Source organism: Emys orbicularis, chromosome 1, assembly GCF_028017835.1.
Source record: "Emys orbicularis isolate rEmyOrb1 chromosome 1, rEmyOrb1.hap1, whole genome shotgun sequence".
Lineage (NCBI taxonomy): Eukaryota > Metazoa > Chordata > Testudines > Emydidae > Emys > Emys orbicularis.
Window position 1 is genome coordinate 315,073,836 of NC_088683.1, and position 137,185 is coordinate 315,211,020.

The following is a 137,185-nucleotide window of genomic DNA, read 5'->3' on the forward strand; positions in this document are numbered from 1 at the left end:
GTGCTTAAAATGCTCTGATTGACTGAGCTATACAGATTGCTGTACAGACTTAAGTAACCAAGTTTCTAATTGACCAAGATATGTTTATTTTCTATTTATGGGTCAAACATCTACTCCCCTAACTGGCTGTCACAGATATCTGCCTCTCTGGGCATTCTGGTGCAACCATCCATTTTATATATTTCTAAGGGCCCTATTTCCTCAGTGTCTAAGGCCTGGTTTACACTCGGAATTTACATTGGTATAGCTACATCTCTCAAGGGTGTGAAAAACCCACACCCCTGAGAGATGTAGCTATTCCAGCCTATTTGTCCTCCTTCCCATGTAGGTCGTGTCTAAACTACAACGGTGCAGCTGTCACACATCTAACTATTGCCATACAAGCTAGAGTCAGACAACAAATATAGCAATTAATGGCAACTGCAACTATTGTCTGGGAACAGTTTTCTCTGTCTCTGACTGGGGGGCATATCCTTTAAGGAAGGTATCATTTTCTTGGCCATTTTTTAGGGTTTGTCTCCAAAGCGACTTAGGTCCCCAGCAATGTAGTTATGCTGACCTAATCTTCTAGTGTTGACCAGGCCGTAGACTTTGTTTCAAGGAAAGGCTTGTGCATTTGAAATGATAATTTAGCTGACATTTTTGCCACGCTATCCCCACACAGTAATAAATCCCATCCAGGGAGCAGGCAGTTATTCATAGAAACACACACAGTAACAAAACAAGCTCTGTTATATGTTCCTAGAACTTTAATGCTTTATGGGCCATACCCAGCCCAGGGAAAGAGTAGCACTAACAGGTAGAGGGTACGTTGTGTGACACCAAGATTCAAATGTTGCATTTGTTTATCTCATACTCATTCATAAAATCATGGAGGTCAACACAAGGTTTTCGGCGAGTGGTGGCTTTGCATGTGTTACCATCTGGAATCTCCTCTATCCAAGTTTGTGAATCGAGGAAGTACTGCATCCTATGTAACAATTACAATAACAAAGGAGGTGTTAGTTAATGCTGAAAGACAGCTTTGCCTAAAGTATGTGAAGAGTATAAACCCTGTGGGGTCTGATTCATCCTTGGGCTAACAACTGTAAGGTCAGTGGTGTTACACCAGCCGTGAATCTGGCCCTAGGCCAGATGAACATTGCCTGGTTTCAGGTTTTGCAGCAAACATGAAACCTAATCTGGGCTCACCAACAGGTTCACTCAAGTTTGAACAAGTTTTGGATTAGGGCAGTCCCGGGATGATTTATGGTTTGGGGTTTAAACCAAGGTAAATGTGGTAGACTGGGTTAAATTTCACTTTGAGTTTTGGGAGTTCAAAATTTTGTGACGGGAAATGAAAAAAAATCATACAAACCAGAATTGGTGAAACTCCCCAGCTCAGCAAGAGGACTTGCTAAGGTGGTGCAAGGGGGTACACAGAGGAGTAACGGGATAAAATTGGAGTAAAGACATATAGGCAGAATCTCAAGAGACATACAGTGAGAGCTATTAGGTGGTAGACGACCAGAAAGATAGTGAAAGCCATAGTGCTTTGCCTTCAGCCATTTAAAACTGGAATGGAGAAAGCACCATAGGGAATAGCCTCTAACATGATGAGAAATGCTTTGGGGCCCTATCCGAGGCCTACTGAAGACAATGGAAGCTTGTCCATTGACTTCAATTGGCTTTGGATCAGGCTACAAGTTGTCCCGGAACTGGGCCCACAGATTTTACTCGGTCCTTCCTGGGGCAAACCCCTACTTCATGCAGTGGAAGCAGCCTTGATTTTGAGAGTTGTTCTGTCCCCATATACGCAGCACAGGCTTCCCATTAGAATGGGCATTTTTGTTTCTTTTTTTAACCCCACTTTGCCAAAAGAACAACGTATTCAAATTTGTTCTCCAAACATAAACATAGTTCAAGGGGTTCTCAAGATACTGAACTGGAGTTTCCCATTCCCCATTTCCTACAGTTATGATACCGTAGCCTCAGGGCCAGATTTTCAAAAATAGCAGCCTACCTTGATCCTCCAGAGTATGCATGCCTGGCTCTAGGCACGTAATTGTGCATGCAAACATGCAGCTGTGCATGCAGAATAGGTAACTGGGCAGTTACCGGCTTGGGTCAAGCAGCTGCATGTTACAGTGCAATGACCATTTTACCTGTGCCGTTGCATATTTTGCAGATGGACGAGGGCAGCAGAATCAGTGCCTGAATAAGGGCCTCAAAATTTGGCCCAATCCTTTATAAAAAGAGCATTCTAATAAAAAAAGTCCTCAGTTGCAGACTTCCCTGGAAGATAATAGATCTTGGCACATCTGACTCACAGGTCACCTCACAGTTCAGTATCTGTTGATAGACCTTGCAACATCAGTCGCTATTGCTTATAAAGGAGGCACTTTACTTACTTGTTGTTGCAGTCAATAGTTTGCCCATCTTTCCCCATCAGAAGGTATTGTTTGCCAGCCTCCACCTTTAATTCGCAAGATGAACGCTTTAAGAACCGTCGGAGATCACCTATCTGGATGGTTTCATCACCAGCTATTGTGGAAACAAAGAAAGCACCATAAACGGCTTCTGTCTGATACTAGTAAAGAGAAAAAGTCTGTAGTGTTCACAGTAAGAACTATGTTTTTTCAACAGTAAAATAAACTTTTAGGGACAGATTGTCCAGTGTCCTGCACCCTGTGGAGTCATGTACACCCTTTCCCCGCCCCCATTCCAACCCCCTCCCCAAAGTCCCCGCCCCAACTCCGCCCCATCCCTTCCCCTATTGGATCCCTTCCCCAAATCCCCGCCCCCGGCCCCGCCTCTTCCCCCAGTGCGCAGCGTTCCCTCTCCTCCCCCCTCCCTCCCTGAAACAGCTGTTTCGCGGGGCAAGCGCTGGGAGGGGAGAGAAACAGGACGCGGCGGCGCGCTTGCCGAGGAAGCGGAGGTGAGCTGGAGCAGGGGGGCGGGGCGCGGAGGGGAGCTTCCGCCCCTGCAAATTTGCCGCCCTAGGCCTAGGCCTTGTCGGCCTAGGCAATAATACGGCGCTGCCCATAGATCAACAGACGCAGTGCTTTGTTCCAAAACCTAGTTTCCCAATGGAGCTAACTGAAAAATTTCAGCTGGAATTTCTCTTAAGGTGTGTTTACACTGGAGCTAATAGGTGTAAACTCCAGCTCACAGACACATGCTAGCTCTAACCAAGCTGGTGCACTAAAAATGCAAAGTGTAGCTGCAGTGGTGTGAACAGTGGGAGGGGCTACCACCCCAAGTACAATCCCACCTGAGACCATACGTACATGCTCAGGGTAGCAAGCCCTTCTTGTGTTGCCACAGCTACATGTCAATATTTAGCACATTAGCTCGATTAGTGCTAGTGCAGGTATGTCTGCTGAAGCTGGAATTTACAACTTCCATCCCTTAGTATAAGACAAGATAGATGCACACAGCTGAACAAAGAAGTCAAAGGAAACGAGACAATATTGGTCAGCGTGATAGGCAGTGGTCTTTGCACAGTTATTGTCATTGTCAAGTTTATTGCAGGCATCACAGCAAAGAGGAATTTTAAGGAGAATGAGATAGCTTTGCAGATGTTCACTGGAAGCTCCTCTCAAGAATGAGGGGCAGCACTGGAGAAAAGTGCAAAGGTGCTTGTTTGAAAATGTAACCAGTGGATGACGGAGGCTGGCATAATGGGCCACTCGGAAATGGTTTTGCTTTACTAACTACTGCATTCGCTACCAGGCAAAGCAAAGGCTATAATCACACCTTGACGGGTAACATCTTGCTTCCTGAAGTATCACAAAGTGATTTCGAAGCATCAGTTCATTCGCACACACCCCAGAGAGGCAGTTCATGACTGCTATGCCTATTTTACAGATGGGCAGACTGAGGTGCATAGAAGGTGAATAATTTACTCAACAACACACGGAAAGTCAAAGGAAAATGCTGGGAATGGAGTCCAGGATCCCAGACCTTTGTTCTAACTACTAGAGAATGCTTCCTGCCATTCAGGAGCTTCTCACAGACAGAAGAACTGTACTAGACTGTAAATCTTTCCTTTCCAGATAAAAGAAGCAACCATCTCTTCTTCATAAAAAGGACAAAGCAAATAGTTCCTTACATTACTGGGAGCAAATAAACCATGGGAACATGTCAATATTTAGACTGTAAGTTCTTTGGGCAGGGACTATGCTTCCTTTTAGGTGCTCAGATATTATGCTGATGGGGGCCATAGAATCATAGAAATGTAGGACTGGAAGGGACCTCGACAGGTCATCTAGTCCAGTCGCCTACAAATACCTAGATCTGTGGGGCCACTCAGGGAATGTCTACACAGCAGAGAAAAACCCACAGCTGGCCCATGCCAGCCGACTTGAGCTGCAGGGCTGTTTCATTGCTGTGTGCACTTCCAGGTTCGGGCTGGACCCAGGACTCTAGGGCCCTGTGGGGTGGGAAGGTCCTAGAGCTTGGGCGTCAGCCCCAGGTTGAAGCCTACACAGCAATGAAACAGCCCCACAGCTTAGGGTGGCTAGGTGACCAGTTTTCAACTGGAAAGTCTGGTCAAAAAGGGACCTGACCGTGTCCAGTCAAGTCCAGTTACTGTGGGTGAGGGAGGTGGGAAGATGTCAGGCCATCACCACCACCAACCCCTACTCCGCCGGGGCCACCTCCTACCTGCGTTGGGTGGCTGCAGCTCCTAGGCCCAGTTCTGCAGGTGAGTCCCTCCCGACCCAGGCAGAGCGGAGTGGGGGGCCAGAGGGAAAAGCAGTGAGTGATGAGGGAAGGGGGAAAGAGGCGGGGCAGGGGTGGGGCCTCAGGAGAAGAGGCAGGGCAGGGGAGGTTCCAGCACTGGTGCTGGAGTGCCCGGTTGTTAAATATTACAATGTTGGCAACCCTACCGAGCCCTGTGACCTGAGTCAGCTGGCATGGGCCAGTCACAGGTTTTTCTTTGCTGTGTAGACATACCCTCAGGTCATCCTTACGGCTGAAATATGATTCCAAAATTCTGCTCCTTTTGGACATTTTCAAGTCCCCTTGCTGGGGAATCCCCTGGAATAAGGAACTCCTCAGCAGGCACAGATCAAGCAGGGATCGTCCCCATGCCTCTCTCACCACAACCGGAGTGCAGCGGGGATGGCGAGTGGCTGCAGTGCGCTGTGCTCTACTATCCTCAGGTGACGTGTGGTCCCTAGGGGAGAGGTGTTACCTGACACAAGTTAGAACAGTCCCTGTAACCTGCACAAGGGCTGGGCCTGAGAACTGTGGAACTGGGTGTTGGGTCTCAGCTTCTTCTCTTTTATTCCCCCTCTCCTGGCCAGGTTTGTGGGAAAAGGGAGTCCTCCTTTGCTGGGTGCTCCCCTAGGCTCTGGCACTGCCATTTGAGCACCTACACTGCTCTTACTGGGGGTCCTACAGCCCAGACGGGAAGCAGGCAATGGAAAACCCAGAGCTACTCTCTCCTCCCAGCCCTCTGATGTTGGTGAATGGGAGAAAGGATGGCAGCTTCACAGAGCACAGCTGGCTTACATCCAAGCTGTGCCTGCGTCTGTGAGGAAAGCAGTGGGAAGCAGCTGCGGGGGAGAAATTGGCGGGCCTGGTTCAAACACTCCCAGAGTCTGGCTCAGGGATCCATTTTCCATTCATAACCAACCACAAATTTTCTTCTTAACACAGTCACCTTTAAGGCCCACAGTTTAGAGCACAGAGGGCCACAAGTTGGCTACTCCGACCTAGGTCGATAACAAACATTAATAAGGATACTACAAGTCTCTCGTTGCTTTGATATGTAGCTTTTTAAACCCATCTGAAGCTTTGTTTAAATTGTATAAAGATGAAGAGATTTAGGAAGAAAAGCTTTTAAAAAACAAAGACACTGGTTTTATGTCTCATTACAATCCACTAACTCACCCTTGTCCTATGACTGCAGAGGTGTTCACTGCCCACTTCATTTGGAAGGGTTTCTTGCAACATGTGTTAACTCCCTGTGCTTAACAATCTGTTTCACCTTGTATTTAGCTGTGACACTCTGAGGGCTTGGCTACACTTAAAACGCTGTGCCACTGCAGCGCTTCAGTGTAAACCCTACCTATGCCAACGGGAGGGATTCTTGTTGGCATAGGTAATCCAGATCCCTAAGAGATGGTAGCTAGGTCGACTGAAGAAATCTTATGTCTACCTAGCGCCGTCTACACAGGGACCTAGATCAGCTTAACTACCTCACTCAGTGGTGTGGCTTTTCCACACCCCTGACTGACAAAGCTAAACCAACCAAATTCTCTAGTATAGACCAGGCCTGAGTACCTTTCCCAGATCTGAAGAAGAGCTCTGTGAAGCTCAAATGTTTGTCTCTTTCACCAACAGGAATTGGTCCAATAAAATATATTATCTCACCCACCTTGACTCTTTGAAAAACAAAAGCAGTAATTTATTTAAAATGGTTTATCCTCACACTCTTTCTTCAAAGCACGCAAACCTAATCATCGTCATCGGCTATCCCTCGATATGAGGATGTCATCTGCCAGGGGGAAAAGTCATTGATGAGACTTAAGATGGTTGAGGAGTCCAATCCATGCTCTACAGGTTCTCCCACATATGTGACTGGTATCTGCCTGGAGAGAGCACAACTGCTGGCCAGGATGCTGTACATGCTCCTTCCTTCTCAGTCTCTTGAGCAAGGTGATTCTCTTCAAAACGGGCGGAGCCTTGATGTGTGATGTGACACCACTGTAGTCTATTGCTAGCCAGCTCTTCCCAATTCGTGGGAAGAACTCCCTTCTTAAGATACTTTCAGGGTGTCCTTGTAGCATTTCCTCAGTCCCCTGCAAGTCCTCATACCATGATTAAGTTGAGAAAAGAGGACTTGCTTCGGAATACTAGTATCAGCCATCCCCACACAATGACCAGCCCAACGAAGTTGATGTTTCATAATCTTCACCTCAACATTGGTGGTGTTTCAGTGCTTAGTGTAGCAGGCAGAATCAGAAAATCTACATCTCCAGTGCTGCTGACCTGCCCTACAATGATGCATCCTAATATGCTCGTGGTTTTCAACTTGTGGTTCATGGACCTCTGGGGGCCCGCAGTCTATGTCTAAGGGGTTCGTGAAAGGTTATTGGTAACACAGAACAGTAGTTTTCAACCCTGTGGTTTGTGGACCCATGGGGACCTGCAGATTGTGTCTAAGATTTCCAAAGGGGTCCGCACCTCCATTCGAAATTTTGTAGGGGTCCGTAAATGAAAAAAGGTTGAAAACAACTATGATATGCTGTTCCCTCAGAAACTACTGCATAGGACATTCACTTCCCAGCCATAACAGGGATCATAATAAGAACATAAGAACGGCCATACTGGGTCAGACCAAAGGTCCATCTAGCCCAGTATCCTGTCTTCCGACAATGGACAATGCCAGGTGCCCCCAGAGGGAATGAACAGAACAGGTAATCATCAAGTGATCATTCCCAGCTTCTGGCAAACAGAGACTAATCTCTGTGTTAAAATAGGTCAGTATTACTACTTGGGTAGGACATAAAATAAGGTCACTTCTACCTGCTTCTAGCAACATTCCAGATGGAATTTTAAGATCTCATGACACGTTTTGAAAAGAGCAGATAGCGCCACTGTGCTGGCCAAATTCTCCTTCTGAATACAATGCAAAATAGCAGGCATAACTATGGCACAGATACAAATCTTAACAGCAACAATTAAAAGGCATCCCAAGCTGTTTACAAGATATTGCTGTGTTCATAGTGGCTCCTGGCTTCTTACACAGTCTCTGCACTATAAAGTATTATGGGATATCCTGAGTGTGAAAAGTTCTGGATATAAAACCTAATCCTAAAGTTGAATATTTCAAAGCAAATAAGATTTCAGTGTGACTTGGAAAACAATATTAACCCTTGAAGCCCAATTCTAAGAGAATTTTATTTATTCACTAGTTTAAACTTACATCAATTTTACGTACACTATTTCAAATCCAAAGAAAAAAGCCATTCAGTAATATATGCTGTCCTACATGTGCATTGCTCCCCTGAGTAATACAGCAAGTGCTGCAGATTTGTTGTGTAGTGCAAGACTTGAAGGGCATGTATGCCACATAGTGGACTCAATTTCCCTTACAGCTAGGAATGCAAAGGAAAACAAAGATGGATTGGGCTTGCTTACTTGAGCAATTATGTCATTTTGCCGCAGGCCCATTGTAGTCAAATTGCCATCAGTTTTTAAAATTCTTATGGCTTGTAGGTAACTGTACGACTCATGCTGTAGTCTGATAAGTGTTCAAATCCATGGGGGGATTGTAACTATCTGAGAAATCACCATAATAGGCTGGGAGAATAAGAGCAAAGAGAACCTTGCAGTCTATGGATTTCCTGGCTAAGACCCTGCAGATTTCCTAGAATTAACAGATCCGTCCAGCATGTTGCTGGACTCCTCCAGAGTCACTGTTCCTAGCATCCTCACCCTCCATATAGACAATGCCAAGGACTGCATTATCCTACCTCCTGCACTTGGAAACCACTGGGATCACATAAGCTATCTCTGGACCCACACACCCAGGACCAGATCATCAGCCAAAAACTGGACCACTGGACACATAACAAAAGTTCTGCTCATCCAGGTGTGATGACCGCCCATCCAGGCAAAGACCAGTGCCTTCATTCCATCCCATCAGGGGAATGAACCAACAAGGCTGGAGTGACCATGGAAGCTTTCAGAACTTTAAAGTTTTTCAGTTTGCTCTGGGAAGGCAAACCTCCCAGCTACAAGACCAAGAGGTTGACAAGATACTACAACCAACTGATGTCCGCAGTGGCTGAACTTCCCCTGGGATATTATCCGCCCTCTTCCCCCACAACTACTGTGAAGACTGTCCTGGTTTACTGATGAACTAGGTAAATGGAAGTGTGTAGGCAGGGGACTAGAATGGTGGTGGCACAAAACCTGCTTTGAACCCACCCACCATCAGCACAAAGTCTTCTGCAGGACTGCGCCACTGCAGCAATGGAAGCAAAGACAATCTTCTTCTCTTCTGTCATCACAGGTACAAAATCCAGGCTTGAAGGGCTACTCTCTCTAGTTCACCAGCTAATTGGACTTCATAATCCATCCATTGGCTCTGAGCAGCAAACACTGTGGTGAGTTCTCATACTATCACATGGGAATGATCACCTGAATCTGAGAGAAGCTTTTAAAAGACAGGAAACCCTAACCTGGACCAGATAGGTCTAACCACGCGCTAACCGAATACAGTTCAACTCTATCACACTAAACGAGGGTCTAGAAACCTTGAGAAATATTTGAGCCGCTATCTGTAAAACAAATCCATCTTCTTCTTGGCTGGTAAAATCCAGTAAGTAACAAACCCTGTCCACCATGAAAAGAAAAGACCAGTGTCTTCCCTTCAGAGACACAAACTGGTATTCAAGACATGTGTGTGAAAATATCTAATCATAAAACTCTCCACTGGTCTTCTCTCCCTGAAAGGGAATATGTACTGCTCCTAGTGGGCAGCATTTTATTCCTCCAGTCTTCTGGAAAGATTCGCTGGTTCATTTGAACCAAAAATTTTGGAGGCTCTGAAATGTTTAGATCTATTTTCACCACATTTGTCTCCCACTTGGATTGGAACTGACAATGTGCTGAAACAGCATGAGAAAGGCAGGTCTCTGGGTATTCCTAGCTAGGACAGGAGTGGAAGTCCAGTCCTGCTTTCATAAGATTCCCAACCTTACTTTACAGACTCAGAGAGGTTTGGATGGCCTGTATAACTATTCCGATTTTGGATAATTATTCTAAACTGAATTCCAACTTGAAACCTGTTGATGTTCACCCATTGTTAGTATGCTTGTACCTAATTACTAGCAAATATCTATCTCAATCCTGCTTTTAGAACAAACAGATTTTTCATTGTCTCTCTAGTACAATGGCCTGGGCATTTCTGTTAAAACATAGAAAATGGAACTATTGAATGAGTATTATTGTCCTTAGAATGCCACCAGTTTGGTAGAAAAAATTACTTTCCTTGGAGAAGGCCAGATTTTGCCGTAAATGAATGCAAAGTTTATACTTACCGACTTTTAGGATTCTTTGGATTTTGGTCTCATAGTAATCAAAAGCATTCTTTTGGGTCGTCCCCAGGATCTCTACATGGTATGCTGCAACAGGATAGTATTTGTGTGAGGATGGATGCAAATATTAAAAAGCATACAGAAAGGAAAATCAAATACACTTTAAGTGGTTTCCAGCACAGAGGCAGATGTGCTACCAAGTGAGCTGGAAATCTGAAAGACAACTGGTAAGGTATGTACTTGACAAGGCAGACACTGATCAGGAGTTTGTGGGGTTGAACCCCCTCTGCCAAATGTGACATTATCGTCCCACTTGGAGATAGACCAGACTATATCAGTAGGTTTCCTGGACTGCTGCACTGGGAAAGGCCTGTCTTTGTCCTACCACTGCATTCATGTGCACGCCACTAAAGCTGCTGAGCCAGATTCTTCCTCCAGTAGCTCTTGCACCCTGCATATCCTAGAGAGGAGCCAGAGAGACAAACTAACATATAAAGAGGTATTTAGCTGGCTCAGCAGGTTTGGGAAGGAAGGAAACACTAGAAGGAGTCACCTACTGTTTGCTATCCCCTTTCCTATCAGAAGAGAAGGATAGTTTGATGGCTGAAGCATTAGCTTAGGCTATGGGAGACTGAGGTTCAATTCCCTACTTGTGGGTGGCTTTAGGCAAGTCATGCAGCCTCTCTGTCCCTATCTGTACAGCACTTCCCTACCTTGCTGGGGTGTTTTGAGGAAAATACATTATAGAGTGTGAAGCTATTTGAGATCTACTGATGAAAACTGCTATATAAGAAATAGGCATTATTATTACCTAACACCAGGGACCATGAGGTCAGAGGCTCCAATGCCACCGGTCTTCTCTGAACCAGAGTAACATACTGGTATGCATTCTTTCTTGCCCCCCAACCCCCGCCCAGCCAGACTTCTCATCACCCACTCACTGCCCTTCTCCCCAGCCCAGATGAATTCCTTGGAAACCTCTCTTTTTCTCTCCCCTGTCCAGAATGACTGCCCTAATACCCACTCGTCTCCCCATCCCAGACAGACTCCAAGCCAGAAACTCTGCTCAGTTTAGGGGAGGTTCATTATAGAGACAATTTACCACTACAGATGTAAGGGTCAAAATGAACTGAATGAATTCTCCCCTGACAGCTAGCTGGGAAGGGGAGAGACTTCTGGAGCAAACTGTATTTACATGAACACACCTACTCTGCTTTTTGGGTTGCTGGACTTAAGAACCTGAGGGGAAAAGGACACTACCCAACTTACTTAGGGGTGGGTCTTTTGCTCATGGTTTATGTTTATGAACCCTGTTTGCGGTGTTTTCCCAAATTAACACTGAGTCACTTCCCTCCTTTTATTAAACGTTTCTTTTCTACACTCAGCCTCTGTGCTTGCGAGTGGGGAAGTATTGCCTCTCAGAGGCACCCAGGGGTGGTGTGTAATTTCCCCAGGTTCCTGGGTGGGGGCTCAAGCCGGTTCTGTGTTGTATCAATGGAAAGGAACCACTAGATATTGAACCTGGCCCTGGCTGGTGCTGGCTTCACCTGGCAGAAGGTTCACATAGAGAAACACCAAGTTTAAAAGACATTGAAAACAACTTTCATGTCTTACCATAGTCTACAACAGGGTGGTAGCATGCAAAGCTTTTCCGTGTATCCTCTGTCATGGCTTTATTGAAAGTCATTCTTCTTTGTGGACAGGGACCTAGATTGAACAATTTAAATATATTCAACAGTCCCACTCTATCCTAAGAGAAACAAATGATTTGAAGCTGAAACTAGACAAATTCAGACTTGAAATAAGGCACAAATTTTTAACACTGCAGGTAACTAACCATTGGAACAATGTACCTAGGGATGTGATGAATTTTTTTATCATATTGAAACTTTAAATCAAGACTGACTAACTTTCAAACAGAAGTTACGGTCTTGGTGCAGATACTGGGTAAGGTTCTATGGCCTGTGTTTTGCAGGTCAGACAGGATGATCATAATTGTCCCTTCTGGCCTTAAAATGAACAGCTGGCTGCTATGAAGGAATGAATTCATTTGGAACTGATTCAATCACATTTATCAATACCTTACCTTCAGCACACTGGCAAACCTCTGCATGGCACAGCTTTGATAACATGGCACTCTGTCTGGGTGCACTGTAAAATACACTGCATTTTCTCCCTAAAGAAAGGAAACAAAATAATTTAATTCTCAAGCAGCCTAAATTGGAAAAGATGGCGATGGGCCAGAGTTGCAGAGTTCACCTTTGCAACCGAACGTCCCCAGTGCACTGAGGGTTCTTCTGTGCAACCTGCATGAGCAACTGCCATCCCTTAACTCTATAATATTGATGGAAACTCATGGTTTGGATTCCAACTGAACAATGTGTTTAATTTTAAACCCGTTTCATCACATAAAACATCTGTTTAAAAAGGGACACAGTCAACACTAATTTACAAGTTTTAAATAATGTCTATTAAGGACCTTTGTCCTATGAGCCATCTTTCTATCTCTGAGCCAGATAGTGTAAATCGGTCTAGCCCAATGTTTTCATTCTGCTCAGAATTATGGCAGGTGGGGAAGGTCAGAATCTAAACATCCCAGGATGGGGGTTAAGTGGTTGCTTGCACTTAAGAGCTCTGGAGTTTGCCTGTTCTCTGCTATCCTCATCTGCTAGCAGGGGCAGTCTGAAGAGAGAAGAGAAAGAGAACTTAATAACCTTGCTGCTTTTAAGTCCCACAAGGAGTGGGACTTTGAGCAACCTCACATCAGGGTATCTTTCTTTTGCAAGTACAGTTCACTGCCATAGCATTTACAGAGAAGATAGCAACAACTTTGCTCCCTATATTATATGGGTCTGAGGAGGCCATTGCCTCTCAGAGTATGTCTACACCACAAATGAAGGTGTGACTGTAGCACGGGGAGGGAAACCTGTGCTACCTGTAATCTAGCTAACACAGGTTACAATAGCAGCGATGTGGTAAAACAGGCTCGCCCCCTGAGTAAAAGCCCGCTGGGGACTCTGGGAATGTATTGAGATTGCTAGAACCATGCCACTATATCTTCACTACTATTGTTACTCATGCTAGCTAGATTAAAGCTAGTGTTGGTATGCCTACCATGCTCCAGTCACAACTTCATTTGCAGTGTAGACATAACTTGAGAGGCACTATCTTCACTCTGGTTTAATGATGTTTACACAGAGAGCACAGCCGCCTCTGACTTTCTTTGAACAATCTCTCTTATTTCTCACCCATCGAGTACCATACACTGACTATTTAGCTTTATCCTGGTTTAATCAGAACTTCAGTTGTAGTTTGGCTCATAAATCTGATCACTCCAAATACCAATGGCTCAGTCTTCAGTCATAGAGTCAAGCAAGTGTAATTTAACCTAGTTTCTGTCTGCCTATTGCTACAATTCCCAATATTCTTCTTCCTCACCCCCAGGCTCCTTTATTTTAGCAGCTAAAATGAAATCTCAGATATTTAGATGGGAATAAGAAATGCACCATATAGAAAGGTGCTATAGATAATCCCAACCAAAGCTCCAGATTCAAACAGTGCTGAAGTTTCTAAATTCTGGATCTGGATTTTGCAACTGGTACCTACCTTTAGAATAGACCATACCAAAAACTGAAACACCCCATTTCTCCCTAAAACTTTGAAATCTGTAGCTAGATCTTAATTTTGCAACTTGATTCCATTTCTAGAAATCAAAAAAGGTAAATGAAATACTTTTACTATGTCTGTAGAATGCCTAGCATAACAAGGCTCTGATCCTGATTGGGGACTCTAGATTCTACCGGAAGACATATGATATTTTGCAGTTGAAGTGTCTCCTTTCTATAAAGGACTTCTAAGAAGCCTAGGATTTGGAGTACTTAGCTGGTTTGTGGGTTGGATGTTGTAAAGGAAAAGAGATGGTCTAATAAACAAAGTGCAGTGGTGGACAGATCCACAATGGAAAGCTTAAAGGAGAAAAAGTTATGTAAAACATTTACTGTTTCTTGAAAAAAAAAGTTCTGATGCAAATTCATCAATTAAACATTTTCTAGTCGATAACGATCCACACTACAAATACCACCACCATGTATGGCACTAGTTGATCACTGTGCTAATAGTACCATCAGAGGCCAAGGTTTGAATCAACATAGAGACTGAACTAGTCTCTTTGGCCCAGATCCTCAAAGGTATTTAGATGTCTAACTCCCATTCAATGTATCGAGTTAGGCACCTAAATACCTTTGAGAATCTGGGCCTTTGTCCTTAGAGTTGATCCCAGGCACAAATTTGGGGAAGCTTGGTCTACTGCTGCTGGTGCTCTATGCATAGGCGCCGACTTCCCCTCTTTGCCGTGGGTGCTCGACCACCCCTGCCCTTGGCTCCCCCTCCCTCTCCATGAGGCCCCGCCCCAGCCCCGCCTCTTCCCGCCTCTTCCCCACCCCCATTCCAACCCCTTCCCCAAAGTCCCCGCCCCAACTCTGCCCCCTCCTTCCCCCTATTCCAACTCCTTCCCCAAATCCCTGCACTGGCCCCACCTCTTCCCCGCCTCCTCCCCTGAGTGTGCCACGTTCCCGCTCCTCTCCCCCTCCCGGAGCGTGCTAATGCTGCCAAACAGCTGTTTGGCGGCGGCCCGGCGGGAAGCGCTGGGAGGTAGGTGGAGGAGTGGGGACGCGGCACGCTCGGGGGGGAGTTGGAAGGGGGGCGGGGGGTGAGGGGAGCTTGGCTGCTGGTGGGTGCAGAGCACCCACTAATTTTTCCCTGTGGGTGCTCCAGTCGGCACTTATGGCTCTATGTGATCTGTGGAGATCAATTTTACACAAGCATGAAAAGTTCACTTAAAAACCTCATACAAGTAAAATATGTATTTTCAGTCCCCTGCAATCAATGGAAACCAGGAGATCACTTCTTGAAAAGATCTCTGTTAAAGTGTGCTCTCGCTGTGACGTTACCAGTCATTATTCAGAGGGGAGTCTTTGCATTAAGCACTGTAAGAAAAATATTGATTCACACATCGCATTCCAATATACTAGGGTTTCTTCTCAACGGACAGAAGGGAAAAATTCAGTCTTGGCGTCTTGCCCTTTCTTAATAGTTTCATGTTCATTTTTTCTATACTACTGGGTCAGCTTACCAGGGTTGTAAAAATCATAAATGATGGCATTTGCTGGCTGTACTAGACCCATGGGATTGATTTGCTTAGCCCCAAATGACACACAGTCTGGTTTGGATCCATTGCTGAGCTGCAGAAAAAAAGCAAACACAAACAACATTTATTACAAAAAGAGAATTCATGCTCCCCAACCACTCCCCAATTTATTCGTGCCTATAGTGTTGGTTCTGCTGAACACTTTTTTTCTGACAGCATGGATGAATTAACTGGCTGTTTCAGCCACAAATGCATAAGGTTGTTCTTTCTCAGGTTATTGAGCGCTTTGAATCAATATGCTAAAGACTTGCTATTAAAGAATAAGCAGGTTTATTGGCTGTGTACAGCATCGATGGTCTTCTCTTTCTGAGATCCTCACTCCAGAAAGTATCCCTAATCATCAGAGCACTTGCTTTATTTTAAGCATGTGCTTAAGTCCCACTGAAGTCATCCTGAACAGGAATGGAGGCTTAAAGGCTTTCCTGAATCAGGCCCTAACATCCCAAAGTGCCCTGTGCCAATATGCACTGGTTCTTTTATAGAACTAAGGGACAGCAATAGACCTTTGTTAACTATGTAACTGCATAGGGCCTGTGGCAGGGTGGACTAGGTCTGGAGGCCCCCTGCTGGAGGACTTGCAGTCCTGCATCACCCTTTCCCAGAATAGAGTGGCGAGAAGTCCTCTAGTAGTCTAAGCAGCCTAGAGTGGCTGCAGAAGAGCGGCCAATCAGAGGGGCTGCGAGAGCCACCAATAAGGGGCCAGAAGGGCCAGATAAAAGGCAAGCAGCAGAGCAGAGCCTTCAGTGGCTGTGTGGCGCTTGATGAGGGAGGACCAGGTGTGTGGCTGGACTGCGGATAGCTCACTCCAGACAGCTCACCAGACAGAACTGAGCCCAGCAAGGCTGCCAAAGACTGGATGCCTGGCTGGCTGGATTGAGCAGCAGCAGAGCTGTCAAAAAGTCAGTGCGGGCAGGCTGAGCCCGGAGGACTGAGCACAAGACCTGGCCAGACCAGACAAGGGTACCGAGATGTGCCCTGCTGGTCTGGTAGCAGACTGAGCCCAGGGAGGGCTGCTGAAATGGACACCAGCTGGGTGAGCTATGGTCCCAAACCAGGGCTGTGATAAGAACTCAGGACTGTATATCCCAAAAGCGGGGACAGCATGTGCGGCTCAGCCCGAGGGCTAAGCTGCTGAAGACCAGTTGAGAGAACCACCGGCCAGGGGAGGGGTGGTGCTTGCGAGAGGTGGGTGCCACCCCATTGAAAACAAAAAACCAAAAGCAGGCTCACACCTAACCGAGAGAAAGCCATCCACGAAAGGTGGGTGCCCCCTCCCTGTGAAAAGAACTGTGTTTGCAGGAACTATTGGCCAGAGAAAAGGGGACATGCACGAGAGGCGGGTGCTGACCCTGTTACAGTTTATTTACATTTAATGGAGATATACCTATCTCATAGAGCTAGAAGGGACCTTGAAGGGTCATTCAGTCCAGCCCCCCACCTTCACTAGCAGGACCAAGTACTGATTTTTGCCCCAGGTCCATAAGTTGCCCCCTCGAGGATTGAGCTCACAACCCTGGGTTTAGCAGGCCAATGCTCAACCCACTGAGCTATCGCATTCCACATATGTTACATTTATTTATGATCCCCACATAAACACAATCACTTTGTCAGCCATAGCAATTCTAACATATCTATTTTTTTCTCATCCAGTTTGGCCCTTGTCCTTAATTATTTCTTTTCTTGCTGCTGCCTTCTGTGTAAATCACCTGCGAGTGGCATCTATGCTTGAGTGTCACTTAAGGAAGTGAAGCATCTCAAATGGCTGAAGGAAGCAGTCACCATGTGAAGTAATGCCACAGGGATGTCAGGGGCATTGTAGATACCCAGAAGGCAGATAATTTGAGGACGTCCCTGCACATCTCTCTTGTCATGGGCCCTGATCCAGCAAAGCACATATTTAACTTTACGCACATGGAAACACACTGTCTGTAATGGGATTACTCTCATGCCTGAAGTTATGTACATGCATAATTGCTTTGCAGGATTCGGGCCCTGGGGCCTCACAAATGTTAGCAATTGCTCTGGCTTGAATGGATTCATTAGGGGCTCTGTGACTACTTTGTTCCAAAGTCCTGGTCCAGAACATAGTATTAATCTTTCTGGGTATTACAAAGGCCTAAAGATACTTTTGGATAAAGAATGGGTATGTCCTCTAATTAATACATGATGGTGCACTGCTGTCTGGGTGGACTAATAATATATGGAGAGATACCTATCTCATAGAACTGGAAGGGACCTTGAAAGGTCATTGAGTCCAGCTCCCTGCCTTCACTAGCAGGACCAAGTACTGATTTTTGCCCCAGATCCCTAAGTGGCCTCCTCAAGCATTAAACTCACAACACTGGGTTTAACAGGCCAATGCTCAAACCACTGAGCTATCCCTCCCCCTACATTGATCTAAGCAGCAGTACCAACAATATACAGATTTAAAAGCTATGCCTCTGAACATACTCTCTTCTTTATAACATCACCTGACAGAAGTTGGAAAAGTCATACAGGATTCACTCACCTCTCCAAAGTAGAGCAAAACCTTTCCTTCTTTGTACTCAAAGTGGTCGATGTATTGGTCTGCAGACTTTACCAACTACAAAAACAGAAACATCGTTTTTACTTTGGTTTAAAATCTGTTTTGGCTTATGCTGGCTGTTTTAAACTGCCTAGCTGTGTATTGTACTGGACTGGTTGATTCTTCCTTAGAATGAACAGTTCCTTCGTCTGCTGTTCCTTTATGTGGTGGAGGACCTAGGCTATTTTCTGGATGAGTATATGGAGGGACTGTTTGCTCATTTTTATTGTATTTTATTTATTTAATCCATTATGAAGGGCATATTGTGAGCATCTAATGGTCATAAGACAAAAGAGTACAAAATATTAAGATTTGAGTTGACTCAAGCAGCCAAACACCATATCCAGCCAGGGACTATTAAAAAAAAAAAGAAAAAAAAGTCTAGGAGGACAAATCCAGTAGTCATCAGACAAGCCACCTATCAACAAAAGCAATCAATCCCTAACTAAGGGTATGTCTACGCTATGTGATCTAGTGGTGCAATTCACAGCTCACATACCTAGGGCTGTCAGTTAATCGCAGTTAACTCACGCAATTAACTCAAAAATATTAATCGTGATTAAAAAAATTAATTGTGATTAATCATACTGTTAAACAATATAATACCAATTGACATTTATTAAATATTTTGGATGTTTTTCTACACATCTAAATATATTGATTTCTATTACAACATAGACTACAAAGTGTACAGTGTTCACTTTATATTATTATTTTTTATTTCAAATATTTGCACTGTAAAAATGATAAACAAAAGCAACAGTATTTTTCAATTCACCTCATACAAGTACCATAGTGCAATTTCTTTATCGTGAAAGTGTAACTTACAAATGTAGATTTTTTTTGTTACATAACTGCACTCAAAAAGAAAACAAGGTAAACTTTAGGGCCTACAAGTCCACTCAGTCCTACTTCTTGTTCAGCCAATCGCTAAGACAAACAAGTTTGTTTACATTTACGGGAAATACTGCTGCCTGCTTCTTCTTATCAAAAATAATAATTTAAAGTGAGCACTGTACACTTTGTATTCTGTGTTATAATTAAAATCAATATATTTGAAAATGTAGAAAAACATCAGAAATAGTTAATAAATGTCAATTGAATTGTATTGTTTAACAGTGTGATTAAAACTGTGATTAATCACAATTAATTTTTAAAATCATGATTAATTTTTGAGTTATTCGTGTGAGTTAACTGTGATTGATTGACAGCCCTAACTCTTTTCCATAATGAAAATGTCTGTCCCGATTCTCAGTTTCCTGTTAATTATTCTGCAAACTTTTGAGAGACGTGGGGCTAAAACCCACCCCTTTTACTCTTGTGATAAACAAAGACTCCCAAAGAACAGTGCAAAAATAATAAATTAAATTACAGATGTCAATGAAAGAAATGCTCCTCACCTGCTCAAGTTCAGTTGTGTCAGGTTCCAAGCCACTTAAAAGTGAGAGATCAACTAGAGACATCTTTGGTATATTGGGACCTGTGGACCTTTTAGGGAAAATTGCTGTTAGTAAATGCTTACATTGTACAACTTATGCAGTGTTGCTGTTGCCATATCAGTCCCAGGACATTAGAAACACTAGGTGGGTGAGGTACTATCTTTTATTGAACCAAATTCCATTAATGAGAGAGAGACAAGCTTTCTGTGTAACCTTGTCTCTCTCACTAATGGAAGTTGGTCCAATAAAAGATATTACCTTCCCCACCTTGTCTCTCTACATTGTACATTTACATTTTGTTACAAAGAGGGTCATCTGAAGAGCTTGGCCATTCCTGCCTGGTGATGATGAAACAGATTCTGATTCCTATTGCCAATGAGCACAATCCAAAGCTTTCCTAGAAGCCGTTTATTTAAACGTATCTACCTAGGCAAGTAAATAGCTTAAATTTATGTCTAGAGACTAAATTCCTAAATATGCAACTGTCTGTTGTGCTTTTCTAATGCACTTTAATTCCCCTCTGTCCCAAATTCTTCAGAGTTGGATTATTTTTGTTGAGCCATCCCCAAGAAGCCGGAGATGATGATGGTATGTTACATTTACATGGTGCCTCTCATCAGAAGCTGTTACAATGTGCTTTACAAATGACAGTGGCTCTTTGATAATTCATGCTGTGGTAAACCACAACCCCTTAAATCCACACTGGATAGCAAGTGTGCAGTGCACTGTAGCACAGTTCAGGGATGTTCTGTTGCTGTGATGGGGAAGACAGTGCAGATATCATCACACACCCTAAGAGCCACTGAAGGAGTCTCACATTACTCATTGCCACTGGCCCTGGTACCCAGTAATGCTCTGGAACAAGGTGAGTCCTAGTTCTCCTCCCACTCTTGCTGCTGCTATTCTCTGGGGGTAGCTAGACCAGGTGGTCACTGCTCCCAAGGCTCTGTGGGTGGCAGTGGAAGAGACAGATTCCAGCAGGGCAGGTGGCCTGATAGAATGGTTGTTACCACCACCCGGCTCTTCTGAAGTGGGGGTTCTCAGGAAGGCCACTGCCATGCTCTCTGGCAGCCCTAGCCTAACTGTGGGAGCAAGCAAAATGGCTGCTGCAACCCTATTCTGTATAGGACACTATGTTCTGCCAGCTCTGCCCTTTCCTGCTTCTTGATTAGCAAACAACAAGACATCCCCTAGGATGTTAGTAGCCATCTTCTTTACTCACTATGGCTACAGAGGAAGTGACAGCATCTCTCTAAAAAGCAGTGCAGCATTATGAATGGGACAGCTGGGGTAGGTACCTTTATACCCATTGCAGCTGCTAATTTACTGGAATAGCTCTTTCATATGATCAATGAATAAAGTGGCAGCTGCCTCCCCTCCTCCTCTCAGGGCATTCAGTCAGACATTACCAAACAACCCTAGCACTCACAGCAGCAACTTCCCCAAGTGTCCATAGCTAAGGCTACATTTTAGTCTTGGATATTTTTAGTAAAAGTCATGGACAGGTCAAGGGCAGTAAACAAAAATTCACGGCCCATGACTGCATGACTTGTACTATATACTCCTGACTAAACTTTGGGCCAGGGGTGCTCTGAGGGGGGCGGTCTGGGGAGCACCATGGGTGCTGGGGGGGGGTGGCCTGGGACCCCCGCTGGTGCTGTGGGGGAAGGTGGCGGCACGCAGCCCGGGGCCCCTGCTGGTGCTGGGGGTGGAGGGTTGTTGGGGCTGGCAGGCTCCCTGCCCGGAGCTGGAAGGATACGCGGAGCCAAGGGGGAGGGAAGACCAGGGGAGCTCCCCGCACTGCCCCTGCCATTAGTTCCGGCTCCGCAGCTCCCATTGGCTGGGAACCACAGCCAATGGGAGCTGAGGGGGCGGTGCCTGCGAGGAGTTGGAAGGACATGCTGGCCACTTCCTAGGAGCTGCAGGGACATGCCGGCCACTTCCGGGGAGCACCCCCCCCCCCGAGGTAAGAGCCTCCCTGCACCCCAACCTCCTGCCCCAGCTCTGAGTCCCCTCCCACACCTAAACTGCCCCAGCAGCGGCAAGTGCTGCAGGCCCAGGGGCTGCCTGATCTGCTCGGGCAGCCCCGGAGCCAGCCGTACCAGCCACTGCAGAAATCACAGAGGTGACGGAAAGTCACGGAATCCATGACAGACACGCAGCCTTATCCATAGCTAATGAGCATATGCACATATTCCTGTAGGAGGCTCCAACACAGCAGCTGCAGGAGGACTTCAATGAGCAGCCAAGCACCCACAATGCAACACTGATAGGCACTTTCAAAGTGCCCTTTATTATACCTTGATCCCATGTGGTACTAAGTGCCCTCACCTCCCATTGTTGTACGCAGGGTTGTTGTAGCCGTGTGGGTCCCAGAATATTAGAGAGACAAGGTGGGTGTGGTAATATCGTTTATTGGACCAACTTCTGCTAGTGAGAAAGACAAGCTTTCAAGCCACACAGAGATCTTCTTCAGGTCAGACCTGTGTGGCTCAAAACCCTGTCTCTGTCATCAACAGAAGCTGGTCCAATAAAAGATATTACCTCACTCACCTTGCATCTCACCTCCCACTGATACATGTACAGAACAAAAGCAGGTTACAAAGTCCTGCCTAAAACTCTGAGCTGCCACTGCTTAAAAGCCACCATTGCACAGGAGGAGACTGAAACAGCAGCCTTAATAAAGGCCCTTCTCACCCATTGGGTTCCAGTGCCTCTACTACATAACTACCAGTTTCTCTTCATTCCCATGGTTCCAACAGAGCCAGGGGCACTGAGAGCCAGACCTTCCCCTCTGCTCTCCACACAACAGCAAGAGAATGTGGTCTATCTTTGGAGAAGCACCGCCAGCCAATAGTAAATGGACTAGCTCTTTTCCAGGGCATTAATGAGTGTGAGGGAGCGGGGGAGAATATGTGACATCCACAGGGAGAAGGAGGTTACTCACACGGGGCACACGCCAACACTCCGTAATCTGCAAACTACACTAATCCCACTGAGGTTCCCCCTCCTCTTTGGTGTAGATTATTGAGTTTCTGTTGTTTACATATGCTGAAGTGCAACCACCTCTGAGGTGGAAGGCAGCAGCCAGGTGAATAGTTGGCATACAATACAACTATGGGGATATAAGGCAGGAGTTAATTTTTGACCAAGAACACTGGGGCAAAATCTTACATTAAAACAAACAGACAGACAGACAAACTATTCTTTAATGTTATGCAGAGCAGACTGGAGCTTGGTGCTTAAGATCTTGTGTGAATGGCCCATACCCCATACACTGCATGGAAATCAGCTTTACTGTCTTGGAAGATGAAGAGCTGAGCCACCAGGCCAGGATTTGAACGTGTGCTTCCAGAAAGACAACAGATGGCAGAAAGATGTATAATACCAAGACTTCCTAACCAAAAGTGTGTAATCTCACTAAGAAAGTCCCTAGTCCCAGACCTACCTGACGCAGACTTTGTATCGTAATGATTCTGTTTTACCGGGAACAGGCACCTCTCTTTTCCTTCTATTGCGGATGTCAAACCATTCTATCTGGCTCATGGGCTCATCTCTTCTGGTTTCCATCGCATGGTCCTGCCCATAATCATAGTCCTCTTCCTCAGCGTCCAGAGCACCTGGAGGTGTTAGACACAATCAGACCCCGGCAGACTGGGATGAAGAGCTTGCTGATTGCTCTCCTCTTTGCACTTTGTGAGGGATCAGCGTTGACTCCTGCCACCTCCACTGCTTTCATAAACCTCATTTTCCTCAGTCTCATTATCTCATGTATCTTTTAAATTAAAGCTTAAAATAAATGCCCGCAATAATCACCATTATTTTTAATTTGTATGAGAGTAGCACCTAGAGGTCCCAGCTGAGATTGGGGCCCCATCTGTAAATACACAAAGATAATTCCTGCCCCTAAAGAGCTAACAATCTAAGGAGAAAAGACAGACAGCACTCAGTGGAGGTGCTCCAACTGAAGTAATTTCAGTATAATAAATAGCTAAAAGACAGACACTGGAAATATTATTAACTCTTTTTGGGCGGGAACCATGATACACAGAGATATTAAGTCATTTGGCCAAGAAGGCCATCCTTGCTCTCTAGTAATAACTAATAATAATAATAATAATATAAGTATATTTATTAAGCACCCTCCAAAAAGTCTCTTATAAAACAATTCTTAAAATATTACCAATTAAACACCCTACATGTAATAAAAATACAAATTGTCCTGAAGGCATGATAGTATAGATCTTTCTCCTTTCCCAATCTAATCAGCTAAAAAGTCTATACTATCAGGGTTTAGCCAAATTTGCCACCATTAAAAACAGGTGCTCTGTTTTCTTTTCACATACTTGAATATTTGACGTTCCCTTCCATTTCAACTTTCAGAATCAAGTCATTACAGGTGTTGTTCTCCGTCTCAACAGAATAATATATTTTTTGTATCTGAAAAAAAAAAGAGAACACCCTAAAAGCTCCTTTAAATTACAAAGAATTTAACCAACCAGGTCTGCAGCAATTTATCTGATTCTACACATACTGGAAGTTACATGTGATCAGGGAGAGTGAGAGAGATTCCACAGAAACTAGTTTCAGGCAGGTTTGTACTTGGTATGACTCAGCCCTGCCTCCGATGCAGCTACCAGCGCTATCGCAGCTACCCTGCTTGTGATACTTGTGATAGCCCAATGAGAGCTATCACGAGTCTGTGTGCATGAGCAGGGGAATCACACCCATAGCTCATAATGTAGTTATAGCTACAGATTATCTCCTGATGACTGTAGTGGATACAACAATGACAGACTGATGTGCAATATTCAAAGACCTAAATGGCCTGGGACCTACCCACTTCAAAGACCCCCTTCCCGCCCCCCACCAGCAGCGCTCAGTGGAGGTGCACAAACTGAAGTAATTTCAGTGTAATAAATAACTATCAGGCTGTTCTCCATGAGGCTCCATAGACTTTGGAATTTTTCCCTGCAGCCGGGTCCAAAACAGGCAAAATCTGTGACCTTCAGGGCACTCTGCATCTATTTTCCTGGGATTTGGGGGAGGGCAGGGATGCATAAGGACAGGGTCTTACGCAGTATGGGGTATTGATTGCTTTGCTTAGTTACTGTTAGGCAGGATCTGGGAAGGGGTGAGGCTGCCCGAGGTTCCTTCCTGCACTGTGTGTGACTGGAAGTGATGGTGGGGCAGGCGCCTACAGATGTGAATTAGTACCGTTTTATTTTTGAAAGAGAAAAATAAAATGAAACTTATGTTTCCAAGCTCCATCTTACACTCAGCGTCCCATTTCCTTTGCCCTTTACCGTCACTTCAACTTTGCTTCCGAGGTCAAACTGCAAACCAAACCAAACAGTAGACATTTAACACTTTGGCCATTATTCACGTTGTCTTTTTCCTGTGATCCCTGAGAGTCTTACTTGTTGTCTGGGACCTGGGCAACCTGCACCATGTTAAGTGGTGTTCCCCTTTTGCCATAAGTGAGGGACTATAGGGGTTCCTCCTCCCTAGTGCAGGGTTGTAACAGTTCCCTAACTGTCATTCAAGGAACTATGGGGCCTGTCTTCCCCACCTCACTAAAGTGATCCCTTCAGCAGGAGTAGGGATCCTTTTTCCAGGCCCCACTGCATTGTGGGTCAGAGCAAAGGACATATCTTGCCTCTTCCCTCCCCTAAGATGACCCTGAATGGACAGAGTATATCAAGGTTGCTGAGAAATGAAAACATTCCTTCTGTTTGCAAACTAGGAAATATCACAACTTAGAACAATAAAGGGTTGAGTACCTGTAGTTCTTCCTGAATCTGGACATTGTTACTATTCAGGTTAAAATAGTGCTTTTTGTGCCTTCCAGGTAGGTTTAATGCAAGGTTCAGAATGGTGGGATCGCTTTCTATAGTCTGTATGCTATACTGTGACAAAGCTTCCAGGGCCACCACTGTATCCTGTGTGAGATTGAAATACAAATGAACACCAGCCACACTGGAGTCTTTCGGCAATAACAAAGTGCTCTAGTCACATGCCTCTCCTTGTAAGTAACTCCTCATTCAGATGTCTCCTTTTTAGATCTCTGTTCCTTTGAGGTTCTCTCTTTGAAATCTCCACATGTCCGCTCACCCCCCTCAATCCATTCACCTTATTTTCCAGATTCTTCTATCAACATTTTGGACCAGATCCGCAGCGGGTATAAATCTTCATAGCTCCATTAAAGTCATGGAACCCTCACTAACCCATATTGTTCCTTTCCGAGGGCCAAATTCTCAGGTGTTTACTTAAGGACCTCAGGACTTGGCTCACTGTAGGCTTCAAATCAAAATAAGCAACTTTCTACCAATGGAAAATCCAGTTTCGCCCCATAACATTATGATCCTGAACTGCTGTAAAAGACTACCTGGTTGGACCCATAGAAATATTTATCTTTCCATATTTATTGGACACATAGGGTTTTATTTACAGTACTTTCCCCCCCACTCCATTAAGCCTGAAAGCCAGATACCTGTGTAGAACAGTATCCGCCACCATATTTCCTTTTTTCTGTTAACCATGTAGCAATAGGTTCTGCATACTTGATATCCTTCTGGAGTAATGTCTGAAGTAATGAGTAAGCGGAAGCTTCTATAGAAACTGCATCTTCACCATTTCCCCAGTAGCGCTGTTGCATTGCTGAAACAATGACTCAGTCTTAAATCAATCGGGGGAAGGTATTTTCCAAAAATTACTTCAATTTAGCTCAATTTAGAAAAATATAGGTAATTTATTTCATAGTAATGATTCCACTCAAGAGAGAGAGCCACCACCACTCTGACGATATACATAAATAAGTATAGGAAGCAAAGGTTATTAAAAAGCCAGATTTCGAACAGAGTTTTGACTTATCCCAGCCATTATAGTGTATTGATCAAATGTACCCAGTTGTTATAGAGTACTGATCACAAGGTATGCAATGCCAACTCAGTGTGGTGCTAAGATTGCTTCTGGGGATAGCTTAAAGGTAGAATTATTATTCCAATAGGTCTAGAATTAATAATCTGCATACTACCTACATTTAATCATGTTGGCCTTGTTGCACCTGATCTTTTTTTTTAATTATGTTGCAACAGCGCACAAGGACTTTGGTTGGGAAGAGTGCTTTATAAATTGAATCATCATTGTAAGAATAATTATTAGTACCTGCATCGAGTGTAGAAATTTCTCTTAAAATTTGTTCTGCCCGTTTGGCTTCTGAGCTATTGTGTTTCACAAGAGCCAGAGCATAGGCAGAGATTGCAACTGAGTAGAAGTTCAGCTGAGGTGAGAGTTGTCTATGCACATAAGCGACAGCTTTTTCAATGCCTTGTTTCTGTGGAAATAAATATGGATCAGTTTGAAGGATGGTACAAAACCAATGCAAAGGTAACACTGATTTGAGTTCCAATGAATTATAACAACACAACACAGCTATTTCTAAATTAAATTGAATGGGAGTGAGGTGACCCTAATAACTGTGGTTAAGAATAATGCAAAACAATTATATTTGTTGAAGATTTTGGCAGGGAATAAAATGATTTCTGATATGAGCACTGGCTGGCCTATGCTAAAATAGATGGGCTATTTGAGTTGCAATTGCTCCGTTTACAAGGAGTACAAAATTCTCATCAGAGACTCCCTGCCACATACAGCTGATTTCTGGGGGAGAAGAGGAGGCACCTTTAGCATCTGATTGCAATGGTTGTGGCACCAGATCCTAATTTTCTGGGAGAGGAAGGCTTCGAAGACGATGCAGGCAGTAATGTGTGCAAAAACAAGATACTTCAAAATGAATGTTTGTCCAATGTACTGAATTTGTAAAGTGCTGGATAAGTGCTAAACAGCATTGTTTGGCCAAATCCTGAGTTTATTACTCAATTTTTACTTAGTCCTTTCTCAGACAAAACTGGGTGTTTGCCTGAATGGGGACCTCAGGATCTGGGACTATTAATTATTATTAATTATTTATTATCACTAGGGTCAAATTCAAGACAAATTAAAAGAAATACATTTTCACATAATGCCTAATTAAACTTGGAATTTATTGCCACAGGATGTCATTGTAGCCAAAAACACAGCAAGATTAAAAAAGGGATTGGGCATCAATATGGATAACAAGACTATACAGAGACTATATAGGCTCTGAGAGATTAAACTTTATGATTCAAGGGTTAAGCCAGTCTCTAATTATTAGAGTTAGGAGGTTTCTTGCACCTTCCACTGAAGCATCTAGTGCTGGCCACTGTTAAGTCTGGCGATTACTATATTCCTCTGTTCCTGCTTCCACCTAGAACCATGATTTTATTACCTGACCATGGATTACAGAATAATTATTGTGTTTGAAGCTCAAAGGACATGGCTTTTAGTCCTGGCTTCATTTTGTAACAGTATTTTTAGTGCTGGTTTCCAAGTTTACCCATCTGTTTAATGGATAACAGCACTTCCGTCCTCACAGGGGCATAGTGAGGACTAATTCATTTAAATGTGAGATCTTCAGATGAAAGGAGCTATAGAAAAGCAAAGTATCATAAGCACACCACGGACTATGGCCTGGTTCCCCCAACTGGTGTAAAACCACATTTCTCTGGGCCCACTGTTCCTCTTGCACTATAGAAAGGATTCACCCCAAGGAGAGCAAGTAGTGATGCTGCCACCTACCTTCCCTCTGGCTCTGACCTGGGGGAGGGTAGCTTTAAAATCTGCTAGGGGCTTCAAAGAAACTTGCTAGTAGAGGCACCCAAGGGGATGCATTGAATCAATGTGTCCTCCAGTCACATTGGCCTGTACTATGTGCTTTTGGGGATCTGCAGTCTCCCCACAGTGGAGAAAAGGTTGTGGTTGTTTTGCACTGCACCAGCCCAGCAGACTTGTGGACACTGGGGTGCTGTGACTGTATTTCTCCCAACAGAAATTAGAGTTGAATAGGTCCCAAGAAGCGTAATGGTGGTGCCACAGTGGAAAGGCAGCCTCAATAGTGAAGATGAGGCCAAGGACATGCTCAGGAATCTCTATGCCGCTAAACCGAGTGCAGCACGCATGCCAGCACAAAACAAATGCACGTAAAAAGAGAATGAAAGATTTAAGGAGAAAAGAAAAGCAGGCTTCTTACCACCTCAGAAGACTTAGAGTCATCGAAAGCCCCCAAGGCCTCTTGCATAGCGATGGTTATAAAGGCTGTCAAAGCCAAATGTTCTTCAGCTTTCCCAACTCCACCCTAGAAGGTTAATCATGGGAAAGCTTCTAAAGCATACATTTGTTTTATTATTAAATTGAGCAAATCTAATTTTATTTCTTTGTATGAAAAATAAACACCACCACACGGTCACACATTTGTTGCTAATACACCCACCCTAACATCCTTCTCCATTCTCCCAGCCACACTTTTTTTCTATCGTATAAGTATTTTTTTCATTCATAGATTCATAGCTTTTAAAGTAAAAAAGGACGATTGGATCCTCTACTGTAACCTTCTAGAGCACAGGCCTTTACATGTTCCCCATTTACTCCTATACTGAGCCCAATAACTTGTCTAAAGCACAGTTCCAGGAAGGCATCCCGTCTTGATTTGAGGACATTAAAGATGAGAATCCACCACTTCCCTTGGTAGTTTGTCTCAATGATTTATCACAGTCCTGGTTAAAAATGTGTGCTGTATCCCTAATTTGAATTTGTCTGGCTTCAGCTTGCAGCCATTGGTTCTTTTTATGTCTTTTTCTGCTAGATTATAGAGCCCTTTAGCACCTGGTAACTTCTCCTGATGAAGGTACTTATACACTGTAATCGAATCACTACTTGATCTTCTTAATAAACTGAACTGATTGAGTTCCTTGAGTCTCTCACTGTGAGGTGTTTTTTTCCAGCCCTTGACTCATTTTCTGGTTTTTCTCTGCACCTTCTGCCTTTAGAAAAAGTCCTAATTCCTCCCCAGTCTGCCTCAAATACTCATCCTTTTAAAGAGTTAAAAATATTTTGCTGCAAGAGCTGTTGATTTTTCCCTCCCCACACACAATTATATGGGAAGCAAAAGATAAAAGTCCAGAATCAGGGGAAACAAAACAAAACAAAATAAAACATGTGGCCACATCATCAGCTGGTATAGTCCCAAAGATTTCAATAGCGTGACACCGATTTACAGCATTTGAGAATCTGGCCCATATGGGAACAGGTTCTTATCATTTTCAGTGACCAACCTGCATAAGTCTGTCCATCACTGGGTGAGGGTCACGGAATGAGCCATCCGCCTGCTGTTGTCCAAGCAAGTAGGAAACAGCTTTGTGTATGTAACGGTCTTCGACACTGATGTATTTTCTGCACCTTGTGAGCACTTTAGCAATGAATGCAGTTAGCCTGTATAAAAGAAACTGGTTTCATTTTCTAAACTCATTGATATTTGTGGTTTGCTAACACGAATTAGTACTGGGGCTGTCAAGCAATTAAAAAAATAAATCACGATTAATCACGCAATTAAAATAAATAATCATGATTAATCGCTCTGTTAAATAATAATAGAATACCATTTATTTAAATATTTTTGGATGTTTTCTATATTTTTTAATATATTGATTTCAATTACAACACAGAATACAAAGTCTACAGTACACTCAAAAATAAAACAATGTAAAACTTTAGAGCCTGCAAGTCCACTCACTCCTACTTCTTGTTCAGCCAATCGCTCAGACAAACAAGTTTGTTTACACTTGCAGGAGATAATGCTGCCCACTTCTTATTTACAATGTCACCTGAAAATGAGAAGAGGTGTTCACATGGCACTTTTGCAGCAGGCATTGCTAGGTATTTATGTGCCAGGGCTCCAGCAGCGATTCTATTGTGATTAAAACTGTGATTCATCGTGATTAATTTTTTTGAGTTAATTGTGTGAGTTAACTGCGATTAATCGACATCCCTAATTAGTACGTCAGAAGATTCTGATACAATTTTGCACAAGCTACCGCTATGTATAATGTTGACCAGTCAATGGCTAGTTATGGGGCAATGCCGAAAGATATACGAGGCATCCAGAAAGACTGAAGAATCTCAGTGCAATTCATACCTTAGGGTACAACACTACTCACTACCACACTGGGCCCAGTTCTCTTCTGACACTGGTTTTTCATGAGTGTAAAAGATAGAGATAGATATACAAAAAGATAGAGAGAAAGACAGCCTCATGTACGATGAAGCCTGGTTTACACACCAAGTTGCATTGGTTTAACTAGCAGTGTGAATTTCTATTGTTTTAGTTATACCAGACAACCCCCTGTGTTTATAACCTTCTTGCATTGATGAGTTTAAATTAAACCAATATACAGGGGTGAAAGTGGGCCGGTATGGCGTACCAGTAAGAAGCTGGTACTGGCCCATACGCAGCTGACGCTGCCCCTTTTGCCCCCTCAGTCAGCAGCCCTGGGCCCTTTTAAATTGCCACCGGAGCTCCAGGAGGCGCGGGCCAGGCAGAGCAGATGGGCTGGCTGGGGGAGGCTGACCCCCCAGTCCTGCCCCTTCTGCTCGAGGCCCCGCCCTTTCCACTCGAGGCCTGGAGCCGGGCCCCCTTACCGGTTAGTGTTTCATATTACTTTCACCCCTGCCAGTATAAGCAGTTTTAAATATATATAGAAGTGTCCGCCCAGGTGTTTGCACTTCTTATTAAACAATGCTTGCACGTGCCCACGTAATTACATCAGCATTAGCTGTTCACTGAAAGTTGTTCAGAAAAAAAGTCTCACTTTATTAATAATAAAAACTATTTGGCCATAAAAAGCCAAAGAATCAAAGTTTAGGCACACAGACTTGCATCCATATATTTGCAAATATGTGCACGGGTGAAGCCTGCTCACATAGCTGTATATGTAGCTAATTTATCTGTGTACATATTAGATGCACTCAAGTATATGGGCGTAATTTGACAATTTGGCCCCAAAAGCCAGCAAGTAAACTTCTGATGCACTATATGTGACAACATTGGCATTTTAGAATATAAAACAACAACTAAGGCTGATTATGATGCATACACTACCATGTACTGCTGGGAGTTGTTTTGAATGCTCCGTAAGAGCCATCCTCCTTCTGAAATTCAAGAAGTCTCGTGTAACCTGCATAAACAAGCAATCAAATATATTGGGTAAGAATATTACTGTACATGGACTTGTATTTTTGCACTTTGGGCCTTTACATGCAACACCTGGATTAACATGGAAGTGCACTCCACTACTTTTGTTTGCTCCTCATAAAGGTTGTGTGTGTATGATTGCGACAGCAGGCCCTTTGGAATAAAGTAGAGGAAAGGGAGCATGAGTTTTGTTTAAGTCCTGCCTTGATGGGTCTACTTGGGTTGGCATACGGGCATCAATATTACAAACATTTGTGGATACCAAGGAATTTCTGCCTGGTGGGTCCCTGAAAATCCATCCCCAGGTACTGCCACTTTCTTGAGCAGCTGTACAAGGGGTTGAAATAAGACACAAAAGAGGCAGTGAGGTCCAGCAGATAGGACGCAACTGGAAGTCAGGAGATCTGGGCTCCATTCCCAGCTCTGCCATTGACTTGAACAGATCACTTCATTTTTCTGCACCTCATTTTCCCACCTTTAACGTGAGAGTGATACTCATCCTTGTAAAGTTCTTTCTGATCTATTGATAAAAGGCACAGTAGAACTATGTTTTATTAATAATAATTAATCACCAGTAATAGAATAGCATCACGTTTCCTTGGGGGATTTTAGATAAATACAACTACTAAGAAAAAGAAACGATGCTTGACCAAACACCTCAGGTTCAAAGTGTTTCTGTTTTCCAGTCAGATGCGTGCAACACATTCTAACATACTTCAGGTTTGTGTTGCACTCTAATTCATTGTACATGAATGCTCATGAAATTGGGGGTTGGGGTGCGGGAGGGGGTGAGGGCTCTGTGTGGGAGTGCAGGCTCTGGGGTGGGGCCAGAAATGAGGAGTTCAGGGTACGGGAGGGGGCTCCGGCCTGATGTAGGGGGTTGGGATACAGGAGGGGGTGAGGGCTCCAGCTGGGGGTGCAGACTCTGGGGCTGGGCTGGGGATGAGGGGTTTGGGGTGCAGGAGGGTGTTCCGGGCTGGGAGGGTGCTCCGGGCTGGGGGGGGGTTGGGGCACAGGAAGAGGTCTGGGGTGCAGGCTCCAGGTGGCGCTTACCTCAAGCAGCTCCCAGAAGCAGCTCCAGCTCCTATGCGGAGGCACAGCCAGGCAGCTCTGTGCACTGCCCCGTCCGCAGGCACCTCCCCTACAGCTCCCATTGGCCGTGGTTCCCTGCCAATGGGAGCTGCGCGGAGGAAGCATGAGGCGCCCCCTGGCTGTCCCTATGCATAGGAGCTGGAGGGGGGACATGCCGCTGCTTCTGGGAGTTACGTGTAGCCATGGCACGTGCAGAGCTGGGCAAGCCCGCAACCCCGCTCCCTGGCAAGAGCTCGAGGGTCGGATTAAAAGGTTTGATGGGCCAGACGCAGCCCATAGTTTGCCCACCACTGGTCTACACACTTAGTTTGCCACAAGCTGGGGTGTAACTCTACCCCGCGCTAGCCTGCCGCTCACTAAGCATCCATGTGGACTCTGCTGCCGTACCCTAAAAGTTCTGTAGCACACTTCAACCTACGCTGCTTTGAAACAGAAGTAGATCAAAGCGCACCAGGGTCCACATGGATACATATTGTGCAGCAGGTTAGTGTGGGGTAGATTTACATCCCAGTTTGCTTGTGTAGACAAATCCTGAGTTAATTGTTGGCTCCTAGGCTGAGTGAGGAAGTGAGACCTGCCAGCAGAAGATGGGGCAGAATAAGATGACAACTGGCCAGAGACATGGATTGGTTTCTGGCACTGAAATCTATGAAAAAGAGGGCTAAGATTTTAAAACACTGGTGATTTCAGGTACCCCAATTTTTTGGTCCCCATGTTAAGGCACCTTAAAAGGGATCCATTTTCAAATGGCAGGCACTCAGCACTTTCTGAAAACCAGGCTCTTTAAGGTGTCTCAGGCAGGATGCCCAAAATGTGTGGCCTAAAATCATCACTTAGTGTTTAAAATTTTGGCCAGCAGTCTTGAGCTAGCCTTGCTTCCTACCAGCCTCTGCCTCCTAGCTGGTATAGAGCCCTCAAGCTGCCACAAACCCCAGGACGTTTGTGAGTCTCCAGCTGACAGCCATCAGGCAACTGTCCAATTGCCTATGGGGTAAGCTGCAAAAAGCAGTTTTCTTTCTGCCTGTGGGTAACCCGAAAACTGCTGCGCAGAATCTTCCCGTATTTCCCATATTTCATTGTCACAACTGGGTTGAGACAAACACGAGGAACTCCAGCCCTAGGCTAAATTCTGTGGATAGTTAGAAGCTCTTGAAAAAAAATCTTGGGCTTAGAATGAAAGTGCCGCCTTCAAACACATCCAGGATCCCCAGGCAGGAATTGCTGTTAATGGCCCCATTGGCTCACCTTCACCTGGCTGAGGTGTGTCATGTCCTGCACAAGGGCTGGATCCCTAGGCAGGACTAGCCATACTAGTGTTACTAGATTCATATATACTTGTGGCTATGGTCAGCTGACATAGAATTGCAGAATTGTCAGGCTGGAAGGGACCTCGAGACGTCATCAAGTCCAGCCCCCTGCACTGTGGCAGAACCAAGTAAACCTAGGTGATTCCTGACAGGTGTATGTCCAACCACTTCTTAAAAACCTCCAATGATTGCAATTCCACAACCTCCCTTGGAAGCCTGTTCCAGAGCTTAACTACTCCTTTACTTACTGTCTTCTTTATAACAGCCTTTAACGTATTGGAAGACTGTAATCAGCCCCCCCCTCCCCCCACCCCGGGGTCTACTTTTCTCAAGACTAAACATGACCAGTTTTTTTTTAAAACCTTTCTTCATAGCTCAAGTTTTCTAAACCTTTTCTCATTTTTGTTGCTCTCCTCTGGACTTTCTAATTTGTCCACATCTTTCCTAAAGTGTGACACCCAGAACTGGACACAGTTCTCCAGCTGAGGCCTCACCAGTGCTGAGTACAGTGATACAATTACTTTTTTTGTCTTACACATAACACTCCTGTTAATACATCCCAGAATGATATTAGCATCTTTTGCAGCTGCATCATATCGTTGACTCATATTCAATTTGTAATCCATTATAACCCCCAGATCCTTTTCAGCAGCACTACTGCCTAGCCAGTTATTCCCCATTTTGTAGTTGTGCTTTCTGATTTTTCCTTCCTAAATTAAGTACTCTGTCCTGGTATTTATTGAATTTCATCTTGTTGAATTCAGACCAATTCTCCACTCTGAATTCTAATCCTGTCCTCCAAAGTGCTTGCAACTCTTCCCGGCTTGGTGTCATCTGCAAATTTTATAAGCATACTCTCCACTCCATTACCCAAATCATTAATGAAAATACTGAATTGTACCGGACTCAAGGCTGACCCTGGCAGGACCCTAGTAGATATGCTCTCCCAGTTTGACAGCAAACCATCGATAACTACTCTTTGAGTATGGCCTTTCAACCAATTGAGCACCCATCTTATAGTAATTAAATCTAGACCACCTTTCCCTAATTTGCTTATGAGACTATCATGCGGCACTGTCAAAAGCCTTATTAAAATCGAGATACATCACATCTATTGCTTCTCCCCATCCACTAGGCCATAAGCCTGTCAAAGAAGGAAATTAGGTTGATCTGGCATGATTTGTTCCTGACTAATCCATGCTGGCTATTCCTTATAACCCTGTTATCCTCCACACATTTACAAATTGCTTGTTTAATAATTTGTTCCAGTATCTTACTAGGTATCGAAGTGAGGCTGGCTGTGCTATAATTTCCTGTGTCCTCATTTCACCCCTTTTTAAAAATAGGCACCATGTTTGCACTTCTCAAGTCTTCTGGGACCTCATCAGTCCTCCAGGAGCTCTCAAAGATAATTGGATATATGGATCAATTTCAATATTCATATTAGAGTGTGTTTGGCTTATAAGCAAGTACAGATGGTAACCATATATATATATCTGCTGTAATAAAGACACAACAGGAATATGTTTCACCACAATATAATTCTTGTAATGGGAATATTTCGTTAATAGCTATTTATTTAAGGGGATAAACTGTAGGTGTGGTTCTATTCTGCATGTTGCACAATGACAACTCTGCAGTAAGGTTTGCAATATCTTACTTCATGCCCAGTCTTATTTGATAGCCTGTAAAAACTTAAAAGGGAATTGCTGTGAGTGCAGGGGTTATAGTGTACCTAAGAACTGGCATCCAGCGATGGAAGGCTGTAGCTTTCTTCAGGGGCTTGTGACAAATGATGCTACCAGATGAAAGCAGGGAAAAATAGCTTTGGATCATCTATAAAACAAGTAACAAGCTGGAGAAATTTGATGAGCTGGGGATATTTTTATAGCCACATTTGAATTAATTTAAAAGACACCACATACTATATACTTTTGTAAATGCATGGCCCAGCAGATATTGCGTGGCAGCAGTGTCCACATGGACACTTAGTGCACGGCAGGTTAGTGCAGAGTAGATTTACACCCCAACTTGCCGTGAACTAAGTGTTCATATAGAGAAGCCCTAAGTAGCATTCATATCACTGGGAGTTCCATGCCCGTACAGGAGTTGGGGGGAAGAGAAACCCCTAATTATATTAGAAAAGGTTTGCAGAATACTAATTAACCAAAAAGAGTCTTTGGGTCAGAGCCTCAGCTGGTGGAAATTGACACAACTCCATTGACTTGGATCTTCATCAGTTCACAGACAGCTGTGGATTTGCTTACACCCTTCCCCTTTCATTTTATAAATGTATGGAATTTCATTAGTTCTTTCATTATCATCCTGGCAGGTGAATGTGCAGATTTTGTGCCTGGTTCTGCAAGTTAGTTAGAATCAAGCTCAGTCCTATGTCTAACATCAATGTTTACTCTACAATGCAAAGAGAGAACAAGTAAAAACAGTTTTGTTATTTGGGGCTGGGGGCAGGGGGGAAGAGGCTCCACATACCTTGTGCAATCATGTTATGGGCTTCTTCTTTCCTTTCAGGTTTAAAGTTGATCCACTGTTCACTTGCATCCAGGTATTCAATGGCATACGTTGCTGGAGCCATTGTCACCATAGTTTGCTCAGCACAACCAGTGGGCACTTTGATAAGCTTATCAATTCCAGCTGGACTGAGACAGTTTTGAATGGACTCACCCATTATATCCCCTATATTGGCAAAAAAAAAAAAAAAAAAAGACCAAAATTATTGTATTAAAAGGTTGGAAAGGGTAAAAAATAAGAGTAAACATAACCCTAAAATAACTGATTATAGGTGGGGCTAGTAGCACTGCCGATTATTAAGGTTGCCCAACAGTTCCCATTATAAGGTCCTGTTTTCAGTTGCTTATAACTTTGCCCAACTTTAACTGCTTGGTTGAACTTTTCCATGCCGGGTGTCTGCCTCAGGCTGATTTATTTATTTATTTTTAATTTCAGTCACAACAGTTCAGCTATTTCCAAGAACAAGGCTACGGAATAATGTTAAAAAATTCTGACCAACTTTTATTTCAGAAGTTCTAGCACTTCCTATGCTTTGGAGCTGTGACTTGAAATTTGGGGTATGTGTGTGGAGGGGGGGTGGGGACTTTGTGTCAGTGATATGCCTTTTGCCATGACGGTGAAAAATCAGCCCAAATTTGGCCAAGTTATAAGCCTTTGAAAAATCATAGTTTGCACATGCTCAGTAGATATTTGTTATATCTTCAGTTTCATTCCCTGAAAATTCCATCTAGACTGGGCATAAGCCAGCCCAGGGTTGAGCAGGACTTTCCCTGCAATTGCAGTTCTGCGACCCTAAGCACACCTCTGCGCCAACTGGCAAATGGTTTAGTGTTCTGTAACAGCAACTCTGAGCAGGCTTGACAAACTCATTGCACCTAGCAGACAACTTTTACAGTATTTATCCATAAAGAATGTCATGTAAGGCCTCTAATAAAGGCTTATTTTATACTGTCAAGTATCAGGGGGTGCTGTTGTTTTTATTTTATACTGATCCTCATAATCATCATGAGATATATGTACAGATGGTATTTAAACATGTTGTGTATATGTATTAAAACTATGTTTTAAAGTCTGTCAATAACCAAAGAAAAAAAACAGGTTTCTTCCAGACAGGAGTTAGAATATATATTCACCTGTCCATCTTGGTTCACATGTACATTAAGTATTATAAGCCAACACAGTGGGAGACCAATTTAAACATGAAGTCAACAAGAGGTTGGGATGTCATTGGAGACTAAACCACAGGGGGTTTCTGCTGTCTCTGGGGGCAAAAAATGAACTTTGAAGAATACAAAATGAATGCAAGGAGACCTTTTGTTATCCATTCACTGAGGAAAACCCCTGGCAGAGGGAAGGTGCTTCATGAATGCTTGGATCCTGGTTTGTCACAAACCAGCTAGCCCTGCATAAGACTGAACCTTTTTTGGGGGGATGCGGGGGGGGGGGGGGAGAAAGGGGGAATCTATTTGATTACACTGCTCTACAGCCAAAATGCTTCTGAAATAAATGTTGTCAAACTTTACTAATTCTGGGTCACTGAGAATGAAAATGATGCTTAAAATTGTTGATTGGCTCTAGTTTTCAAGATATGCTATTGGGTCAGTATATACGACCCTTGACTTGGGAATGGCGGAGCATAAGTGAGTTATAAAGGGAAGGGATCTCAATTTAAACCAGAAATGACTAAAATACATCTTTGACTGGATCTATGAATAAATCTATGAGTTTGGACAGTACTTGCTTTTTAGGCAAAACAATGAATGATGCAATCTGAAGCTGGTATTGCGTCATACATGATATGAATTGCATCATGTTATTCCTAGAAGTCATGGATGATGCAATCATAACGAAGCTTACATCACTCTGCTGAACAAATTGCCCTATATCAGCTCTAGAAATCATACAGTGTCGTGCTCTCTTATTTGTCAGTGTTTGATTTTGCAAAGGGACACATTTCTGTTTAGCCAAAGTGAGCAGAGATGCCTCGTACTTGTGTGAACAGTGCAGATAACTTCTGCTATGTTTGTGGTGAAGTGACTTTTGCATCACAAAAGCGCAGTATAACCACTATGGTTAAGAAAGCCTATCACCTTTATTTTGGCTGCAAAATTGGAGATCAGGACAAGAGGTGGGCCCCACACATATGCTGCAACACTTGTGCAACAAATCTTCACCAGTGGTTGAACAGGAAAAGGAAATCTATGCCTTTTGCAGTGCCAATGATTTGGAGAGAGCCAACAGATCATACCAGCAATTGTTACTTCTGCATGGTGCCTCCAGTTGGGAAAGGTGTGTCAAAGAAGAAAAAGTGGACTGTGCATTATCCAAACATTCCATCAGCTTTACGCCCAGTATCCCATGGAGAAGGACTGCCGCTTCCTGATGCACCAGAATCATTCTCACTTGAGTCAGACGAGGAAGAGGAAGAGGATGAAACTTCTGGTCCTGAACCATCAATGTCACAGGACCCACATTTTCTCCCATCCTCCTCCTCTGAACCACACCTCATAACACAAGGTGAACTGAATGACCTTGTCAGGGATTTGGAACTACCCAAGAGTAAGGCAGAGCTGTTGGGCTCCAGACTACAGCAGTGGAATCTCCTGGCAGGTGATGTTAGGGTTTCCATGTTCCGTGACCGTCAAAAGGATCTTGTCCCATTCTTCTTGATCACATTCATGGAAGGTGATCTTGTAGCCTGCAACAACATCGATGGTGTGATGGCAGCCCTCAACATCGTTCACGATCCAGATGAGTGGAGACTCTTCATTGATTCATCGAAGACGAGTCTTAAAGCTGTTTTACTGCATAATGGCAATGTTTTGCCATCAATTCCAGTTGGTCATGCAGTCCATATGAAGGAAACCTATGACAACATGAAACAACTTTTGAGGTGCATAAACTATGACCAACATCAGTGGCAGCTTTGTGGCGATTTGAAGGTTGTTGCTCTCTTGCTTGGTCTGCAGACTGGATCCACAAAGTACTGCTGTTTTCTCTGCGAATGGGATAGTCGTGCAAGAGATTCCCACTACATCAAAAAAGATTGGCCACTCCGACAGTCATTGGAGCCTGGGAGGAAAAGTGTTCAGCATCCACCACTTGTTGAATCAAGGAAGATTTTGTTACCACCCTTACACATCAAGCTGGGTCTGATGAAGAACTTTGTCAAGGCCATTGACAAAACACAAGCAGCTTTCAAGTACCTCCGTGGAAAATTTCCAAGGTTAAGTGAAGCTAAGATAAAGGAAGGTGTCTTTGTTGGTCCTCAGATTCGTGAACTTCTTCGAGATGATGCATTTGACCATGCACTGCATGGCAAGGAAAAGACGGCATGGAAAGCCTTCCAGTTAGTGGCAATAAATTTTCTCGGAAACAACAAGGCAGACAACTATAGGTTGTTGGTGGAAAACCTCCTCAAGGCATACAAAAGCCTTGGTTGCAACATGTCACTAAAGGTACATTTTTTGCACTCTCATCTAGATTGTTTTCCACCAAACTGCGGAGCAGTGAGCGACGAGCACGGCGAGCGATTTCACCAGGACATTGCAACAATGGAGAAACGCTATCAGGGCAAATGGAGCCCATCAATGCTTGCAGACTACTGCTGGACAGTGACAAGAGATGCTCCATTTAATGAATACAAGAGACAAGCCAAGAAGCGCCGAGTAGACACTGAATAGGACTAAACTATGTACAGAATAGTTTTTTGCCTTTTGTTTCATAATAAATTTTATTTATATAACCCTTTTGCTGATTTTTAAAGTGTTACATAAATAGGACAGGTGAAATATTATCATGTAAAGCAACCATAAACACATGAAAAGACCTAGGTTTACAATTTATGATTAAAACTCTACTATCTACACAATATACATAGACATAAAATGTAAAAACTTAAATATCTTAGAAACAGTAGCCAATCAGTTGTTTTAATTGTCATATTTGAATTCAGCACATCAAAATACATAATAAATAGCACATTTTATCTCTGATGCAGACGATTTCTCAAAAATTGTAGACCAGTATTATATAAGAAAGGTAACCACTGGTAAGTGTAGACCCAGCTTGGCATTTTATTATTTTGTTTTATATGAAACCATTCCTGTTTCCATTGTCCTTACTCACTGTCCCCTACATTTTAGCTTTTGATAATAAACTTATGATTGTTTTTACTGTAGCTCTATCTCAGTGCTGTGATGTTATATAGGAACTGACTCTCAATGTACACTGGGGATAGCGAATCTGGCAATTTCTGAGACTGTCCAGCGACCGGAGCTGGATACTACAGGGGAACATTTCAAAGGTGATTGAGGATTGGGTTACACCTCTTGTTAAACCACAAGGCAAAGTAAGGGCTGACAGAGCCCTAAGGAGATTGTTTGGGTGGCTAACAGACGGGTGGTGTCAGGGAGCTGACATCCAGCACCAGCAAGTCTTCCTCTCACTGGGATCAGTGGGGTAACAGTCCTGGGCATCCCGAGAAAGTGTCACAAGTTCCCAGCTGTGCCAGGTCCAAGCACTAGAACTGTGAGCAGGGAGGCTGTCTCTCCTGTGCTTTCAAAGACTCTCCTACTGGGCCCAGGAGGCATGAGCCACCTGAACTGAATAACTGAATGCAGAGGGGAAAAGAGCTGGACCTGAGATATGTGTGTGTGTGTGTGTGTGTGTGTAGGAGACAGACTGAGTTCATTGGGACAATGACGTTGGGAGGGAAGGATGGAACTGGAGGCTGAAGGGTATGGGGCAGGGGAGGGAAAATTGGGACCAGGAGTTGGGGGTAAAGAGGAGACTGGGATGTGCAAAGAGAATGAAACAAGCAGCTGGGTGGGGTGGAAATGCTGGACACTGGAGAAGGAGCCCAAGGAGGGAGATTGGGACTGGAGCTTATGGGGATGGGGAATGAGGGTATGGGGTGACCAGATGCTAGGGGTGAAGACATAGATTGAGAAAGAAGCCAGGAGATGGGAACTGGGACTGGCTGGGCAAGGAGACTAGGGCTGGGATGAGAAGCCTGAGGAATGGAGAATGGAACTGGCTAGGCATGGAGAACACGACTGGGACAAGGAACCAGGAGTGGGAAAGAGGTAGGACAGGAACATGTTGGAGGTTATTGGAAAGAAGGGGTCAAGCTGGGAGCAAATGGACAGAAGAGCCTGTGCCCACTAGGGAAAACTCCCCTCCAGAGCCTGTAATGGAACCCATGATTCCCAAGTCTCACCGTTCCTCCACTGTCAGCAGACATCAGTGAAACCCTCTGGCAAAGTGTGTTGCTTTTCCCCTCTAGTGCTGGTCCACATAGAGGATGACAACTTCTACTGCTATCAGTTACTTCGTTAGCTCAAGTGGCAGAGGTCTGTACAGTGGATCTAAAAATTCCAACCCTGCTGATGACCCATGTTGGTGTCAATATGATGTCACATGATGGAATTTCTGGGTTTTTTTTCTGTTTGCTTTTTAAAAAAAACTAGGAAATTACACAAAAATCGACTACCCGTGCAATCTTAAGTTGTCCCTCTCTCAGTATGCATTATGATCCAGTCTTTAATTATATGATCACATACCATTTTTTCCACAGAACCCCTGCCTCATTCAGTGCACAGGATGGATTTTACTCTGGAGGTGAATCAGGGTTTTGTAGTGAAAGCAACTGTTTTCTGTAGAGAGATTTAGGTTAGATATTAGGAAAAACTTTCTAACTATAAGGATAGTTAAGCACTGGAATAGGTTATCTAGGGATGGTAGAATCCCTGTCATTGGGGGCTTTAAAGACCACAGTATTCTTGCCAGCAAGTTAAAGAAGTATCGGCTGGATGAACGGACTATAAGGTGGATAGAAAGCTCGCTAGATCATTGGGCTCAACAGGTTGTGATCAATGGCTCGATGTCTAGTTGGCAGCTGGTATCAAGCAGAGTCTCCCATGGGTCAGTCCTGGGGCCGGTTTTGTTCAATATCTTCTTAATGATCTGGAGGATGGCGTGGATTGCACCCTCAGCAACTTTGCAGATGACACTAAACTGGGAGGAGTGATAGATATGCTGGAGGGTAGGGATAGGATACAGAGGGACCTAGACAAATTAGAGGATTGGGCCAAAAGTAATCTGATGAGGTTCAACAAGGACAAGTGAAGAGTCTTGCACTTAGGTCGGAAGAATCCCATGCACTGTTACAGACTAGGGACCGAGTGGCTAGGCAGCAGTTCAGCAAAAAAGGACCTAGGGGTTATAGTGGACATGAAGCTGGGATTGTTTAGTCTGCAGAAGAGAAGAATGAGGGGGGATTTGATAGCTGCTTTCAACTACCTGAAAGGGAGTTCCAAAGAGGATGGAGCTACGCTGTTCTCAGTGGTAGCAGATGACAGAACAAGGAGTAATGGTCTCAAGTTGCAGTGGGGGAGGTTTAGGTTGGATATTAGGAAAAACTTTTTCACTAGGAGGGTGGTGAAGCACTGGAATGGGTTACCTAGGGAGGTGGTGGAATCTCCGTCCTTAGAGGTTTTTAAGGTCAGGCTTGACAAAGCCCTGGCAGGGATGATTTAGATGGGGATTGGTCCTGCTTTGAGCAGGGGGTTGGACTAGATGACCTCCTGAAGTCCCTTCCAACCCTGATATTCTATGATTCTAAGATTCTATGATAGACAAACATGTAGGGATGGTCTAGCTATCTTAATCCTGGCTTGGCACTGGGGATGGATTAGATGACCTCTTGAGGTCCCTCCCAGCCCTCCTTTCTATTTTTCTTCTCTTTTCATCTGGGTTAAAAACAAGCAATTTTAGATATCTAAGTCTAGGTTGGCGAATTGATTGTTTCAGGAGAAGTGGAGAGGATGGCAGAGATATTATTGAGATATGATCATTTGATGAGGTGTTCCATAGTTTGAAATCTGTTTCCACAGTCACAAATAGAATTGTGTCTCCATCTCTCAGTCCCCATTTATGGAGAAAGTAGGCACATCTGCCATGTGATGTGTGCATGCAATTCAAAGTGGACCATATTTTCTATGGGAGTGAAAAGCCACTTATTTCTTCAACATGATGTCCGATTCGGTGTGTATTTGGGATGTTGGCATCCATCCACCTTCCACCCCAAGTTTTCAAGCTCTTGGGGTATCTCTACACTAAAATAAAAGACCCACAGCTGGCCCAGGTCAGCTGAGTGAGGCTGCACGGCTATACAATTGCAGTGTAGACATTTGGGCTTGAGCTGAAGCCTGGGATCTGAGACCCCATCAGTGGGGAGGGTCCCTGAGCCCAGGCTCCAGCCTAAGCCCAAACGTCTACACTGAAACTTTATAGCCACACAGCCTGAGACCCGGGCAAGCTGCAGCTGCGCTGCGGGTCTTTTGTCGCTGTGTAGCTGTACCCTTGTATTCCAAGCCAAAAAGGTTTTCTGGATTTGAAACAGAATCTCAATATATTATTTAGGCCTTCATGTACTGGAAGATCCTTGTTCCCTTGAATATGATGGAACTTCCAAAGAATTCTCATGAAAAATTTAAGGTAGGTGTATATACGCCAGTTCAGGAAGCCAGGATCAACAAGAGGCGTTGATTTCACTGTGCCTGTAATAATCCACGTGAATGTGTTAAGCTGAGAATCCACAAATGATGTGTGGGAGCTATTTGTAGCCAATTAGTTTAATTAATCATTTCATAGAGTATTTATTGTTGTGGTTAAATATAATTAATTAATGTGTAATGGACAGGTTTAAGCATGATAGGATCATAGGAGTATAACTATTTATGAGAGAAAAATATGTATTAGGTATATAAGCAAGTAAGGTTGTAATACAAGGTCTACAGGCTGAGGCCTGTATGATTTCAGCTTAGCCATACTAGGCCTCAGGCCTAAGGAGGTTGACATAAGTAGGTAACCCAGGAATAACCCTGTACCAGTAAAGTTACAAGATAAAAGTAAAAAAAATGTTTAAGAAAATATGCCACAATGTATCCGTCTAGACCAATGGTTCTCAACCAGGGGTACATGTACCCCTTTCGGGTACACAGAGGTCTTCTAGGGGGTACATCAACTCTTCTAGATATTTGCCTAGTTTTAAAACAGGGTACATAAAAAGCACTAGCCAAGTCAGTACAAACTAAAATTTCATACAGATAATGACTTGTTTATACTGCTCTATATGTTATACACTGAAATATAAGTACAATATTTATATTCCACTTGATTTATTTTATAATTATATGGTAAAATGAGAAAGTAAACCATTTTTTAGTAATAGTGTGGCTGTGTTACTTTAGTATTTTTTGTCTGATTTTGTAAGCAAGTAATTTTTAAGTGAGGTGACACTTGGAATCAGACTCCTTAAAAAGGCACAGTGGTCTAGACAGCAAGACACCCGATTGTAACCTCATGAGAAATTCTGCAGGAACTACAGGTTACCATCCAGACTTGTCTACTAAGGGCAGGACTACATTAAAACACTGCACAGGTGCAGCTGTGCTTCTGTAGCACATCAGTGAAAATGCTACTACACTAATGGGAGAGCTTCTCCCACCAGCACAGTTTATCCACCTCCATGAGAGGCAGTAGCTATGTTGACAAGAGAAGCCCTTCCATCAACATAACGCTGTCTATACTGGGAGTTAGGTCGCTATAACTGTGTTGCTCAGGGGTGTGGATTTTTCAAATCCCCGAGCGACATAGTTGTAGTGATGTAAGTTTATAATGTAGACTTGGTCTACCAAGATAACCTATGAAAAGTGGAGCACCCATAAGTCTATGGGGTGTGGAAGTGGAAATAAGAAAAAAGGGGTTGACAGCCTTATGCATATATATGAGCCTTAGTAGGCATAAGTGTAACTCAGGATAAAAGGTGTTGCTTGGTCTGTTTAGGTGGAGGAGTGAATAAATGCACGAGGAGATGCCAAGCTGTCAACCATGGGTGGTGATGATGACAGTGATGAGGAGAATAATGACTGACACTCCAGGGTCCCCCAGCAGGAGATGTGAGTGAAACTGGTCATATAGGGCTAAACATTTTGCACTTTCTCTGTATCTGCTATTGTGTTTTAGTATTTGTGGGATTGTTTATCTGCTTAGAGAATTTGTTACTAAAAGAACTTGTAATACACTGGAATTGTTTCTCATGTGCTCCTAGGGTCTCCTAATAATAATAATATTCCTGATACTCTAGACCTCAGGAGACTGAATCTTTAACCAATGCAGTCTAAGAGATTAATCAATGATAAAAATACCCATCCATCAATAAGGCTATATGTGTGTCCAGACAGGTGCACAGTATTTTGTGGCAGAGAAGTCTACGTGCTAAGGGACAACCAAGTTATCAAATGTCCCGGATTGAACAGCAATGGAAATTCTGTGACTGACCAATGAAGATAAAAAAAATGCTGATTTGCTGCTCCTTAATTGAGCACTATAAGACTATGCACTGAATGAGGCAGGGCTCCCATGGAAAAAACAGTATGTGATCATGTAGTTAAAGACTGTTCATAATGCATATGATTCTGGTATTTCCTAACTTCTGAATGTTTGACTTTGCAACATTAATGTTCTTTTAACATATTTTTTATACATTTTACACACACAATATTAGATTATATATACACATTTGCTATGTAGAGAGTAGATGGAGAGGGAGATGGCTTAGATTTGGTTCTGCCTCTCACAGTGATTTGGGCCAAACCAATAGCAGAATATTTCCTGCTGAATGACAGGGGAACCCCAGGAAAGAATTGTGACTCATATGTACAGAGATCAGCTTATGAACCTGATCCACCAGTTCGCATATCATTTGTCATCATTATAATCTCTGGAGGCTATTTTTACCTTTCACGCTCATAAAGACATGGCTCTCAGACTCTGGTATCATATCAGAGGGTTTCTTCAGATCAAGAACAAGGCTTTTAACTAGAAAAGAAGATGTGCATGAGAACTGATTAAGTATTATCCAATACAATTTAATTTAAAAACATATCCTTCATACCAATATCTCACAATGCATAGCAGTCACAACAGAACTGTTACATTAGGAAGTTAAGTATCAGAGGGGTAGCCGTGTTAGTCTGAATCTGTAAAAAGCAACAGAGGGTCCTGTGGCACCTTTAAGACTAACAGAAGTATTGGGAGCATAAGCTTTCGTGGGTAAGAACCTCACTTCTTCAGATGCAAGTCATAGTTGGAAGTTAGGAAGTTGTGAGAGTTGAGGTCAAGGGCAGACAAGAAGCAGCATGAAGAGCTGATAATAGTGGCCCTGATTCAGCAAGGTATTTAAGCATGTGCTTAACTTTAAGCACCTGAGTAATTGCAATGGAATTTCAATGTCACTACTTAGGTGCTTAAAGTGACATGCATGCTTAAGCACCTTGCTGAACAAGGGTCAGTAAGTGCTAACATGAGAAATTTGTTGTAAGCTATGAAGAAATGATTTTGAACATCATTTTAAAAAGGGATCAGGGACGCAGAAAGATATGGATGAATTATTCTTGATAGATAGTACGGTGTTAGCAAAGGGTTAACAGTTTCCTGGCTATGAAAGTCTTCCAGTGAAAGTCTCTCTCCACCAGAGTAGATTGCATCATGGAACTGGTTACCCAAATGACCTGAGGGAAAGCTGCTTCAGTACGGAAATAAAAACCCCTCCAACCGCACACCCCTAGTTGTCACCTACCACCTCACACCGGAAACCATATGGGATCTCATTAAAAAATTACAACGGATACTTCATGGGGACCACATCCTAAAAGAAATCTTTCCGGAACCCCCTCTTCTGGCCTTCAAACAAACCCCCAACCTCTCCAAGCTCATCATCTGAAGCAAGCTCCCCACAGACCAGGACACACCAACTCAAAGCAGCACCAGACACAAAACCTATAGACATATCTCCACTGCTATGATAATCAATACCTTCCACAACACACCTTTCAAGATGCAGGGGTCCTACACATGCCTATCATGGCATCTGGTGTACCTCATCCAACGCACTAAATGCTCCAATAACAGCCCCCAATAACAACCATGTAGGTGAAACCAGACAATCACTATGCTCTTGAATGAACTCACACAGAACATGATAAAAGACAAAAACACCATATCAACCATGGGTGAATACTTTTCACAAAACGATCACTCTATAATAGACCTCTTCTCATCCTCAAAAGAAATCTGCACAACACCTTCAAAAGACAAACCTGGGAGCTTAAATTCATAATTTTGCTAGACACTAAAAATCATTGACTGAATAGCACCACTGGATTTATAGCCTGTTACAATAATGTATAACAGGGGTGACCAAACCTGCGGCTTGTGAGTCACATACGGCGCTTTTACAGTTAAAGTGTGGCTCGTGGAGCACCCCCCCCCCCATTCTCCGCCTACCAGACTGGGACAGAGACTCGGGGCTTCTGCCCAGCAGCAGGGTGGTGGGCCTTGGGGCTTCAGGCCCACGGGAGGTGCCTGCTGGGCCATGGGGCTTCTGCCCTGCAGGGAAGGGGGGGGGACAGACTTGGGGCTGGAGCCCCGGCCGGCACGCCCGGCTCTCAAACCTCCGAAGATTATCATATGCAGCTCAGAGGGTCAGTACGTTTGACCATCCCGATCTATAACTCACTAACATTCCCCATGTCTCTCAATGGCTGTCAGACAGGATTTTACTGGAAACTTAGATTGTTTTTTTTTTACCACATTTCCATTTTGTTCACAAGAAACAACTTCATTGACAACTGGAGCTGTGTGTGGGGATAACTGATATTTTGGTTCATTGGCCAAACCAAAAAAAATCCCAAACCCTAAAATAATTCATTTCAGATCAAAATGGAAATTTTTCGGTTTTCTTGGCAAAACAAAAGATATATAGATTCAGGTCAAACGGACTGTTTTATTTAGATTTTAAACATTTTAACCACTTCTTTTTTTAATTAAAAGCAAGGAAATTTGGAAACACCAGTCACAAAACTAGAAGAGGAGGTGGTGCACTCAACTGGGATGTGTGAGACCCAGGGTCAAGTCCCATTCTGCCTTATGCAGAGCAATGATTTGAACTTGGGTCTCACTCCTCCCAGGGGTGTGCCCTAACCACTGGGCAACAGGGTATACTGGGATGGGTCTTTCTCAGTCACTCCTGTTGAAGCCATTCCACTTTGTACAACATACCTAGTCATTGGAACAGGGATTTGAACTTGGGTCTCCCACATGCAAGCTCAAAAATTGTTTTTGGCTCAAACTATTCAGCAAATTTATGTTGAATTCTCAAATAGTTTCAACAGGCCCAAAACTGCATTTTTTGGTGAAGAAACTATTTGTCCTAAAACTTTTTGCCCAGCTCTAGTGTCAACCAATTAAACTGAGAGCAGAACATTATCATAGCTTATCTAGAGGCCAACTTGTGCATGCTTTCCTCTGCAATCAGTCAGCCCCATTTATGTTAATGAGACTATTCACTTAGCCAGGGGAACATGATTTGGCTGTCAATGTGGAGTGAAATTTTATCAATATTAATTTTTAGTACTTTGACACATTCACGTGTCAAATTATTTGTTTTCAGAGAAAGAGGAAATATTTTATGGAGGTAATTGTAGCTGCACGTTAGTCACTATCATTTTGGTAAATAAGGATTGGCAGTACAATTATTCTGAACATGGAACAACAAACATCAGTTGCCCAGGATAAAAATTTACTAAAAACATACAAGAAATATTTCAATCAAATATTTCAGCTTATTTCCTGGTGGCATGTAACACAGCATGGGGACAGGAATGTCACTTTAGATAAGGTTCTTACACTTACCTCTGAAGCATCTGGTGCTTGCCACTGTCAGAGATGGAATCCAGAAGTATACGGGCCTAGGATTGCCATAGGCAGTTCCTATGATCCTACTAGCCCAGATGGTTGTAAAGCATTTTGAAATCAGATTATTAGACTAAAAATGGTGGAAATCTTAAAAAATAAAGCCCCTCTTGTAACTTACAATTATTATTAATGCAAATGGTCTCTTCTTCTGTCTGTAAAATGCCTTCAGTCTGCACAATAAAGAAAAAAAAATAGGTCAACCCCATTGCAAATGATTGCATCCTGAGGACTTAACTGCTAAAAACATATCATCTCTAACATAATATTGGACCAGTAGATGGCAGCAATAATTTCATTTGGAGAGAGATTTCTGATCAAATACAATAAAAGGTACTTAGAGTCAGCATTTCAAGTCCATAAATATACCAGCTGAATTGAGTACTGATTTTTACTAGTCTTTTTGTTAGAAAAAGCATCGTTTCTTTCAGATGAAACATTTTACTAAAAACAAACAAGAAATGTGAAGCTTTGACATTTATTTTTAGCAAGTGAAACCTACATCTACAGTCCATAGGAGGGCTCAGTTTTACACACACACTATGCAAAGTGTCAATAAAGGAGCTATGTCTGAATTTTCTTTTAATCAATTCTTTTTTAAAAAATAATTAAAAGATGCTGACTGTGCAAAACTCATACAAGTTACAGCTGAAACAACTAATGGCCTTGATTCGAGTGATATGAGGCAAACACCTGTCAGGGATGGTCTAGATCAGTGGTGGGCAACCTGCGGCCCATGGACTGCAAGCAGCCCTTCAGGGTAATTCGCTGGCGGGCCGCAAGACAGTTTGTTTACATTGACCGTCCGCAGGTACGGCCACCTGCAGCTCCCAGTGGCTGCAGTTTGCCATTCCTGGCCAATGGGAGCTGCAGGGACGTGCTGGCCCCCACTTCCCACAGCTCCTATTGGCCGGAAACGGCGAACCGTGGCCACTGGGAACTGCAGGCAGCCATGCCTGCGGACGGTCAATGTAAACAAACTGTCTTGCAGCCCGCCAGCGAATTACCCTGAAGTGGCCACTTGCAGCCCATGGGCCGCAGGTTGCACACCACTGGTCTCGATAATACGTAGTCCTGCCATGAGTGCAGGGGACTGGACTAGATGACCTCTCGAGGTCCCTTCCAGTCCTGTGATTCTAATGTCTCAGTATTCTTGATCTCACTACCTGGAATGTGGTCCCTGTTATCATGACATTGCAAAATTCCAGACTGTTTGTTAAATATGGAAGACCTTGTGCTGGGCATTATCACTATGAAGGATGGCCCACTGAGAAGGGTGCCAAGCTAGGATCTGGGGGGCACAGTTTCAGTTCCCTGCTCTGCCACAGACTTCCTGCATGGATACTAAAGCAATGGAGGCCATATAAGGCCAATAGTGCTTTTTCCAGCAAAGAGGCAGAAAGTTACCACAAATGACTGCTTTCCTTCCTGACTTCCCAGTGTCTCCCATCTTCTCTATGTCTTTTAGATGAAGCTTCTTGGAGTAGGAACTGACTTTATCTTTGTGTCTTGTACAGCAACAATCATGTTATTAGCAAGTGAACATATAAATAAATACATAAATAAATAATAAAGGCTGCCTCCATTTTAATGGGGATGTGGCCAGTGGAAACAGGTTCCCAACACGCAGTGCTTTATCTTGATCCCTGAGGCTGCACCTGCTTATTAATGGTGAGTGCAGCCAGAATCAGTCCCATTATATGTAAATTAGGTGTGGCCTTGGGCTCCTGGCAGGTTGCCAAAGGGACCCTCTGTTGGGAAGCCCTGAGCTAGATTGACTTTTGAAAATGGCATCTCCTCCCACCTTTAGAGAAGAAAGCAGTGAGATTAAAGATTCATCCAAGGCAGCTTTCTTTTCAGGTACGCTCCTTAGCTGTACAACCATTAATGTTGGCTAGGAACAAATGCCAGGGCTACTAGGAGTTACCACCATCACAAACGTTGCATATAGGTGGGTGACCACCATGCAAATCTTCAGCCACAGGTTCACGGAGAAAAAAAAAACCCTCCCAGCTGCACATGCAGTACTATATACAACCTAGGTGGAGGTTTGGGACTAGTTAGGCCCACACTGTTTTCCAACCAACTGTGATTGGCTGGTCTGCGAGGCCACTCCTTTGATGGTTGCCAAAGCAATTGGACTCCTCCTTTAAGAGCAGACAACCAATCATACTGGAGTAGTTCGAGCTACATCGGAGGTAGTGAACTCCTCTCTCCTTCAGGATAATTCAGTAGTGAGCTCTTTTTACCTACAATAGTCATAGAAATGTAGAACTACAAGAAACCTTTATAGGCCATCTATCCATTCCCCTGCATTGAGGCAGGACTATGTATTTCTAGATTATCCTGGACAGGTGTTTGTCTAGCCTGTTCTTAAAAGCCTCCAATGACGGAGATTCTGCAATCTCTGTAGCTAATTTGTTCCAGTGTTCATAGCTGGGCCGCAGGTTGCCCACCACTGACCTAACTGTTCACCCTGACAGTTAGGAAGTTTTTCCTAATGGCTAACCTAAACCTCCCGTGCTGCAATTTAAGCCCAGAACTTCTTGCTAGTCCTCACGGCTTAAGGAGAACAATTTATCACTCTTCTCTTTATAACAGCCTTCTATATGCTTGAAGACTGTTATGTCACACCACAGTCTTCTCTTCTCCAGACTAAACAAACCCAGTTTTTCCAATCTTTCCTTGTAGATCATGTTTTCTAGACCTTTAATCATTTTTGTTGCTCTCCTCTGGACTTTCTCCAATTTGTCCACATCTTTCCTGAAGCATGGTGCCCAGAACTGGACACAATACTCCAGTGAGGCGTTATCATTGTTGAGTAGAACCAAAGAATTACTTCTCATGTCTTGCTTACAGCACTCCTACTAATACACCCCAGAATGATGTTTGCTTTTTTTGCAACAGTGTTACACTATTGACTCATATTCCTCTGTATTCCTTCCTAGGCAATCATTTCCATTTTGTATTTGTACAATTGACTATTCCTTCCTAAGTGTAATACTTTGCATTTGTTCTTATTGAATTTCACCCTGTTCACTTCAGACCATTTCTCCAGTTTGTCAAGATCATTTTGAATTCTAATCCTGTCCTCCAAAGTGCTTGCAAGCCCTCCCAGCTTGGTGATATCTGCAGACTTTATAAATGTACTCTTGCTGCCATTATCCTAATCATTTATGAAGATATATAATTTGGAAGGCCAAAAAAGAATTTGAATAACAGCTAGGCAAAGACTCAAAAAGTAATAGCAAAAAAATGTTTAAGTACATCAGAAGCAGGATGCCTGCTAAACAACCAGTGGGGCCACTGGACGATCGAGATGCTAAGGGAGCACTCAAGGACGATAAGGCCATTGCGGAAAAACTAAATGAATTCTTTGCATTGGTCTTCATGGTTGAGGATGTGAGGGAGATTCCCAAACTTGAGCCATTCTTTTTAGGTGACAAATCTGAGGAACTGTCCCAGATGGAGGTGTCATTAGAGGAGGTTTTGGAACAAATTGATAAACTAAACAGTAATAAGTCACCAGGACCAGATGGTATTCACCCAAGAGTTCTGAAGGAATTCAAATGTGAAATTGCAGGACTACTAACTGTAGTCTGTAACCTATCATTTAAATCAGCTTCTGTACCAAATGACTGGAGGATAGCTAAAGTGATGCCAATTTTTAAAAAGGGCTACAGAGGTGACCCTGGCAATTACAGGCTGGTAAACCTGACTTCAGTACCTCGCAAACTAGTTGAAACTATAGTAAAGAACAAAATTGTTAGACACATAGATGAACATAATTTGTTGGGGAATGTTTTTTGAAAAGGGAAATCATGCCTCACTAATCTACTAGAATTCTTTAAGGGGGTCAACTAGCATGTGGATAAGGGGGATCCAGTGGATATAGTGTATTTAGATTTTCAGAAAGCCAAGGTCCCTCACCAAAGGCTCTTAAGCAAAGTAAGCAGTCATGGGATAAGAGGGAAAGTTCTCTCACGGATTGGTAACTGGTTACAAAATAGGAAACAAAGGGTAAGAATAAATGGTCAGTTTTCAGAATGGAGAGAGATAAATAGTGGTGTCCCCTGGGGTCTGTACTGGGCCCAGTCCTATTCAACATATTCATAAATGATCTGGAAAAAAGGGTAAACAGTGAGGTGGCAAAATTTGCAGAAGATAAAAAACTACTCAAGATAGTTAAGTCCCAGGCAGACTGCAAAGAGCTATAAAAGGATCTCTCAAAACTGGGTGAGTGGGCAACAAAATGGTAGATGAAATTCAATGTTGATAAATGCAAAGTAATGCATATTGGAAAACATAATCCCAGCTATACATATAAAATGATGGGGTCTAAATTAGCTGTTAACATTGAAGAAAGAGATCTTGGAGTCACTGTGCATAGTTCTCTGAAAACATCCATTCAATGTGCAGCAACAGTCAAAAAAGCGAACAGAATGATGGGAATCATTAAGAAAGGGATAGAATGGATAATAAGACAGAAAATATCATTTTGCCTCTATATAAATCCCTGGTATGCCCACATCTTGAATACTGTGTGCAGATGTGGTCGCCCCATCTCAAAAAAGATATATTGGGATTGGAAAAGGTTCAGAAAAGGGCAACAAAATGATTAGGGGTATGGAACGGCTGCAGTATGAGGAGAGATTAATAAGACTGGGACTTTTCAGCTTGGAAAAGAGACAACTACGAGAGGATATAATAGAGGTCTATAAAATCATGACTGGTGTGAAGAAAGTAAATAAGGAAGTGTTATTTACTCCTCAGAACACAAGAACTAGGAGCCACCAAATGAAATTTATAGGCAGTAGGTTTAAAACAAACAAAAGGAAATATTTTTTTCACACAATGCACAGTCAACCTGTGGAATTCCTTGCCAGAGGATGTTGTGAAGGCCAAGACTATAACAGGGTTCAAAAAAGAACTACATAAGTTCACGGAGGATAGGTCCATCAATGGCTATTAGCCAGGATGGGCAGGGTTGGTGTCCCTAGCCTCTGTTTGCCAGAAGCTGGGAATGGGCGACAGGGGATGGATCACTTGATGATTACCTGTTCTGTTCATTCCCTCTGGGGCACCTGGCATTGGCCACTGTCAGACGACAGGATACTGGGATAGATGGACCTTTGGTCTGACCCAGTATGGCCGTTCTTATGATATTGAATAGAACCAGACCAAGGACAGATCCCTGCAGGACCCAACTCAATATGCCCTTCCAGCTTGATTGTGAACCATTGATAACTACTCTGAGTATGCTTTTCCAACCAGTTGTGAACCCACCTTATAATAGGGAATTGTAGTCATAGGTCAATCCCAGAATGAAGTTTCTTCTCTGTGCTAAATGCATTCTAGTCACTACTTTCTAATCCTATTTTCTTCCTGAGAGTTCCATGCACACAATTATGTGTATATGTAATGAAACAGAGACAGACAGAAAGAGAGCTATTAAATTCCTGCTCCACAGCTGAGCTGATCAAATGCTGTTATACTTACCACAACTTTGAGTTTCTTCATAACACTATCGCTGTGCCCAGAAATTGGGTCAAAAGCAGTAATGGTAATTGGAATTTCCCCTACAGTGAGTGGAACTACTGAGAAATAGGCAGGCACTGCTGAGTTTCCCTTAACAGTTAGTTTCTGTTGCACGTCCTTTGTCGATGTCCCTGCACTGCACACCCCCTCCACAGTGATCATCTTCACTGTAACCTATTGGAACAAGGAAATGCTTGTAATAATATTTATTACACCACTGCTCAAGTAAATAGATATCCGACAGATATAAACAATGAAGAGCAAACCTCAAATAGATCAGAGGTTCAGAGGAGCTAAGTGCCCATTGTGGCTACACAATGAATCATTATCAAAACCAAGAACAGAACTGCAATCTATTAATTCCCAGTCCGATAGCTAATCCATTAGACCATCTTGCCTCCCAGCTAAACCACTTAGACTGAGCAGCTTATTCTAAGATGGGGCTAACTGTACTCACCTGCCTACAGGAGGGATGTAAGGATACATTAGTGAATATTTGTTCATTGCTTTGAAAACATGCAATATAAACATTAATGTTATTTTCCATTAGTCCCCGAAGCGTGAGGGAGCAGGGGAAATACAACAGTCTTCCCTGTATCTAGCTCTACTCCTTTCTACAAAGCCCAAAGGACCTCAGCCAAGTATGGCCAACTCAGACAATGTAGCTGAAACTTGACAAAGGAAGTAAGGATTGGTGGTTGGGTGATTTATATAGCATACTGTTCAGCAATGTACTACAGTAACATTACCTTGAGCTCTTCAGAAAGGTAGTTGTAGACAACTGCTTTTACTTCTAGTTGCTCGTACCGTTTAACTGAATATGGTAACCTTATTGATACAAAAAAATCTTTGAAAACCTTAAAGGTCTTGGGGTCAGCGATGCAGAATCCTGGTGGAGGAGAAAACTGGAGTTCAGACCCAGCAAAACCACGGTATGTTAGCTTTTCAAAGTGCTGTTAGTTTAGGTACTCATTAAGATGTTGCATTTAAAAAAGAACAAATAGCTGTGCTCCTTTCTTGATGTTCAGAAACAAACATATGTCCAAATCTACCCTGCATGAAGCCCAGCATAGTGTTGGAAGTCCCGGGGAGGTCTAGGAGACAGATTCCTTCCCCAAGGCTGTAGTGCACCAGCAGATCAGCTCGACAACCATGACTGCATGCCTGCTCTACATGACCTATGAGATGGAGATTGCACAGGCATGGATGCACCAAACTGACCCTTCCCCACTCCTGGCCTGGCTCCAGTCCCCATCCCAGAGCTTCATAAAGGGAGGCAGCTGTGAATTTGTGTTCTGTGTAGCATACAGAAGTGTAGTCTCCCCATGGACAACTACACTGGTTCTGCTGAGGGCGGGGCTCTCTACATGCACAAAGGGATGACAGTATTTACCCACACAGTCAGGGCCGGCTCCAGGGTTTTGGCCGCCCCAAGCAGCCAAACAAAAACAAAACAAAACAAAGCCGCGATCGCGATCTGCGGCGGCAATTAGGCGGGAGGTCCTTCGCTCCGAGCAGGAGTGAGGGACAGTCCGCCGAATTGCCGCCGAACAGCTGGACATGCCGCCCCTCTCCAAAGTGGCCACCCCAAGCACCTGCTTGGTAAGCTGGTGCCTGGAGCCGGCCCTGCACACAGTACTAAAATAAATAGCACAAAGTTTGTTGAACTTCTTTCCAAATAATCTCTTTTCTCTGAAAATATTTAACAGACCATGAATTAGGTTCCTAGGAAATGCCTTTTCCATTACTTTTCTTGGGTAGTACTCCATAGTCATGCTCCACTGCTGTAATCGTTACACCAATGGAGACTACTCGGGGGCTTTATATTTGGCACATGTTAAACCCCTTGATGAATCAAGGCCTAAATGACTACGGTCCTGATTCTGCAAAGGGACATTTCATGTGCAGAGCCTTGCTGAAATCAATGGGATTCTGCATGGGCTCAAAGGTCTGTGCAGGCAATCTTTTTGGGGTCTACAATAATGCGTTAGTTAAAAGGTATGTTAATTTGGAACAGCAGTGCTACCTAAACCCAGTGCTGGCATCCATGGGAGACTTATGAAAAGGCCTGAATTTGCTAAGCTTTTACAATAAATGCAAATGAATGGTACTGAGTTTGGCTGTTTACAAACTAGGAACAAAAGTCTCTGTAGCTATATCTTATGGCAGCTTATGCCTGTGATTGTGCAAGCTAAAATACTGATAACGGTAATCACACTGTATGCTTCAGACCATAAGCAGACCTGCTGGGTCAGGAGGAAACTTTTACTCCTGCCTCCAACACTGAACAATTGGCTGGGTATATCGTGGATTTGTTCTGTGCTTTCTGAAGCCATGAAGTATGGGCTAGTGGTTGGTTCAGCAAATTTGGAAACAGGATACCTAACTGGATACACCAATGGTCTTGAATTTGATCTGGTATGGCAAATCCCATGTTCTTAAAATGCTTTGTGGAGAATTTGGGCTCAATACAGGAGTAACTGTATTGAGCCCAAATTTCCCTGCCATTGCTGGGGCCTCAGGCACTGGTGCACCACAGTCCTTCCTATTCTCTGCCTGTGGCACATAATAGTGTAATGACCTTTGGGCTGTAATACTTTGGTCTAATTTCTGTTGCTGAGTTGAGTGTGTGGATGCTGGTGGCCTGTGCTATACAGCAGATCAGACTAGATGATCTGGTGGCTCCTTCTGGCCTTAAACTCTGTGACTATGACTCTAACTGAGTGAAATTCTATGGTCTGTGTTATACAGGAGAGCACACTAGATGATCAAATGAATGATCCTTTCTGCATGTATGAGGCAATGTTGCCTAGTGGATGGAGCACAGGACTGGGACTCAGAAGATCTGGATTCTATTCCCATATCTGCCACTGGCCTGCTTGGTGATCATATGGAAGTCATTTCACCTTTCTGTATCTCAATTTCCCCATCTTTAAAATGGGTACAATGACACTGATCTCTTTTGTGAAGCATGTTGAGATCTACAGATGCAAAGTGCTAGGTATTATTATTCAAAACCAATGAATCTGTTAATGGTAATGTACCACATATTCAGTTAAAATCTTCTGAATAGGATTCCTTTGGAATTTTCTTTTTGCATCTGCTCCCCAGACTTATTTAATATGAACACAGGCATCACTAAATACAGTGAAAGATGCATAGGTTCAAAGTGCTAAGCATTTTATTTATCATTGTTATTTACCACATTTGCCATAACCCTCTGTCAAACTGGAAGCTAAAATTAAAAGGTTCTTAGATTTTCAAAGCCAGAAGGAACCATTATGATTGCTTAATCTGATCTCCTGCACAACACAGGCCATAAAATTCCACTCTGTACTTTCTGTATTGAGCCCATAGCTTCTAGATGAGCTAGTGCACATCTTTAAGATGGTGTAGAGGTTGAGTCAATATTCATGCATCAGTACAGAGTGAACCAATAGTTTACCAATAGGGTTTTTTACCTTTTTGAGGTGATATACTTATTGCTTGAATTTCCCAAGTAGTTATAGAGTCAGGAATAGCATTTGTTATCCTAAAGGGACAAGAGATAAGGTATTAAGAAGAATGTATGAAATGAAAACAAGTTCATTCCTTAAATCTTGAAGACTGAAAAAAAAATATCAGTTGTGGAGGAGAGACACAGCAAGCAGGTCCAAATCCCTCTATAATAGATTCAACAGAACACTGACATTTATGGGTATTTTTACATACATGTAGGTATATTCATCTGGTCAAATAATACAATACCTATGCTGTCCAGGGTTTTTAATTTCTACTGTCTCCCACCACCAGCTCTCAGGAAAGACACTGCGCAAGTTGATTGAAGTTTCATCAAACACGTCTTCTTCTGGAACGTCACCAACTGGAAAACAGAAATTGGGAGTCTTCCTTGAAACCTATGGCCGATAACCTTACACTGATTTGGAGAGTCAGTTGTCAGAGAGACAAGACAAAAGGATTAATATGCTGACTAGCTGAATGAAAAGACTCTGCCTGGTTTTGATCTTGTAAAGTGCAAAAAAATGCATAAAGACAACAGACAATGACTAAAGATTGACACTGAACAAAAAGTTAATTCTTCCTTCCAAACTGGGAAATTATATGCTGTCAACCGAAAAAATTCCCCCTTTAGTTACAAGAGGAGAAATTATTTCTTCATTACTACTGTGATAGATGGGGCATGAAAGGAGAGAACACCGGTGACAGAAATCATGCTTTGAATGGGATCAGTCATGACATACAGAATTGTTCAATGAAATTGGCTGCCTAAGGGGCAGAATGGAGACAAATGCAAAAAACTTCTCTGCTTGAATTTCATATAGTGTCAGCAGGCAGGAAGACTTTCAGAGTGCTTGGGTACATAAAGTGTGATCCAAAGTGCACTGAAATTCATTCAGAAATGATGATGATAATGATTGTTATTATTTATTTGCATGGCAGGAGTGTTTAGAGACCCCAGTTGAGACTGGGTCACCATTATGCTAGGCACTGTACAAATACACAGTGAGAGACAGTTCCTGTCCCTGCTAATAATCAAAATTGTTTAAACATTGTGTGGGACGGGCAAGAGAGACCCAGAGAGAGGTGAAGTGAAATCCTTAAGGTCACACAGCTGCTTAGTGTTCGAGCTGGGAACAGAAACCAGGGCCATACCCAGTAGACCACAGTGGGAATCCATCCACTGACATCAGTGGGCTTTGGATCAGGCTTAAGGTATACAACTCATGTAAAGAAATTAACTTTTCAATTGAAATTGTGGACAGCTCAGTGAAGACCTCTGCTCAGTACACAGCAGCAGTCAAAAAAGCAAACAAGATGTTAGGTTGCCTAAGGAATGGGATGATGAATAATGGGGAGACTATTACAATCCCTTTGTGTAAATCCATGGTGCAGCCTCATCTGGAATACTGTGTAGAGGTCGCCAGATCTCAAAAAGGATATTACAGAATTAGATGGTGGTCAGAGAAAGATAATGTGAATGGTTAGGGGAATGGGAAAATTCATATGGAGAAAGTTTGAAAAGATTGGGACAGGGATTAAGAAAGAGATGAATAAAAGGGTCATGATAAAAGTATATAAAAAGTGAATGGTGCAGAGAAGGTGGATCAGGAGCTTCTGTTCGCCCTGTCTCATAACACATAAACAAGGTGACATTTTAAAGTGGGCAATTCAAAACAGAAAAAAGGAAATTTTTCACACAACCTGAAATTAGACTGGGGAACTCACTGCCACAGGAAGTTAGTGAGACCAAAAACTGAACAAAACTCAAAAAGGAATTGGACATTTATACGGATATCAGGAATATCCAGATTTGTCATAATTCATGATAATCAAAATGTTGTGGAAGGGATATTAACCCTCATGCTCCAAGGCTTAAGCCAATGTGTATTAGACAACAGGAAGAGACCTAAGGAGGGGTGCAGATTACCCCACATCTGCATAGTGCAGGGTTCTAACAATTTCCTCTGAAGCATTTGGCACTGCCTCCATCAGAGACAGGATACTGGACTAGATGGACCCTGGGTCTGACACAGTCTGGCAATTCCTGTGTTCTTATGTTACTGAAAATATTAACAAATGGTCACTATCATTAGTTTACAAATTGTTACTTGCTGAAAAAGCAGTAATGTAAACCTCACTATTAATACTGCTGCTCTTCTGAGTGAGCAAAGATGTGCTACCAAAGGTGTCCCCCCAAACCAGGGCCAGATTAACACCACTGGGACTATTTACAGATACAGTACTACTCAGTGAGAGTAAGGTAGGCAGAGTTTGACTTCAGTGGCCCTAATTCTCCACTGCTTTGCACCCTCTGTAGCCATAGACACGTGTGTAGAGAGGATACATGCAAAGTGTTACTGGGAGCATTTTACCCTTCCTTTGCACAGGTATAAGTGACTGTACAAGGTGCAGGGCACGGGGGACTCAGGCTCACAATACCTGCCCAGATGCACCTGCTCAACATGGCACAACAAATGAGGGCCAAAAACATATGGAGAATTCCTAGATTGCTTTGCTTGCTCTCACTGTTTGCATGTTTCACGAAGGCATGGGAGGTAGTATTTGTGGTATGGTGAATACATTTGGAGAAGGGTCCTTGAAAATGTAAATGGGAGCATGCAGGAAGATATGGAGATGTCTGTGAGAGAAGGAGAAGAAAGGGGTGTGGAACTTTGTAAATTACACATAAATCACCAAAAAACAATGGTGGTTAAACATTTCAGGTGGGGTTTTCAAATGCTCCCATCATTGGCCTAACTCTGCTCCCACTGAAAACCCCCACTGACTTCAAGGGGAGCAGAGTTAAACCAATAATATGTACTTTCCAAAATCCCACCCTACTCAGCCATGACATATGTATGTGTGTGTGTGCATATAATGGAGAATTACATCAGATACATTGCCACTACTTTACACTCAGACAAACGTCATCCTTCATGCAGTGCATTATCTCTTTGATAAATGTAACCCAACATCTTATGGCCCAAAAACCTGAGCTCAACTTTTGGACAGAGCCAGATCTGTTCTTTTCACAATCTGAAGTGAACACAGATGTACCTCCTAGAAACCAAACTACATCGGATGCATAGAATGGAACATATAGTGAGGAGATATCTATACATACAGAGAACATGAAAAGGTGGGAGTTGCCCAACCAACTCCAATTCCATGGAAAAGAAGCCTTTGAGGAATTCCACCATGATTTCAACAATTTCCATCCCACCATCAACCTCAGCCTAGACCAATCCACACAAGCGGTCCATTTCCTTGACACTACTGTGCTAATAAGCGATGCTCACATAAACACCACCCCATACCGGAAACCTACTGACCGCTATATTTACCTACATGCCTCCAGCTTCCATCCAGGACACACCACATGATCCATTGTATACAGCCAAGCTCTAAGATACAACCGCATTTGTTCCAATCCCTCAGACAGAGACAAACACCTACAAGATCTCTATCAAGCATTCTTAAAACTACAATACTCACCTGCTGAAGTGAAAAAACAGATTGACAGAGCCAGAAGTGTACCCAGAAGTCACCTACTACAAGACAGGCCCAACAAAGAAAATAACAGAACGCCACTAGCCGTTACCTTCAGCCGCCAACTAAAACCTCTCCAGCGCATCATCAAAGATCTACAACCTATCCTAAAAGATGATCCCTCACTCTCACAGATCTTGGGAGACAGACCTGTCCTCGCTTACTGACAACCCCCCAACCTGAAGCAAATACTCACCAGCAACCACACACCACAGAACAAAAACACTAACCCAGGAACCTATCCTTGCAACAAAGCCCGATGCCAACTCTTTCCACATATCTATTCAAGTGACATCATCATAGGATCTAATCACATCAGCCACACCATCAGGGGCTCATTCACCTGCACATCTACCAATGTGATATATGCCATCATGTGCCAGCAATGTCCCTCTGCCATGTACATTGGCCAAACCGGACAGTCTCTACGCAAAAGAATAAATGGACACAAATCTGACATCAGGAATCATAACATTCAAAAACCAGTAGGAGAACACTTCAACCTCTCTGGCCATTCAGTAACAGATTTAAAGGTGGCAATTTTACAACAGAAAAGCTTCAAAAACAGACTCCAACGAGAAACTGCTGAACTTGAATTGATATGCAAACTAGATACAATCAACTTAGGCTTAAATAGAGACTGGGAATGGCTGAGCCATTACACACATTGAATCTATTTCCCCATGTTAAGTATCCTCACAGCTTCTTGTCAAACTGTCTGAAATGGGCTATCTTGATTATCACTACAAAAGTTTTTTTTCTCCTGCTGACAACAGTTCATCTTAATTCATTAGCCTCTTAGAGTTGGTTGGGCAACTCCCACCTTTTCATGTTCTCTGTATGTATATATAACTCCTCACTATATGTTCCATTCTATGCATCCAAAGAAGTGGTCTGTAGCCCACGAAAGCTTATGCTCAAATAAATTTGTTAGTCTCTAAGGTGCCACAAGTACTCCTGTTCTTTTTTCAGAGATGACTGTATACAATTCACTTTTTAAAAATGGTATGTTACTAAAAGGCAAAATTCCTTACTTCTTGCCAAGGCAGAAGCTAGTTTCTTCTCTTCCAGCTCCTTCCTGAGGCTCTGAGCCCTCTCACAACAGTACTGGAAAGCTTCTTTGCATTTTATTGAGCCAGTAACTCTAGTTAGCCTTTTGGCACAAGAAAACCTCATTGGATTTAATTTCATTCCATCATGACAGCACTTTCGTAGAGCAGGATCTTGGTATTTGCTAGCTGTAACAAAATTACAGTGACGTCAGTGTTGCAGAGGCTTTGATAAATTTTGAGATATTCAATCATACTTATGTACTTCACCTATGTCATTATTATTATTTTTCACTATTATTACAGTAGCCATAGGAACCCTTATCATGAATTGGGGCCCCACCCGGCTAGGCATTGTACTAAAACTGAACGAGAAGAAGGTCCTTTCCCCTGAAGTGTTTACAATCTTATCTTTCCTTCAAGTTCAGACCATGAAGTCACTGGGGGCAGGATCAGCTGACTGAAATTGAAGTGAATGAGAGCAGAATTGGACTCTTATTTAGGACACATTTTTCAAATGCTTGTTTTCTTACACAGAAAAATTTAAGATTGTGAGTTTCAGTTATCAGGTTTATTCTCCTCTGCATGGATTATGTTCCTTTATTTCTGCTTCTGCCAGAACAAACAACAGAATGGTTTAATAAACTAAACATATACTTTGAAATCCTCACCTGTAATCTGCCTACTAGCCCATTTCCACTGAGAATGCTTCCAACATGCTTAGTCTTTGAATAGCTTTTCAATGACCATCATTAAAAACAAAAGAACCTGCCACAAAAACATTTCTTCCCATTTCCCTCCCATTCAGGCTCAGATAAAAGTAAAGAGTGAAAACTACACTCATCATCTTCCATCCCGATCCAGTGACAATGGTAAGTTCTAATATCTCATAACGGTGGAGTGCTAGAAATGAATGCTCCATCCCTTTTGGAGAGCTGAGAAGCCACACTCTCTTAGAGTATAAGGTATTGTTCCCCAAAGCATAGAATCCAGTCCCAGAGAGGATTGTAGAGAAGATCCAACAATGTCATGAAAAATTCTACCAAAAATGTAATTGAAACATGACTATAAGAGTTTGCAGTGGGAAAAAAAAGAAATGTAATACATTTGTAATTAGATACACATTATAAGTCTTGTCATGATTGGCATGCTTCCTTTAAGGCCATCATATTACTGCAACCTTAATCTAGACTAATGCTCAGTGTAGTCTTGAGCAGAACGTGAGTGCAGTATGCCAACAGAGCTGCTGCAGATAAAACACCTGTACCGGCACTGTTATTTATGATGTACCATAGGAAGTGCAAGTGCTCATGCCCATGCACACAGACCATGATAAAACATACCACTGAGCTGGAACAGTGCATCTGCTGTTAACACGAAGGCCCAATGAGCCTAACATGATCATGTTGCCTATGTCATTCCATTTTTACTAGAGATCACGTCTAGCCAAAGGGTTGTCAGTCAGGAAAGGACCCTGCCTTGTTGAAAAGTTTTGTGAATGAGACAATGGCAAGTGAGGTGTTCCCAGGACAGCTCATAAAATTAACAGAAAACACGAGGATGCAACAATTGGTTTTACATTGACTGATTTGATATCACAGTGTGTGCTGTGATATGAAATGCTAGCAGCTGAGGCTAAGAAGCCTTCAAGATGACTGTCACTGAAAGATGAACCTGAGGGTTTTTTCCTGAGAAAACTCAAAGCCTTGAACAATCAGCAAGACTTGACTATTCAAACTGGCTATGACAAGACTCGTGCCCTTCAGCATCTTATCTTGATCACACCACACTATAAGGATTATACTATTGTAGAAAATCTTATACTTCCCTGCCCAATGAATATGGGTTCAAAAATTATATGGCCTGACTCTGAAAAAGATTTGGGGGCTGTGGTTGATAATCAGCTGAACATGAGTTCCCAGCATGATGCTGTGGCCAAAAGGGCTAATGCAATCCTAGGATGAATAAACGGGGGAATCTCAAGCAGGAGGAGAGAGGTTATTTTACCTCTGTATTGATCACTGGTGTGACTGCGGCTGGAATACTGTCTCCAGTTCTGGAGCCCACAGTTCAAGAAGGATGTGGATAACTTGGAGAGGGTTCAGAGAAGAGCCACAAAAATGATGAAGGGATTAGAAAACATGCTTTATAGTGATAGACTCGAAGAGCTCAGTCTATTTAGCTTAACAAAGAGAAGCCTCAGGGGTGACTTGATTACAAGCTATAAGCATCAACGAGGGAACAAATATTTAACAATGAGCTCTTCAATCTAGCAGAGAAAGATATAACAGGATCCAATGGCTGGAAGTTGAAGCTAGACAAATTCAGACTGGTAATAAGACATATAGTTTTGATAGTAAAGGTAATTAACCATTGAAACAATTTACCAAGTGTTGTGATGGATTCTCCATCACTGGCAATCTTTATATCGAGATTGGATGTTTTCTAAAAGATCTGCTCTAGGAATTATTTTGTGCTATGCAGGAAGCCTGACTAGATGGTCTCTTCTGGACTTGGAATCTATGAATCAGCCACCAAACTGAAAAGAGGCCCTGTAAAATGAGACTATTCAATACTGTATCAGTGATGTGGCTGAGAATGTATGAGAACAGCTGCTTTCAAAAGTCAGGAAAAGGGACTATTTAACAATTCAATGTAATGAGTCAACTGGTATCTCTGGTACTGGATGGCTTCTAGCGCTTGTGAGGTATGTTTCTAATGTTGCTATTGAAGAAGGCTTGCTCCTCTACAAAGCAGTGCTACGAAAATGCTTATCTGAGACATTTCAGAAGCAGTCAAAGACTCCCACATTCAGTGAGAGCGGTGTATCTCACTGGTGCATCTCAACCTGCATATATGGTACCAGGGCAAAGACAAGTAAGAACAGTGGTGTGGTCACTCAGATCTAACATATTGCACCTCATGTCTCATGGTTTCACAGTTTCAGGCTAACTCAACTGTTTTTACTGAGAGCAGACGTTTTCCTGAATGAAGATTGAGCTGCCTTGGCGGACGCCTTCAATAATTCAGGAGGGGTCATGCGTAGTTTATGCTGCTGACATTTGGGGGCACCTAAAGGAGCTGAACTTTTCTCTATCGTAGTGGGATATGAATGCTCAGTACCTGAAAAACAGGGCAGAACTTATTCATAAGAACACTTAGAAACTGGTCTTCCCAATTGCAAAGAGGAAACTTGGAGAAGCTTTCTTTCACCTCAAACTTTAAAGGGAACAGATGCCAGATGGGAGCCATCAGGAATTCAACAGTCAGCATCTCAGAGAACTTCAGATCCAGCAGCAGGACTATTTTTCTGATGATCCACCAACAGGAAAGAGGTGGACCACCAATCCTTTCAGCTAAGATATTGACTGACTGGGCTGTTGGAAGGCAAGTTGACAGACATCCCTTGTGTCAGCACTTTGGAACTGGCTTTCTCTAGCCAGAAGAACAGAAGATTTTGGGTGTCTCTGAAAGAGGAATACTCAGCTTTTGATGGATCAGTTTTGACAGTTCCCATCTCATTTTCATTCTCTCATCTCTGTAAATCAGGTTTCTCTCTAACGGTGAAGATATAAATGAAGTATCATGATTGCATAGAGATAAAAAGAATTAAGATTGTAATCCCCAATTCAGCATTATGTGGAACATCATTAATCAGTCAGACAGGTTCTTCCAGCATATTGATCTATAAAACTTTAGACAGCCTTAAAATCACTGTTAAAAACTACATAGTTAGTTGTTATGTCTAGTATGGTTATGGCTCAAAATTTCACCTGGCCATGCTGAGGTTTAGAGGTCTTGCGGGGAGTGAGTCATGACCCTATTCTTATTCTTGGAATAGATAGCCAGTTCCAGAAAGTTAGGAAAACCCTTGGATAAAGCATTTGTTTCTTATAGTGACAGGTCATAAGATATCAGACCTTCATGTGACAGACTTATAGGAAAATTATTTTTGAAAATGCTTTCTTCAGATCATATATATTTAGATCACGAATACTTCTGTCATTTGGAGCACACTGTGCCGAAGGCAACCTGGCTTTGAAGCAGAAGGGAAGGAAAAGTGGTATTAATAAAACATTTTCTAACCATAAAATCATTTCTAAAATGGCTTTCCTCTGAAATCTATGGCACACACAGAACATAAACATAATGGGTGATACAGTGGAATGGCATACAATTAGCATTGGCATGTCCTCTAAAAGAGTATAAATAGATTTAGCCTGATTACACCCTGTAACATAGCAGAGTTTAGCACCTGTCCCTATAACTGAGACCTCTGCCATTCCCACAGGCAAGCTCCAGCTCCTGCCCCCCCCCCCCCCCGATCCCTCCCAGCCGCCATCCTTCCCCTTCCCTCCATCCACTCCTGAGGCTCTGGTCCCTAGCTCTCCAGTCCTCTCCGCCCTGCCCCAGCAGCCTCTGGCTCTTGCCCCTGAAGATTAATGGCCATACCAATTCCTGAAATTTGCTTGTGAAAATCCAATGATCTTTTCTGTCTTCTGGTAGCAGGGGAACACTTATAGCCTAGGAAAACAGAGCAAGAGAGTTTGGTTAAAATAATACCTGAGGCTGCTCTAAGTTGCTCCTCAGCACCAGCCTGGGACCTGGCAGCCAGAGGACGCATGATCTGCAAAGCTGGTTTACCAGTGCCTTTCCCCCCTCACACAGTCCAATCTACAATAGATGCCAAATGACCAGTCTCAAGAGTGTAGCCTGTTTTACCCGCATATGAGCTATGAACACATAGTATAAGATGGGAAAATGAACATTGGGAAATAATAAGACCACACAGAAGAGAGGCCGCTGAATAAAGCAACAATACAGTGCCATACGAGGTCTAAAAATCAACCCCCAGAAATTCAGTGTGAACTTATTCTACCACAATACACTTCTATAGCAAAGGAAGAAGGTCTTTGTTTACCTTGCCGAAAATGTGATTTAATTGTGTCTGATATAAAGGCCAGACCCACATCATTGAAAACTTGAGCACTGTTAGCACCTCCGCCCACTGAGCATCCAAGATCGTATGAATTCATTGCTTCAAAGACCTACAAAATATAATAGCATTGAAGGAAGGTGCATTATTGCAAAACTAGTGATTCTTTTCTGAATAGCGATGTCATATCCTGTTATTGGGCCATATGCAGAAATGATGCAAATAGAAGTATTGGTTACATCCCAGCACTGAGATGAAAGGAATCTAACATTTTAAGAAGGGCATACATTGAATTCATTTATGGCCTTCCTCTGCATCATCAATTTTGCCCATATGAGAGTGGACAGGCTACTAGTCTGTTCTGCTTTGGCAAATCCTATGCAAATTGGTTATAAATGTATTATAAATAAATAAGAAAAATATTTTCCCAAATAAGCAACGTCTAGACTAATGTTTTGATTACTACTCATTTATTATATTCAGATCTCGCTATTCTCCTATGAAATACTACTTGACTCAGTGACACATGCTATTTTCTTTTTAACACACTTACTTTTTTGGCCGTAAGCTTATTCTTTCTGTTCAGAATGAAAACTGCAGTGTCGACCACAGCTAAGGCAACAGTTCCTGCATGATCTGTGTCAATGGATAAATTTACCAGTTCCGTTGGTTCGTATGTGTCTCGGTCTGTTTGCAGTTGAATCTAAATGCAAAATGTTTAAATAACAGAATTTTACATTTCTCATTAGCATTAATATCAAGCATTGATATTAGTGGGGTATTAGCAATATAGGTAATCTCTATCTAAGCTTTCTGCATTTCACACCACTAACATTTATCTAGTGTCACTTGTGGTATATGTTTGTTGGCAGACGAAGATAAAGGGGCTGATCCTAAACCGTGCTGATTGTCCTTTACTCCAGTTGCTACAATGAGAGCTCAGAACACCAGAACCTTAAAGAATGGAGACTCTGCCCTCAGATACATGTGGGTAACACCCACTAAAAGCCTTGGAAGCTGGTGTGTGTGATGAGAATTTTACCTTAAATATTTAGGGATTCAGAAAAGCATGAGCTTAACTTCAATTAGATTTAAGCACATGCTTAAATGCCTTGCTGAATCAGGGCCTTAAACAGTACCAGCTGCATTTAATATCTTTCCAAAGCAAGCTGACAATCAAAAATACTTCAAAATAAAACTAGTGACGTGTAGCTTATTTATGTTACAAAGTTAATTAAACTAAAACAATTGCTACTTCACTTTCTCTTCTCCCACATCTGCCTTCTCACTTTCAGCTAATGGACCAAATTCTGCTCTTGGTTACACAAGTCTAAATCAAGTACATGAGAGCAGAATTTGTCCCTCAAATACTAGGCTTTTAAAAGATTACTACAAGGGACCACTCTAGTGTAGATTCTTTGTGTATTCAGAATTAGATGGTGGTAATGGTGGAATTACTAAAAGATTATTAATAAATGCACGCCAACCTGTATGAAACTGCTTTTTGTCCCTTTTATACATATGGGATCAGATCTTTGGCTCGATCTCTATCATATCCCACCTTATTCATCTTTTTTCTATTTTTGTTCTCTATAAATATCCCTTTATTTGTCATTACCTTTCCTTCACAGGCATCCACAATGTCTAGCCACACAGAGTCAGCCACAATCTCACTGTGGCGTTGATTTTTAATGAAGTAGTAAGCAATAAAGCGAAATGCAGGCACCATTTTCTCAGTAACATCCAGGGTGATTATTTTGTTTGCATACGGGACCCTTCCCATGACCTCAACTTTCCCCTTTGTCACCACCTGCAATTCAAAAACAAATCAAATGCTGTGCAATCATGACAGAATTTGTATTACATAAAGGGAATACGAAACTTAATAATCATGTCACTTAGGGCCAGATTCTGATAACTTATTCTGGGTTAGTAGCACCTAACTCCATAAGTTCTCCCACTGAAGTCAATGGTACTACTCAGAGGGTGATGTTGGGTGCTGCACCTCAAAGAGGAACAGCACACAACTCATGACCTATGGGTAGTACCTCTGAGCTCCATGGGAGACCTCATGGAATCGTGCCCTCCTGATTCTGGGCAAGTCCCGGGGCTGGAGAGGTCCCCCAGTATAACTTAGCCCTGGTAGCCTGTTTAAGTTACAGTAGCATCCCAAGGCTGCCCTTAGAACTGCAGCACCGCCCAGAATTTCTGCATATGTGTGTGCTGGGGATCCACCCTGACACACTCCTTCATCTCCAACTCTATCCCCAGCACACCCCTGTATCCGACCTTGCAAAAGGGACTTCAGAAGGCAGGCTTGTGGCTGTCTTTCAGCAGGCTATAGGAACACTGGCTCTCTTACATCAGGCTGAAGGGGGGATAGGTCTTTCACTGACAGGATAAGGTATTACTCAGTGTGAGTAAGAGTATCAGAGTCTGGCTCTTATTCTTGATTGTGTCATTGTTACATTGGCTAATTCCTTTCTCTGCAAGTAATCCTATTTATTTCAATTGAACCACTTCTAGAGAAAGTTGTAAGAAAGCCAGAATCAGACCCTTAGATGGCAGAGTTGATAAAGATTTTACCTGAACTGATGCCAGACACTTTTCGAAACAACAGTAAAAATCATGAGACAGGACACAATAAAAACATAGGGTCATTTGGCCATAAGTCTTAAAAAAACGGCAGGTTTTTGCCATTAAAATGGCCAAAGTAGAACAGAGATCCTCACAAATGAGCTAATGGAGTTTCTCCTTTCAGACAGGTTTTAACTTTCTTACAGATATTGCACTTCAAGGGTACTAAGGTGCCCAGGTAGTTCTGGGTAGCAGATATTCTAATCCTGATATAAAATTGCATCTGAAGAAGTGGGTTTTTTTACCCATGAAAGCTTATGCCCAAATAAATCTATTAGTCTTTAAGGTGCCACCGGACTCCCCACTGTTTTTCTGGCATAAAATTGTCTCTTTTTTACATCTTACTTGTAAATCTTGGGACTGTGATCTCCAAAACTGTCTAAGGATTTGGACACCTGATTCCCATTGAAATTAAATGGTAACTGGGTGTCCAAATGCTTTGCACAGCTTTGAAAATGTCAGCTGTAAAGTGCAGTTATCGTTTAAAAAAAATGAACATATTTGTCATTCAACTGATTTGTTCCCTGCGTGGATTCATAGTCAGATCTGCTTACTTTAGTGAAAGAAATATTTTTTATACTTGTTAGCATTGCGGAGTCAATAAAAGCTGTGAGAAACTGAGCAAGATTGTTTTCTGGCTTGTGCATGAAGACATGAAGAGATCATGAAGAGAATTGTTCATTAAATTCCAGTCTTAGCTACACTATAGAGTTAGGTCGACGCAAGGCAGCTTACGTTGACCTAACTATGTAAGTGTCTACACTAAAATTTCGCTCCTGCCAATGTAATTTGCCCACTACACCAACTTAATAACTCTACCTTCACAGGAGACATAGAGTCAATGTCGATGTAGTTAGGTCGACAAAGTGTCAGTGTAGACACTGTGGATGTTGATGTACAGCCAGCGCAGTAATTGAATTTGTTTTACATGTCCACACTACGCTCCTTGTGTTGACAGTGTGCATCCTCACCAGGGGAACTTGTACTGATTTAACTACCAGGGTGGGGCATTGTGGGACGGTTTCTGAAAGGCAGCAACAGCCGATGTTAGCAATGCAGTGTCTACACTGACACTGCATCAACCTAACGACATTGACCTAAGCGCTATGCCTCTTGTGGAATGGAGTTATTAAGTCAGTGTAGTGGGCAAGTTACATTGGTGGGCGCTACATTTTAGTGTAGACACTTACAGAGTAAGGTTGACATAAGCTGCCTTAAGTTGACCTAATTCTGTAGTGCATAAGTGCCGACTCCGTGGGTGCTCCGGGGCTGGAGCACCCATGGGGAAAAATTAGCAGGTGTTTAGCACCCATCAGCAGCCAAGCTCCCCCCGCACCCTCCTCCCCTCCCCGGAGCGCACCGCATACCTGCTCCTCCCCCTCCCTCCTAGCACTTCCTGCCCCCCTGCCACCTAACAGCTGTTTGGCGGCACTTTGGACTTTCCGGGAGCAATGGGGAGGAGCAGGGATGAGGTGGAGAAGAGGCGGGGCAGGGGTGGGGACTTGGGGGAAGGGGATGGAATGGGGGCAGGGACTTTGGGGAAGGGGTGGAATGGGGGCAGGGTGAGTGTGGTGCAGGGCAGGAAGAGGCGGGGAAGCGGTGGGGCCAGGGGCAGGGCCAGAGGTGGGGGTGAGGGGTCAAGCACCCACTGGGCAAAGGGGAAGTCGGCGCCTATGCTGTAGTGTAAATCAGGCCCGTGTTGCTTACATCACCTGTTGCTGGCTTTCCAAAGCCATCCCACAATTCCCCACACTGACAGTTTAAGTATCAGAGGGGTAGCCATGTCAGTCTGTATCCACAAAAACAACGAGGAGTCTGGTGGCACCTTAAAGACTAACAGATTTATTTGGGCATAAGCTTTCATCGGTAAAAAACCCCACTCCTTCATCTGTATCTGAAGAACTGGGTGCCACCGAACTGACAGTTCAATCGTGCAAGTGCTCCTGGTGAGGATGCACACAGCCAACACAAGAAGCAAAGTGCAGATATGCACAAGCTATGCAATTACTGAGGCGGCTGTATGCCAACATAAACTAGAGCAACTTAATTTTGTAGTGTAGACATGCTCTTAGATTCAGTCAGAGCTGAACAGGAAACTATTTTCCCATCCTAAGGAGATGTTTGAGATTTTTGAAATTTTCCATCCTAAATCAGCACAAAAAGCCAAAAATCTCAAAATTTTTAGCAAACTGTTAATCCAAAAAAAAATTCAGTTTGGGTTGCTTCAGATAAATTTGAAACATATCATTTCAATATTTATATAATTTAATTAAAAAACAACACCCTTAAATTTCTCAACAAAAAATATAATTTGGTACCAAAAAAATGGAACTTTTCATTTTGAAAATGTTGAAATGGACATTTTGACAATTTCAAAACACATTTCAAAAAATATTTCAAAACAGGAAATTTCCTGTGAAAAGCATCAGTTTCAACAGATCATTTCCACTGAAAAATGTTTTGTCAAAAAATTCCTGGCCAGCTCTAGTTGCAGGTAATGATGCACTAGCTTGAAAGGACTAGCTGGACTTTGGGATCCCAGGTAAGTTTAAAAAAAATTATAGTTTTACTTGTAAAATGAGAACCATTTATCTGGAAGAGACACTGCAAGACATTAAATGACGCCAGCAATATGACTGCACTTTAAACTCACAGGGCCTGATTCTCATTTATGCACATATACTTTTCTGCTGACTTTAAGGCCCCTCTACACTGAAAGAGTGATGTAAAGGGGCCTGAGTGTAAATAAGAATCAGGACTATAAAGACTAAATTTAAAAAAAGAAAAATCTGGGCTTATTGCAGTTTTAAGGACCAAATTCAGATCTGGTAGAAGTAGGCATAAATTTGGCCCAAACTTAGGAAAATCAGGAGATCATGGAATTTTTCTCCCTAGGACTTCAGTTTCCAAAGCTCTCCATCTGGTACCTTTCACTTCAATTAAAGTATATGGATGTCACAAAAGATCTAAAAATACCACGTGTATGGATCTCTTTGCACCAGATCTCCTCCGAAGCTGCATCTTACATTAACATGCTTTTCTCCCAACCTGAAAAAAGTCAGTTGTGTAGATTTATAAACTGCAAAATGATCTGTTCTAATACAAAGTATTGTTGTCACAGTCCTATTTCTAACCATGTAATAGAAATAGTCAATGTTACTGCTGCTGGACCGGTGGACATCCTTCAAGGTAACTTGTAAAGTATCTCCAGGTGCTATGACAGCATGTGGAATGCTGATACTAAGGTAGTTCTGGTTAGCAGACTGGTATCTCTCAGCAGTGGTTTTGGTTCCGGCTGATTCCATGCCAGGCTTCCCTTCTTCAGCCCTCACCTGTGAAGAAAGAAAAGGACAGAGCAAACAGCATGCCAATTAAGAGACAATATCAGGTGCCACTGTTAATTCATGTATCACCAAGTCACCTGGAAAACACTGGAGGGTGAGTTGAGTCACCATAATGCACTAAGTCTAGGAGCTTGTTTGCAAACTGGACACGATTAAATTAGGCTTGAATAAAGACTGGGAGTGGATGGGTCATTACACAAAGTAAAAACTATTTCCCCATGCTAATTTTTCCCCTACTGTTACTCACACCTTCTTGTCAACTGTTTGAAATGGGCCATCCTGATTATCACTACAAAAGTTTTTTTTTCTCCTGCTGATAATAGCCCACCTTAATTGATTAGTCTCATTAGAGTTGGTATGGCAACACCCATTTTTTCATGTTCTCTGTGTATATACTGTATATACTCATTCATAAACCGAATATTTTTGGTAAAAAAGTGATGCATCAAAGAGCGGGGGTCAGCTTATAAACGGGTCTACACCAAAATTTGATGATTTTAAACTCTATGGAATCATTGAATTGAATATCTAATACATTGTCGTTTTGTTTACCTGGAGCATCTGCAGGCATGGAACCCCTCAGCTCCCTGTGGCCGCGGTTCACCATTCCCAGCCAGCTCCCATTGGCTGGGACAGCATACCCGGGACACTGGGAGCTGAGGGGCTCCGTGCCTGTGAATGCTCCAGGTAAACAAAATGTCCAGGCCCGCTAGAGGCTTACCCTAATGGGCCAGGAGCCAAAGTTTGCCAACCCCTGAAATATAGGGTCGGCTTATGAAAGGGTCATACAGTTTTTGCTATTTTTACCTAACCATCTTGGGGGGTCAGCTTATAAACGAATGGGCTAATGAACGAGTATATTCCGTATATCTTCCTACTGTATTTTCCACTGCATGCATCCGATGAAGTGGGTTTTAGCCCATGAAAGCTTATGCCTAAATAAATTTGTTAGTCTCTAAGGTGCCACAAGTACTCCTCGTTCTTTTTGCAGAGCTTGGTGATTTCAAAACAAGAACAACAATTCTATAATCCGATTCTCGCTCGTTGCTTATTTTGCTGTTGCTATATTTGTCTTTGATATTTTCCTGGAGTAGCTTGCTCAATGACACCCACAATAAGTGGCTTAATAATGATTAACAATAAGTATTTTGAAAATAAAATTAACAACCATTCAAATGCGCAGATGACTATGCTAAGTAGCTGTGTGATCTTACTGATCTGTCCTTTGTCATTTCTCACCCCACCTCTTCCCCGTTTGCTATGCATTGAGTCATGTCTATTATTAGGGCCCTATCCTACCAATGACTCTGCAGGAAGACCCCTGCATCTGCGTGCAGCCCCACTGATGTTAGAGGTTAACTCTGGATCCACCTACACTGCAGCTAGAGGTGCAATTTCCAGATGCGCACACACTAGCTTTTATTGACCTAGCATGCTACAAAAAGTGTAGCTGCAATAGCACAGACAGCAGGATAGGCTGTCCATTGGAGTACAATCCCATCTGAGGCCCTAGGTAGTTGCTCAAGTGACTAAGCTCTCCTGCCACTCATGCCGCTGCGGTCACACTGCTATTTTTAGCATATTAACTTGATCAAAGCTAGCACATGTACATTTACCCAAGATAAAAATTACACCTCGAGCCCAAAGTATAGATGTACCCTTTGTGGTCAGGAGTTTGCCCAAGAACAAAATGCATAGTGACCTCAGGATTTTGCCCACCATTTCTGCCAATTGTGTGAAAGTGGAAGCTATATTTTGACAAAATTTGCCTATCACAAACCAAGAACAAATACACTATTACTAGTATTTAACATTTGTACAGAGCACCACAGATGCTGTACAGGGAAAATAAAGAACTGATCCCTGCCCTGAGAAGATTACAGTCTAGCTAATCATACAAACTATTTTACAATACAACTTTAGGGCCTGAGTCAGTCAACCCTTGCCCATGCAAACAATCCTAAAACACAGAAGTAGTTTCAATCATATCAGTGAAACTATTCAAGTGCATAACGATTTGCAGCATCAGGCTCCTACTTTATGTAACATCTTCAATGGAATCTTCCTAAAGATGGTCATATGATGTAAGGAATCATGCTGCAGTTGCCTTGCAGCTTCCATCAAAAATATTCTGGGCATTCATTTTCTGTAAAAATTTGTCTAACAATTTTTTTTTACCATTATTTGTAGCTTCTCTGCAGCACGAGGAATGTTGAATACAAAGGATACTAGACCTTCTTTACTAGAAAGTGCAGTCTTTTTCTTTGGGTCTTTTCTATCTCGGGTAAGAGTTGCAGTAACAGACACGTCAGCAGCAGGAGAACCATCAGCAGAAGTTATAGATGCCTATTCGGGAAAATTTCCACAGGCAAATGACAGGGTGAAAATAAAATCTTAAAACAAGGAAAGATATTTTAAACCAATAGGAAATATGAACCTTTAAAAATTATTATTTGGAAATTTGACCATTGGGAGGGAGAAGCAGGAGGTGACTTCGTCTTGTTACCAACTAGTATCATACAACTACACCCAGATCCCCTGTTGTGCCAGAGCTCTCCTAAGCACATGTTACTCCTGGGGGAATTCTGTGCCACTGCACAAGTGCAGAATTCATGTGCCCTGAAGATTTTTTTTTCTCCACAGAAAATACATTCTGCTGGAGAGGCGCTGCAGTTATGCCTTTCACTCACCAGGGGCTGCTCTCTCTGACACCAGAACAGAGGCAGTCAGCTCACTGGCTGTAGCACTCAACAGCCGATGGGGAGAGAGCAGAGGGTGTGTTCCTCACAGCACCCTGCCTATGGGGCCAGGTGAGGAGGCAAGGGACGGACAGAGAGTGTCACATGGGGCTGCTGGGGGATCACATAGACTGGGGTTCAGAAGGGCTAGTGGTGGGAACAGCCTGTTGTGGTAGTTGAATGGGAGTGGGGGTGCAGGGACCCATGGGGACAGGGGGATGCAGAGACATATTGGGGGGGACAGCTGAATGGGGGTGCAGGCCTACATGGAGATGGGGGGCAGGGACACATGGAAACAGGGGGCAAGGGTGGCTGAGTGGGCTTGCAGGGACACATGGGGATGGGGGGCAGGGTGGTGCAGGGACACATGGGGACAGGGGCAGATGTGTCTGACTGACTGGGAAAGGCTAGGGGTCAGCCAGGGTCTGCATGGGGGAGGCTCCTCAACTCCCTAACAATCCCTTCCCCCCAAAAAAACCCTGTTCCATACTTCTCCCACCCACACCCAGCAACCCTTCAGGTTCACTCCCAGGCTCATTCCCAGCAATTACTTCTCCCTCAGCTCCTCCATTACCCCTGACTCCCCCAACCTTTGCACTGCTTCTGAGGGGTGTGGGAAATACGTTTCTGTATTGTAGATTAAATAAATTATTACTCATATGCCTAGTAAGGAGTCTGTTTGTCAGAAAAACATTTCATGAATCTTTTTTGTTGTCTGTATTGTTACAGACTTGTGTACTTGTTGACAGGTATTTTTAAATAAATTATCAAAATATTTGTAACTGACATGATTATATTGTGTTATTTTGACAAATAAAATATGCAGAATTTTACAGAATTTTAATTTTTTGGTGCACAATTCTCCCAGGAGTAGTATATGTAATCACTTAGGCCTTGGAGACAAGTGATTATATGAGAATTTCAGCTTCCATAACAGACAGACAGACACACACATTAAGTTTCTAGCCTTGATAGTTGTGCTGAAAAATTTGAAAACATTAACCCTGACAGCTCAAAAGCCAGAAGACAAATGAAAAGAAACCAACTTTTATTTTAAAAACCTCCGGATTTGTAAGCCAATTTCATAATTTGCGGGGGGGAGGGGGCACTGTCTCATAGCTTTTGAAGGCTTGAGGTGCACCATTGCATTCCTAGTTCCTTTCTTAAAGATAAGTTCTATATTTTCTACTCTCCACCCCCTGGTATGGCTCTATGTACTCAGAAAGATAAAACCAGAAAATGAACAGAGATAGCCAGCAACGTTTTTGGCCTATACCTGCCAGGCACTCCTCACAAAGAAATCCCATGGAAGCAGCTGGGAATTCTATGGGCAGAACAGCTGCTAGATGAGTCCCTTTTAATGGAAGAAAGCAGATACTGCAAACTAAACGTTACTTACCACAACGGAGAAAGGTGCCCCAGGCACAAAATATTGTTTGGTGTTGGACAGGTCGATAGTATAAGGAGATTTGACAAACTTCACATTACTGAGTTCTTCCTCCTGGATTTCACCACCTATTAATAGCAAACACCTTTTATGGTCCAAGACATTTTTTACTCTCACACAAACGTTAAAAGGCATTCACAAATGAAGAAAACTAAAGTACAACAGAAGTGAATGAAACTAAGCCTTCGTTTCCAAAGACTCATGGCTTAGTTTATAATGGAATATCACTTTTCTTGGCCTTGGATTCCCTAATATGCTCAGGCTGCTCTTCAGTTGTGCGAAGCAGCTAATCCACATAACCAATGAAGCTGGATTGCATTGCCAGTGTGTACTCCTCGGCCTTCCTGCTTTCCACCCTCCCCCACACATATACAACCCAGTTTTCCCTTCTGAACATCCTACACCGCCTGCTCACATCCCTCTTGCTGTCCTTGCTGAGGGAACGTGGTGCAGAGAGTGGTTTGGGGGAAAGAAAACACTTAGCATTTTTACCATTTCTGTAAATTGATAGCAGGCAGGTGATATTTCTTTACTGTTAAAGGTATTACTCAGTGTCAGGAGGGTAGACTCTGGCCCTTTGAGAGCTTTGTTTTTTACTTTGGGCTTGATTCCAGCACTCTCACTCCCTTTGAGTAGTTCTTTTCTCTACAATTAGTTCTATTGGGAGTACTCAAAAAAGCAGGCCTTACTCAGCGTGAGTAATGGTGGAATAATCAGGCTTTAGGTCTCTAACATTCTGGGAGGAGAGTTTTCTTTTCTGGCAAATACTTCTAATACTTTTATGATTGTTCAATATTTTATTTTGCAGGTTCAAACCTTTACGATAAGTTCACAATCAGCTCCTGCCCATCCAGCATTATCATTCACTGGTTTTGACCGGGTCTCCTTCTTGCTGCAAAAAAGCCGATACATTCCTAGCAAAAATTCAGTGTGGCTAGCGAGGAGAGAGGGGAAGAAACCCTTCTATAATACCTATTTGTGACTTGTGTGCTCCCAGGGTCAGCCCCTGCTGAGTAAAGTTCATCAGCTGTGCATGCCATTATATGCACAATGGTGTCCACAATGTTAAGACTCAGACTAAATTATAGAAAATATGAGCAAATATATTATCCAGCTCTCTTTCAATTGTGCTAAGTGGTCAATAAAACATAATGGATGAAATCCTGGCCCTATTGAAGTCAATGGGAGTTTTGCCATTGGCTTCCATGGGTATGTCTTCTCTACAGAGTTAACTCAAGAGATCTACACTCCAGTTAATTCTCTCATGTCAGCCTAGCATAAGTGAGAGCAGCCACACTGTGAAATAACACTCAAATTGTTGTGTCCACATTGATGCTGTACTAAGTTATGTGCGGCAGTAAGACTGCTGGGGCATATCCCACAGCTCTTAGCGCTGCAGTATGCTCAGATCCTTGGAATATAGCCTTGGGATACCCCTTCACCCGTCTAGCTGCGGGGCCTGATCCAAGGCTTGTTCCAGCACCACGGTCTGTTCCTGTGACTCTGCCCCATGTTCTGCTGTGTCTACTCAGGTACCATTACCGCTGGTCTCAAAAGCCCTGCTCAGAAGCTTGTCATGTAGGGCTATGGGCTCTGTGCTTGGGACTGTGGTGAGTCCCCAGTCAAACTCCTTCCTAACAGGGGCGGGTAGATGGTGATCTGCTAACCTTTGCCTTGCGGTAGAAGGTCCTTAGATGTTTAATGCACTACCTGCATTGAACAGCAGTCCCATCTTCACTAGCCTCTTTAAGATGTTCTCAGACAAGTGGATATTTCTGGTGTTGCTCCCAAAATCGTGCTCCCTGCTGTGCTCACACCACTGGTTAACCAGAACTGTGGCATACTCCTTTGGCCAGCTAGCAGCATGCTGGGTGTTGAGCATAACATAGAGCTGTTTTGCAGAATTGGGCTGAGCAGGAAATGGAGCAGGCTGAGTGGAATGAAGAGTTAAATGTTGACTGACAAGTAGCTTCTGATGCATGGGAGGCAAGTAGGAAGTGACTAGGAAGAAGAGCTGGAACATACAGGACCCGGGAATGTGGTATGGCATTGGAGGACTATCTGAACACAAGCTTGGCTACAGCTGTGTCCTCACTGCAAAGTGGACAGTTTGAAGCATGCCTTACAGCAAAATGTGGGCTTTAACCCATCCCCCAGCTGTGCAAGCAAACATGGGTTCAAGGCACATATAAGCACATGCTTTAGGATACTGTGTGGTGGATGGTGGTGTGAGGGGTGAGCGTAAAACAAGGATAAGAACACATGATAAAGCCTGCGGCATAGACATAATGTGTGTGGACAACAGTCAAATAAGGACTTGTGTTAATTTGCAGTGAAAAGAAGATCCATGGACCAAGATTTCACCAAATGAGAACTGTACTGGGAAAAGATCAATGAAAATGTTGTAGATTACATCAGCAAATGCTTAGTTTACTTACTTGCAGTTTCAATAACTGTAACAGAGACATATAAAAAATGCCCTTCCAAAACAGTAATGTTCTTTGTTATTTTTTCTTCCAAAGATTTGGTACTTAACGTGACTGTTCCTTTTCCATTTTGTATCTAAAATAAAGGTGGAAAAGTATTATTGCCTTTGGTGCTTTGAATGGTATTAGATTTAAAGGTTATGTTGCACTTCCAGTAAATTGACTGTAATATTACAAGGGCCAGTGTTTTAAGGCCATTTGATATTTCATTTCCACAAATCTCAACAAATATTGAACTCAACTGGTATAAAATGGCATAGCTCCACTGAACTAATATTTAAATATGATTCAATATTCAATCATATACAATAATCATTTCTAACATGTGGTACTTACTGAAGGCTGTTGTTCCAGGCCTGGGAGAAAGATTTTTTTATCAGTTTCCTCTATTATGCCAAATCGCACATATGCAACACCATCTATCCCTTTTCCATAAGAGTGCCTTTTATAGGAAAAAGAATGAAGCAACAATAATTATAGTAATATACACACAGTAGACAGTCTAATGTGCAATTGCTAATGAACGTGAAATGAAAGAGCCCCTTTGCCTAGCAATGAGTTAGTATTGTGTGTTTGTAATTGATTATTTAGAACTGAAATACAGCTCTAGTAACTAGTGCTATACATATGATAATCTTTGACAGCTTCGTATACAAAGCTATAGGTATACACAGGGCCGGCTCTAACTTTTTTGCTGCCCCAAGCAGCAAAAAAAAGTGCCGCCCCGCCGAGCGCCGCACCGCGCCGCCGGAACCCCCCCCCCCCGAGCGCCGCCCCCCCCGTCGAGTGCCGCACCGCGCCGCCGGAAACCCCCCCCTCGCGCCGCGCCCCGCGCCGCCCCCTCGCGCCGCCGGAACCCCCCCCCAGCGCCGCGCCGCCGGAGCCCGCCGAGCACCGCCGGAACCCCCCCCAGCGCCGCGCCCCGCGCCGCCCCCCCCGCCGAGCACTGCGCCGCCGGAGCGCCCCCCCCCCCCCGCGGAATGCCGCGCTGCCCCCCCGCCACCCCAAGATTGGCCGCCCCTTACCAGGCGCCGCCCCAAGCATGTGCTTGGTTGCCTGGTGCCTGGAGCCGGCCCTGGGTATACAAAGTGCAGACCTGGGATACGTCACTTAGTCCCTGAGCTAGTCTACACTACAAAGGCTTTAATGATACAGCTACACCAGTATAGAGATACCAGCAGAGCCCCCTGGTGGAGACACAGCATATACTGGCAAAAGGACTCCTTTTGTTGGTAGGTACATCTACATGGGGATTGGAGGTTGTCAGCATAGCTATCTCAGTCAGAGGTGCATTTTTTTTCACAGTCCTGGCTAACATAGCTCTGTCAGCATAACTTTGTAGTGTAGATCTGGCCTCTGCGCCTCAGTTCCTCATCTGCAAAAAGGGGGCCATAGCACTCCCTGTGAACAATATTGCAACCCCATGCAATATCTGTGGGGTCACTCTATTCAGTCTCTGTACGGTTTCTGTATCATTGTGTTCTACTCCATGGGGGAGGGTTACCACAGATCTCACAGGAATCAAAAAACAGTGGGGAGTGATTAAGGCGAGTCATTGAGACTAAACAACCATAGAGATGTACTACCCTGGAGAGTCTTGTATATACTGGTTCAAACTGGGTTTTCCAGAGACTAGGAAACAAAGAAAGGGCTTTTAGTACAAAAGGATTAGCTTGAACTCACACAGGGCCTTCTTTCTGAACCTGTGCAAAGATCTCATCTTGCAAAAGGGTTGGAAAGACTTTGGCCTACTTGGGCCCCAGAAGACTGATGGGTGACTTCTGGTAAGTTTTGAGCATGCACATTGGAGCTTTTATAATTTTAATATGTTTTCTCTCTAATGCTTTTACCTTAAGAATAAATATGCTTGCCTAGAAGGAGCTGTGTGGTAACCTGTAACTGCTGGCAATACACTGGTCACAGCCTTCAGTGAGAAAGCAAAGCACAAGCGCTGGCCTTGAGGCAGACTGGCTTGCTGGGGATATCACAATGTAAGGCAGGAGGCTGTGCAGCCTTAAAACCCTGGTCAGAAGGGAGACACATTCAGATCTCCATGCAAAAGAGGTGATGGTGGGAGCCAGAAACCTTAAGTGGATGCCCTTGAGGGAACACAGACAGGGAATACAGATGCAGTTACCCTGGAACTGTGACACTGCCTGTGATGGGGTGGACTAGGCCCAAAGGCAGGGTTCTGCCACACCCATCCCAGGAAAGGCGCAATGGAGAGGTCCTCCAAGCAGGCTAGAGTGACTGCAGGGTGGAAGCAGCCAATCAGGCCCCAGGAGGGCCATATAAAAGGAGCTGCAGAACAGAGCAGCAGTTAGTTGCTGCTGGAAGCTGGAGAAGAAACGACTGCATTCCTGCCTGGCTGAGGGAACTGCAGCACAACGGATGGCAGGGACTGGAGGGAGCGAGAGGCTGCTGGCTGGCTGCTAGGTCTGAGCCAAAGACAGTTTGCTAGCAGGGACTGGGGAAGCAATGAAGGAGCTCCCGTCTGGCTGTGGACACTGAGTAGGGACTGAGCCTTTGGAGGGCCGCACAAAGTTAGTGTCTCCAGGGAGGAAGCCCCGGGGATACAGCCCCATACCAGGGCTGGACTGGTTTAAAGACCGCAGACACACCCAACCAGACGGGGCACTCGCGAGAGGCGGGTGCTGACCCTGCTACACTGCCCTACCTCACAGGGCATACTACAGTGATGGGGCACATAAGTGCCTAAGATTGATATAGCAAGTAAAGAAACACCAAATTTCTGAGACTCTCTGAATAAAGGATCAACCCTACAGTAACTGCTAATGTAGGACTAGCATTTCCAATTCAGACTACAGATGGCCTAAAAACAGAACCATTTATCTGAAATCACTGAATTTTCAGGATTTTGGAAAAATAGAACCTAGATCTAAACTGCTCTTGGTTCTCCCAGTCTCTGCTTGAAACCTGTGCATGAGAACATAATGTCTAAGAAGCTCAGTGTTTCTCAAACTGGGGCTGCTGCTTGTGTAGGGAAAGCCCCCAGCGGGCCGGGCCGGTTTGTTTACCTGCCTCGTCCGCAGGTCCGGCCGATCGTGGCTCCCACTGGCCGCGGTTCGCTGCTCCAGGCCAATGGGGGCTGCGGGAAGCAGCGGCCAGTACGTCCCTCAGCCTGCACCACTTCCAGCAGCCCCCATTGGCCTGGAGCAGTGAACTGCGGCCAGTGGGAGCCACGATCGGCTGGACCTGCGGACGAGGCAGGTAAACAAACCGGCCCAGCCCTCCAGAGGCTTTCCCTACACAAGCGGCGGAACAAGTTTGAGAAACACTGAGCTACGAGATCTAAACACCACTGAGCTTTGGGAAAAGTTCAGATTTGGGTCTGAACTAACAGCTGAGGTCCACCTCTATCTAAATCATAAGTTACTGGGCTTTAGAATGTTGCTAACTCTCATACTTGCTGATTTTCCATTTAATTAAAAATAATTATCTCTGGTTGTCTTAGGGACTTGTTGATTTAGCAATCCAGAAAGAAATTCTCTCTCATCTTCATCTCTTCTATAGCTCATAAAGAAAGGCACAAAGCCTTGTTTCTTTCTTTATCAGACTGCATCCCATTAGCACAGAAGCAGCATTTCACAGCAATGTTTCAAGAAAGAAGAAACAGAGAGAAAGGTCCAGAATATGAGAGACTGAAGGAGAAATGCTTGAGAAAAACCAGAGCCTGCTCCCACTAAAGTTAGTGGAAAGTCTCCAACTGATTTCTATTATACAGGATTAGATGTTAGATGACCTGCAGCATGTACTCAGAAACAAGAATTATGAGATGTATATGATGTATGATCCATACCAATGTAAAAAAATATAATATCTGTCTATTTAGGTACCTATGTGGCCCTCATCAACCTAGTATCTAAGCATCTAATCTAGAAAACAAACATTTTTTAAAAGGTTTGGTTATTTAAACGGTCAAATTAAGCAACATACAATTATTAATTCCGTCAAGACACTCCAAGTAGTGCATTTTGACTTCTCATATGGCTTGAAAGCATCCAGTCTTCAAACTCAGGGCCCCAAAAGATGCATTTGCCAACAATTGAACTGCCTCTCCTGTCTTATGGATTAATTTAATTATTAATTACAATGTGTGGAGGAAGTGACAGAGCTCACTTTTTCTTATCCCCAAGCCTCATAAAAAAGACACCATTAAAATATACTTACGTTGCATAAATATCAAATGTAAAGGTCTTGTTCCAAATATGGTAGTATGGCTCTAATGGGATAAGTTTGACTTCAAAAGATGGAAGTTCTGCACAGAAGAACACAAAAAATAAAGATCATGTCTAAAAGAGTTCACAGTTCAAATGTGCCTTCAACTCCTGAGAGTTCATAATGCATGAGGCTTCGGAAAAATTGGCAGCTCTTTGTTCCTGCACTGAAAGGTGTGCAGAGAAAGTTGAAGTCTCCATTTAAGCTTTAGGCAAAAGCAGAGCAGTCTTTGATAGCCCTCTTGCTAATCAATAGTTGGAGCTATATTACAATGGCATAGAGACAGATAGACTCTGGATTTTTTTTTTTTTTTTTAGGAGCCTGATCTCACAAATACTGATTTATATCCACTGAAGTCAATGATATTTCACATATGAAAATATATGTGAGATCAGAATCAGGCCCACTGGCTGAGTGATACTCTTAGAGTTGGCTGTTCCTCACCAAAGTACATTCATTATAAAATCCTCCAGTTCACTAAGGGTCAGGTCATGATTGGCCCCTACATGGTTGCATAGGGATGAGAGGGTGCAAATTCTTCCCAATTCAAGCACCTTGCACATGGATTGTCTCAGCCCAGTGTCAAGACTGTTCCTCCGTGCATCTCTTTGAGTCCAAGGCATTCTAGAGGGGGTAGAGCGATTGCCCTGCTACCTCCCATCACTGCCCCCTCCCCCTCCCACACACACTGCACTGGCCCACGCAGCAATTCAGACACACTGGGGTGAGTAACCATCATCATCTTAATGGATGGTGGAGACTGCGCGCTACCATATGCACCAGGGAACTCAGCAAGCACTAAGCGCTGCTCGAAGAATGGTTAACACCACCTCCTACTTGGGTCACTGCCTATCAAGCCGATTTGGCCCTCAGTTATCTAGAAGATCTAATATCTAAGCACAACCAGAAACTTCGCTGAGATATAGTCAGAACTTCATGTACTCATGCTCCCAATTAAACATTAGCTTACCATATTTTTTAACTTCAAATTCAGCTGAACTATTGGACATCTCATACCCATCAAACCAGGCCAGGATTTTCCAGTTTCCAGGACTAGTGTTCAGATTAAATAGAAAGGGGAAAGTTTCTCTTACTCAATAGATTTTCAAAGCAATTTAAACATATTTAATGTCTTGCTAAATAGAATAAGGAAAAAAACAAAAAACGCAGCAGTTGAAACCAAACACCAATCTCTGCTTCCTTCCTTTGTTTTCACCCTCTAACAATGAATTTCCTTCATTTTACTTTCCCTTTGCTGCTGGGAAGCCCATAAATGTCTCTCTGAAGCGCTGCAGTCTGGATTGAAATAGACACTTTGTAGAGCATGAGGAACAAGCCAATAAATTACCATGTTGCAAACTACATGGAACACAGATTACTCCCTAAAAACCTATATGAAGAAGACAGTCACAGTATATTCACAAGAGGCAATCTTCATGCTATGAGCTCTAAATAATTCAGCATAGCATTTAAGCACGTTTAACTTTAAGCACATGCTTAAGTCTCATTGAAGTAAATGGGATTCAAGCTTGTACTAAACAAATGCTTAAACATAAGTGCTATACTGAAGAGGGATGGATTTAAGCACATGATTACAATTAAGCAGTTTGCTGAATTGGGACCTTCATAATTTGGAATACATATAGCAGCACCATATAAGCACTAAACGGTTGAGCTGGCTCTTGTAAGGATCAAGGTGTCTTCCACAAGGATCTCAGGGCCACACATGACTGGGCCATCATTTCCTGCCAAATGTCGTTTTCTAAAAGGATGCCATAGCTGTGCTTGAATGTAATCAAAGCAGAAACATCCCCTTCATCTGTTACGGGACTGTAGCGCCCCACTCTGTGTCTCCAGGGTGAGGAACCTTTACCCTTCTTGTTTTTAAGGTTTATCTTTTTAGTATGTGTTTCATGTTTTCCAGCAGTAGGGGGAGCCATGGCTTGGCATGTATAGACATGCTGTGTATGTGCATGTGACAGGGCACATGAATAGCCTAGGATAAAATGGGTGTGTTAAGAGCTTCTCCATGTACTGTGTGATGGAGGCGTGACAGACTCTAGACAGAGAAACAGGTTCATCGGCCCGTAGCTGGTACGCCCCGCCAGACCACCCAGCAGGGAATGAGATTTTCCTTACTTGCTGTAATTGTAGCCTAGAAGCATATATTTAGATCCTATTGTAGTTTTCAATAAAATGGTTAAAATCCACCTGATCTCTCTCAGACTTGTCTGAATTGCACTGGGGAAAGGGCAGTTTGTAACACACCATCCTATATTCCTCTCCCTGCTCTAACAAAGGATGGCAAAACTAAACAACACTTGGTGAGGAAGGGAAAATTGTTTCCAAACTGAGACTGTGTATCTCTCTAGCCACTTTTAATCTGAAGACATTTCTGATGCTCCCAAATAATAATAGTAGTAATTTTGATATGTTGACACATTGAAGATTATGCCACAGTAACTTACTCTGCAATGTCAGGTATCACAAAATGTCCACTGGTCATTGGCTTTGTCTGCAACGCTGATTTTTTAACCACCATTCCTTTTGAATTCTATCAAGGAAAAAAACAAAAACAAAGATACAGCTCATACCCTCAGAATGAAACAGTTGTGTCATTAGCTGAAGTTTGCATCTAGATCCTGGGGAGGGGAAAGAGCAAGATTGCTCTAATTTTTCCTTTCTTTAGGATTCCACTTTTCTGCCCCACCTCCATACTCCACTTTAGACCGAGAAGGACTATATCAGATTCTCTTCACAGCCCGTAAACATGACTTCTCCTCTGACTGGAAGAATTACTGCTAAGTGACACAGTAAATTGCCCTGACAGTCCTCCCTGCCCTTTCTGGCCTAGGAAGAAAGGAAGAAATTGGACCCAAGGTTCCAACATGATAGTGCACAGAACTAGTCCTAGGCTACTCAATCAGCCATATGCTGAATGTCTTAATATAATTATTGTTCTTTACCTTATATTTAAGGATATTCTTTTAAACAGTCCCCCTCATGAGACCTGGATGGGAAACTAACAGAGCCTTTCTCATCTACTTACAGGTTCAAGTCTGAAACAATTTGGTAATACTAGGGATGTCAAGCGATTCAAAAAATTAATCACGATGTAAAATTTTAGAGCCTGCAAGTCCACTCAGTCCTCCTTCTTGTTCAGCCAATCACTCAGACAAACAAGTTAGTTTACACTTGCAGGAGATAATGCTGCCTGCTTCTTTTTTACAATGTCACTTGAAAGTGAGAACAGGCGTTCTCATGGCACTGTTGTAGCTGGCGTCACAAGATATTTATATGCCAGATGCGTTAAATATTCATATGCTTCAACCACCATTCCAGGGGACATGCGTCCATGCTGATGGCGGGTTCTGCTCAATAACAATCCAAAGCAGTGCAGATTGATGAATGTTCATTTTCATTATCTGAGTCAAATGCCACTAGCAGAAGGTTGATTTTCTTTTTTGGTGCTTCGGGTTCTGTAGTGTCCTCATCAGAGTGTTGCTCTTTTAAGATTTCTGAAAGCATGCTCTACACCTCATCCCTCTCAGATTTTGGAAGGCACTTCAGATTCTTAAACCTTGGGTTGAGTGCTGTAACTTCTTTAGAAATCTCACATTGGTACCTTCTTCGCGTTTTGTCAAATCTGAAGTGAAAGTGTTCTTAAAACGAACAACATGTGCTGGGTCATCATCCAAGACTGCTATAACAGGAAATATATGGCAGAATACGGGTAAAACAGAGCAGGGGACATACAATTCTCCCCAAGGAGTTCAGTCACAAATTTAATTAACACATTATTTATTTAACAAGCGTCATCAGCATGAAAGCATGTCCTCTGGAATGGTGGCCGAAGCACGAAGGTTTAGCATATCTGGCATGTAAATTCTTTGCAATGCCGGCTACAAAAGTGCCATGCAAATGCCTGTTCTCACTCTCTGGTGACATTGTAAATAAGAAGAGGGCAGCATTATCTCCCATAAATGTAAATAAACTTGTTTGTCTTAGCTATTGGCTGAACAAGAAGTAGGACTGAGTGGACTTGTAGGCTCTGAAGTTTTACATTCTTTTGTTTTTGTGTGCAGTTATGTAACAAAAAAAATCTACATATGTAAATTGTACTTTCACAACAATGAGATTTCACTACAGTACTTGTATGAGGTGAATTGAAAAGTACTATTTCTTTTGTTTATCATTTTTACAGTGCAAATATTTATAATCAACAATAATATATACTTTGATTTCAATTACAACGCAGAATACAATATATATGAAAACATAGAAAAACATCCAAAATATTTAATACATTTCAATTGGTATTCTATTGTTTAACAGTGTGATTAAAACTGCAATTAATCATGATTAATTTTTTTAATTGTGATTAATTTTTTTTGAGGTAATCGCATGAGTTAACTGCGATTAATTGACAGCCCTAATAATGACTGAAAGTTGTCACCATCGGATAGCTGTCCAATGGCCATATGAAATAAATTGATGGTCTCTATTCAGTTCTTAATGGACAAATGCCCACGCCACAAAAACACATCAGTTAACTGAAACTCTTGATGGAGGTCTCGGAAGCCACCTCTGCCCTAGACATTTTTTAACCAGATTCTCACAATTGTGAATGAAAGTGCAGCTGCACCCTCAAAAGCCATCATTGGAACCAGTCTCACTCTTGAACTTCCTGGAGAACTACCTACCACAGTTTAAATACTCACTAGTACAATGACTTGAATCTTCTCATTTGCAGGTTTCATTGCATTGTCCAAGGTGAAGATCCTGTATTTGACTATATAATAAAAATGGTAAAGCTGAGGGTTTCATTTTACCTTTCTAAAATACACATTCTAGTTCTAGTTTCATGTTGTTAACTGAGCCAATCAATTCAGGAAGGCAAATCAAATAATCAGAAACATAATAAAAAAAAACTACCACTGTCTTTTCCAGGTTATACTGTATGAAGCAAGATAAATATGAACAAATGTGTTTGCTGCTTTAAGAATATCTCTTATAAAGATAGAGTAAGTTTGGTTCCACAATAGTATCGTTACAGGCACTTAACCATTGGAACTCAAATGTGTATAATGTTGAGATCCCTGTGTTATCACTTAATCCAATCTCATATTTTGTCACTTCACAATCACTAAAAGGGGACATATTACACGTCACAAAGCTCTGTGAGGGTGTTCCCCCTGCATTTTAATATTTTTCTGATGAGAGTCATTGCTGTGTGCTTGAGGAGGAAGTTCCAGATTCTACTTGGGCCCTGGATGAATGTCTAAGGGCTAGGAGAAGGAACAAAAAAATTCTTTCTCCTTTTGTGCCATTACACACAGCTATGTCACAATGCAGCAGGCCAGAATCTACTGCAGTACAAGTGCCTAGAGTCTACTGCAGCTGCTGGACACACATAGGGGGTGAGGGGAGTAGTGAGGTTTTTGCCATAAAGTGAAGAATTTGCCATTAATTTTTTCCCTAAGAGCAACCACATGATATACAGCATTTTTAACTTCTGAAAAGTGGTAGTATTTTTTTTAACCTTTTGTATTAGGTGTGTATATAGGTTTATCTGTCTGAATAAAAATGTAGCCCTTCTTGGAAGACAGGAGGATGCGAGTGTGCTGAGCATGTTCCTTAAAAAGCTCCTTGCTTTCAGTGACTAGCAGAATATACGGTTTTCGTCTTTTCTTGAACATATCTTCAGGCATCAAATCAGGCTTGACCTGAATATAATGGAAGAACAGTGTTAGATCCTCACCTGGTGTTATTCAATGTAGCGCTACTGAATTCCAAGGAGTTATGCCAACTTAGAGCAGCTGAGAATCTGGCCTAAGAAGTTTATCCGATTGAAGTATCCATGAAATAGCTGAAGAGTTGATACCATTTGTATGGCTCATATCATTTTTATACAGATTGTACTCAAATTTATTTCTATTTTGGGACTATTATTGCTTTGCCATTAGAAATGCAATTCACTCCCTAATTTTCTGCCATGGAACTATGGAAAAGTAAAACACCTTCTTTCAAATTAAATATAATTAAAACCTAATTACTTTTTACCCTAAATACATATTACATTCTTGTTACCATGCCATTTGCTAGCTATAATATTACCCCATATTCCCTTATTTATTCAAAGTTTGGGTATGTGATTAGAGTGTTGTCTGATGCATATTAATAAGGGCTACCAAATGTCCTGTCTAGAAAGGAGATCAAACCAAAGCTGCGGATCTGAACTTTAGGGATATTCAAATCAAGTTGGAATTTTGCAGCATGTCCCTGTCTCCACAATAAGCCAAAACAAAACCCCAGATCTCAACTCTCCTGAACTTTAAGGACTCATTTCAACTGCCATTAACAGTAAGCAGGCTTTGGGATGCAATGCAGCAGCTCCTTAACAGCTCACAGCAATAGCGTACATTTTTAGATTAGAAGACCATACATTCTACCCCAGGTATGGAAAGTGCCCATCACACTCTGGGTGCTACCACAATCTTAGGCCTGGTCTACACTAGAAAATTAGGTCAGTATAACCATGTTGCTCAGGGGTGTGCAAGATCCACACCCCTAAGTGGTGGAGTTAAAACAACCTACGTCCCCATGTAGACAGTGCTAGGTCAATGGAAGAATTCTTCTGTCAATTTAGCTACCGTCTCTTGGGGAGGTGGATTACCTATGCTGATGGAAGAATCTCTCCCATTGGCATAGGTAGTGTCTACATTGAAGCACTACAGCAGTGCAACTGCAGTGGTGCAGCTGTGATGCATAGTGTTTTAAGTCTAGACAAGCCCTCAATAATAAAAGTGAAGACGACCACTTTCTCTAAATGGAACTGTGAAGTGACTTTGCCAGGGCACCAGGGCCAATATTCCATTCCACATTCTCATGAAAAAGTCACTGAATCTTTATTAATCAAAAGTGATCAGGAACTTGGGTCTACCTACTGCATAGAAGATAGCACCTATCATCACAAAGTAGGGTGACCAGATGTCCTGATTTTATAGGGACAGTCCCAATTTTGGGGTCTTTTTCTTATATAGGCTCCTATTACCCCCCCACCCCCGTCCTGATTTTTCACACTTGCTGTCTGGTCACCCTATCACAAAGAGCCCACTGAAACCATGCTGGGGCACTTCTTTAGTAGTATAGACTCAGAAAACAGAGTGCCACCATCTGAAGTACCACTCCAAAGAGAGCTTGAGTTTTCCTATTCAAGCTTTGACCCCGTCTAGTCAGTGATATCACAAAGTCCCAGCTCATGATGATATGGCTGCAGACAGGTTTTTAAATGACAGCTTTTGGTTACTAGTATGATTGTTGACTCACCATAATTTTTTTCATTTCCTGATAGTTGTTCTCTTGGTTGAGGGTAAAGACAGTCATGTCTGATAGTAGCTCATTATTTATCTCATCCTTGAAATATACTGTAACTTTGACAGAGCTCTGTGCTCTGTGTACTTGAACAGTTATTGTCTCATATTCTCCCACATGTACCACATTTGGTGCAGTAATAAGAAATCTAAAACCAGATAGAATAGACTATTTACTGACTTATGTGGATTTTTTTAAACAGACACTAAAAAAGCACCCATCAAGTGCAAACTTTTCAAAAGACACTAAATAAACAGACTTCTTAATTCCCGCAGAACAAACCAACCCAGCAACAACATAAATACAAGAGAAATCAATCAACTCCTTCCCCACAATTCTCAGCCACCCTGAATCACCATAACCAGTCCTACCCCAAATTCATCTCACATACAAAGGGGGAAAGGGTGGACCTTGTTGGCGATTAATGACTACCAATGCCCAGTTTAATAGAGATCAAGATTAGACTGGCTCACGCCTACATATCTGGAAGTAATACCAGGCAGTGCATTAATAACATTATATAAATGTGTGTATTTTATACTTGAAAACATGTATCTTCAACTGATGGTACCAATACCTCCCCTATACTATCCATTCCTCCAAATGCTTCCAAATGTCAACAGGTATCACTTCCATCTTATATATGTTGAGTTATAGATAGTTCATCTTCATCCAGATGCCTGTCTCCCTAAAAAACTAGCAATACAAGACTATAGAATCTAGGTTTCATGAGAAGGAGATAGGGAGTTGAGTGTCAGCCAGCTATGCTTTCTGTCCCATGGCATTTGTCATTAAGCAGAAAACTAATAAGCAATATACTTACGATGGCGCTTGTTCTGCATTGCGCAAGAATGCACAAATGCTCAGCACAAATACCAGCCTTTCCATCAAAAACCTTTGCAATATAAATGTCCTTGCTGCAAAAAAGATCTATCCGAAGAACATTAACAACCTCCCTTTGAGATGGCGGTGGTTAGAACGGGGCTGACCACAGATTACATCAGTTATCAGTCTCTATCCTGGGTTACTCATTAATAACCCTCAATATTATGCAATCAATAGTGACTGAAGGTTCCAGAGATGTAAAAACATAGCCCAGGGATGCGCATTCTAGAGCTAATCAAGACTTTGCATGTTATTATTCAGCCTCCGTTGCCCAGATTCTTTGCAGCTGCAATATTTTCAAATGTTAGTCATTTAAAATCATGTGGAGGGAAGTTCTTATAGTATGATGCCTACTTTAATAGTGTAAGTTCTGAAAATGCTATCCTTAAAACCAGTTTCATGAAAAAGATGGCATGACAAAAACAATTGCAATAAGCCAATTCTTCATTCTGAGTGGGGAATAAAACAAACAGTGCTTTTTTCTATCTGAGTGTAACTTTGTTCTAGTAAGAAAGTTTCTTTTCTGTGTGTTTAAACACTGATTGAATTTAGTGATTATGAAAACATGAGAAATACTGACTACAGCCAAGTATAGCATGGGCAGGCACTCAGCAAAGTTCACAATGGAACTCCTCCAATGCAACTCTGTCCTGGCCTGCAATACTCAAACTATCACACTCTGGACTTATCCTGAGCAAAGCCTGAGGGTTGCATTGAACCATACCAGATTATGTGCTGGGTTTGTGTTGTGGACAAATGCTTACTGCAGGCATGAATTAAAGACATCCAGTCAGTTGGATCTGGTCACACTTTACGGATGTCCTGGAGGCCCACATCCTCTTTTCTCTCATCTTGTTTCAGTCTCTTTTCTCCAAAATCTGCTCAGTTGTTATCAGGGCACAGTTCAATTTCCTTGACAGGACAGTGACCGTTAGAGAGATTAGCAGACATGCCACTAAGGCAGTGGTTTTCAACCAGGGGTTCATCAACCAGGTCTTCCAGGGGGTACATCAACTCATCTAGATATTTGCCTAGTTTTACAACAGGTTACATTAAATAGCACTAGCCAAGTCAGTACAAACTAAAATTTCATACAGACAATGACTTGTTTATACTGCTCTATATACTATACACTGAAATGTAAGTACAATATTTACATTCCAATTGATTTATTTTATAATTATATGGTAAAAAGAAGAAAGTAAACAATTTTTCAGTAATAGTGTGCAGTGGCACTTTTGTATTTATATGTCTGATGTGTAAGCAAGTAGTTTTTAAGTGAGGTAAAACTTGGGGTACAGAAGACAATTAGACTCCTGAAAGGGGTACAATAGTCTGGAAAGGTTGAACTGCAATAAGGTATGTGAATAACCTTGAAGAATGGTTCAAAATTAAAACGTGTCTAAAGAGCTCAATAAACACAGTTCTCTGATCCCAGCGCCACCCCTTCCCTTCACTTTCTACATGCTGTTTGGAGGTGGAGTGGCCAGTTTCTTTATGTGATAACGGTCACTTCTCTGATTTTAATTAGGTGACACATTACAAAACATCCTGCTTCTTTTCTTTCTTCATTTTCATGTCCAGGCCTTTTTCAATGTATGTTCAGTGTTAAGATTTATCTACAGAGAGTTAGGTTTTTATTGCTTGTTTGTATCTGTAGGAGACCAGAAACACAGCCCGTTTAGCTAATGGCCTTCTCAGCTTCTTGATTTTATTACAAGGGGCTAATGTATTCTGTGTGTTCAGAGACAGCATCATGAAAAGATGCATTGAGAGAAATAGCCCCTTACACATTCTTATGAAAACAAATTAATTTCAAAATTAAAGCAAAATCAAATCAAGCCACGTATTCCTAGCTTTGGTCAGTTGTTTCTATCCCAAAACAGACAAGAAGCCCATTTTCATTGTCTGGTCTAAGGCACATATGAACCCAGGCTTCTAGAGATGAAAGGTGAGTGTAGCAATGCTAATGCTAGCCCTCTGCTTCAGCTCTTTAGAATGGGAGAGAGTGATAGTAATAATACTGAGCTCTCATATAGTGCTTTTCATCTTAGATCTCAAAGCACTTGACAAACCAAGCTCCCTGGGCGATTGTCCCTGTTTTACAGATGAGGAAACTGAAGCAGAGAGATCATAGAATATCAGGGTTCGAAGGGATCTCAGGGGGTCATCTAGTCCAACCCACTGCTCAAAGCAGGACCAAGCCCCAGACAGATTTTTGCCCCGATCCCTAAATGGCCCCCTCAAGGATTGAGCTCACAACTTTGGGTTTAGCAGGCCAATGCTCAAACCACGGAGCTATCCCTCAGGTGAATTGACTTGTCCAAGATCACCCAGCAGGTCAGCGGTAGAGCCGAGCATAGACTCTGGGTCACCTGCCTCCCACTAAGTAACAATAAAAATAAAGCTTTGATTCATTTATTTGTTTCAACTATTTAGATGCAAAAGTCCTCATTCAAAAGTCCTCATGTTAGTGATCCATCTTTAAAATGGTCCAAGAATAGTTTCTAAAGGTTTTCTATAAAATTTATTGCAACAGCCTCCACCCTCTTCTGTGTGGGTCATTGGCAGGGATTGAATCCGTGCCCTCTAGTTAGTTACAAAGCAGATATTTACCACTTGAGCTGAAGGACTAAGAGCTAGAGTCACAAAAGTACTTAGCACAAGCGTCGACTTCTAGTTTTCCCCAGGGGTGCTCCGCCCCCACTCCACCCCTTCCCCCTAGGCCCCGCCGTCACCCCTCCTCTTCTCGCACCCACTCTGCCCCCTCCCCGAGGCCACGCCCTCACTCTGCCTCTTCCTGCCCCTCCCCGCTCCACCCCCTCCCTGAGGCCCTTGCTTGCCCGCCGCTCTCCCCCAAACCCTTCCCCAAGCCACCAAACAGCTGTTTGGGGGTATGGCCAAAGAGCTGTTTGGTCATGCTCCTGATTAGCTCATCGGGGGCACCACCAAACAGCTGATCGGCAGTGGCGCCACTGAACAGCTGTGGCCAGTGGGTGCTGAGCACCCACTATTTTTTTTCTGTGGATGCTCCAGCCCCAGAGCACCCATGGAGTCGGTGCCTTTGGTACTTAGGCACTTAACCCCAGACTTACACACCTAAGTCTCAGTTTTAGGCTCCACTGCACTTCACAAAACTCCATATGACAGCTGTAGGCACCTGAAAGCACTTGGCGCCCTAAGCTTTTGCAGTAGAAGTTCCCTAGGCACTTATGTTTCTGCCTGCGGGCCTGCGCACCACTACCTCCCACTAGGTGTTCAGACGCCAGTCTCCTGCCTAAGCCACAGAGCGATTCAAGAGCCAGGGAGGATGGTTGTTCAGCCAGCTAAGTTGTGTGCAGGGCCTGATCTGGTAGGTCTGCTCGGAGGCCACCTACCAGCTTGAACCTGATGTAGGGCTCCCTTTGTCTCTCCTGAGGATGCTGTTCCACTGTAAATAAACAAGGAGTCATCAGCCCAGCTCTGTCTCCCACCGCCCAGGTGAGTGCCCTGACCCTAGGCTACAGTGTCAGTCTCATGCTTCCTTTCTCACCCAAATGACTCTTCAAGCTGTCACACTGTGGACAACCACCCCCCTCCATGCAAATAAATAAATAAAATAAAATGCCTTAGGTGACTAACTCCAAAGCGGGCTCCTGGCTCCGGATTGCTAGCAGAGCTCGGGGTCTCCCTAGAGCCTGGATTTAGGCTCCTATCTCCGTGAGAGCATCGGGGCTTAGCCCACAGCACCAAGCATGCTGGCTTTTGTGAATGGTATTGGAAGGTGCCTCTCTCTCCCCATTCATTGTATAGGGAGCCCAGCTGTGTAATGCAGGCTTTATGAATTCCTGTGACTTTCCAGGCACCTAAAAGTTAAGTGTTGTGACACTCAGCAGCATCACACCTAAGTACCTTTGTGATGCTAACCCTAAGTCCATTAACTAGGAGCAGTAACACAAGTTTCTGCCTGTGACTCAGCCTCAGGAAGGGACGGAGACACCCTTGGCCATGGCATTGAACCAGTCACTGTAATTCCAGGACCCCATCCTACAAAGCGGAGAGCACGTCTCCTGAGAGGCTGAGCACCCTCATCTCCTATTGAAATCCATGAGAGTTGGGTGCAATCAGTACCATACAGGGTTGGACACACTGATGTCATTTAAATCCACAGAAGTAATTAACACCTAGCTGTTTGTGCTGTTACCAGTTCTTTATTAAAGGCAATACAGAAGCATTAGCTAAAACCACCATCAGGTCTAATTTCAGGAGCCCTTTCCCGGAATGCTGACTCGTAAACATGGTTTTATTGACAGAAGAAAAGGGAAAATTGCCCATCTGATTCACTGACAACTGAAAACAAGAAGTGAGCCCATGAGAACAGCCCAGATTTTCTAGTGATAAACTGCCCTTTGGCATATAACATTTAAGTCTGATCCTTAATTATTAACATCATATGCCTGGAACAGGTATTAAAAGGCAGTTGTCTAAGAATTTGTAGGTTGTATTTATATTCAAAGTGATGCCATGATACTTACAATCAGAACTACCACTACTGTCCCACGTCCATTTCTGCAAAATTTGCTCTGTTGAGAGGGACTGAGAATTTCCACCCCCTAGTCCCCCCTATAATGGCCCATTCCAAACTCACCCAGCTCCTCCATCCCACGCTACCCATGAAATTTGCTCTACAGTGGTCAACAACTCCACACTCTCATTAAACTACAATCCATTAAGTTAAATCATTTAAAATGAAAAGTCTTCCTGATACACTAACTGATGGTGCCACAAGAGCAGTAGGTGCCTCAGTTCAAGGCAAGCGGGAAAGGATCATCTTGCTAAAGCTGGGAGCTGGCACAACCCTCCTACACTTCCATCCATTTATAGAACTCTGGGCACAGTATGATAGATGCACAACTTGCAACTGTGACATACGTCCTACTGGCTTTGCCAGAGGCTCCCTTTGGATTATCTGGAAGAGCTCCTTTTTGGGGGGGAGCTGGGGTGTCCCAGGACTAGTCTTCACTGATGTAATGCCAGCTGCAAATAATATGGGACATTTTCAAAAGTAACTACATTGAGTACCCAAAATTGTGCACCCTAATTTTGGGTGCTCAAAAACATTGATATGGGAACAGATACTGGGTTTACATAGACAACTCAGTTTATTAGGTACCTACGCATGGCTCTGAAAGGGTTGGCAGGGAAATCCATATTTGTTTAAACAATGTCTTTCGGAAGAAAAAAATAAGAGTCTTATGCATGTGGAACAGCACCTCAATCCTCACGCAATCCCAAAGTAAGTAGTTGAGGGGTAAGTAGCAGAAATCTGGGTCAACTATATTTAGAAATCTGAATGAAACTACATGCCTACTTACCTACATGCCTCCAGCTTCCCTCCAGGACACACCACACGATCCATTGTCTACAGACAAGCTCTAAGATACAACCGCATTTGCTCCAATCCCTCAGACAGAGACAAGCACCTACAAGATCTTTATCAAGCATTCTTAAAACTACAATACCCACCTGCTGAAGTGAAAAAACAGATTGACAGAGCCAGAAGGGTACCCAGAAGTCACCTACTACAGGACAGGCCCAACAAAGAAAATAACAGAACTCCACTAGCCGTCACCTTCAGCCCCCAACTAAAACCTCTCCAGTGCATCAAAGATCTACAACCTATCCTGAAAGATGATCCCTCACTCTCACAGATCTTGGGAGACAGACCTGTCCTCACTTACAGACAGCCCCCGAACCTGAAGCAAATACTCACCAGCAACCACACACCACAGAACAAAAGCACTAACCCAGGAACCTATCCTTGCAACGAAACACGTTGCCAACTCTGTCCACATATCTATTCAAGTGACATCATCATAGGACCTAATCACATCAGCCACACCATCAGGGGCTCATTCACCTGGACATCTACCAATGTGATATACGCCAACATGTGCCAGCAATGCCCCTCTGCCATGTACATTGGCCAAACCGGGACAGTCTCTATGCAAAAGAATAAATGGACACAAATCAGGAATCATAACATTCAAAAACCAGTAGGATAACACTTCAACCTCTCTGGTCACTCAGTAACAGACTTAAAGGTGGCAATCTTGCAACAGAAAAGCTTCAAAAACAGACGCCAACGAGAAACTGCTGAACTTGAATTAATATGCAAACTAGATACCATCAATTTAGGCTTGAATAGAGACTGGGAATGGCTGAGCCATTACACACATTGAATCTATTTCTCCATGTTAAGTATCCTCACACCTTCTTGTCAAACTGTCTGAAATGGGTCATTGTGATTATCACTACAAAAGTTTTTTTTCTCCTGCTGATAATTGTTCATCTTAATTAATTAGCCTCTTAGAGTTGGTAGGGAAACTTCCACCTTTTCATGTTCTCTGTATGTGTATATATATCTCCTTACCATATGTTCCATTCTATGCATCCGATGAAGTGGGCTGTAGCCCATGAAAGCTTATGCTCAAATAAATTTGTTAGTCTCTAAGGTGCCACAAGTACTCCTGTTCTTTTTGTGTACACAGACTAACGCGGCTGCTACTCTGAAACCGAAACTATTCTGTTTCTCGCAATGCAGTTAACTGACATTAATGAATAAATATAGCAGAATGGGGAGTGTTCTAACTGCTGCCAGACTTTCCAGCAGAATCCAAAAGCACAGGCCTGGAGCCCCAGGCTACCACACAAGTTTTAATTGTCTCTATACACAAGTAGATGGGGCACTTGCATACAGAACACTGTCAAAACTTTACTATTTATGGTTATATCATATATAGAAAGCCAGTGCCAGATTAAACACAGGCCAACAGTAGGGGAAGGCCCCTCCATATAGCAGGAATCTAGGTTCACCCTTCTTCTGTTCTCTCCCAGCTGGGTAGACTGTGGATGGTGTAGATGAGAGTGTGAAGAAATGGCATTTGCAGAAGGGCAGCACAGCTGGTGTATATGCTGCTTCTCATCAAGACCAGCTTTTCTCAGGAAAAGCCCACTTCGGAACACAAACTCTGTTGAAATTTCCTTACAAAAACTCTTCATCCCTTAGACTGCCAAGCACGACTCAACTTTTCTTCAGCTCCCCAGCTCCCCTGTCCCCCCAATCACACGCCTCCCGCTCCTCTTCCATGAAGTGAGGCCTCTCCAATCACCCAACCCACCCAGCCACATTTCCTGCTGCTCACCTCCTTCTGGTTCTTTACCCAGTCTGAGCACTGGACAGGGCCTGCCCTCTGCCAGCCGGCTGGCTCCTGAGTCAAGGAATTAGGCCACAGTGAGAGCTCAGGATGGGGGTCCGGAGGAGTGTATCTGGCCCTAGGGAGATAGGCATTATTATGGCAAAATATGAAATACCACAAAAATCCATTTTTCATTTTATATTTATAATTTAATTTAAAAAAATCAGTCATACATTTCCAGACACAATGAAACAGATTTTCCCTTAATTTGTAAAACAATCGAAGAGGTGAGCCAAATGTCCTAAAGTAAAGAGTGAAAACATTAAAGGGCCTGATTCTTCAGTAGGACCAGCTAGCATGGACCTCTGTGTATCCCAATGATTTTAAAGGGGTTTGTATTACAAATGGCATTTTAAATCATCTGTGTTCCTCCTTTTTGCACTAGAAAAGTTTTTAATTGAGAAACTAACATACGAAGCATAAAACCCTTCCAAGATAAATAAATAAAAATGTATGAGATTGGCACAACAGAAATGGACAGATAAAATGTTGTTATGCCATCAAGTGAAATAGAAGTCCCTACGGAATTTCTGTTGAAAAGGCTAAAGATAGTCACAATGATGGAACACTGTCCTCCTGTGATGGATTTGCTTTAACTTTCAAGGCCTTTGTTACATTTCAGAAACATGCTTCGTTTGGTTCTCGTAATATATTTACTTACTAATTATCAGTTAGATTGTGACCCAATCACTAGCTCGGGAAAGGGGGCGGGGGGTGGGCTGCATGTAGTTACATTATTGCAGGAAAAGCTGCAGGAAAGAATTGAGGCTGAAAGAACTGAGAGAGTTGAAGTTCCTTCCCCACTTCTCCCTGCTCTGAGGCGTAAAGGAAGTTACCTCAACCCTGTTCAGGGTACAGCTTCTCTCTGCTAGCCAGTGTGTCAGGGAACAGAGCCACAGTCCCACACACTTGGTTGTGTGGAGGGGTAGAGGCCCCCTACATACCCTTTTGGTCTTAGTAATGGCAAGACTGCTGAAGCACGATAGTTTGACTTGCTCATGCTTTTCTTCTATAAAACTCTCTCAAGAGTTCTTTGTACTGGATTAGTTCTTATCACATACATACAGTGTTACACATACCTGCAGATCAGTTTCTCTTAGCAATGTTTAAGACAGCTGCTAAGTATTAGACAGGATGCATTTTAGCAAATCAACTTTCTTAAAAAAAAAAGGGACAGTACCTGGACTGAGATCTGCAAACATTTTTTTCTAAGCAACATATTGGATTGGTCCAGTGAATTTATGCCAATGAGGAATCACTTTATACTTGTTGAAACTGGGCATTGCTGGTAGATGACTGCAGAAGAAAAACAATCCTCAATATCAAAGATAAGTTTTTAGACTAGAATGCTCATGAAATAGGTAATAGGACACAGAGGCAACACTTTTAAACCTGGCAGCCTAAAGTAAGGCTCCTAAATCCTCATTTAGGCATTTAAATAGAAGTGGCCTGGCCCCCTGATGTCAGTAGATTTAAGAGCCCAGCTATAGGCACCCAGGTTTGAAAGTTTGGGGCCAGAGCCTTTCACCTAAAGGTCACCAAGTCAAATTCTGTCCACCTCAGTCATGACTGAAAGTTATTAATAGCTGATGGCTGCTTAGGATCCTACATGGTGAGGAAGCATGGACCGGCAAGCTGGGAGTTAGGCAACCCAGGCTCAATTTCCTCGTCCACCACAGACTTCCTGTGTGACTTTAGTCTCTCTGTGGCTCAGTTCTCCATCTGTAAAATGAGGTAGCCCTTCCCTGCCTCACAGGTGGGCTTGGGAGGGGGGAAATCCATTAAAGATAGTGATGCGCTCAGGTACTACAGTGATGGGAGCCCTATACAGAGCTAAGACAGATAGCCCTGGTCACCATTCATCTATTTCCACGTGACAAAGAACATAACTGGTTCTAGTTGGCACTTTCGTGGGCACTAGAGTTGTCACCTGCTCCGATTTGCATAAGGGCAGGGCTGAAATTGCAGGAACCGTCCAGCAGAGGTGTAAATCAAGACTATTAAGAGTACTGATTTTGACTGGCAGCGCTTTGAAGGGTTTCTGAACCCTGCTCTGTACATGTAGGGGTCAGGCAGGCATGGAGGCGGAGATGGTCACTGAGTGGTGACAGAAGAAGGGGTTGGCCAGGTGGTCCTGCCAACCTCTGTGTTTATCTGGAGCTGCAGCAGCCCCTATTGCCCTGTAGGCAAGAGAAGGTCCAGAATTGGGCTCTTCCTACCCCAATTCTGAAATGGCAGTGCCATTTCCACCACAGAAAGAAGTCCCAGGGACAGAGTGCAGGGAGGCAGACGTTAAGAGAATAGGCAAGGAAGAAGACAAGATGGAGGACTCTTCGTTTTCCAGAGCTCTCGAGCTAATGCCTTCACCAGCACAAATTCCACACGTTTGTTTAACAAAACTGAAGTTTGTGGTTGCACTGACTGAGGTGCTGCACTTTACAACTATTTTTGATTTTAAGGGATAAGGTGAACTAACGGAACCCACTGAAAGCCTGATATTCAACTCCAGTCCCCCGCCAGTCACTCAGCCCTTCTCTGAAGTCGCCAGTCACTGCAGCACACTGTGGAGCCTGGGGTTAACAGAAAGTTCACTAACATTGAGAGAGTGGAATATACATCCTGTGAACCAAAGGAAATTAAAAATAGTCATATATGTTTGTTGTGGGCAGAGAAAAACATTTCACTCTGCTCTAGATTAAAGCAAGCGAAGGAATGGCTGTGCAGGTTTTGTAGCAGCTGCCAACTTTAGAATTCCCAGATTACAGTGGAGATAAATAGATATAGTTAGTTTTCTTCAGCTCAGAAATTTACTGTGACCTCTCCTGTCTTCACTACTCCCTCGGCAGGCTTCCACATTCCCCAGCCAGCAGTCAACAAGAGAGGGCATGAAGAAATTATTCCACTGCCTTTTGGAAAACAGAGAGTTGACCCTAAGGGGACACAAAGGCTTTGCTGAAACCTGGCAAGAGATGTCTCAAGGAGACCCCCAAATAACTGAGATTGAACTGGGTCCACACTTCCCCAGTCATTCCCATTTTGACTATGTAATGCTGAGACTAACTGGCCCCTGGTCACCATTACATCAGTTCCTTCAAGGCCTATGGAATCCTTAAATCAAAGCACACTGAGCAGTAAGTGCTATCATTTCCATCTTGGAGCCAATTTGTATTATAGGAAAATAGCGACAATTCATGCCAACGAAAGTTCTCCAGAGACGCTGGGCTCATGTTCTCCTGGGACTGTGGTTTGGCAGCAGAACCTGGGCAAGCTAAAGTCTGGAGAACCGAAAAGCTCTCTCATACTGCATGAGCAAGGAAGAGGCTAATGTGGGATCTAATGAAAACACAGAAGTAGAACATGCAAAGCCTACTGAGATTTTTCGGAAGAGGTTGGTGTTCCTCTATGGGCACTTGTAAGTCAAGACTCAAGTGATCCCTGTACCACTGATATCAAAGATCAGCAATCATGCAATTATAGGGCGAGCTCCATCACTAACACCAATACTAATGGGTCACTTCGCACTCTGTCCAGAGCATAGGGAAGGAAGAAAAATAATGATCAGTACCCCCATACCCAGTCCCCTGCCCCTTCAAGGATAACTTAATTAGTTCTGCCAATTTAAAATGAGATAGATTTGATAAATTATGCAGGTCAGCCAGTGTTTAAAGTAACAAGTTGCCAGCCCCTAAAAGAAGAAATGGTGGACTCAGCTGGCACAGCCCAAAATGTACTGTCGGATCATGTCAAAAGTTTGCTTTATTTCCAATCTTCATTATTTGGTGGGAGGTCATAGTATCATTGTCTGGGCAGGCTTATTTGGATATAGAATAATGTTTGTTTGTATAGTTGTGATAAACAGCTGTTTAGTTTGGAGTCCGTCACTATGCCCCTGAAACACATGAGCTCACAACTCAGACCTTTTCATGGATCACTCTTTAAAGATGATCCTAAAAGATTTTTTAAAACCTGGGTTTGTGCCATTTTTAGCTTCCTTATGTATAAGCCAGCTCAGATGTTTCTTCTATTAAGTTTCATCCCTGCTTGATTTTTGGCATTAAGAAATATCAGGTCTCCCCTGGAGAATCTACAGGACATGTACACCTCTACCCTGATATAACGCGACCCGATATAACACGAATTCAGATATAACGCAGTAAAGCAGCGCTCCAGGGGGGTGGGGCTGCACACTCTGGCGGATCAAAGCAAGTTGGACATAACGCAGTTTCACCTATAACGCGGTAAGATTTTTTGGCTCCTGGGGACAGCGTTATATCGAGGTAGAGGTGTATATTGTTAATATCTAGAATCTTAAATTAAGAGAGGCATGTTGAACCCTTAACAAAGACGTCCTTTCTCCAAAATAGAAACTGACTACTGAATTTAAATAGGGATTTGTGCACATGCATACCCCAGAAGAGGTTTATTCAATTAGAATAGAAATTCCTTCTCCTCTCAGTTGCTTAACTTTCCATCTCTGGATCGGTTTGATATTATCCTTTCATTAGCTCTCGAGTCACCATAGAATCTCCCGATCTAGATAGCACAGGAATTTCTAACATAACACACAAAGTTGCTTTGGAAGTCCCCTTTAAAAACAAACAAACAAAAACACATTCCATGGAACCTACACCTGTCACTGCACATCTCTGTAACAAGGCAGCAGAAGGACTTCAACTAAAATATTTAAACTGTTGTATGTCTTCCAAAGTCAATGTTCTTTCATATTTACCTATCTGCTAAGGTTTTGCTGACCGTCATACTGATTCATTTGTTGAGCCAAAGTCCAATACACAGACACAAAACAGTCTGGGATTCAGATACAAAGTAAAAATTAAATAGTGAACCTCCACTGAATGAGACAGGCACTTTTTCTTGAACGTCTGCTATCTCTTCTTCCAATAACTTCATTTTCACTTCATGGTCTTTCATTGTGTTTGGCTATCATTCTCATTTTGAAAAGGTACTGAGGGCAGGCCAAAGGAGTAGATCCACAGAGTTCATTTGAATAGAGTTCACTGAAAAGGAAAGAAATCTGAAATTGGCTAGATTCATATTAATGACATAGAGACCAGGGTCTCATTGTGCAAGGCACTGTATATACATACACAGTAATAGACAGTCCCTACCCCCAAAAACTTATAGTCTGAACAGATGTGACAGCGAAAGGGTGGGGAGAAAGGAAATATTACTATTCTTATTTTACAGAGAAGAGATTCTCACTGGTTTTCCTCTGGAAGAACTGGCCTTTTCCTCCACATTATTTCTTTTGCACGCTACCCTTCCTAAGCAGCTTTGCTGAGGAGAATATACATACTTTTAAAAAGGGAAAAGCAAGTACAACCCATTTACCTGTGAGCCCTAGATTCCCAGCATACCACAGAGACAGACACCTGGTCAGTTTAAGAATACAACTTCAGTTCTTCATTATGCTTTCCACACTTTTGGTGACCCACATTATTTTGCTGAGGAAGGGAGGCCTTGAACTTTGTGATCGCTCCCACTAGGTGTGCCACCAAGAAATTCTTAGGGAAACTGGGATCTGGGAAAACCTGTCAAAACAATCAGTGATGTGAGGGTTAAAATGTGGGGATTCATTCTTTCAGTTGGGATATTTACAATACTGTGCACAGTAAGGTTGAGCTTTAATACTTATGTAACCCTTCTGCCCCTCTGAGTTGGCAGCAACAAGGGCCGGGTTCAGTATCTAGGGGTTCCATTTCAATAACGCAATGCAAAACCGGCTCGAGCCCCCACCCAGTGACCTGGGACAATTACCCCGGGCGCCTCTAGGAGGCAATACTTTCCCTCTCGCAAACACGGAGTCTGAGTGTAGCAAAAGCCTTTTAATAAAGGAGGGAAACAATGCGGCATTATGTTGGGGAAACACCACAAACAGGATTCATAACACAAACCACGAGCAAAAGACCCACCTCCAAGGAAGTTTGGCAGTGTCCTTTTCCCCTCAGGGTCTTAAGTCCAATCACCCCAAAGTCCAACAACCCCAAAGTCTCTGTCCCTGGTCAGTGCCGCCCCAGAGCTCAAAAGTTTATCTGCAAAGTTTTACCCCCCCAGCCTGGGCAGAAATGGGGGGGGCACACGGGATGTTAAGGGGGCACCTTACATGGTCCGAGGCCGACTGCCCCACCTCTCCATGGAGTTCTGCTGCAGCCTTTACCACAAATGGCTCCGCTCTACCAGCTGCGCCGCGTCGCTCCGCTCTGCTCCTCCAGCCGTCCCCGCAAACTGCTCCCCATTCCGTGGGCCGCGCCAACCGTCCCACAAACTGCTCAGCTCTGCCAGCCGCTCCACTCCACCAGCCGTCCCATGAACCGTGCCAGCTGCCCCTGCAAATGGCTCAGCTCCGCTCTGCGCCACTCGCTGTTCCATGGGCCGCTCCAACCGTCCCACAAACTGCTCGGCTCTGCCAGCTGCTTAGCAATATATCTTCAGGCTCCCCCACTGGTTAACACAGCACTCAGTGATCTCAGCTCAGCAATTTTAGCTCTTTTACTGATTTCAGCTTGTAGTAGGGGAGCCCCAGTGCTGGTGCACCATTGGCCCAAAGTGAATTCAGTTCAGCAACTTCTATCTAGACTCCTAATGGAAGCAAACTTAGCTCTGCTATTCAACAGTGGAGAGAGGGGGTAGTGTAATTGGTGTTCCAGGCCCTCAAAAGGGGCCCATACCATCAGGTACACATACCTGTCCCCAACCTCTCTCAATTCACTGGGTTTTGTAACCCATGCCGCTTGTCTAGCGAATGCTACTTAGTTACTGGTGAGTCCCTCTGTCATACAACAGTTCCACTGGCCCTGATTCACAGAATCAGGGTAACAACACTTTATTCTTCCTGCCCCAATAACAGAGAAACTGGGGATCCCACACCAGCCAAAGTAACCACTTTCAGTTGTTGTTGTCCCAGGCTAGGCGAGTGGGCGTGCCTATGCAAACAAGATCAGCCCCTGAAGTTCTTTTCCACCCACGCCATAATTCACCACCAGATGTCAGGGTAGAGCTTATCCTGACTCTGCTTACACTTATGTTCATCAGCTCCCTGCAATAAAAACAGAGGTTTATGCTGTGATTTCTCAAGATCCTACAAAATGGCAGAGATTAGTGACATTTTTAAAAGACAACATAGATTAGCTCAAGTGGGCAGACTGAATGTTCCCACCAGAGCTTGTCCAGAAAAGAAAAAGATTCCTACTGGCTAGAGGCAGATCTGTGAAGCAGGGCATCCATGTAGCTACTGGTTGGGGGAAGTGCAACATCCTTGTTGTAACCACACATTCATTTCCACATACCTGTGCTTTTAGTAACTACCTTGGCTAGCTGCTGTCTCATCAATATGTAATGCTCTTCCAGCCTTGCTGAGGGTTACTTTGCGTGCAGGGGAGGAAGGAAAACTTTTCTTCCCCTCCAACCATGTCTAGCAGCTAGGTGAGGCAGTGCCACCCTTATCTTCTGCCCAACTCCTCTGCCCCTGACTATTTTGTTGTCTGCTTCTCTTCTTCTGACTATCTGTGGGTGGGTGAATACACAATGGCAGCTGTTAGGACAATTTGCATGAAGTTAAAACTGAAATGTTCAGCAAAGTCCTCCCTTGTTCCCACCCAACAAAGCTCTTACAGAAAGGAGAAAATTGCAGATGCAAAAAAGGGGGTATTGAACAAGGATTTTTGCTGCATTCTGCACTGTTCAAATTTGTTATAAACAGCTAATAGATTATAATCACATTTGGAATATCTGCACTGATCAATCAGAAGCTGTCCCCATTTTGGTCCCTCTGTCTTCATTTCCAGGGAGGGAAACCAAAAGGGAAAGATGGAATGGAGAAGGAAGGTAATTGGAGAAGTAAATCATTTTTTTCTTGTAAATTATAACCTGTTTAGTTGTAACATATTTGAACATGAAGAGTTTGCAACACTGCTGCATCATCTCACCAGGATACAACCACAACCAGCAGGTAACCACTGCAGTAATGTGAAACTGAATTTATTTTATAGTAATTCAGTCGGATGGTTATTTGCCAGATCTTGTACTGTTCTATACTTTCTACAGAAGTCTAGCTGCAGCTATAAGATTTTAAAGCAGCTATTTGGTTTGAGGAACACGTTTCCTAGTATCATCAAGGATCACATTAAGCAGCCAGAGCAGTACCCAGCACGGACTTGGCAATCACAGCACAAACCAATTGACTTCTGCACTGTCAACCCAACATTGAAAAAAACTGCCCCCAACTAGGGTGACCAGACGTCCCGATTTTATCGGGACTGTCCTGATATTTGCTTGTTTGTCCCGCGTCCCGACCGATGTGTGGTCGGGATGCTGGACAAACAAGCAATTTTGCCCTCCCTGGAGGGCTCTCGCCCCCCCCCCACCCCCGACTCCACCCCCTCCTTCCCCCATTGGCTCCCTCCCCAAATCCCCGCCCTGGCCCCGCCTCTTACCCAAGCACATGGCATTCCTCCTCCCTCCCAGGCTTGTTGCTGTAATGGCGGCAAGCCTGGAGGGAGGGGGTGGTGGCTGGCTTTCAGTTCCTGGAGCTGGTGAGTAGGGGCACCGGGCGGGAAGGGGGGCTGGCAAGGGGGCTGCTCCCCCAGGAGGGCGACGGGGGGGCTCTGGACCCCGGCAGGGGAGAGTGGCTCGGGGCCGCACGAGTGGCCATGTAAAGTTTATCGGCTTGGGGTGGTAGCATCCACCCCTCCCCCCTCGTCCTGGCTCCTCAGCTGAGCCCCCCCCATCGCCCTCCTGGGGGAGCAGCCCCCTTGCCAGCCCCCCTTGCCCACCCGGTGCCCCTACTCACCAGCTCCAGGAACTGGAAGCCAGCCACTACCCCCTCCCTCCAGACTTGTGCCGGCATTCCAGCTGCAAGCCTGGAGGGAGGAGGAATGGCGTTCAGCTGAGGAGCCAGGACGAGGGGGGAGGGGGGACTCGGCTCCTTACCTGGCTGCGGCGGCCGGCGAGACATGCTGGCGCGGGGCGGGGATGCTACCCCCCTACAGGGCAGGACGAGGAGCCGGCCGGGGTCCCTCCCCCCCCAGCTGATAAACTTTACGTGGCCACTTGCGCGGCCCTGAGCCGTTCTCCCCCGCCGCAGCCGGGGTCCGGAGCCCCGCGCCTCTAGCTCCAGCGGCTCCTTCCCCGCGGGGCGGTGGGACGTGCCGCATGTGCCCGGGGCCCTGAGGGGGGGCGGGGCTGCGGCGCGGCCAGGGCCTGCTAATTCCCCCGCCACCTGCAAAACGGCTTTTCTTTTCTTTTCTTTTTTTTGTTCCCCCTCCCCCCCACGTCCCGATATTTCCTGTCAGTGATCTGGTCACCCTACCCCCAACCAACCAATACAAATCATCCAAAGAAGAGGCTGTGTCTGCTCCCCATTCAACCCAATGGAATAAGAGCACCTGGGGCCAGTTTAGACTCCAGAATGGAATCTTGGCTTACTTGATTTTCCAAGGCCCCATATTCACTACACAATTAGCTATTTTCAGACATGGTTCTGTGCAAACCACATTGATTTATTGACTGTGGGGACACAAACAGGCAAGAACCTCGCAGATACAAAGCCCATTTTCCATTTAGTCCTCAATCTGAAGGGGTATATAAGACACACATACAGGCCCTGCATGTGCGTAATTTCACCCAGGTAAGTAGTGCCAGTTTCCCAGGTGCTTGTGTTAAAGATCAGACCCCTTTCAGTCACCTCCAGGCTGTAAGAGTAAATTAAAGCCCCACCCTGAGGCCTTGGGAGCAGAAGGAGAGCTTCAGAGAGATGAGATGCTAATTATTGGAGGTGGGGAGAAGCTTCTGGTTGGGGGAGTTTGCAGATCCCAACTGTGGCAATCTGTACCTCAAAGCAGCACCCTGGAATCCCAATATTCACTGCTGTCATATAATTATGATATATTTCATACAAAGCAGGACAAGTATGGTATCATATGAGAGGTCATGACCTGCTGAAACCCACTGTTCTGTCAGACTATGCACATCATTAGTGTGTATGAAGTTATGAGATTTTGCTGTATGGTTGTTACTGAAATATGTCGCCATTCTGAGAGTCTCTAATGATAGTTTTCCAGTGACAATGACAAATGAGGTGACTAACAGGACCTGCAGGGGTTTGCTGCTTGTCACTAGCAAGGCATTGTGAGAGACAGCCCAGGCTGGAGAGTTAAGGGGGCACAGTGTACCCCGGTTCCAGGTTGTACCCTGGGGATCCCATCACACCAACCTTTGGGGCTGTTTGGTTAGAGCCCATCTCAGTCTCTCCCTGCTCTCCCTCAGAGGAAGGCCTTAGTGGCAGGTTGGGCTCTTTGAAGAAGCCCCAGGAGCTAATTAAGGAGAAGGTGACCTCGCAGGGCAGGAGCACCCCGCGGATAGGAGGCTCACCTGGTGGCAGGGGGACAGGGAAAGCCGGTCCAGTCCTTCCATGTCTCTGCCCTGCATGCAGAGGCGGCAGAAGTTGTGGCCATAGGGCAGGATGACAGGGTCAGCGAAGGACTCCAGGCAGACAAGGGCGCTGCAGCTCACTGTGCAGGGATGCGCTGGAAGAGGCAGCGGCCATGGCACGGGGCTCAGGTGCTGCCGCACTTTCGGAGCCGCTCTCTACCCCATGTGTGGGGATGGATGAGGGGCTGGGCAGCCTCAGTTAGGAGAAAAGAAGCGGTGACTCCCAGCCCTGGGAAATCCTCAGTAAAGCATGGGCAGGATGGGCTCCTGCCCTGGGGCCATTGTTAGCTCCCTGCAGATCAGCTCCCAAGGGTCACTTGTGCGGTGGAGCTGCCTCCATCCCTTCCCCCAGCCCAGGCCCTGCTGGTGTCTGGTAGCAAGGGGAGTAGGCTGGAACTGTCAAGCCATCAATCGGAGCTCCTCGCTGTAGGGTCAGGCGAGAAACAGCCGTGATCGCCTAAGTGGAAGTTATAGTTTCACTGATTGCTTTGTGTTAGCAGTTGAATGGGGCCTCACTAGGCTTTAAATGATCCCCTCTGAGCTTTGGTTGTTACAGCCGTGAAATGAGGGTGAAACCCACCCCCGTAAAGCGCGGAGCCTCTGTAAAGGGCTAGGGAGAGAGCTGTACATCGGTTAATGCAGCACTCCACGCTATTGTTACCTTTTAAAGTATCAGCCTTTTGATGTTTAACTAAACATGGTGCATGTAAAAGAATAATTCAGAAAAAGCCACGTTAAAAGAAATATTTTTTATGGCATCAGTTGGACCATGCACCTAGCTCCACTGTAATCAGAGCTGTGCTGATTTACATCACAGGAGGCGGTGACCCACCAAAAATACAAGAAAATCACGTTAGAAAAGGGTCGGCCATTTAAACAGCAAGTTAAATAAGTTGCAGTTAGGCCTGGTCTACAATAGTCTTCACTCGCAACCCCCCAAAGCAAGGGTTCTCACAACGACATTTTTCGTGGACTAATAATTTTTCCTAAAATAATTAACTTTATGAAAAACAAATCAATATGCACATATACATGTCCAAATCATTGTAATTTATTTATGTAGGGTTTTTTTGCAGACTCAATAATAAAAAAAAAAGTTCAGTTGTGTCTATTGTTTACTGGACCTGCACAAAACAGGAACACAGATAAGGTGCTTTGTACGTTCTTGTCTTTTTTGTTGTTTCTTTTGCTTTTTGGTTGCTTTTTTAGAAACATGCTAGTCTAGTAAGTCTGCTGCTGTGAAAAGTGATATTTATATGTTTGTTAATATCACTTTTCACAGCAGACTTATGCAAACCCGGGGACAAATTAAGCCCTGGATGGGGAAGTGGGTAGGGAGGTGGTGGGGGCCGGAGGGCGATGGGGGGTTGGATGGGGGGTTGGGGGAGGCAGTGGGGGCCAGGAGCAATGGGAGTGTGTGTATGAATGAGTGGCCAGGGGAGGCTGCCAGTGGGGGCCAGGGCGATGAGGGGGGTGAGCCCAGGGCCAGAGCCTGCTGCCATGTAGCTAGGGACCAGGTCTAGAGCCCGAAGTCCCACCCGCCGCTGCCACATGAAGTCTGGGGCCAGAGGAGGCAGCAGGAGGCAATGGGGTGGTGAGCTTTGGGCCGGGGACTGGGGCTGGAGCCCAAAGCCCCATGGCTGGAGCCTGCCCCCCACCAGCCCAGAGCTGAAGCCCAAAGCCCAAGCCCACCATCCCCGGGAAAGCCGGCTCCCCCAACGTTTGTGTTGGGGCTGGTAGGGGAGGATCCTGTTGGTGGCCTTGGGGTAGGGGCTGCTGCTTTGCCCTCCCCACCCAATCACTGCCCATGAGGCTGCAAGAAAAGCCCCTGGTGGCCACATTTGAGAAACACTGCCCTAAAGTTTCCCACCATTGGTACACTGATACAGCTCCAGTGATGTTGGCAATGGTGAACAGGGTGCTGGTGTCTGCTTGCCTTTTTACCAGTGTGCTCTCCAGGCTTGCTCTGAGGAGAGACTTAGTCAACCTAGTGATAAAAACACTGCTGGCTTCTTCTCTACACAAGTGCTGGGAGGTGAGAAAAGAAAGCCAGCTAGGAGGCACGTGTCCCTTCCTCCTGTGTAGCAATCAACGGTCCCTCTGCACGAACAACATGCAGTTTGGAATATATGGTGAGGAGGGAAGAGAGCTTGGTCAACCAGCAGACGGGTGCTCTCAGCAGCCTGTTCCCATGCAGATTCAACTATACCAAAAGCCACATTCATTCATGACAAAACAGCAATAACTCCCCCTCCACAACCCAACTCAAGACACACGGGGAGCCCATGGTAATTCCTGCCTGTTTGAGAGAAGGTGCCAACTTTGGCCTGACATAGCAACTCTACAACCCCTTCCCCTCACTCTGAGCCTCTTTTACTTTTCTTCTGTCCTTTGTCTGTCTGTGGTTGTGGGGGGGTGGGAGGGAGCAAGGGGGAAACGATGCAAAATCACTGCAGTTTTGTAAGTGAGAGAAAATATTTTGGCTACAACCTATTTGACAGTATTAATGATAATAAGGTAATGACAGCAGCACAATATGGTTAACATCAACATCACAACTTAGGAAGGGTGCAAGAGACAAAGGTGATTTGGGAAGTTACATTTTCCCAGTGGTATGTAGTTAATAAAATTAGAAGGTGTACACCACATGTGTCATTTAGAAACAGAAGCCTGCAGTCATGGAAAAGAATCCTAGAACATAGCACTAGCCATAGGCTGCAAAGTAATATCTAAAATAATCCCATAACCACAATGTGCTAGAATATAAATAAAGAAGAATCTGTGATCCATCTATACATATTGTGTCGATGGCAGTTTTCTGTGCCTTCCGTTATAGTTTTCATGTCTTTACAAAAAAAGTCAGCAAAAACTAGTAATTTAGAATGTAAATTCCTGGGTGCAGGGGTCATATCCTGTTTGTCTGTACTCAGGTTGCTATATAAGCACTATAGTAGTAGTAGTAGTAAATGAAAGGTTTACATTCTCCCAGCAACTGTATATGTGTGCAGTAATGGTGCCCTCCAGTGGACAGCTGTGTTAAACACAGTCTGAAGAAAATTAGGAGGCTAAATTCTGCTTTCATGTGGACTCGTGGGATTCCCACTGCAGTTAGTGGGAGTCATAGACTTGGATCCAAAGGCAGACTTTAGCTCTATATGAAGAGTTATTGCTTTTGGATGCCAGGACATCTTTTGCTGACTTGGTGATCTGGGCTTAGTTCAGGTTAGGCCTTATCTACACGGGGGAAACTGACCACATAGCCATTCTGGAATAACGATCCCAGTATAATTTAGCTAGTGTGAAGTAGCTCCCTATGGAACATTCTATTCCAGACCAAGAGCGACTTTGTTCTATTCTGTGGGACAATATAGAGCAATGTGGAACTGCCCTGCTGTGTAGCATATTCTACCTGGCCACGTCAGCCCTATCATGTTAACAACTGGCAAGTAATATGACCAAATATTTTGCGCTGATCACTACAATTTTTTGCCAAGCATGAGGTCCATTTCATCCACGTCTTTTCTGAAGCAATTACTGCCATCAGGAACTGCCCCCTTTTCTATGGCTTACAGACTTTCTGATTTATTGCAACTCACTCATTTCTTCCTCCTCTATACGATTTAAGAGTATAACACTGTGGCAGTCATCTGAGCAGCCCCTTGTGGCCAGAATGCCTCTGCAGAGCCCCACCTCTGTTTTCCCCTTCTTCAGGGCTCCTGAAACTCCACACAGTCTCTCTTCCAATCGCAGCCTTTCTTGGGGTCTGGTTGTTTACTAACACAAAGTTCGAAAAAACAAACACAAAAGAAATCTTGCACCCAACCTTAAACTGGGCACAGTCCTTCCTCCCTGCGGTGCTGCCCTTTCCTGCTCTCTGAACAGCTGGAGAAGTAGTAAGGCCTGGCCTGCCTTCTCCCAAAGGATAAGCAAAACCTTTAGCTGGGCCTTCTTACCCAACCCTTCCTCAGGGACCATTGCAGCTTAACTCTGTGGTTCCCCCATCTAGCTCTGCTCTGCCCTCACTGAGGCCTCTTCTGACTCTTTATAGCCCAGCTTCAGCACTGCCCCCTTAATTGGCTCACCTGTGAGAACCTGCTTTGGTACAGGGGAGCTGTCCCTATTTTAATCACAGACAGAGCTTTTCTGGGAAACTGGCAGTCTAAAGTCCACAAGCCCTATTTTCTGTTCTAGCTGAATTCTGCTCAGTACAGGAACAATGGTGGTAAGGAGGGGAACGGTGAAAAGTAACTTTAAACCACCTTTGTGGTCCCCACATTCAGGGGCTGAGGAAGGGCTAATTCAGTCTCTGGTGCCATTTAAAGCAGCATCAGGCTGCTCTAATTTAAGACCAGCTATTTAAGGTCGCTCGGGCTATTTGGGAATAGGCAGAGTAGGCCCCTTATTCCTCTGCCATAACCCCTATGTCAGGAGCTGGGGGAAAAGTGGTGGAGAGAGACCTGTTGTGTTCATGTCATATGGGGATTCTCTTTATGCTCAAGGAATCTCCAGCTAACTGGATAAGGTGACTACAGGGTAAGTGAGAATAAAGCCCCATGGGTAAAAATTCTAGTACGAGTTACATGAATCACCCTGAAATGGGATTGCACTGATGTAACAGAGCTAGATTCTATTCTCAGTCTGTGTGTAACCCTTCTGCCAGGTGGCTAAAGGCAGCAATTTATCTGGGGTCCCTCTTGGCAAATAAGTAAACCAAGTTGAACCTCTACCCAGACAGCTAGGAAAACAAAATGAAACCTCCCTTTGTGCCCTAAACAAGCAGAACTTCCCCACTCCCAAGAACTGGGCAACTGTGTATAAACAAGGGACTCATTAGGGGAAAGGGAACACTGTCATAAACTCAGGAAAAGCCAGCAACAGAATCTATATCCAAATAAAGCATGAAATACCCCCCTTGCCAGAAAGTGTGGCACTAATCCATCTAACTCCCTTTCCTCCTGCCAAAGAGAATATCCCACAGGTCCCTTAGCCACACCACCTCACCCATCCACCAACCCCCCCTCACGGTTTGGATCAGCAAATAAGGGCAGTCCATGTAACAGTCTTCACATGTCTACTTCTAGTCCCAAGAGAGCTGTTTGCCTGGTCCTGCCTGGAGGCACCACTGCTTAACCCAGCTTAGTGATTCAGCTTTATGGAGGTGCTGGGTAGGTGGGGTCTCACCAGAGTCCACTTAACTCTGCTGTTGCTGCTCTCTGCACCACTTCTTGCCATTAAGTCATCCGTCTCTCACCACAAAGTCCCAACAGGAGAGGAGCCAAGAGCAATCAGGACCCTTGAGCAGAGTCCAGCAGAGGGAGTAGTGAGCTCTTTCCCTGCTGGGGTTTCTGGCCATAGGGCGAATGTGTAAGTAGAGCCATACCAGTAGTGTAGCAGCACTACTTTACTGCAAGAGGGGTTCTGAGAGGACCAATCCATTAAAAAAAGAAAAAGCTAATGAGTACTCTTTAAAAAATTACTCTGGTATGTGAGAAATATTGGATCCCTAAAGGCTTTACATATTAGATCCAATTCAGCTCTGGCTCAAGCAGATTCTGCACCCAATGAAATCAAGCCTAATTGCAAGGCTGAATTTGCCTCATTGGTGTGAAGTAGGTGCATCCTACAAAAAGTGGAAACATGGACAAATTGCTAAGGAGGAGTACAAAAGAATAACACAATCATGAAAGGACAAACTTAGACAGGCTAAGGCACAAAATGAATTACATCTAGCAAGAGACATAAACAGCTATAAGAAGAGATTAGATAAATATATAAGGAGCAAGAGAAAGATGAAGTAAAGTGTAGGTCCTCTACTTAGAAGGGAAGGAGAGCTAATAACTGATGACCAGATACGTAACACAGGTAATATTAACAACAAGGGGGAAGGAACACAAACCAAAATAGGGAAAGAACAGGTTAAAGAATATTTAGTTTTAAGTTAGATATATTTAAGTCAGTGGAGCCTGATGAAATGCACCCTAGGGTACTTAAGGAACTAGTTGAACCAATCTCAGAACTGTTAGTGATTATCTTTGAGAGCTCATGGAGCACAGGCGAGGTCCCAGAGGACTGAAGAAGGGCAAAAATACTGCTTATCTTTAAAAAAGAAGGAAAAACAGGACCAGGGGTATTATAGACCAGTCAGCCTATCTTCAATATTTGGAAAATTACTGTAACAAGTTATTAAGCAGTCAGTTTGTAAGCACCTAGAGGATAACAAGTTTAGAATAGCCTACATGGATTTGTCAAGAATACATCACATCAAACCAACCTAATTTCCTTCTTTGATAGTGTTACTAGTCTAATGGATGGAGGGAAGCTGTATAGGTGATATATTTTGATTTTAGTAAAGCTTTTGACACAGTCCCATGTGACAGTCTCAAAACCACACTAGGGATGAAATTACTATACGGTGGGTGAAAAACTGGTTGAAAGACCATACTCAAAAAGCAGTTATCAATGATTCACTGTCCAACTGGGGTGGGAGGGAGAACATATCATGAGGTTCCACAGGGGTCTGTCCTATGTCTAGTACTATTCAATATTTTCATTAATGCCTTTGCTAACAGAATGGAGAGTATACTTATAAAATTTGCAGAAGACAACAAGCTGGATGGGGTTGCAAGCACTTTGGAGGACAGGATCAGAATTCAAAATGACCTTGACAAATTGGAGAATTGGTCTGAAATAAACAAGATGAAATTCAATAAAGGCAAGTGCAAAGTACTTCACATAGGAAGGAAAAATCAAATGCACAGCTACAAATAACTGACTAGGCAGTAGAACTGCTGAAAAGGGTCTGGGGATTACAGCAGATCACAGAGTGGATATGAGTCAACAATGTGATTCAGTTGCAAGAATGGCTAATATCATTCTAGAGTGTATTAAAGGAGTGTAGTATGTAAGACACGGGAGGTAATTGTCCTGTCTACTCAGAACTGGTGAGGTCTTAGCTGCAGTACTGTGTCCAGTCCTAGGCACCACACTTTAAGAAATATAGGCACAAACTGGAGGAAGTCCAGAAGGGAGCAATAAAAATGATAAAAGGTTTCAAAACCTGACCTATGAAGAAAGGTTAAAAATACTGTGCATGTTTAGTCTTGAGAAAAGGAGACTGAGAGGGGACCTGATAACAGTCATCAAATACATTAAGGGCTGTTATAAAGAGGATGATGATCAATTGTTCTCCAGGTCCACTGAAGGTAGGATAAGAAATAATGGGCTTAATCTGCAGCAAGGGAGATTTAAGTTAGATATTAGGAAAAAACTTCCTAACTATATGGCTTTACTCCTGGGGGAATTCTGCACTACTGTGTGCACACATAATTAATGAGCCACACATATTTTTAATTTTTTGTGCAGAAAAAAGTTTTTTGCCAAAATGTTGCTCCAGTTATGCCTTTTGCCCACCAGAGGGCACTGTGGTGCAAGAACTGCAACAGCTCCCAACCAGCTAGGGAAGAGAAAGAGCCTGCCTTCTTCACAGCATCTGTCAGGCCAGGTCAGGAGACAGGGGCTTATAAGGGTTAGTGGAGTGGAGGACAGACTGGGGCAGGGGCTGAATGGGAGTGGAGTCACAGGGCCATGGGTGGGGGAGGGAGGTGCAGGGCCACATGGTGATGAGGGAGGGGATGCAGAGCTACATAGGGACAGAGGGTGGTTGAGTGGGGGTACAGAGACACATGGGGGTAGGTGTAGGGGGTACAGGGACACATAGGGACAGGGGAGTTGCTGAGTGGGGGCACAGAGGCACATGGGAATGGGGAGGGGGTACAGAGCCACATAGGGATGGGGGAGGGGTGCAGGGCCACATAGGGATGGGGGGAGTGGGTATCTGGGTGGGAATGGAAGGTCACAAGGGGGTGCAGGACCACATGAGGACAGGGTCAGATGTGCCTGACTGAATGGGAGAGGCTAGGGGTCAGCCAGGGTCTGCATAGAGGAAGCTCCCTAACAATCCCTCCCTGCGCCCCCAAAACACTTGTTCCATTCTTTTCCCACCTGTTACCCGAAATTGGGCCAGCTAGTAAGCTTAGGGAGGACTAATAACCCACCAGAGTTTGGCAGAAAGCAGCACATTTATTATACTGATAGCTAAGCTCAAAAGAAGGTGGTGGAGGGGGGGTCACACTCACACTCGCATATTCACACTCCCAGGACAGGCACAGCACTGGAGATGTCAGGATCCTTCAAGGTAAGTGTCCCACATCACAGCGATGGATGGTGCAATGAAGGTAAGTCTTCCCGAGGCATGATGGAATGCAACGCAGTGAACCACTGGCCAGGAGGTCCGGGCGAAGAGCCTTTACGAGAGGTACAAACTTGTGAGCGCATTCCTGAGCACATGGCCTTTTCCCCTTTTAAGGACCTGCTCCTCATGGCCTGCGACTAGAGATGACTTGGCCGTATCTGGTTGGTCACACTCCACCTTGGGCAGTGTCCATGCAGTGTCCATGCATTGGGTGTGTGAGTGCTGCCTAATTAGAGTCCCAGACACCTTGTCTACGGGGAGCTCTTCTGCTCTTCCAGCTGTTCAACCAGCCCATTCATCCCACAAGCATTCCAGGAGGGAGGTGGAGGGGAAAAGCCACTTCACAGGTATTCAGAGAGGGAGAGGAGACTAAAGGGGAGGGGGGAGTATAACAGACCTTTTGAGCATACAGGTTATACATAGCATAGTCATACAGAGCATACAGATCAAGGCTGCTCCTACAACACCACCCATACCCAATAACCCTCCAAGTTCACACCCAGGCTCCTTCCCAGCAATTACTTCCCTTTCCCTCAGCTCCTCCATTACCCCTGAAGCCCTCAAGCCTTTGCACTGCTTCTGAGGGGTGCGGGTAATACGGTTCTGTATTGTAGTTTAAGTGAATTATTACTCAGACTTATGTATTAATATTCCTAGTAAAGAATCTGTCAAAAAACATTTCCTGAATCTTTTTTGTTGTCTGTATTGTTATAGACATACTTGCTGACAGGTATTTTGAAATAAATGACCAAAAATAATTGAAACTGGTATGATTATACTGTGTTATTTTGACAAATAAAATATGCAGAATTTTGAAAAATGGTGTGCAGAATTTTTAATTTTTTGGTGCAGAATTCCCCCAGGAGTAATAAGGGTAATTTAGAACTGGAATAGACTTCCAAGAGCGGTCGTAGAATTCGTGTCACTGGAGGTTTTTAAGAACAGGTTGGATACACACCTGTTAGGGATCGACTGAGTATACTTGGGCCTGCCTCAGCACAAAGGGCTGTACTAGACCTCTTGAGATCACTTCCAGCCCTACGTTTTTATGATTAAAAATTCCATAAAAGGACGCTATTCATTTTTCTTAGTGACATCACTGCTTTGTCATCCAGGACCCAGTCAGATCAGGTCTGCTACGTTATTCGGTGATGGATTTTGGTCAGGGGATGAACGCACTTAATAGAAAGGCCATGCCTGAGAAAGAAACATCCCTTTGGACCTTATCGATTTAATTCATCTACCCAGTGGGACAGATTGTGGCTATCAAATCTGTTCATGAAGAGAATCCTTTGTGCGTGGATGTGTGGAGTGGAAGGGACGGATGAGCCAACTCCATACCGTGTACCCACACATCCTAGATCCCCTCAGATGGCTCTCTTTGTTTGCTGAGCAAACGGTTACTAATTATAATGTGTAATAATGTAGCTAATGTTAGACCATAAGCTTTTGGGACAGGGATTGCCATTTTGTTCCATGTTTGTACAGTGCCTAGCACAGTGGGGGGGGGTCCACGACTGAAGCTCCTAGGCACTGTGACAATACAAATAAATAACAATTTTTAAGGAAATAGAAGGGGGCATGAGCAATTTCAAAGCACTAGTTACATGTAAAGAAAAAGATAAAGTACTGGGACTTTAGAGGTGCTTACATCTTACCGACACTCTGGGTGTTTACAGCAGTGTTGCATGAGTGTGGATGCATGACGTGCATTGCTGGGAGTCCAGCAGCTTCTCGACCATAGTTATAGCAGCAGGAGAGAGATTTCCACATTACAGCTCCACTGCAAAGGGGAGGCTAAAGTCTGTGGGTGCTAAGAAAGAAAGACCAGACCATGAGCTCGTGTCCCATACAGGTTTTAAAGGACACTGGATGAACTTGCTCTTCCCTCACTTCCAATAATAGTGGTGTGAGATTGCCCTACCATCTGGTTTCCTTGTTAACCCGTTAGTGACAGTGTGTATGGAAGGGGCTGGGGTCCTAATAGAGAGTGGGGCTATAGAAGAATCTGTGAATCCATGTAAGTTGATCATCAGAGGGTGGGTGGCTGTGAGCTGTGCAAAAAGAAGTTATTTTTCAGAGCTGTGATTCGGGTGTAATATTTTTAAAGAACAGTGGGTGGTATTAATCACCTGAGGTGGATATATTAAAGGTTTAGCTTAGACACTGAGCAAAGGCATTAAGACAAGGTAAAGGGACACTGCCAGGTTATAAAGCTCATTTAAAAAGTGTCCATCACTCTGCTATAAAAACACTTTATTAAAACTGAAAGAATTTTAGAAACCTACTCCCTACTTGTGCCGTTTTTTCAGACAGTGAATAGAGACTAATCAGTTTCTACTCAATTCCACTTTCAAGGCTGCAAGGTTTGTATTGCAAACTGTAAAAGGGGATGGGTATTTAGTTTAAAACCCCCCCACACACACACAAAACCTGTTTCTCACTGGAACTGAAAAAAACATTATGTGAACAGTTTAACAAGATCTACATTTGAGACCTTGCCCTTACAGTGTTTCTAAGCTAAATATGTGAAAGAGACAGCCTGTACTTAAAGGCCACGGGGTCAAAACAGGTCACACACATGGGAAATAAAATTTAGATGCCAGCCAAGTCAGTGAAGGGTGCACTGTTTTAGTACTGGCTCGGGGGAAACCCTCTAATTGGCTGCTTTCTCAACTTGCTTGCCTCCTGGGATAGAGCAGCCAATTGGGCCTGCTGCAAGAAGCAGACAGAGATGTTCCCCTCCTCTTCGGAGCAGACCCCATTCTCACAGGAGGGAGCAGAAAGAGCCCAGCAGTTCAGGGATACTCTGCTTTCTCCTTTCCAAAACACACAGCCTGGGAAGCTGGCAGGCGAATCCCACTGAAGCCCTCCAAGCCTGGGAGAGAGGGATGAAGGAGAAGCAGAGGTGAAGCTAGAGCACAAGGCGCAGAATTGATGCAGCGAGTGGGGGGGAAAGGATTGATTTGGGGATGAAGGGGAGAATTAAATCCTGGGCAGGGGGACAGGCAGAAGTAGGGGTAATGATAGTCCTCCCTTCCTCCCTGCACACTTCGTTCAGACCACTTTGCCCTGGAGCCAGCTCAGGGCAAACTGAGAAAGGGAGGAAATTAACCCACTTTTGCTAGAAAAGAAAATCAAGAGATTAATTTGGAGACCGTGGCTGCATCCTTTTATTTTTCAGCCCAGGACAATGTTTTTTTGAAGGAATCAATTGGTTAACTACCCAACCAATCTCCAGCCATCCTCTGGGCCCTTTTGGTGGTGGTGGTTCATTTTTCTCTTGTTTTTGGAAAGCAAACATTTACCTATTCATGCATATTTCTTTAAAACCAACATTTCCACAACTGTTTGGGAGATCCTTTCATGAAAGATGCCCCTCTTACCAGCGTTATTGGTCATTCACTAGGAATCCCAATTATGCTCTGTTCAATAAGTAGGGGCATTGCCAGCAGATCGAGGGACATGATCATTCCCTTCTATTCGACATTGATGAGGCCTCATCTGGAGTACTGTGTCCAGTTTTGGGCCCCACACTACAAGAAGGATGTGGAAAAATTGGAAAGAGTCCAGCGGAGGGCAACAAAAATGTTTGGGGGCTGGAAAACATGACTTACGAGGCGAGGCTGAGGGAACTGGGATTGTTTAGTCTACAGAAGAGAAGAATGAGGGGGGATTTGATAGCTGCTTTCAACTGCCTGAAAGGGGGTTCCAAAGAGGATGGATCTAGACTGTTCTCAGTGGTACCAGATGACAGAACAAGGAGTAATGGTCTCAAGTTGCAGTGGGGGAGGTTTAGGTTGGATATTAGGAAAAACGTTTTCACTAGGAGGGTGGTGAAGCACTGGAATGGGTTACCTAGGGAGGTGGTGGAATCTCCTTCCTTAGAGGTTTTTAAGGCCAGGCTTGACAAAGCCCTGGCTGGGATGACTTAGTTGGGGATTGGTCCTGCTTTGAGCAGGGGGTTAGACTAGATAACCTCCTGAGGTCCCTTCCAACCCTGAGATTCTATGATTCACATTTTGAAGGCAAGCTTCACAACCATAAGGGCTAGGAATTTAATTATTTAAAAAGAAAAGCGTAGATTGTGGAGGACAAGGAGCATCTTACCATCTGGCTGAGCTGCTGTGAGTGGGCCCAGGTTGACCCTGGCTCCATCCTCAGGAGCCAGAGGTGTGGGTGGGCAAAGAGGAGTTAAAATATACATTTATGATGGTACTTGTTCAGTGAGTTTGTGCCTCTCTTGCTGCTTTCAGAAATCTTGGAGTCAGTCCTACAGCAGATGTCTCTTTTTTGTTTACAAGCCAAATTCACTTGCTTCCCAGGCTCCTGATTAGGGTTTAACTTCATACTTTAGCTGAATGAGGCTTTATTGAAATGTCTGGGGACTTGAAAAAAGATTGGACTCAGGCAGCCAATCAGCTTTCATAGCACTCAAAAGCAAACAAATTGTCTGACGTGGGTTCCAGTTCTAATCTGCTATCTTTGCCCTCAATACAAGGAATTTCCATGCTGCAGTATTATTTAGTAACACTGAAAAAATCTCACAGCAATTGCAAAACGGAAGCCAAACTGGCAACATAGAACTTCACAAAAAAGAGCCTTTTGTCACAGCTGTTATTTTCCAACTGCACTGCTGCCATCACAAAGGATGGGGAAATGCTGCTATTACTGCATTTTGAGATAAGGCTGGTGGATTAAGCATTAAAGTGTGGGATTTTGGGGTACTTCTTTTTCAAAGTATTGTTAATGATTTACAACCTATCTCCCTGTGCACAGGGACCAGCCTGGAGAGTTTCAAATTATTTTTGTTACTTCATCTGATATATGGTACCAGATGATGAGTGACAAAATCTGGCAGGAGGTGGTGGTGACCAGATGCATGGTCAGTCTCTTCCAGGAGGTGCTAATGCTGAACTCCCATCCTTAAGAAAGTCCCGGGGCAATTTCAGTGTCTTTTCTACCTCAAGAGCATCTCGGTCAAATCAACCTTAATGACTCACCAAATTGACTGATGCATTTCTAGTCCTTGACTGTGCAGTAAAGCTGGGCTCTTTCTGGCCAAATGCTGCTTTTCCAGCTACTATCACACACATGGAGGAAAGCAGTCCCTACCCCCCAAAAGGTTAATATCTAAAACAAGAAACATATGCAGTATTGCCAACCCATACAATCACAAATCATGAGTCAGGCCCTTCAAAATCTTGAGATTGGCATTAAAAATCATGAGATTAAAATATACATTTTTGGTTCTTTTCATTTACCTTTCTGATTTTTGAATCTTTGGGTTACACTTAGGTCCCATTTTCAAACTTCTCTTTGCAACCATGAGGGCAAGAAACTTTCTTTTATTAAAAAAAATAAAGCTGAGATTCTCACATATTCCCAAGACTCCAGGAGTTGGGGAGTCAAGAAACACCAAATATTATGAGACTCATGATAAAACTGGTAGTACTGCAAAGGGTGGAGGAGAGAGAGCGTGTGTAAAAACAGATACATTTTTAATGAACCTACATTATATACATTTTAAAAACAAGTAAATAAAATCATCTCTATCCAGTTGATCTTACCCTACATGATCTTGGGTCATTCCTTGATGTTACCATCAGAGAAGAAGTGGATCTTGAGGAGGGACTAGAAGAGACGGGACTGGAGGGACGGGAACCTCTGTGGGTATTGGCATGGAAGAAAACAATGGCCTCCACTGTGATTTTCACGCACATAAGCATTTGGCTGGGTAACTACACTGTCTTGCCAGTGGGACCCTGGGGATTCTGATGTCTGGATAAGGTGGAAGGGATCTGGGCACACCTTTCCCCCAGTTTTTAGCTCTCAGAGACTAGTGCTAGTCTTTGGGGTTAGTAGCATGACAGTGATTATTACGTTAAAAAACTTGTGACTGTTCTGTTTTTTCTGCAGACAAAGAACTAATAGAATAATTGGAGTCCGAAGGACCTGTATAAAGAACAAAGAGAGTCTTCCTGAGCGAGGACGTACTGAGCACTGAGAACAACATGGCTGCTGAACTCTGCACCCAGGACGAGCTTTGAAATGTAAAGGACATCTCAATCTCAGATATGTTCCACAATAGCTAAATTTCCCCCACGTCAGTCAGTGTCTTGCTTCTGCTGTGTCTGTAGAAATGACTGGGAGGTAATGGTGAGCTCCACACTGCATGCATGGAGTTCTTTTAGTTTAAGATTTTCTTACCCACACTGTTTCCTACTGCAGACAATAACAAATTGGTGCAGCAACACCTCTTTTAATGTCTGGGAACCTTATGCATGCTTCTGTGATATGTTCACTTTCCTTGTTCTTTTGTTGTGTGAAACAAGCAACCTTTTATTACTCATTTATAATTATTATTTGTATTACAGCAGTGCCTGGAGATCCCAGCAGAGACCAGTGCATGATGTACACAAGGTAAGAGATAGTTGTTGCCTCAAAGTTTTACAATCTAAATAGACAAACATGGAGAAAGGGTGGGAGAAAAGAAAATATTATTACCTCATCTTGCAGGTGGGAAACTGAGTCAAGTGACTTGCCACGGTCACACAGGAAGTCTGTGGGTAGGGTGACCAGCTAGCAAGTGTGAAAAACCGGGCGTGGGGGGGAGAAAGGTGGGGAAATAGGCGCCTATATAATACAAAGCCCTGAATATCAGGACTGTCCCAGAGATGAAAGTAAGCTGGTATGGCCCGATAAGAAAGTGGCTGCTGGTACGGGCCGGGACATAGCCGACCATACTGGCAGGGCTGCTGATGGGGTGTGAGGGGGCACAAAAGGGACAGCTGCCCTGGGGCCTGGCGATTTAAAAGGGCTTCGGGCTCTGGGCAGCGGCTGGAGCCCCGGGCGGCATGGGCCAGGCAGCACTGAAGGGCTGCCTGGGGAAGTCTGGCCCCAGCCCCGCCCCTTCCGCCCGAGGCCCCGCCCCTTCCGGAGGCCCAGAGCCACCCTCCACACACACCTTGCCCAGGACCCCAGCCGCCCTGCATACCGGTAAGTCTTTTAAGTTACTTTCACCCCTGGACTGTCCCTGTAAAATCAGGACATCTGATCACCCTATGTGTGGGAGAACTGGGGACTGAACTCAGAGCTCCTGAGTCTCACTAGTTTTGCACGCACATCTGTATTGTCTGGCCATGCTACTGCTGAGCCGGAAATTCAGGATTACATTTCTGCATGAGTAATTTAATGAGGGTGTTTGTTTTTTTAATTTTTCCCTCTTTTTGGTTAATTGTTTACACAAAATTATGACCCACAGGTAAATATTGTTATAGCTGATAATGGAATCATTGCAACCATTTGGACAGTGTTTGCTCAAGGTTGTTATAATAAAAATAGTCTGAAAAGGTTAAATGAGTGAACAATATTCTGACACAATGTATCAAGATTAGATATTGTATAAAATATTCCCCTCTGGGCACATTGAAAGCAATTGATAGATTCTGCCTTACAACTGACAGTAATATAAAAAGACTTACCACAAGACATCTGAAATATGCAGGACAATGTTTATTGACAGTGTTTTAGAACATTAGATACACAAGAACACAAACCAAATGATCTGCTGCATTTGAAAAACAAAGTGTCATACAGCAGTGTCTCTCAACCTTTCCAGACTACTGTACCCCTTTCAGGAGTCTGATTTGTCTCGCATACCCAAAGTTTCACCTCACTTAAAAACTTACATAATCAGACATAAAAATCCCAAAGTGTCACAGCACATTACTGAAAAATTGCTTACTTTCTCATTTTTACCATTATAAAATAAATCAATTGGAATATAAATATTGTACTTACATGTACATCCCTGGCTGGGATGGGGTTGGTCCTGCTTTGAGCAGGAGTTTGGACTAGGTGACCTCCTGAGGTCTCTTCCAACCCTAATCTTCTATGTCAGTGTATAGTCTATAGAGCAGTATAAAGAAGTCATTGTCTCTATGAAATTTTAGTTTGTACTGACTTCACTAGTGCTGTTTATGTAACCTGTTGTGAAACTAGGCAAATATCTAGATGAGTTGATGTACCCCCTGGAAGACCTCTGTGTAGCCCCAGGGATATGCATATCCCTGGTTGAGAACGACTGTCATAAAAGTAGAACAGGAAGTAAATTGAGATACTGTGTAACTACTGTTTATAAGTAGGTGCCTCATAAAATACAGTGAGCATCTGGGACAGATTATCAGCTAAAAAGACAGGCATTTTAACAGTCATGATAGTGATCTGAGTCAAGTGAGAAGAAGAGCACTACAAAAGTTGCTATTTCAAAAGGCGAAAGCTCATTTTGATTTTCTGCTGAATATCTGGAGCTCCAGAAGTCTGTTTTCTAGAATAGCTACGAGTCCCAAGTTTATTTCAGATGTTGTGTGACACTGTCATTATGTTATATCAATCTGTGAGGACACATCACACCAAGACATAATGCCATTAAATGAAGATGCAAATGTTGTGGCATGCTGCAGCATCATACATCACAATTATGTTGTCCCAGAGGACAAAGACACATAGCATACAGATGGGTGAAAATAATAGTTTAGATTCTCCCACATTCTATGGCCCCATTGCACTGCTGTGATGATGCAAAGGGGCAGTGTCCAGACTTGAGGGCACAGTTCAGCATTCTCTATTTAAAATCTATGTTTGCTGCCAAAAGAACCCAACCACATCACCCTTAGCTGTTATTTTGGCGAGACTTAATGTGTGTGTTCCTCTGCACCAGCACCTAAATTTAGTCAAGATCATTTCAGTGCCACCAGGAACAAAAAGAACAGGGAAAAAATCAAATATAAAAGGATTTTTGATAGCCCAGGACACTTCCCTCCCCCACAACCTTCTATTACGAACAGCGGAGAGTAAAAAATAATACACTGATCAGCTAAATAAAAGTATTTGGCAGTATCCTTTTATATCTCCCTACACCTTCTTCTCCCTAGGCCCTTCACCTTTAGCCTGCCCAGATCAAATACATATAGAGGATATGCACAGTGGAAAGTCTGTTGACTGATCACAGCTTGCCAAGCTTTCCTTGACAGATGTGAAGTGGGGATAACTCAGCTGTTAGAGACCAAGGGTGATGACAGCTGATAAGTTTCCTCTCCTCTCACTCCAGAATATTACAAAGTTTGGTGTTTGTACTTAATATTGTCATGCCAAGCTGTCAATTTCTTGCTTTTATACATATTGTTGTTAGAAAGGAAATATGATCCCCCAAAGACAGGTGGAACGGACACCAGAACTGTGGCACAGATATACGAGGTTACTCACCTTGTGCAGTAACTGAGGTTCTTCGAGATGGTTGTCCCTGAGGGTGCTCCACTTTAGATGTCTTGGCGCCCTGCGCTTCCAGTCGCAGACTTTTGGTGGCAGTGCCCCAGTTGGTCTCGCACCGCTCTGAGCGGTTACCCCGTGCACGCAGCCAACCATCACCCAGTTCCTCCTCTCCCCCAGAGGATCAAGCTGAAACTTCGAAGTAGAAGGGAAAGGGTTGGTAGTGGAGCACCCACAGGGACAACCATCTCAAAGAACCTCAGTTACTGCACAAGATGAGTAACCTTCTCTTCTTTTTCAAGGAGTGTCCCTGTGGGCGCTCCACTTTAGGTGACTGAAGAGCAGTGCACCTTGGTGGAGAGGAGGGGCTTTGGAGTTGATGTATGTACAGTGGAGAGCACTGACCAATAGTCCAAAATGAGCATCTGCAGCTGACTGCCATTCCAGGGCATAATGTTTGGTGAAAGTATGGGGCGATGCCCAGGTAGCTTGTTTACAAATATCCGTGATGGGTACATCTTTGAGAAAGGCTATGAATGTGGACGTAGCTCTATTGGAGTGCGTGCGAAGTCTAGAAGGAGCTTGCAGATTGTAATTTTGGTAACATAAATGGATACAATTAGAGATCCATTTAGAAAGTCTCTGTTTGGAAATGGTTTGGCCTCTTGATCGTTCTGTTGTGGATATGAATAGTCTGCATGATTTTCTGAATGTTTTTGTTCTCTCTCTATAGAACACCAGCACTCTGCAGACGTCTAGTGTGTGAAGGGATGCCTCCCTGTTGTCGGTGTGTGGCTTGGAAAAGAATACAGGTAAGTAAATGGGTTCGCTGAGATGGAAGAGGGAGGCAACCTTGAGTATGAATTTAGGGTGTGGGCGTAGGGTGACTTTGTCCTTGAGGAATGTGGGGGTTGCCAACCTACGCCCTGCAGCTGCAAGGATCCAGGTTTGGGAGAGGAGTGGCGAGGGCTGCCCATTCCTGTCTCCACTTCCTCCTATTCATCACTGGAGAGAGGAGGGGCCGAGCCAGCGGGTGTAATGAAAAAGCTTGGCCCTGACCTGGCTGGGGTACCGTCGGTGCTGAAACACAGAGTTCCCAGGGTAGAAGTAATGAGTAGGTCCACCTGGCTGACAAACTGTGACGGCACCAGGAGGCTCGGTACCGGCAGCAGAGGCAAGCTCAGGCTGGGAATCAGAGGAAGCGTTGTCGGTGCTGTAGATTTGCCATATTGTATTGGTGCAGCAGATGGCGGCATAGTGCTGTTCTATGCCTGAGGTTTGTTCAGCTCCCTTGTTGCCCAGCTTAGTTTTGCTCCTATGAAAGCTAGATCGCATGGGGTCTTTTGTTCCTCGGGACGTCTCAGTACCAGACGGTCCCAGTGCCTCGTGGTCCGGCGCTCTTGGTGCTGTCGGTACTGGGGCAGTTTTTGTGGTCGGAGATCGCTTTTTAGGAGGCGAATCACAGTGCGGTGAAGAGTGAGACCACTTTTTTGTGGCTTTTTTAGGACCAGGATCCTTAGCAGCCATTTTTGAAGAAGACCCCATATCTGAGGCATCTGCAGGTGAGGACTGGCGAGGAGGTGTCCTGGACTTATGGTTGGAGGCAGGTCGGAGGGAGCTCTCCATCATTAAGCGTTTTAGTTGGAGGTCCCTAGCCATCCTTGTCCTCGCTGTCAGTTTCTTGCAGTGGGAACACTTTGGGTAATGACAGGTTTCAGAGTAGCAGCCGTGTCAAGGCTGTATCCCCACTTTGAACTTTAGGGTACAAATGTAGGGGCCTGCATGAAGACTTCTAAGCTTAACTACCAGCTTAGTTCTGGTCCGCTGCCACCATCCCAAAGCTAATTCCCTTTCCTGGGTAGCCTTGAGAGACCTTCACCAATTCCCTGGTGAATACAGATCCAAACTCCTTGGATCTTAAATAAGGAGAAATTGACCCTTCCCCCCTCCTTCCTTTCACCAACTCCTGGTGAATACAGATCCAAACCCCTTTTGGATCTTAAAACAAGGAGAAATCAATCAGGTTCTTAAAAAGAAGGCTTTTAATTAAAGAAAAAGGTAAAAATCATCTCTGTAAAATCAGTATGGAAAATAACTTTACAGGGTAATCAAACTTAAAGAGCTTAGAGGAACCCCCTCTGCCTTAGGTTCAAAGTATAGCAAACAAAGATAAGCACTCTAGTAAAAGGTACATTTACAAGTTGAGAAAAACAAAGTAAATCTAAGACGCCTTGCCTGGCTTTTACTTACAATTTTGAAATAAGAGAGACTTGTTTAGAAAGATGGGGAGAACCTGGATTGATGTCTGGTCCCTCTCAGTCCCAAGAGCGAACAACCCCTTAAACAAAGGACACACACAAAAGCCTTTCCCCCCCCCCAAGATTTGAAAGTATCTTGTCCCCTTATTGGTCCTTGGGGTCAGGTGTCAGCCAGGTTACCCGAGCTTCTTAACCCTTTACAGGTAAAAGGATTTGGAGTCTCTGGCTAGGAGGGATTTTAGTACTGTACACAGGAGAGCTGTTACCCTTCCCTTTATAGTTATGACAAGCCGTGTTAGTCTGTATCCGCAAAAAGAACAGGAGTACTTGTGGCACCTTAGAGACTAACAAATTTATTAGAGCATAAGCTTTCGTGGGCTACAGCCCACTTCTTCGGATGCATATAGAGTGAAACATATTGAGGAGATATATATACACGCATACAGAGAGTGACAGACCTGCGGGTGGCTATCTTACAACAGAAAAACTTCAAAAACAGACTCCAATGAGAGACTGCTGAGCTGGAATTGATATGCAAACTAGATACAATCAACTCAGGATTGAATAAGGACTGGGAATGGCTGAGCCATTACAAACATTGAATCTATCTCCCCTTGTCAGTATTCTCACACTTCTTATCAAACTGTCTGTACTGAGCTATCTTGATTATCACTTCAAAAGTTTTTTTCTCTTACTTAATTGGCCTCTCAGACTTGGTAAGACAACTCCCACCTGTTCATGCTCTCTGTATGTGTGTATATATATCTCCTCAATATGTTTCACTCTATATGCATCTGAAGAAGTGGGCTGTAGCCCACGAAAGCTTATGCTCTAATAAATTTGTTAGTCTCTAAGGTGCCACAAGTACTCCTGTTCACTTTGGGTAATGTGTCTCTCCCCCAGGCAACGGACACACTGCGCATGGCCGTCTGTCACTGGTATTGAAAGTCTGCAGGTGAGACAGCGCTTGAAACCTGGAGAATCAGGCATGTCTGAGAGGCTAAACTGAATAGAGAATGTGAATAATCCTGGCCTAATGCCTCTTCGATAATTGCCTGCCTGAGGCTGAACAAACAAGGTGCGAGTACTAACTTTGGGCTGAGTGAGTTTGTTTGGCTGTTTTTGTTTTTCTCTCTTTTTCAGGTTATTTCAGTTATTTTCAGTTTTTTCAGTTTCTGGGTCAGTTGGGATTGTGTGTCTGGGGACTATTTGAGCCTTTGTTCCCTGGATCATTCTTTGATCATCTTTGATCAGCCTCAATCAGCCATGTGATCACCCTACCCCTGTGTGATTAATGAGAGGGTAGGGCTGACCTAGGAGAGAAGGCCTTAAAAGCCAGAGGCTAAGTGACCAAGGGGAGCTAGCAAACAGGGGACCGCAAAGAGGGGAGTTTGGGGGGGAGACATAATATAATTGCTATGGTTAGGAAGGGCTGCATCACCAGAGCCAATGCTACTTCTGTCTCCTCCACCTGCACCTTTGACTCCCTCAGGGAACTGATCAGCAGAATCCCCTGGGAAGCTAATATGAGGGGGAAAGGAGTCCAGGAGATCTGGCTGTATTTTAAAGAAGCCTTATTGAAGGCACAGGAACAAACCATCCCGATGTGCAGAAAGAATAGCAAATATGGGAGGCGACCAGCTTGGCTTAACAGAGAAACCTTCAGTGAGCTTAAACACAAAAAGAAAGCTTACAAGAAGTGGAAACTTGGACAGATGACTAGGGAGGAGTATAAAAATATTGCTTGAGCATGCAGGGGTGTAATCAGGAAGGCCAAAGCGCAACTGGAGTTGCAGCTAGCAAGGGATGTGAAGGGTAACAAGAAGGGTTTCTACAGATATGTAAGCAACAAGAATAAGGTCAGGGAAAGTATGGGACCCTTACTGAATGGGGGAGGCAACCTAGTGACAGATGATGTGGAAAAAGCTGAAGTACTCAATGCTTTTATTGCCTCGGTCTTCACAGACAAGGTCAGCTCCCAGACTGCTGCACTGGGCAGTACAGTATGGGGAGGAGGTAAGCAGCCCTCAGTGGTGAAAGAACAGGTTAAGGACTATTTAGAAAAGCTGGACATGCACAAGTCCATGGGGCCAGATGCAATGCATCCGAGAGTGTTGGCTGATGTGACTGCAGAACCATTCGCCATTATTTTTGAAAACTTGTGGCGATTGGGGGACATGCCGGATGATTGGAAAAAGGCAAACATAGTGCCCATCTTTAAAAAAGAGAAGAAGGAGAATCCAGGGAACTATAGACCGGTTAGCCTCACCTCAGTCCCCAGAAAAATCATGGAGCAGGTCCTCAAGGAATCCATCTTGAAGCACTTGGAGGAGAGATAGGTGATCAGGAACAGTCAACATGGATTCACCAAGGGAAGAGGTAGATATGCTGGAGGGTAGGGATAGGGTCCAGGGTGACCTAGACAAATTGGAGGATTGGGCCAAAAGAAATCTGATGAGGTTCAATAAGGACAAGTGCAGAGTCATACACTTAGGACGGAAGAATCCCATGCTCTGCTACAGGCTGGGGACCGACTGGCTAAGCAGCAGTTCTGCAGAAAAGGACCTGGGGATTACAGCGGATGAGAAGCTGGCTATGAGTCAACAGTGTGCCCTTGTTGCCAAGAAGGCTAATGGCATATTGGGCTGCATTAGTAGAAGCACTGCCAGCAGATCGAGGGAAGTGATTATTCCCCTCTATACAGCACTGGTGAGGCCACATCTGGAGTACTGCATACAATATTGAGCCCCCCACTACAGAAAGGATGTGGACAAATAGGAGAGAGTCCAGCAGAGGGCAACGAAAATGATTAGGGGGCTGAGGCACATGACTTACGAGGAGAGGCTGAGGGAACTGGGCTTATTTAGTCTGCAGAAGAGAAGAGTGAGGGAGGATTGATAGCAGCCTTCAACTACCTGAAGGGGGGTTCCAAAGAGGATGAAGCTCGGCTGTTCTCAGTGGTGGCAAATGACAGAACAAGGAGTAATGGTCTCAAGTTGCAGTGGGGGCGGTCTAGGTTGGATATTAGGAAAAACTATTTCACTAGGAGGGTGGTGAAGCTAGGGAGGTGGTGAAATCTCCATCCTTAGAGGTTCTTAAGGCATTTCCCACTCACAGAAGGCTGGGGGGGACTATCCAGTGTGAAAGGTGCCTGTTGGTGGAATCTCTCAGGAAGCAGGTGGGAGAGCTACAGGAGGAGGTGACTAGGCTGAGGAGCATCTGTGCCCATGAGGAATTCCTTGAGAATATTCATATGGAGACATCAAAGGCTGAGGAAGCTATCCAGCTACAGAGGACTGCTGTCACACCACCGGGGGAGGAGGATACGGCTCTGTCACAGGGAGGACACTGGCTACTGGTTACTTCTGGCAGCAGGCAGTGTTCCACCTCTACTCCCAACCCACCCACCAGAGCGATGGAAAACTCTTATGCTGCCCTGGCAACAAGCGATAAGGAATCACCCCACAAGGTGGAGGAGGAGAAGCCATGTACCCCCAAGGCTGGGAGGATAGCAGCCACCACTCCCAAGAGGAAAGGTAGGGTAGTGGTGGTTGGTGACTCTCTTCTGAGGGGGACGGAGGAACCCATCTGTCGCCCTGACATGGCATCCCGGGAGGTATGCTGCCTGCCAGGGGCCCATATCTGAGACATTATGGAGGGATTGTCAAGGATCATCCGGCCCTCTGACTACCCCATGCTACTCATCCATGTGAGCACTAATAACACTGTGAGGTATGACCCTCAGCAGGTCAGAAGTGACTACAGTGCTCTGGGAGTAAGGGTGAAGGAGTTGGGAGTGCAGGTGGTGTTCTCTATGATCCTTCTAGTCAAGGGTAGGGGCCCAGGCAGAGACAGATTCATCCTGGCGATGAATGCCAGGGCCACTCGGGGGGGGGCAAGTGGGGAAATTTGTCCCAAGCCCCGGGCCCCGCAGGGCCCCCACGAGAATTTCTGAGGCTCCCCCCCAGCCCCGCTCCCGCCTCCCCCCATCCACCGGCGCCTCAGCGCACTGCGTCCAGGAGCAGCACTGGACAGCGCTGCAGCGGCGTGGCTCCGGCAGGACCTGAGCTCCTTCCGTTCAGAGCCGTGTAGTAAGGGGGCGGGTCTGTGAGCTCCAGCAGGCCGAGCCGCAGGAGCTCAGGTCCCACTGGAGCCACACTGTTGCAGCACTGTCCAGGGCTGCTCCTGGACACGGCTCGCTGAGGCTCCGGGAGAGAGGGGAGGCAGGGTAAGTGGCATGGTAAGGGGCTGGGGCTGGGAGGGTTGAATAAGGGGCAGGGAGCCCGGGGACAGTCAGGGGACAGGGAGCGGGACGGGAAGTTGGATGGGCAGAGGTTCTGGGGGGGGGCGGTCAGGGGACAAGGAAATGGGGGGTTGGATCGTGGGCGTTCCGGGGGTCTGTCAGGACTCGGCTGGGGGGTGGATAGGGGTCGGGGCAGTCAGGGGACAGGGAGCAGGAGGGGTTGGGGGGGTGGGGTCCCAGGGTGGTGGTTGGGGGGGGTCTCGGGGGGCAGTCAGGGGACAAGGAGCAGGATGCTATAACTGAGAAACTGGTACAGTCAATTAGTCCTGCTGCTGTAGATGGGAATGATGAAGAAGAGTTGTGCAGTAATGACCCAGCCTCTTGGAAGTACCTAGATATAAAGAAAAGAGATCTTATTGTATTGAAGGGTCCACCACATAAGCCCGAAAACTTTCCTCGTGATTCTTTTGGCAGAAAATTGCCGATAACAGTTTTTTCTAAACATCTGAGTAATGGCAAATGTATTGAAAGAGACTGGATGGTGTGGAGTAAAGATGTTGCAGCAATATTTTGTTTTCCCTGCAGTCTCTACAGAAGTGAAACTCAAACTAACCAATTACATCATTCAAAATTTGTCGAAGGTGGAATTGCCGATAATTGGAAAAAGATTTACGAGAAAATCAAGAGTCATGAAGAAAACACTTTACATTTGAGCAATTACATTAAGTGGAAGGAATTATTTCAGACACTCAGTGATAAAAGAGGCATTGATGCAGCATTGCAGCATAGTATTAAACAGGAGGAGGAAAAATGGCATAAAATATTAACTGCTGTTGTTGACATAATTCTTTTCCTAGCAAAGAATAATCTGCCATTTCATGGTAGCCATTCTACTCTTGATTATGACGGCTGTGGGCTTTTCTTGTCAACACTGAAGCTTGTGGGCAGGTACAATACTGAGGTGAAACAACATCTAGAGATGGTAGCTCAATGCAGAGAGTGTGGTCGAAGTATGCAGGCTCACTACCTGTCATGGTGTAGTCAGAATGAGTTCTTGAAACTGTGTGGGGAGAAAGTTTTAAACTCTATTCTTGAAGAGGTAAGAAAAGCCCGACATTTCAGCATTGTTGATGGTACACCTGATGTTTCACACACAGAGCAGTTAGTTTTTATTCTCAGATATGTGATGCAAAAAACGGAAATTGGGATGTGCATGAAAGATTTGTTAAACTAGTAGATTTTGAAAAGAAGACTGTTGCAGATATAGCAGAACAGATAAAGAGGTTTTTAAAAGAATGTGACTTAGAACTATCTTGGTGTAGAGGCCAGGTATATGACAATGCCTCTAACATGTCAGGAAAATTTCAGGGAGTAAAGACAAGAATTTTGGAAGAAAATGCCCAAGCCTATTTTTCTCCATGCAGCGCTCACACGCTGAACCTCTGTGGCACCCACGCTATGGAAACCAGTGTAGGGGTAAAAACATATTTTGGAAATGTTCAGAAACTCTATAAAGTATTTGCTCTTAGCCCTGCGAGATGGAAAATTTTGCAGACCACTGTGAATATATCTCTTCACTCTGTATCTAAAACTAGGTGGAGCACAAGAGTTGATGCTGTTTGCCCCCTAATCAAAAATCACACAGGCGTGCTGGAAAGTTTAATTAAAATTGAAGAGGAGCTTCATTTACCTCCCGAAATCCAGGCAGATGTTGACTGTTTGATTAAGTGGCTTAAGTCATTTGAATTTGTACTTCTTACTACAATATGGTTTAAAGTGCTTCAGTGTATTGATGATAAGAACAAAGTCCTACAAAGCACCAAGTTAACAATGGAAGAGGGAGCTAAACACGTGAGCAACTTAGTCAAGGAAATTCAAACAATGAAAGATTCGTGGCCAATTTTTTTTGAAGAAGCCAAACAAGTCGCTTCAAGCCTCGGTATTGACCCAAAAATGAAAAGTGACTCAAGGATCTGGAAGAACAAGCGATTCTTTGACGACACAGGGGATGCAGACTATACGTTCGATTCTCCCAATATTCAGTTCAAAGTACAGATGTTCTTCCCGACAATGGATTTGTTTCTATCAGAGCTAGGAGGTCTTGGCGAAAGAATGGCTGAAGTCTCAAATTTATTTTTACCCATTTTGTGTCTGCCAGATAAAGTGGATGAATCTTTTATAGAAAATTTTGTTGACACTTTGGCCACAGCATATCCAAAAGACCTCCAGAGAGAAGATCTTAAAGAGGAACTTAGAATCTTTTACAAAATAAAAGAAGATTCCAACTTAAGAGTTGATGGACATATAACCGCTGCACTTACATTTCTTAATGCTCTCTTCAAAAAAGGGTTGGAAAATGTGTTTCCACAGATTTGTATTTGTTTACGCCTACTAACAGTGTTGCCAGTGTCGGTAGCACTGGGAAAGTGTGCATTTAGTAAGCTAACATTGATTAAAAATCGTTTGCGTTTAGCCACTGGGGAAGAAAGGCTGAACCATTTGCTCACTTTGAGCATAGAATATGAAATGGTCAAAGACATAAGTTTTGATGACATTATTAATGAGTTCGCCAAAATGAAAGCGAGGAAAAAATTTGCAGCTGTATAATTAATGTTCAGAACAATTTGTAAAAAAATGATTTCATAAGAAGCA

At 43.9% G+C, this 137,185-nt stretch overlaps 1 protein-coding gene across 1 annotated transcript; it reads right to left on the reverse strand.

Annotated features, from left to right (window-relative positions):
- Positions 1–828: 828 nt before the first annotated feature.
- LOC135895267 (complement C4-like) lies at positions 829–92,830 on the reverse strand. The gene is made up of 41 exons (XM_065423340.1): positions 92,766–92,830; positions 91,898–92,090; positions 90,111–90,294; positions 89,290–89,360; positions 87,037–87,122; positions 85,539–85,621; positions 84,521–84,608; positions 80,666–80,771; positions 80,282–80,405; positions 77,796–77,911; positions 75,837–76,004; positions 73,449–73,646; positions 69,296–69,487; positions 68,231–68,380; positions 67,663–67,789; positions 67,194–67,265; positions 62,727–62,930; positions 58,390–58,504; positions 58,104–58,174; positions 55,392–55,531; positions 54,604–54,816; positions 49,226–49,277; positions 46,090–46,170; positions 36,247–36,450; positions 31,265–31,340; positions 29,442–29,598; positions 28,361–28,465; positions 26,416–26,584; positions 25,742–25,908; positions 25,032–25,190; positions 24,525–24,584; positions 23,595–23,688; positions 22,697–22,868; positions 19,210–19,297; positions 17,753–17,827; positions 15,169–15,277; positions 12,124–12,213; positions 11,652–11,744; positions 10,041–10,124; positions 2,391–2,523; positions 829–970 (listed from the first exon to the last, which is right to left on the reverse strand). The coding sequence occupies exons 1-41, from the start codon at positions 92,828–92,830 to the stop codon at positions 829–831; spliced, it is 5,076 nt and encodes a 1,691-aa protein (XP_065279412.1).
- Between the last annotated feature and the right edge of the window lie 44,355 nt (positions 92,831–137,185).

What these genes read in the sequence shown, in the direction of transcription:
- LOC135895267 (XM_065423340.1), bottom strand. Translation starts at nt 92,830, where the DNA reads ATGGAAAGGCTGGTATTTGTGCTGAGCATTTGTGCATTCTTGCGCAAT. An exon ending in ATACACACCTAATACAAAAG is followed by an intron (nt 89,361 to 90,110) that starts GTTAAAAAAAAT and finishes TTTATTATATAG; the next exon opens with TCAAATACAGGATCTTCACC. An exon ending in ACATTTGATATTTATGCAAC is followed by an intron (nt 80,772 to 84,520) that starts GTAAGTATATTT and finishes TTCCTATAAAAG; the next exon opens with GCACTCTTATGGAAAAGGGA.